This window comes from Dermacentor silvarum, chromosome 1 (assembly GCF_013339745.2).
Source record: "Dermacentor silvarum isolate Dsil-2018 chromosome 1, BIME_Dsil_1.4, whole genome shotgun sequence".
Lineage (NCBI taxonomy): Eukaryota > Metazoa > Arthropoda > Arachnida > Ixodida > Ixodidae > Dermacentor > Dermacentor silvarum.
Genome location: NC_051154.1, coordinates 353,857,801 through 354,001,979, shown reverse-complemented (window position 1 = coordinate 354,001,979; position 144,179 = coordinate 353,857,801). Strand labels below are relative to the sequence as shown.

Genomic DNA, 144,179 nt, shown 5'->3' with positions numbered 1-144,179 from the left:
CGCAGGCTCGCGCTTGCTGGCTCGGGCGTCGATGGAGCAGAGCGGGCGAAACGGAACACCTGCTGTACAGTAGCGCTCCAGGTGTTGCGTTAGTGGAGAGTGTTTGTCAGAAGGCCTTCCTGAAGTCATCCGGAACCCCCATGAAAAGTTTGAAGACCGTGAGTGCATATTATTTTGCGCTTTTGGACTTTGAAGTTCTCCGGGGCGGCGCTGCCGTGTTAAGCCTGACGCCGCCGTACGTGGCAGCGAGGAGGTAGGCGAGGCGTTCCGCCGCCTTTGCCGCCGCTCACTCGCTTGCTACGGTTTCTCGACGCTCACTATGGCGCACATCGCTGGATCCCAGCCGGTCGCTTCTACTTCTACCGGAGGGAGTGGAGATGGTGCTGTTATTACAGCCCCACCCGCCCCCGGTGCTATTGTACAAGCTACCGCCGGGCCTTCGTCGCAAGAAACCACTGCCATGGACTTCCAAGACATCTCGGAAGATCGCCATGACGACTCTGCCATTATGGATGAGGACCTTTCGCAAGGGACGCCATCGGAATGTCCTTATTCCAATTGGTCTCTACACCTCAAGCGAAGAACGAAGAAGAAGCTCGCCAGAGGCGAGCAAGTACGCGTGGCAGGCAGGGTGATCTCTCCGGTATCACCCTCTTCAACCACCGCGTTTTCATCAACATCCTACGCAGCTGCAAGCGCTGGGGCATCAAAGAAGCCTTCTTTTAAGAAGAGGCGACGACTCCCCCCCCTGCCACGTAGCGACTTCAAAATCATCATCCGGCCCAAGAAAGGCCTTCAGGTGAAGAGCTTCACCAACCACCAAATCTCGAAAGCCGTCTCGGCCGCCTGCGGAGGAAAAGTTGACGATTCGCATTTCCTCGTGCGCTTGAGACCCGGTTCCAACATAATCATTGTTAGTACCCCAGATCAGGAGGTCGCCGATATTGCGCGCAAGATCACGCGGATTGTGTTAGGCGGCAACCTTTACGAAGTTAACTCTTACGTTGCGGCACCGGACGGAGTGGCCCGGGGCGTCATTCATGGAATCGACCCGGATACCCCGCCCGAGGAGCTTATGACCCACCTAAGGGTGAGGACTCAAGGCGTGGAAATCGTGCAAGCCCGCATGCTGGGAAAGACCAAGACGGCCGTGATCACGTTCAGCTCTCACGTAGTTCCACGATACGTCTACTACTACGGAGGGGAGACCGAGTGCCACCCCTACAAGCCCACAAAACAAATCTGCTACGTGTGCCAGCGCATGGGACACCGATCGGACGTTTGTCCTACCCCGAACATCAAGATATGTCTAGCTTGCGGGACGCACGACCCCACGGACGACCACGAGTGCTCGCTCAAGTGCGCAGTCTGCGGCGAAGCCCATGCCACGGGGTCTCGCGAGTGCACGCAAAGGCTGAAAAACAACAGTACTACCACCAAAAAGCATCCTCCGCCCGGAAGGTGGACGGAAGACTACGACAATGGTGGAGGAAGGACAAGGCGAAGCCACCTGCGGTGGTTCAGCTCGGAGTCGTCGGCGAGCCGTTCGAGGTCCCGGGCCCAGTCCAGGTCGAGGTCCCGGTCCAGGTCGAGGTCCCGGTCCAGGTCGCGATCCCAGTCCCAGTCCAGGTCCAGGTCCCGATACCGCTCGGAGTGGCCAAAGCCAGGAGAGAAGCAAGGGCAGCGGCCGCCTTCTACCTCGTCATGCACGTCTAAGCAGAAAAACCATTCGGGCAAGAAGAAACAAGCCAACAACAAGGTGAGCCGGAATCAGTCTAGTACCTCCTCCGCTCAAAATACCAGTGACAATAGTAACTGCTCCCCAGAATGTACGCGCATTAGGGAAGAAAATAAAAAACTCAAAGCTCAGGTTAATGACCTAAATCAACGCATGCAACGCTTAGAAGCGATGCTAAGCAAAACAAACAACAACACACAGGCAGGGCCGCAAAGCGGAACGAAAGGCTACCAGCCCACCATTTCCATTCCTCCCCCCTCAAGAACCACCACGCCCTCCTCGCTCCCTGGTGCTGTCTCGGCAGCAGCAGGCCTGTCAAGTGTAGTCACCCTCGAAAGCATTTATGCTACGATGCAGCAGATGCTTTACCAGATGGGCGAATTGAACAATAAAGTCAAGGAGAACACACTAAGCAGTGAAGACCTTGAAAGAAGAATACGCAAGGTTGAGTTTGGCTCGCGCAAGCGGGTTGACGACGAGAACAACAACACACGCGTCAAGGCTTACAGGCGCACAAACAATACGGGTGACGTCAGCGACGCCGACAACTGCGACGGCGGCGGCATGAACGTCAGCAATGGCTAACACCACGCGCAGCGCCCACGAACACCTCGAGATCTGGCAGTGGAATTGTCGCTCTTTCAACAAGAAGGCAAGTTCGCTCCAGCTCTTCATCCAAAACCACCCATACCCCCCCGACGTCATCTGCCTTCAAGAGGTCGGGAACCACCCCATCAAGCTACGGGGTTACTACGTAATTAGACACGTGGGATCACCAAAGGTTGCGGTTTTAGTTCACAAAACGGTGACGGCCGTGGGACAACATTATCAACATCATGACATTAACCACGTGCTAGTGGAAGTCCTCCCGCAAAAGAGGGGTAGACGTAGCACTTTCATCTTGAATTTGTACAGTCCGCCGAGGGCTCAAAAGGACGACTTCCGCAACATCATTTACGACAGCGCGAGAGCCGCTGGCTGCAACCAGCTGGTAGTGGTGGGCGATATGAACGCTAGACACACGGCTTGGGGCTACCAACAAGACACGCAGAAGGGGAGGTCGCTCATCGATGCGGTTGACCAGACGGGCCTCGAATTGATAACCAACCTCCTCCAACCAACCCGTGTAGGCAACAGTGTTAGTCGGGACACGTTTCCGGACCTGTCATTTATCAAAAACGTAAGAGAATACTCATGGACGCACCTGGGCGAAACACTGGGCAGCGATCACTACATCCTCAGCATCTCGGTGTCCACCCCGAAACTCAAGAGAACAATTGGAGAAATTAGGCTCACGGACTGGGAGGCGTACAGGCAGTACCCCCCACCCGAAAGCGGTATAACGGACATAGCGGAATGGATGAAGCACCTCCGAGACGCCCACATCCAAACCACCAAAACCATCCAGCGCACGGTCGAGACACCCGAAGTCGACCGCCGGCTTTTACACCTGTGGGAAGCCCGTGAGGGCCTCCTCAAACGGTGGAAGCGACAGCGGTTAAACCGGAAACTCCGTCTACGAATCGCTCAAATAACAGAAGAAGCCAGAGATTACGCGACCGAGCTGACGCAGCAAAATTGGGTCCAGTTTTGCACCCCGCTCAAAGGTACCCTGAGTACGGTGAAGACGTGGGCCATCCTGCGTTGCCTGATCGAGCCCGACAAGGCCAAAGCGACAACCAGTCGGACACTTCAAGAAATCGCTCACAAATTCCCCGGGAATGACCAGGATCTGATTGACACCCTAAAAACCAGATACCTGGGTAGCGACCCCATACGACCCTGCCTCCTAAAATACGAAGGGGAACCAAGACCTGAACTGGACGCTCCGATCACGGAGGAAGAGGTGTATGCCGCGGCACGAGCCTCACAGCGCAACACTGCTCCCGGGGCTGACAAAATCACCAATGCCATGATTAGAAACCTGAGCCCGAAGCACATCCTGGACTTGACCGAATACCTAAACGAGGAACTCTGGAGCAAGGGCCACGTACCGAACGAGTGGAAACACGCGGAAGTCGTGACCATTCCCAAGCCAGGCAAGAAGCCCGCGATCGACGCCCTACGTCCCATCTCGCTGACTTCGTGCCTCGGCAAGCTGTACGAGAGGGTCATCGGAGCTCGCCTCCAACACTACATAGAGGATGGTGACCTCTTCCCGCACACCATGCTTGGCTTCAGGCCGGGACTTTCTGCGCAAGATGCTTTCCTAATCCTGAAGGAAGAAGTTCTCAAGGGCATCCCGAAGGGAGGAGAACACCTCCTGCTCGCACTCGACCTGAAAGGGGCCTTCGATAACATCTCTCACGAGGCCATTCTCAAGGGACTGAACGACATCAGCTGCGGAGAGCGCATCTTTAATTACGTCAAATCATTCCTGACGGGCCGGACGGCAACCATCGGAATAGGCCAGACTCGATCGGATACGATCGACGTGCCGAACAAAGGAACGCCGCAAGGGGCGATAGTCTCCCCGATTCTCTTCAACATCGCGATGCTAGCGCTGACCAAAGAGCTGCGGAAGATCCCGGACCTCGGTTACGCCCTATACGCGGACGACATCACGCTCTGGGCCACCAAGGGCTCCCTCGCGCAAAAGGAGGCGACCCTTCAGGAGGCCGCGACGGCCGTGGAGAGATTTGCGGCAGCGAGCGGGATGCGTTGCGCACCCGAGAAGTCCGAGGTGATACGGGTTCACGGAGGAGGAATCTATAAGTCACCCGGCCCTATCGAACTCTATCTAGAGGACCACAAGATCACGGAAAGCAAAAAGACTAGGATTCTGGGTTTTTGGATCCAGAGCAACTTGAAAGCATCCCACACCATCCAAACCCTAAGGTCCACCACCAACCAGATCTCGCGGATTATCAAACGAATAACAAGAAGCCGCAAGGGCATGCGAGAAGAGGACACGCTCCGCCTCGTCCAGGCTCTGGTGATCAGCAGAGTAACGTTTAGCATGCCGTATCACTACGACTCGCTAAACAAACGCTACCAAGAACAAGTCGATGCCATCATCAGAGGCGCGTACAAAACGGCCCTGGGTCTCCCTGTTACCACCTCAAACGAGAGGTTAGCGGCTCTCGGCATCCACAACACCTTCGCTGAGCTGTCGGACGCGGTTATGGCTTCGCAAAAAGCCAGACTACAGAACACGGCGGCGGGCAGAGCCATCCTCCACCGGACCGGCACGGCCACGGAGCTTCGTGCCCTCGATGGGCAACGATCACTCCCGCCCGAGGTCAGAAGCAAGATCACGGCGAACCCCATACCAAAGCACATGAGTCATGAACTTCACGAAGGACGACGCAAGGCGCGGGTCAACAGACAGCGCCGACAATTCAAGAGTGACCCGTACGTACAGTATGTGGACGTGGCGGCGTACCCCGCAGGGGGCCTCTTCGCGGTAGCCGCCGTGAACGGGAGAGACAACTCCTTAACCCTCGCGGCCTCCGTCAGGGCAGAGCACCCAGCTGCGGCTGAGACCATAGCCGCAGCGCTAGTAATAAAACAACATGACAGGGCGGGCAGGGAAGTTCATGTCGTTACCGACTCGCAACAGGCCTGCCGAAACTTTACCAACGGACGAACACCGGTGCTGGCGGCTCAAATTCTAGGCCCGAGGCTACAAGAAACCCATCAAATCACTTGGACGCCGGGTCACGCGGGACTGGAGGGGAACGAAAGGGCGAACGCCTTAGCTCGAGCGCTAATTAACCGAGCGGGGCAAAACCAATCGTCTTATCAATCCCCTTCCTTTACCTTTGTGCCCCTGCCATCAAATTACTGTGACCGACTCGAAATCCAGCGACTCAACCGCAGGATTTATCCTCCCCCTCACAAAAATCTCAGCACTGAAGAGGCAATAGCCCTCAGACTTATCCAAACAAACACATTCCCAAACCTACACAGATACAGCAAAATATACCCACAAACATATCGCGGCATCTGCCCCTGGTGCGGCGACACACGCCCTACACTCTTTCACATCTCGTGGGGGTGCGGGGGCAAACCTCAACATTTAAAGACGCCTAACACGTCATTTGAGCGGTGGGAGGTACAGCTGACCGGCGATACCCTGGCGGGACAACAAGCTCTCGTCCAGCAAGTACGTCGAGCAGCCATGGCCAGTGGAGTCCTGGAATGAGGACACCACCCACTCGTCCTCAAGATCAACGATCTGAATGGTCTAAATAAATGTTTTTCTCTCTCTCTCTCTCTGTTGAAGAAGAGATGACAGCGAGCAGGCCAACAGCGATGCCAGCAAATCTATTCTAGAAAATAGAATGAGTGCTAGGACTTTTTTGAGAAGCGTCACCCCAATGATAACTGCAATAAACATATATAGTGCTGAACTCGATAAACGACAACGTGGTCCCTTATATCCGAAGGGTTGTGTGGGGCAGGGGAAAAAAACTTCATACTGAACAGATTGATTTTTTTCTTTCTTTCCTTTTGTTTGCCGCGGAACTGAGCCTGCAACCGAAAGACAAAAAAAAAAATAGAGGCCGAAGCCCCTGCAAAATATCTCCACGATGTTTTTATTCAGAAGGGGCTCTACCTTCAGCCGATAACCGCCTGCTATCCACCCAATCGCCTTGTCATTCCCATCAGAAGTGTGTCAGTATTTTACTGCTTTACTGTACTGCACTTGACGGTACTGAACAGTGGACTTGCTTTCATATTTTCGTTTTAAATAAATTTTATTTGGATCCCTATAATATCTGAAAGAACTAACCACATTTGCATTGTTTCCTGTGTGGAACAATGTCAGATGATGGTCACCAACTTACTCTCTTTCAGTAATCACTTAGCAGCATCTGTTAAATTTTTCTTCACGAGCAATTCAATTCCCGACCAGAGTCACGGTACGAATTAAGTTTTTCAACCGAGACACTAACATATTGTGACAAGCGCGACGCCGATACACAAAGAACAAACAAAGATGAAGGAGCGAAGCGCAGCAATTCTTCTCGTTCTCTTCAATGGGAGCCTCGGTCCGTGCAAGGGTTAGTTGCATTAGGAGCAAGAACGAAAGTGTGCATGCTATTTGTATTGGAAGCTTCCGAAAGTGTTCAAGCATCTCCGAAGAACCAAGTTTACGTATTCTACTATATCGGTTCTGTCTAACAAAGATGATAAGAGTCCGCGAAAAAAAAATGTGCCAATCCAACGCACACGTTGAGATCTCTGTGAAGCGAAGCTGTCGACAAGCGGGTAATTAAACGCGATAAAATCAAATGCGCTGTGAACAAATGTTTTTATTCTTGTCCTGTGCAACGTTTCATCTCATGCGATGTTTATATTCGTGCATTACGCCCGGTTCACAAGCTATAGGCTGAAATGCACACAGCAATTTATGCGGATGCGTACTGGGAGACGACGAGGCCACGATGTCACGCGCGCAATGGCGAAATTTGAGGACTCTTCAAGGAAGGATGGCGATGACATATCTGTACGCACCGAAAAGTATGACGCATATCTGAATGCATATATGGCTTTTATGCTCCTTGGGCCAGAGTGACACATACCCAGGGGATTGGCCAAGAATGAATCGGTGCATATACCCATTGACCGCAAGAACGTGGTAGGCTGACCATAAGAAATTTAATGAATTTAGAGAAGCAGTTAAATATCGCCTGCTCGAAGCATCCAAACGGGGATATCGGTAAGAAATGAGATGCATCGTACATGTGCGAGTATATATCATCCCATGCACATTGCACATGGTGCAAACAAAGGAGATAAGTAAGTTTTCTTTTTAGATAAATTACTCTTCTACAACACACGTCACAACAACAACAAAAAAAACCTAGAGAAGAGGCTTGGTAAGCCAAAAAAGACACAAGAACAAAATATGGTGACACACCATTAAAGTTCGCGCACCAGATCGCAGTAACGTCATGACTTTTTGATGGCGTCTGCTTGGGTCCAGTTAATCCATTGCGGTAAATATGGGACTATACATTAGATTCTAAAAGAGCCAAAGACAAAGCTCAGCAAGTTTCGATAACTTTTGCTCCACCACCACTGGTCCAAATGCCAAAAATCTACTTTGAAATCCGTTATGTCAAGTACACGTACACAGGTTCTAGGGCTTCGGCGTGATATTCCAAAATGTAAGCTTTGGCCTTCATTTTCTCTCATAATAATCAACCCGTTAAAGTGTAATTACAGCAAATACAGTTTTCAATGAATGTATACTTTATCAGTATAAACTAATTTAGTCTTTCTCTTTAGTGGCCCTCTAAACTGGCGCTATAACAACTCAGGTTAGACATACAGCGGCGGGGCTGATGGAAAAACGACACACAGTGAAAAAGCTGCCGGCCCGTCGTGGTAGCTATATCATACGCAAATTACCCAAACGGGTGGATGTGAAAAACAGCTCTTACGAACGGAAAGCTTGGTGAAGTTTACTTTAGGGGACGCATTTAAGTTTGATCACTTTCTGAGATTATGTCACTCTTGGGGTGACCTGATGTCCAGCACCACGCCTCACTGGACTCTGAGGCGCATCCTGCCCGTTGCCTTAGCCAATGAAGGCGCACTGAAAGTGTCCCCCCGATGAATGATCGATCGTGCCCTCGCAGGGTGATCAAAATGGAGAACTGATGATTGATCGAGTTCAATTGTCCAACTGCCATTAATACCACAGTGAGAATAGAGTACCAGCACAAGGGTAAACGGCAGGTTCGACGCAAGGGGTGACCATGGCCCGGATAATAAAACTATTCTACTCCAATGCATTAGGTCGTTTTTCTTTTTTCACGCTTAATGCATGGTCCGAACGGCGTTAGGCCGGTCGTGAACGACTGACGATAACAATCGAATAGAATCGAGCGAAAGGAATCCGTTCATTACAGCGGCCCGGGAGACGCAATGCTTGTATGAGTGCGAGTCAAAAATGCTGACGTCGTCCGGTAGGTATGCAGCCAAAATGGCACCACATATCTTTACAATACCTGCATCCACGCCCGCTTTACCCCTATTCGTCCAGCCACGACCAGTCTAAAGTCGATCCATACACTAATATAAACGTAAACTGATGAAGGGCCTTTAGGCCAGTCCATGGCCAAGCTCGTCGCGAGGGTCGCACGAGTTGTCACGTCGATCCCGCCGCCCAGTCGGGTCAGAAGCCTTTGGAAATCAAGATGAGTGCGCGGTCGAAATGGCGGCAAGAAAACGTAGCCTTCCCTATTGCATACTGTTTACTCCAATCGCAAGATTTTGCGCTATAACGGCGCTGCTGTTGAAGAGGGGGGGTTAATAGCACTGGTTTCCCATTGTGTGCCAAACAGTGTGCCGCGCTGTCACCGCTTTCGTTTTGTGACTCCCGGTGGGCATGCAGTGCTCCGTTATCTGTGCGGTCGCGCACTCTGGGCGACCAGTTATCTCGAACGTACACTTGCGAATTCACAAGCGTTTCCCGCATGTGCACGGCGCAGTGCACAGCTTTCGCGTTTCAAGCTAAGCGAGTGGTGGTATGTATCCACTTGCGGTAAACACGGGGCCCGCAATGCGATAAACAGAATACAGGGCAGACTCACGGCAAGGGAAATAACGCGGAGGGGAAAATGCGCTTACAAGTCCGACAGGGCGCAACGAGTGCAAAACATGCTGCCGGCACTTTAAATGGCACGCGCGGTATACAGAGAAAGAAAATGAGCTAGGAATGCTTCATGTCGGGGTGTGCTTTCGAAATATGCTGCTTCCTTTCGGCTTCCTTTCGGTCACTGACATGCATACGTGTGCGGGCGCGCGTGTTTTCGTCCTTGGTGCGACCCTTTTATAATTTTATTTCTCCCTCGTGTACCTGCGTTGGCGTCCTATAGAACCAACGTGCTGATCGCGAGGTCGCCGTTTATATTCAAGGATCGGCGCCAACATTCCGAAGGACGCGCAGGAGCGTGGGGCGGCCGTCCGAGAGCTCCGGCCATATACAAGCAGCCAGAGGCAGTCACTCCGAGAGCTTCGTCTTTTTTTTTTTGCATATCTTTTTGCGTAAATGGTAGGTTAAACTGTTGCTTTTTTACTTGTGTAAATTACCAAATAGTTGCGTGTTGCAAGAAAGCAGTGTTTAGTTCAATGAGGAAACTTCGGACGTCCCGAACTACACCTGCTATAAAGGGGTTGATATTGTTGGGAGAGTTACCTCTGACCACCCAGAAAAAAAAATCCGTCAGTCGAGGTCTTACTTCATCGGCTTTTTCTCACTCCTGTCGCCATCGGAATGCGGTCACTGCTGCCAGGAATAGAAGCAGCGACTTCGTGGCGTACTTATTAGCACCAGCAGCCATATTCACAGTCACCGCGGCTTGGAAGTAGAGAAACTGTATGGAACATTTCCGCGTAATCTGCTGGTCTCTATAACCGGATCTAGTTTGGCGTTAGCTTGCTGCACGGTTTTGTATACGCTTGCGCTTGTTTGAAGCTGCACGAACTTTTCAGCGTGGGTCTTTTTCCAACGAGAACTCTCCGGTCACATGGCCAGAGCATATTGAGCATTATTGCTCTCATTTGAGCGCATTTCCTGTCTTCTTTTTCTTCGTCCTGCAAAGCCTTCCAGTACACGCACGCACACACTATAAATGTATATTCCGGTGACGTTTCTCATATAACGGTTGGCTGACCCTGGCTTCTATAGCAGCGATAATTGTGCGTATAACGTGGCCTTGGGACCACTTCTAGGTGCTTCCTTCGCCTCCCAGGGAACTCCTATAAAACGTTCTGTTTGCCATTCCAATTATTTCGTATGTTTTCCGCATAATTCTTACGGAATATGTACGGATTCTAAGTGCGTGCATTCCCGTGAATTCTCTTGTATACATAAGTGCCGTTCACAGTTGGTCACCATTAGTGAGAGTCTCGTTAACAAGCAGATCACTACATAATACCATGGCTGTTCGGCATCCAAACGGCGCCTTTGTTGGCCGGCGTTTGGGTGCCCTTAATTCTATTAAGAGCGTTTCAGTCTTGACGTCATTTCATGATTTACCAGATTTATTTTCCTTTGATTTAATCTCGCAACGAAGTGTGACAATATGTCATTCAGCATTTCTTTCTTTTTTCCCTTTGTTTTCCATGTCCATCAGCATTTTGAAAGTATACCAGTCAATCGTTAATAACGTCTTAGGGGTATGAGAATACACATATAATGTAACAGCAGGAAATGCAGGTTTCCAACCTCTCCAACCGATCCCCCTGCTTAAGTGAATCTAGTGGATAATAACGGATAATAAGCAATACACAACAAGAAGAGAAAATTAGAAAACGAAATGAATCCTACGCATTTGTCTGCTTCGAATGTTCTTACGAATGTAGCTCCAGTATTCTGTTGCAGCGTTCTAGGAATAATAGAAGAATAAGCACACTTGTTTATGAGCATGGAACAGTGTGTAAATATGCGCCTATATAGTCACCCCTATAGATATATGCATGTACAGGAAACACTGATTTCGCTTGAGGTTATTCTGTACACCGCCATTATCGTGCATGTGCCATACCTGCTCACGTACAGATGTTGCGCGATAAACGCCGCCCAGAGTCACAATAGGAGAACCACAGCAGCATAAATTAGCCAGCGGCCGTATTTGAGAACCATTCTTCTCATTTTCCATACTGTATTTTTTTTTCTTTTTTTAATCTCGCTCTCTCTCTCTCTCTCTTTGTAATCGGCTCGCAATAGCCCGTACCGCCACGGCCATTGGCCCTGACGGAATAGAATCTCGGGGAAAATATCCTTACAATCGCAAGACGCGCTTTTTCCTAAACCATCTTCACAAATAGCTGCTTTCATCAGCGTCAGAGGCTTGTGGTTTGCGTCGGCACTCCTCTTGAACGTGGCAGCGATGGTATAGCCAACGTGTACTCGGGTATAGATGGTAGCTGTAATGGTAACGAAAGAACCTCTGGGGCTTACGAAACTCCACCGTGGTTGCCCGATGTGTGTTTCATAACCAAAAACTCGCACGCTGCGTGCGAATCCAAGTCGTCGACCCCTGTAGTGGAGCAAGCAGCCGCCGACCTCACGTGTAAAATACCTCAAACATGCGGCGCAAAAAGTCGCATGGCGGTTATTCCACAACGACGCTGATCGACCTCGCGAGGTTGCTCACCTATACGAGTATATACCTGCGCCTGCAGACGCCGCCTACAGGTTGTACGCGGCGTATCACTAAAAAAAATAAAATAGTATCGAAAGAAAAACTTCGAGTATGCGCTCGCAATTTACGCGCACAGTATCCGCTCTGTACGTCCACAGAAAACGCTCGTCTGGGGTGAACGATCGCTCCGCTCCTGGCGACTATGCACGACCTCGCGAACGTGAAATCGGCAGCTCGTGCGCGTTGCGCGCATTCAATGAAAGCGCGCTCGAGGAAACAAAAGCGAGAAAGGCAAGCTCGACTTTTCAGCGCGGCACACGTCGCGGAAACCCGCGCTGGCACGCGCTCGCGTACGCGGGGCGACGTACGCGCGCAAGGTTGTTGATTTGCGGCGCCGAGTGTTTCGAAACGCCCGCGGTCTTGCCGGATGAAGCGATTCATTTCGCAGCGCTGACCGCGTGTTTCGATAGCGTGTATAGTTAGCGGGGGACGGCTGTCGGCCATGAAGTTGATGCCGGCAGTCGACGCTGACGGGCGTGCCCGCGGGCATTGAAAAATACATGGAGCGGAAAAGGTTACGAAACAAAGAACTACGCCGTAGTGACTTTTTCTTTTTTTTTTTCTGAGTTCGGCGACCCGACTACGAACCTCGGCGCTCTATAGGTTCGGCGACCCAGCGACCGCTCCGCTATTTGAACGTTACGTCGCGCAACGCAGTTGACTGACCACTGAGACAAACAGCTTTACCCATATCATCAGCGCGCGCCCACGTTCGTCCGCACGACGGAGATGCACGCGTTAACGTCCGCAGGTTTAATTGATGCCCGCGCTTATCACGTTAATTGTTATTATTTGTTTCTTATCGCTATGTTTGTTGTTGTTGTTGTTGTTTTTTGGAAGGTAAGCAACATTTGTGGTGCAGACACGTATTATAACGCTCGGTCAACTTTTATGAGCTTCGTTAACACCGCACGAGCTTCCGTGGCGAAGGCTTACCCACTGTTCTCAGAAAATTTGTTGCGTTTACACAAAGGCTCATCTGACTAATTAAACAAAAACGCAGTCGTCAAAATTAATCTGGATCCCTCCACTCTTTCATATCTTTTTCGTCCTTCATCACAGCCTCATCACAGCTTCGGGACATTAAATCCCACAATTTGATTTATTTATGAACGGACCCTTCTAGCGTGCAGGAGATGACTGCACATATCGTTTAATTTTTTTTAGCTTACGTGAATTGAATTGAATTGGAGACACTTAGGCGGCTTTATTTAAGTTGATTTATAAACTGGGGCGCATAACCCGTAACATTCAGAACCTGGGGAACAAACTGACAAGCATCTTCGTGTTGCAAAAATGTTAGGACAAAACGGTGCACGACATTATGCCTCAGGAATTCTACTACCTGCACAGAATACACCGAACCATGCGTTTACCCTCCCGTTGTCTCCACCAAATGGAATGTAGCCCCGAAGAGGTGTCTGGAAGGGTTTACCGTGATTTCCTTTCTTTAACTGACCATTGTTCTCAGTTGGGCGACCTACAATAACAATAGCGAAGCACATGAACGTACGAGCGGCCAAACATTTGTAATAAGCAAATTACGTGAAATGGCGTTTTTATGAATAGCGTGAAATAAAGATGAATATATATTTTACAGGCACCTTGATCGTGCGCGTAATTCCTATAGCAATAATCAATAAGAAAAATAATAATAATATAACACGTTGCAGTGGCACTGTTGAAAGGAGCGTCAGTCGCCAGAACAAAATATCCTAGGCAGTTAAAACTAGTGGACATACTTTGCATCAAGCTTTTGTTCCCACATTGTTTCGTCATCCTCATGACGATGTGATGGTGGTCATTAGCAGGGAGATGGCACACATGGCAAGGTCCATGAGGTGCAGCGAAAGCTTCGCTTCCCGATGGACAACCCCAAAAGAGAACCACAATAAAAGCTCCCCCATTGTCCACCTTTGATCGCCGACTGAATGGAAGCGGCCCCGGAGGATTACCTGCGCAGAATGAGTGAGCCCTCTTTCCCAGGTCGGTAACACGCAGCTGGTTCTTCTTATACTGGTTGATTGACACGAGCCCTCGCTGCAGTACCCGTGCCTTTTATTTATGATTATTGTTATTTTTTAATATATGCTGAACATATCCGGGAAGTTTTCAAACTTGTACCGATGTAATACTGGCCTTTAAACGCAACTTGGTATTATTACAGAGTCTCCTGATGCCTTCACAATGTGGTGACGTAGGGTAGTTGCCCTCCGCACCGCTTAACTCCACAACTGTGTCCACTCCTTTTCAGGCAGGCGGACCTCGTGCCCCGTTCGGAGACAGTTGCCAGCAGCTGGTTCTCAAATCTTTTTTTTTTCTTCTTTGCTGCTGCTGCTGCTGCTGCTGCTGCTGCTGCTGATGATGATGATGATGATGATGATGATGATGATGATGAATGATGATGATGATGATGATGATGATGATGATGATGATGATAATGATAATAATAATGATAATGATAATGATAATGATAATGATAATAATAATAATAATATGTCCTTTCCGCACTAGACAAAGTGAGAAGATGACAGGAGGCGAACCCTTTGCCCAAGTGCAAAAGTGGCCTCAGGTACGGAACGTGCGAGTCTATCAACTGCCGGGAAACAAAATGAGTTCATCACTCATCCGCAACTCACCCGAACCTTTACAATATATACGGCAATATGAGGACTCAGTGTTCAGGAACTGAAATATGGAACAGCTGTAGATTACCGTAGACGTGAGAACATAGTAATAGTGGCTTACCCTTGCCATTAAAGGGTTCCTTCTTGACGAAACGGATATCTCTTCATTGAAGCTACAGTACGCGATATTTTAATTTTACACATAGGCCTCTTTTTTTAGGCCTCTGAAGATCGTCATATTGCTCAACGCATGTTCAGCTCGTGGTTCCTTGCGTGAAAGTCATGCATGATTATGCTATATACTATAGCCATTGGCGGCTGAGGGTCCAGCTGGTTTTATTTTGCGTATCAAGAAATAAACATTTTCACTGAATGGTTCACTGATTGACGGAATTCGTGTGCGTGTAACGTGCGTGCATGTATAGGGTCGTTACCGAATACCTATAACAACCCTTATGTTCAAATAGCACTGTTGAGTTTTGCTTTCTTGTTCTTCGCCGCTGAAATCATTGAACTGGTAACTTTGATCGTGAGCTTGATGTTACCTTCCTTTCCTTTTTTCCCCTTTTTCTATTCTCCCTTTCCCTTACGCCCCGTGTAGGGTAGCAAACCGGACGCTCGTCTGGTTGACCAGCCTGCCTTTCCTCTTCTTTGAACTACGTGTAGAACAGCATGGGCTGATTCTACTCGGTGAATAGAACTCGGTGCAGTTCTTTCAGATGGCACGAACTGTCATTTAAATGGCGGTTCGTACCGGCATTAACACATGACATCCTAACAAAAAAATTGCTACAGCTAATAAAGAACGCATACGATATCCGGTGTTTGAATTAGGCCAGAACCTACGTCACAGAATTGCTACCTGAATAAATCATTCGATTTTTTTATTGTTGTTTCCAACAGCAGCGATTGAGCACAATAGATTTTCATTAAGCGTTTCCAATTGACATAGCAGCCGTCATAGATATCCACGTGCTTCGCGCTTTGTTTATTTGCACTATGGCACTGTGTTCTATTGCTATGCGAGTCTTGCGCTCCAAATTAACGCATTATTCTGTCATGTCTCGCTGCGCTAGCCTGTCGCGGTCTATGCACATTAATACCTATCCAGCCGCAGTAGATCGAAACGCTGGGCACGTTGTATCTTAGAGACGCTGGTATCTGAAAGAAGCTGATGAGCGCTGTAGTCGTTGGTCCGCTGTGCCTGGTTTCCAGAGTTCAACGACTTCTGTCTTGCCAAGCTTCTCATTCATGCCAAGGCTCCCAGCCACGCTAGCAGCCATAGAAGGCGTTCCTCTTCACCGGCACTCCTACTTCCATCCGCGCCTAATTGATGTCTTGGTTCTTTAGGGGAAAAAATAGCGATTGGTTTTTTTTCTTTAACACTTGACTTTCACGAAACAAGCCGGCCGTCAAATCCTGACTGGTTTGTTAGAAAAGCCCGGGGATACTCACCTGGGAGAGTACAAAGGGTACGCAGACATCGTCGCGGAAACGCATAGCTTCCACTCCTGTTTAGGGTGCTGCCGCACAGACAGTCGAGGACGTGACCAACCATTCTTCATTCTACAGTTCCCCGAACTATGCCCGATTGCCACCAGGTCAGAGAAAGCAGTTCCCCGTAAAGCCGGCGTTACCTGCCGAGGGCTCGCTTGTCTGTCATATAAAATATGCGGTACGTTCCACTAACTCCTTGCCATACATTTTCCGACAAAAAAAAATAAAATTGAGCGGCCAGAGCCTCACACACAAACATTTGCACGCCCGCCGGGGTGGCTCAGTCAGCTAAGGCGTTGCGCTGCTGAGCACGAGGTAGCGGGATCGAATCCCGGCCGCGGCCTGGTTCGCTTGGTGCAGGCCTTCGTCATTAGCCGTATCGTCTATGTGGCACCTTACCTAACATTTGGAGCCGCAGAAAAGAAGAAGCTTGAAGCCCTCATTAGAAGGGCATATAAGCAAGCGATCGGCGTGCCCCTCACTACACCAACTGATAAACTGTTAGAGCTAGGTATACATAACACTTTAGACGAATTAATAGAGGCGCACACAATATCTCAATATAACAGGCTGACACTAAGTCCAACGGGACGACACATACTTAGCAAACTACACATACACTATGAAGAACAGCACGGAACTAAGAAAGACATCCCTAAGCAAATAAGAAGGATCTCCGTGTCCCCGCAATACCAAAAAACATGCACCCGGAGCATCACAGAGAGCGCCGGGAGGCTAGGGCTCGTTATGTTGAGCACAAGTATCAGGCCGTGGAGGACGTGGTCTATGTGGACGCCGCAGAATATAGGAATCGGGTGGGTATGTCTGTGGTGGTGGTAGACACGGAAGGGGAGCCCCTCGTCAGCGGGACCGTCACCACAGACAATCCTGAAACAGCAGAGGAGGCAGCGATCGCATTGGCAATTGCATCGACAAAATCAAAATTCATTATCAGTGACTCAAAGATCGCTGTCTTCAACTTCGCCAGGGGCCGCATCTCCATGGAGGCGCTCAAAATTTTAAAATCACATAGTGACCAGCGACGGCGCGGGACGATCCATGTCATTTGGGCACCCGCGCACTGCTCGCTTCCTGGTAACGAGGCGGCTCACACAGTAGCTCGAGGACTTACTCGCCGAGCAAGTGAGCCAGCCCAGCCAGGGTCCAGAGGAGATCGAATGGTCACATATAAAGAAATTACCAATCACTATCGGCTGGGCCGGGCCCGGTATCCCCCGGCTCACCCTAAATTAACTAAGAAACAGGCAGTGGTGTGGAGGCTCCTCCAGACCAACATGTATCCGAGCCCAGTGTCCTGCAGCCGGTTTTATCCCGGAAATTATACAGAATCATGTAAAATATGTAATAATAGAGCGGACCTGCCACACATCTTGTGGGCATGTCCCCAGACAGAACCATTCGAGGGCCGCCAAATAAAAGACCAAGAAAAATGGGCAGCCCTGCTGCTCAGCTCAGACCACCACGAGCAAGATTGGGCGACCCGACTGGCCGAGAGAGCCGCCGAGATACAAGATATCTCAGCCGACTCCTAGGTGACGGGGCCAGGAGCGTCTTCGACCCCCCCCCCCCCCCTCTTTTGTAAAACGGGTCAAATAAAGTTGTTTTCTCTCTCGATGGAGGCGAAATGCAAAAACGCCCGTGTGCTTGCGTTGTAGTGCACGTTAAAGAACCCCAGGTGGTCAAAATTATTCCGGAGCCCTCTACTACGGCGTGCCTCATAATCAGAACTGGTTTTGGCACGTAAAACCAGAGATAGAACAAACATTTGCATACTCGTAAGTTTCTTTTTTCTTTCTTTTTTATGGGGGGATGCAAGTTTAGTAGAGACGCGGTAGGCTTATTTAAAATTTGCAGATTTTCTTCTTGTAGCGCAAAAAACACACGGACGTAGAAGAACAGAACGACGACATACACAGGTGCTAACTTCCAACACCGATTTATTTCCGGGAGGGACGCCACGTTTATACCCTCATCTTTTTCCTCTCGCTTCACAAGCACGTGTCACTGAGACGGTACATGATAATCTGATATACTTGCAGACTAAAGGTAAAATGACACACTTGCAGACTAGGCTGAGAAAACCATTATGTTTCACGCTCCTTCTTGGATAGTGAAGGGGACGATTTGCTAACACAAGCATCGCTGAGCTTTTCAATTTGAGCACTTTCAATGATTAGACGAGTTAATTCGCAGTTGATTCTCCCGACAATAACTGTATCTTCCAAGCGGGGATCGCGGCATCCGCACTTGTGACAATGAATTGCGAGGAAGCCATCCGCCGCTGGCTTGTTAACTTTATTGGCATGTTCCCTAAGCCTATCATTGATGCATCTGCCGGTTTGTCCGATATAACTCTTCGACATTGCAAAGGTATTCTGTAAATAACACAGTTCCTATACAAACGTACCGTTTTCTGTGCTGCTTTTCGCACGCGTCCTTTTTGTAACATATACTCTTGTTTTTGCACACAAGCTGATAAGCTTATTTGGAGCTGAGAACACTATGTCGACCTTTCCACGAAGTCCTATCTTCTTCAGGTTATGCGATAGGCGTGAATGTATGAAATTACGGCGAAATTTGTCTTTTTACCCGACTCTGCGCTAGCTGTGGCCGAGGAACCATCCTCTGCCGACTGCCTTGCTCTCAGCAAGGCTTCGGAAATTGACACAATCGCATGGTTTGGAAACCCAGCCTGACTCAAACGCACGAACTGTTGTTGAAAACTGGAGGACATCAAATGAGGGCACGGCTTCTTCAGAGCATTGCTCAAACACATTTTCGCTATGCCCCTTTTAATAATCTTAGAATGAGCAGAAATGTACGATAAAACAGCCTTGTTAGCTCTAGGTTGATAACACCAGCAGATGTGATCGTCAGACAACACAATTTTTAGGTCAAGAACGCGGATATTTCTATCTATGGGCATTTCGAAGGTCACGTCAATGGGACTGAGACATTCACAGATTATGATCGCGACACCCTCACATTCAGTGTTTCAAAAAGAATCTGTGAATGTCTTAGTCCCCTTGATGTGACCTTCGAAATGCCCATAGATAGGAATATCCGCTTTCTCGACCTAAAAATTGTGTTGTCTGACGATCACATCTGCTGGTGTTATCAACCTAGAGCTAACAACGCTGTTTTATCGTACAGTTCTGCTCATTCTAAGATTATTAAAAGAGGCATAGCGAAAATGTGTTTGAGCAATGCTCTGAAGAAGCGGTGCCCTCATTTGATGTCCACCAGTTTTCAACAACAGTTCGTGCGTTTGAGTCAGGCTGGGATTCCAAACCATGCGATTGTGTCAATTTCCGAAGCCTTGATGAGAGCAACGCAGTCGGAAGAGGATGGCTCCTCGGCGACAGCTAGCGCAGAGTCGCTTAAAAAGACAAATTTCGCCGTAATTCCATACATTCATCGCCTATCGCATAGCCTGAAGAAGATAGGACTTCGTGGAAAGGTCGACATAGTGTTTGTTCTCAGCTCCAAATCAGCTTATCAGCTTGTGTGCAAAAACAAGACCATATGTTACAAAAAGGACGCGTGCGAAAAGCAGCACAGAAAAGGGTACGTTTGCTGTAGGAACTGTGTTATTTACAGAATACATTTGCAATGTAGAAGAGTTATATCGGACAAACCGGCAGATACATTAATAGGCTTAGGGAACATGCCAATAAAGTTAACAAGCCAGCGGCGGATGGCTTCCTCGCAATTCATTGTCACAAGTGCGGATGCGGCGATCCCCGCTTCGAAGATACAGCTATTATCGGGAGAAGCAAATGCGAATTAACTCGTCTGATCGTTGAAAGTGCTCACACTGAAAAGCTCGGCGATGCTTATGTTAGCAAATCGTCCCTGTCACTATCCGAGTAGGAGTTTGAATTCCTGCGCATGCGTTAAACATAATGGTTTTCTCTACCTAGTCTGCAAGTATGTCATTTTACCATGTGCTTTGGTGCCTTGCCTTAGTCTGCAAGTATATTAGATTATCATGTACCGTCTCAGTGACACGTGCTTGTGAAGCGAGCGGAAAAACATGAGGGTATAAAAGTGGCGTCCGTCCCGGAAATAAATCGTTGTTGGAAGTTAACGCCTGTGTGTCTTTATTCTCTTCTTCTATGTCCGTGGGTGTGTGTGTGTGTGTGTGTGTGTGTGTGTGTTCTTTGTGGTTTTTTTTTTGCGCTACAAGAGGAAAATTTGCAAACATGTTACACCAACAAGCCCAAATGTCTACACTGATGTACCAAGTTTCTAGCCCATATCTTAGCACCGGTAGAATGCATTGGTTGGACACTTTCCTTTTCAACGACTGTGGTAAGCTCCCAGCAGGATTTGGTAATGTCTGCCGTATGCAATCCGACCCAATTTTATTCTCCTGTAAATTTACTTCTCATGATAAGGGGGTGAGTAGTAGTAGTAGTAGTAGTAGTAGTAGATAAACTTTATTACAAAGAGAGTTTTGTCTTGCCCCGACGGGGCATCGCTAATGGTCGGGGCCCCTAGTCCAGGGCTCCGCTGGCTGTTGCTATCTTCTCTGCTCTCTGGATCAGCTTGAGCTGGTCGTCGAGGGCCGAGCTGGACAGCAGTGTCTCCCATTCCTCCCTCGTGGTGTTCGTGTCGTGGTGTTCTATGTTGTGTAGCGTGCACTCCCACGTAATGTGGTATAAGGTTGGTGTGGCCCCGCACCACGGGCATTCGTCCCTGTAGGCTGTGGGGTGCATGCGATGTAATATGTGTAGGTTCGTGTAAGTGCCTGTCTGGAGCCTACGCTAGGCAGCGGCATCCTCCGTCGATGGGGTGGGGGATATCGCAAGCGACTCCCTCTGTGGTAGTTCAGGATTGCTGAATACTCGGGGTCGACTGGGTCAGGGTCATCTGCAGTCGGCGTGATGAGTGCTCGGTTATGTGCAAATTCTCTAGCTGCTCTGTCGGCATACAGGTTACCCGAGATGGCAGCTAGGCCCGGTATCCAAATGATGGTTTGGATGGTGTTGTCGTCAGTGTCCTCCTTGGGCATTTGGGCTAGGACTCGTGCCGCAGGTCTTGCGATTCTTCCCTGTAGGAAGTTGCGGCAGGCCTGCCGGGAATCCGTGAGGATCGTCAATGGTTTGTTTGCGTGTTGGCCTTCGCGGATGGCTAATGCGATGACCAGCTCTTCGGCTTTCGTGATCGTGCAGGGGCGGGTCGATGCACTGGAGCTGACGTGGCCTCGGCGGTCGCAGACCACTGCCACTGCGCCCTTATTCTTCGTTCCGTACATAGCGGCGTCCGTAAAACAGGCCGTGGTATGGAACCTGAATGTTTTCTCTATCTACTGGGCCCTCGCTTTCCTCCTTCCGGAGTGTAGGCTGTTGTCCATGTTGCGTGGCATTGGGGCAATGTGATACCTGTCCTGGACTTGACCCTGTGAGTAATTGACCTGGATAAGCGCACTCCTTTACAGAGTGTAGAGGCTAACTGGCGATCCTGAATTCTTGTTCCCTTGCCAGGCTATTGAACATTACCTTTGTCTTCTGCATATTAATCTTCAACCCCACTCTTACGCTTTCTCTGTTAAGGTCCTCAATCATTTGTTGTAATTCGTCCCCATTGTTGTTCCACAAGAAAAGTAGAAAGTTACCTATCAAGAAAGGGGTCAGGCAAGGAGACACAATCTCTCAAATGCTATTCACTACATGCTTATATAGAAGAAGTATTCAAGCTCTTAGACTGGGAAGGCTATAGGAGTGAGGATCAACGGGGAATATCTCAGCAACCTTCGGTTTGCAGATGACATTGTCCTATTCAGCAACTAAAATAATAATAATAATAATAATAATAATAATAATAATAATAATAATAATAATAAGTAAAGGTGCTACGCGCGGTTTCTTCACACTGCACTGGCGTGTGGTAGCTGCAGCGATCCCATGTAGTAACGGAGCGCGATCCGGTGTGTCGTGACTGGTCATGACGCATCCTCATCCTGGATACCACAATGGTTTCCTAGTGGCCGGTTGCCGTCGTTAATAATACGTCCGACGTCAATATTCGCTTACATCTGCTCCTGCGAACAGTTCTAGCGTAGGATTTTCCCCCCTTTTTTGCGCGCTGGGAGACCGCGTTGCTCAACCCCGCGCTCGAGGATCAACTCTGGGCTGTCCAGCGAGCCGAGGATGCCGCCAGGACTCAAGACCTTCTGGCCATCACCCAGGCGGGACCTTTAGCACGTCCCACCAACTCGCAGGACTTACAGTATTCGCAATGCACACAGACGGTCGCGCCGCGTAGTGGCCAGTGAGAGAAATATTTCAAAGAGTATCCGCACAGTCAATGGCACAATCTTACCGCGTGGCTCTCTATGCGCGGGCGCGTTCTGTTTTCTTAACAGCTTCTGCATACGCTATGGAAGAAAAAAAAAGTGTTGCGTACCTCAGTGCACCAACCGAGCGGTGAAGGATGAGATAAGCCTTGATTTGTTTCCGCTGGACGCGCATCTTAAAACGAAGTCGGCGGTAAAGCTGCGGATCGGCAAGCCTGCATGTGACTCCGCCAATGAAAGTTTGTAGCGCACACTTCGTCGCCGAAGACTTCTTCTGGAGCAGCATCGGTTAGCAGAATGCTAATCGTTGGCATTGTTCACAAAAAGCATAAAGATTACGCTTTTACGATGTGGTAGTTGTAGCTTACATGAACGGCACGTTCAATGCGGCACGAAAAGACAAGCTAACAAGTTCGCGCCTATGCCTTACTACGTCCGAACGCTACTGCTACAGCTGAATATTTGTAAATAAGGCTGCCCAAACGCTCCCGCAACAGTTGATTATTTGTAGAGCCATTTAGGCAGCTGGTGACTGGTTTTCGAGCGTAACTGACGGAGCGTAACTAGGTTCGGAGCTTCGTGCCGATAGCTAGCTCTGTGGTATATTTGCTTGCACTGATCTTTTTTTTTTTTTTTGATTAATTGGAAAGCAAGATTGGTGCAAAAAAAAGCAGATCGGCGTGCAGACACAGACACAAGAGAAGTGGACAACACAAACGCCGTTTGCGTTGTCCACTTCTCTTGTGTCCGTGTCTGCACGCCTTACCTATTTTGCATTATGAATCTTTACCAACTAGCTCAGCTCTCTGTCGTTCCATGATCGGTGCATGTTTTCTTACTTAAACCGAAAACGCTGCACTCCAGCCATAGCGTTCGTTCTAGATACGCTTCGCGTCGCATGCATCCATCATTCAGAAAGGTTAAGGGCGTCATTCGCCGTAAAATAACAAGCACGCGCGCACTTCTCGTTATGCACGCTTTTGGCTATGCAGCGGCATTCCGCAGCCGATGAGAATAAAATCTGAAAAATAAAAATACACTCGGCGTGCGACGAGAATGATGAGAAAAAGCCCGGCGTGCTACCACACGGACGCACAGTCGCCTATTCTGATACTCTCTCGGTCCGCCATCATGGATCGCCTCGCGCGCCACCTGTAGTCCGTGTGCATTACGAGTAGCGTAGAAAGGCACACATAGAGAAAAAAATGGCTAGAGCAATGTTGATTGCGAAAAATATTTTATTCCTGGGATGTTTTGATGTCGAGCTGCTTGACGCCACTTTATTAGCATTTTCTCAGAGCGTGGTATCAGGACAAAAAAAAAAAAAAAAACTGCTGGCGGTATGTGAATGAAATTTTGTGAGCAATTGAGCTAGTATCTCATATAAACCTGGATTTAGATTGAATAGCCGCAAGCTTGTGGGCGTTTAGTAAATAAATAAAAAAGTATGTCAGTTGCTGTTGCATGATGACAAAAAGAAAGAAAATTTATTTGTTCTATGTTGCTTAGGTACCTACATCGTTCTAGTCCCAGATGTGTAGCATACCGGTATCCTCATTTGCTCAATTCGAAAGCTCTGCGACTAATTGTTTTGAAAAAAAAAGATACATTGGTAAAACACAAAAACAGCAGTAACAAACAACTGAAATACGTTTTTAAAGATTTACACTTTTAGAGTTAGCCCGGCTATAACTGATACCATATGGATAATTTAAAGACGACAACCAAGTTCATGACTCCTTTCATCTCAGTTCTTCCACAACACCTTTCGAAGTCTCGCTCCACCTTAAATCCCTCAACTTCACTTATACTTTACTGAGAAAGAGGTACAGTTAAGTACTTTGCTGCTGACCGCCTTGGGAAATACTTAACGCTGCCGCAACAATCGCGCCGCGCGCCGATTAACACACGTGGCGTTCGAATGCGGTATATACGACACCTTTGCCAACCATTCATTTCTACGTTTCTGTCTCCTCCTTTCTGAAGAGTAGGCAGGCGTCGTGCCCCCTCCGGTGGCAGTTGCCAGCCTGCTCCTCGCTTTCCCTTTCCTGTCAAATGTATATATGCATTTAAATCAAATAAATAACAACAACAATAGTACCCAACCATCCATTTGGGTACATGATATTCCACCATTGGTCGGCCTACAGGCTATAGTTTCGTAAATGTAAACACTATAGCCGTCCCTCATTGGCTAATTTCTATGAGGATTGCCACCACGCAGTCCGGTTCTGTAGCAAAGTGTAACACCTTAAATACTCGAAAGTGGTACAAAGTTTTCGCGAACTACGGCTCCGTCAAGGCACAACAGGCAGAAGGTGGAATGTTTACAGACGAGGGTATCAGGAAGACCAAAAACGAAAGAAGAGAATGTTTGCAAATATGCGGAATTCCATTTTCTTCTTTTTGGAATTCAACCCCTTCTTGGAGTTGCTGTGGCGCGCTGTGCCTCCTCCGCTGCTCGGATGTCACCGGCACCTTATCGAGGCTGCTAGCGCCGGCTCAGAGCGAGAGCGTTGCTGTAACAGATCGCTATCGCCTGCAGAAGCAGCAGCAAAAAGCGACGTATACGCTTGTAGCCGAGACAAGCACGACGTCAAACCTAAACCATTCCGTTCTCGCCCATAGTTGCGATACACTTGGATGCTATAATTTGCTATATTTGCAAATATTGCAAATTGCTATATTTGCTATAATCCTCTATTTAAGATCACGCGTCGCGAGCTCCATTTTTCCGCGTTCGAGTGCGTTCGTTGTCGTCGCGGTCACACGAAATGCCGGCACATTAAATCAGCGCGACTATGCGAGACTTGTGCAAGAACCGCTTCCGCACGCTCCGTGCATCACAGCTTGTGTGCCGACAAGAAAGCGTCAGGACAGAACCACGCGAATACATGACTTCCTGGCTTTCGTCATAAAAGTACGGGCCTGACAAAAAAATTGCCTGAAAACGAACAGTCTTTCGACATTTTTTACCTCAACGTTGTGGTATTCCTGACTTATCCTAAGAAGCTGAAACTAATCACTCGGCGTCTAAATGAATGACGAAGATATTTTTTCTATGGCATCATGATAAAGCAAAAACGGATTTTTATAAAGGCAGTCTTGTGTTTTCCTGCATTGGAAAGGGACCTGCTCTAAAGTATTCACCAAGGGTAGCGTTGCAAATACCTGTTGGGCCCGAATTCACAAAGCTTCATGTTCGTAAGTGCTCTTCGCCATTTCCCCGGCCGCCTTCACATCAGGATTGGCTCATATCTGCTTTTACGAGCTGCTCTAGCGCGTACGACCTTGTTTGTGAATACGGGCCCTAGACTTTATAAATACTCGTATAGCACCAATTCTGTATCGTTCCAGTACCATGCCAATGCTAATCGCAGCAAATAGCTCTGCCAGATGCTACATATGTCTGGCAATAAGCGTACTTCTCTCTTGTGTTACAATCAACCTACTTTATGCACTACCGGCGAATTTGGAGCCTCTGGTTTGGAGATACCTCGGCAGCAACAGCAGCTGGTGGCGGTTCTTGCTCACTGAAGCCTACTGGACACTCTTCAGTCAGCATTAGGGTGTCACAGCTCGTTAAGTGGCGAAGAAGTCATTAAATCAGTGCACGTACAGCCACGGTAGCGCGGCTATCTGCCCACCCCTGGTTCCCCCAATTTCGGCACGCTACTTTCAAGAGCGCGTGTTTGGCTGCTTTCGCGTTGATCGTTCCCCCGCCTACATACTGCTTGGGTCACATGCGTTTGCTGCTCTCTTCACTGTGTGTTTTTTTTTTTCCCTTTCCGACAAGGACGTTTGCGACAACGGTGAAAACTCGCGCGTGCGCGCGCGCATACAGCTGCGTGAGGAGAGCGGAAAAGGAGGCGGTCGTCGGTACTACGACAACGTTGGGCGAGGGGGCAGTGCCTCTCTTAGGGAGGAGGGCACGGGGACAGTGTGTCACGTGGTAGAGCGAGAACGGAAGAAAGGGAGGGTGCTCGCTCGAAAGGCCGAAAATACAAAGCGGCAAGGCGATTCCTGTGGGCTACGTCGGTACTGTATACGTGCGATACAAGGCAGTATCGCACACACGGGCGGTGCCAAGTGCAGAGAAGGAGAGAGAGAGAGATAGCCCCTCTCTCTCTGGCCGATCTCCTCCCTGCTTTCAATCTTCCTGCGTGTCGCATCTCGCCTGCTTCCTCGGCTATTATTTGACTCAGTCCAACAAAACGCCCCGGCGCTGTGACGCGCGCGCGCGCGCCCGCGCTTCGCTACGTTTTGCAGTCCCCTAATCGCGCTCTTATTTGTTTATTTTTCGTTCGGGCCCTGCTCCATCTCCCCTTCCCTCTTTTTAACTCAATTGAATCTCCGCTGGGCATCTTCTATGTCGCGCTTTCTTCCTTTCTTTTCGCGGGACTCAATTCTTATCAGCCCTCTCCCGTTCACTCCAAGTGGCATTTGTTTGTTTGTTGCCCGCGAAGGGAGAAGAGGGCGGTTTTGAGAGCGGGCGCGTCTTGTGGTGGGTGGCGCTTGTTCCCCGCGCTTGCACGGAGGACAGAAGCAACCGCGGGCGGGATATTCCCTACTTTCCCTCTCCTCCGCCCACGTTCCTCCTCGCTCAACCTCCCCCCTCCCCCCCCCCCCCCCCCGCGCACAGCAAGATGTTCACCTGCCGCAGCCAAGTGTAAAAGCGCGGTGCCTCCTCCTACAGGTCCCCGCTCAAAAGCCCACCGGAGGTCCACTCGCGCGAACCCGCGGCTAGCCCCGAACGAACGGCGGCGTGGTGCCTGCGTCAAAGCCCACGTCCGAGTGACACCCGCACGGCTACATTGTCCGCATCACGAGGCCCCGCAATAGACGGCTTCGAGAACGGTCCGCAGGGCGCCCTGGACCACGACGGCGCCTAATCTGCGAGCGCAGTGTGACCTACAGAGAGCCCTGGTCGTCAACGAACGTGCGGCGTACAGCTCGGCCCGAGCGTCGACCGAGCGATCTCCTCCCGTCGTCACAACAGCGATCGACGACGCCGCCTACGCGCGTTTCGCAACGCGCTTTGACGTCGCGCTGCTGGCACGCTGACAATCGGCGGCTCGTTCGGCGAACCGGGAACGGCGCGTCGCTTCTTCACGACTTGTGCAGTCCAGCGCGCGCGTGTCGTCGTCAACTGCGAGCGAAGAGGTGAAACAAGAAGTGGCCATCGCAGCCGCCCGAAGCCCCTCTGCGAGCGTGTGCTTTGACCCCGCGCCACCTTGCTGGATGGGCACACCCGCGGAGACCAGTGACCCCGTCGAGTGAAAGCCGCGTCGGAGTTGACCAACCCGCCAGAAACTTCCACAAGGACATCGAGCGCTTATAAACCAGGCGCTCGGGTGCATTGACGGGGTTTGTCCGAGGCCAGTGGCCCGCATCGGATCCTCGGCCAGAGACCAACGGCGTGCGCCACAGAGACGGCGGCCACAGGTATATATATACATATATGTTAACGGCAAAAGATGAGTTTGCAGTCGAGGGGAAGTTAGCATTCCTGTCCTTCTGATTTTTTTCTGGAGTCTCATAAGGTTGTGTGAAAAACCTCACGATTAAATGTAGACCTGCCGTGTAGCACATAGACCAAAGCATGCCGGCATTGCCTGGCCGTATTCTACTCACTGCCTTCCTTTAAGGGCATGAAAATTATCCATTTACAAACCGGGTGGATCAAGGACCGCCACTCTGGCGCTTCGTGGCCATTGCTCCCTTTTTTTTTCTTTTTGTTAGTCAAAACGTCGCCCACCGTTGACATGGCAAACCAACCTCCAACGCAGGCTGACTGCAGGAGTGCTTCCACAAGAGATCGGTGGCAGAGTGCGCAGTACAGCATGAGGACACGGAGTAGCCTCCACGTTCATCTGCTGGTGGTGCTGGTTTCGCTGCTGGCGTTCACCGCCCATATTTCGGTGGCTCGGGCCTCCGATAACCATGTGCTGCTGGACCGGCTGCAGGAGGTGCTGGACTCTCCGGCGAGCCGCATCGGGGCCCGCTGCCGAAACGACACGCTCTTCTACCTGGACCGCCTGAGGAACGGCTCGCCGTGGGCACTCAAGAGTGAGTAGTCTTTGCTCGATTTGCTCGACTGGTGCTACGCGAAACGCCGCAACGCGAAGCGCGAACTTCGAGGGCGCCTCGCGGCGCGGAGTGTGGGTCACCGGGGCTGCGACCCACGCTCCGCGCCGTCACACGCCGCGACATGTCAGCCAATCCTTGCGCGGGGCAACTTGAGACGCGTGCATGGTGTGTCGTTGCATCGGCTGACGAGCTTCTTTTGTACGCCTACCTCGGCTCGATCGAAAAAAGGAGCTGCGGCCTTTGACGGCTGCGAACGGCTGGGGTAATATTGCTACAGTGCGCGTTGGAGATGTAGGCTATAACATTCTGCATGGATGCCCTGGAGCAGGCGGAGGCGCATTTAAATTCACGAGTATAGATGCGAGATCGAGTGCAGGGGCATTTTGCATACCTTGGCGCAACGAGACGAGACGCATATATGAGCGCGCAGACGCAACAACCACTTATCATGGACATGCAAGATCCTCAGAATGTAGTTTTACGCACTCGAACCCGACTCGCAACATTTCTGCTGCTAAGGTCCCAAACTGCCTTCTTCATTGATCATTATCTGTACTGTGACATGCCAGTGTTTCAGCCGCGCTGCTATGTGGACCATTTTCGTATCTCGCACTGTATTGTTGATAGGAGATTTCGCTGATCATTGCAACAACTAGCCGAACCTTTTCTGACGACTACGGGTCAAGTACTAGAGGGCTTTTCATTGCTCTTCCGTGTGACCACCGTGACTACTGCCATTTCGGGCTCATCAGTCATGGAGTGTCTCGGCTGTCGGGGTCGTGTACCGTGAAGTTGTCGAGCGGCTGGAGAAAATTGCTCTTTGTTTCGCGTTCACCCCTGCCTGTCACAGGCTGAACGTACTTTGCCGCAGGCCTCGTCGTCGTTTCTCAATAAGACCGTTAAGCGTAACGGAACGGCACCCATAACGCTGCGATTGCTTCGAAAGAACTGCTGGTAGTGATTCCGGCCGATGTCTTGTTCAGAAGGTGACACCCATGGTGGGGCTGTCTCCTTTTACCCGCAGCCATGTGCTCCGTTCCGACGATGCCGCCGCGGCCTCGCCTCTCAACCCGTGCGTGGAGCAGGAAGAGTGGAAGGAGGTAAAAAAACCGCGTCAGACGACGACGTTCCGACGCTCGGCGACCTTGGGAAATAATCTAGCAAGCCGAGCGTGAAGGAAGCAAAAATAGCAAGAACAATGACTGCGAAACGGAAAGCGGCATATATAAAGAACCCGGCGGCGCTCAACGAGGAAACGCGCACCCGGGAGGCCTGCTCCGTAATTTCTATCTTTCTCTCGCCGAAGGCTGTCCTTGACTCAGATTTTTCCGATGCGCTCCTTAAGCGCGCGTGTTTGTGGAAAGACGGGGTTGCGTATATGTGTAGGCTTGCGTGCGTATCTATGCACATACCAAGGAGCCCCTGGGGCGACTCTCCCGTTTCGTTTCTTTTTTGTCTTTCGATGCTAGTTTCTCTTTTTTCGGCTATTTCGTTTGGTGGACGTGACGGCGTTCAGAGTGTTTCCCAAGGTTTGTTAGAGGTGCTTTACGAACCTTGACCTGTTAACCGCGGCGCCATATACCATGCGCCGGTGGCAGGCCACTGGCGCGAATAGGAGACGACCCATATATAAGCGTCCGCGATTGGCTGCGCTCAGCGTAATACAAGGAGTCGAGCAAAAAACGGCGGTTGCGGGGCCGACGTGACTTCCCTCTCCGGTTCTCTCTTCGTGTCGAAAGAGTTAAGGGCCGTAATTTATTCCGAGTTTATATGAAATGTATTTTTTGTTCTTTCTTTCAATTGTTGTACTTTTCTCCTTGATATCCAGAGCGTATACTATACGGTCGAATTCGTTAGAGAAGAGCAGTCGGGCGTACGACAAAAACGTACGTAAACGGAACTCTACCGGCGATGTGCCACGAAAAGGATGACGAGGCCGCGATAAGTAGGTGTTCCGGTCGCATACGCTTAAAGCTGCCTCAAATTTGCGCTGTGATCATGCGAAGCAGTTCCTTCGCGAATCGTGTAGGTGGCTGGCGCGCGTCCTCATCTATACAACGCCGCAAATGAGCGCTGTTCGTGTAGCACTGCTCGAGATACGCTAAAATGCACGGCTTCAAGCGAAAAGTGCGCAACGAAGCGAGCACAAAAAGAAGAAACGATAGAGCGCTCGTTTCTGTGCATTCCTTTCGCCCACGTTTTATTGTGCCGTTTTCACTCGAAGCTGATATGTATACCAACTGGCCCAATACAATGGGTTTTATTAAAATGCACAGCTTTTCACTGGTCGAGGCAGTCCGGGTTGCGTCATTGCATCACAGCACGTGTTGTTCGCGCTCGCCTGACCCTTCCGCTTCTTCATGCTTGGCTGGTTCGTTCGTGGTTGCAGTGACGTCATCGCAGCCGTCATGAAGGGGTTACTGGTATCGCTGCGATAAATTGCCGCTAAAAGCCTATCTGCCCAACTTGGACTTATTTTTCTGTCTGTCAAAGGGGGCGCTGTGAGTGGTTCCCAAATATGGGCGTCTGGCGAATATTGCGCTCCTCGCGATGTTGCCAATGATGCGACGTGCCCGACAATCGACGGTCGGCCATTGCTCCCACGGAAACATTCGGATTTCCCTTCGCTTCATTGCCGAGACAAATCTGCGGAAATTTGCTCGACGATATGTCGAGTCGCGAGTGTGTCAGCCTTCGGCTGGCCGGTCCGTCGATACACGGGCGCCGCCGGTGTGGGTGACGAGTTCATTGCTCTCTTATAGCGTATATGTATTGTCCTTTCACCAACATGCGCCGGAAATACGACGGCGATGACGCGGGGTCCCAGCGGGCGCCGACCGATTTGTTCCAACGGCATACATCGCGGATGAATGGGCAAGGAGATTGATGTGCGTTGCCTTTTTTCTTTCGTACGCAGTGACGATAACGTTGTTTACAAGCTTCCTTATATGTCGTACGTGGACGTCATTTTGGAAAGTTTCCAAACGGCGGAGCAAACTTCCAGCTGTATGCGGCCGTATAAATAAATAGTAAATATGACAACGAAACTACAAATTACCCAGCAGCATTTGGGTAACTTCTATACTATAGAGCCTTTATTACTTTGCAGTTTGCTTAATCTGCAACTCACGGTGCAATAGCAAGCCTTAGCCAGTCCGTGTACCTACGTATTGCGGTTTGCGAAACGACGGAACAATGGTGACGTGGACGAGAGCAGCAGCGCTAGTAGTGGCGTCTTGTGGGGTTAAGTTCAACCACGACGTGTTACAAACGTTGTCGTGTAGCGTGAAAGTTCTCGCCGAAGCGGAATAAAAAGAAGTGCTGTATGTTAATGAACTTGTTGCTAATAGAGTACTTTCGCACAATGCAATAGTATCGCCGTGTGCTTTGGTTAAAATTATAGCCACGAGACAGCGCCGTGAAGTATAGCGGGGCTTCTCATGTTTACTTATGCGGTATTCGTGCATTCTGTAAATGGTTATGCGCGTATAAGGACAAACTAAAGCTCTCTATATGACAGCGCTCAGCCTTACGCTCCTCCCTTGCAATAAAGCTGGCACGCGGATGGTGTGGCAGGTGGTCTTTGTGTTACATATACTGCCTGCCTCGCATCTACTGCAACAACGCCTGCTGGTTGCACATATCGTGCGAGAAGACAAACAATCCCGGCGTCGCTAGTTTGTGCGGCGCACATGTGACGGGCGTTGCAAGCATGCTCGACTCAGCGGCTTTCAAGCAGGTCTCATTAGTTTTGCCCCCTTGCAAAGGGTCCCTTCTAATTGTGATCGTATTGCATAACCTCTGAAAGGATATGCGGCCGTTCGAAGGCACCCGTAATTTAGCCCAACAAGATGGCTGTTTTCTTTCTTTCATTTTTTTAACCTGTTCGGAAATGTGGGTTATTCCCAGTGACGAAATGTTAATACCCTGTTGAAGTGGCTTTACCCATTAGAACGGGCGTGTGCAAGTGCTGCTCCCAGCTTTCTGGCTTTCATGAAACGCGCGCCACGCGGCGGCCGCTCAGGTAAACACTCCGTAGGAGATTGGCGCGAGCGAATGGCGTTAAGATTTCGCTGAAACACCCGGTATATAAACAGCGACGCAGCTTTTCCCGATGTCGCGATGTTGTCCGCTCGCAAGCTTTTTCGCTTTCACTCCCATGCCCAAGCGGCGCGCACTGAGCGTTTCATCCCCCCAGTGGTGCAGGGTACAAAGCTTCACCTCCGTAAGCGCTCTTTGTCAGTGGCCGACCGCCTCCGCTAATAGTAAGCCCAGCGTCAGGATTGGCCGGAATTCTCTCTTACGAGCAACCTTAGCGTATAAGAGCGTTCTAGTGAATACTCCCCTTCCCCTCTGTCCCCAGCGTCGGGTAGCAAACCGGATCTTCCCCTTTGGTTAACCTCCCTCCCTTTCCCCTTTCTTCTGTCTCACTCTCTACTGAATTTAGTGAATACGCGTGCCCATTCGTAGCTGGAGTTTCTGATATATCGCTTTAACGAAAAGCTGCAGCTGCTACTTCGGCGTGTGCGCGTGTAAAGCGTCTCGCAACAGATGCAACGGCGCTCGAGAGAGTTTCCCTAGTTCGGTTCTGGCCGCGCATACACACTAAACACAAATAATCCCAGATGGGAGTAAATGCCTCGTCGCCTAGCGCATTCCCGAATGAGAGTTTAATATACTCCATTCATATGGAGTTTAGTTAACTCCATCTCTCACAAGAGTTTTTATGGTGTCCAAATAAGAGTGAATTTACTTCATTTGTCTCGGGAGTTTTTACGGTGTTCCAATTGGAGTGAATATTACTTCATTTACGGAAGGGGTTTTTAGGTATCCTAATTGGAGTGAATATTACTTCATTTCTTGAGGGAGTCTCTAAGTGTTTAAATTGGAGTGAATATTACTTCATTTCTGGAAAGTGTTCTTGAGGTGTTGCAAATGGAGTAAATACCAATCCATTTCTGAAGACAGTTTCTTGAGATCCTTCAACATTATTTATACTTTTTTTTCCTGCAATGAATTGAAGCAGCAGCTTTCATGCCGTGACTTTATGACACTTATTAATGACTGATGAAGTAGTGCAGATGCTATGTTTTGTGTCGGTAACAACCTTTACCGTAGCTTATTTTGTTTTCCACCTTCCTAGTTAGATTTTGAATGTATTTATAAAACTTCACTGGAGACTAATATAAAACTGAATTATAGCAAGAGCATTTATCTACCCATCTAACTTCCCTTTCTCGACTAGTCAACTCTGTTCAATAACGTAAATCGAAACGCGAATTCAGCACAAATAAAACGACCGCATTTGCGCTTTCACGTAGGCGAGAGTATGTGACATTCACAAGGTTCAAGTTGGCACGGCGATTTTTCTTTATACCACTAGATCATTATACTTGACAGGATTATATTCTCGCCTATGTATTTCTTCTTAGCATTTCAACGCACGTTATGATTAAATGAAGAAAATAAAATGCGGTTTTCCGGATAGCGGTATAATGTATATTTTATTATCTGTAGGCATTACAACATCACAGGGGAGACAAAACATAGAGGGAAACACAGAATTTTAAGAAAAGTACGCGTAATAAGAGCATGTTGCTTGAAATGATAGATATCAATTAACAATAATATAAAGCATATACCATACATCAGCAAGGCCAAGAGTCCAACATAACGCACATTCAATAAACAAACGCGCACGACAACAACACACTGCTGATGTACTGATAAAAGGAAGCGCGGACAACATTGAATGACAACGATGCGCAGCCAACTGTAACAACAACTTAATTACTCGAGTGAACCATACAGACTATCGCTCTCCTTAACTTGGGGGGAACCACATTTAAAACAAGACATGTAATCCACTTACAAAAAAAAAAAGAAAAACAGCTTAACATGGCAGCCGACATACACACTTTTGCAAACGGTTTTTACTCAATATGTGACATTGTGAGAAGTCCGTAGATAATCCCGTATTTCAAAATTGGATGGAGCTGGATTCTTCCTAAATTATTGAGGACAGATGTCAACAAGTGAACACGCCCAAACGACACGTACAGAAAATTTGACTGCTGCCAAACCGACGTGCAAGTTTATGATCGCGCCCATTGACCATACCACTTTTAGGGGGTCCTGAATGGCATCCTCCTCGCCGGGAGAGGGAGAACACGCAGGCACGCTAGCGACAACGGACACGCTGCATTACGGTGGGGTCAGTGTCCACGAAACCTGTCAAACGCCTGTCGGAGTGACGAGAGACGGCGATTGTTCTCGCCTCCCCAACTTTCTTGCAGTCCCCATGCTGCGCGTCGCCTTGGAATTAGTGGCGCGTCTGTGCCTGCCTGAGCGCTGACCGATGTCAAAACCCGGGAATATAGTTTTGCTGCAAGCGGTGCTGCAGCAAAACTATATGCACACGGACACACATGAAAGCTTTCATGCGTAAAATTTCACGAAAAAGCAGTGACGTACACACACAGTAAAAACGCACGTGCGCACACACGCGCACATACACTCAAGCAAAGTGCACACGCGCCCTTTCCTCCCGCACACGCTATTTTTTCGTCATAATATCGGCCCGCCCACTTTGTATAATAATAATAATAATATCGTCATAATATCGAACCGCACTAATGGCATTCTCAGCTTAAAGCGAGTTGCTAAAGAAAGCGTTAGCGCCACATTAAAGGCACCTCCTTCGCTACGTGTAACACGTAACGCGACGGCCGAAACGTTCAGGCTCAGCTGGTTCATGCAGCATCGCCTGCCATTCTCGAACAATATTATTCTGGCACGCCAAGGCGTCCACTAGAGCACAAGTAAACGCCACAACTCCGATTGCAAGTACCACTAGCTATCTGCAACGCTCACGAAAAATCGTTTCACCACGTTCACCACGTTTCACCTGAGGTGACTGATGCGAGGTTGGCTCCGCTGGACGAGGCTAGTCGGGCGTGCGTGAATGACATGGCGGCTGCCCGGCCTAGGGCAGGTGTCAATGGATGTTAGGCCTAAAATCACGTCTTCATGCCGTCGTCGACGAGGCGGTCGGAATCTCCGTCGTGAGCGGCGTGCTGAGGAAGATATCGAGATGTCGTTGCTGCCACGGTGACGGCAAAGGCTTGTAGAAACGGCCGCTGATTATCCAAAGTAGTATCCATGAGTTGAAGTGCACGAAAGAAGAAAAAATTGCAGAGCCGTATAGGACACGACTGTGCCTAGTATGCGACTGCCGCTCTAGCCTCGATTTTACTCCATTTACATATGAGATTTCTCGTGAGGGAGAAAACTCCATTTTAAGACCGATTTTACTACATTTATGAGTGTTGGGATTGAATTCACGTTTTTATATCGAATACGTTCCCGCTGATGAAATAAGATTTGGCGCCGAGTAGTTTAAAAACGTTGCGCGTCGTATCTCTTACCTATGCGGCCTGTAAGTTGTGTTTACAGTGCACGGAGGAAATACATTTTTACTCCATTTCACGGCACGAGGTTTTCGCACTGATAAACACCATTTTGTAAATGGAGTGATATCAGGTCATTCCGTTTTTTTCCTCCATCATTTCGGGAAGGAGGTAAAATCATGCATACCATGCACGCGTCAGTCCGATGCCATCCGCCTTTTTTTAGGCACAGTTTTATTTAAAATTTTTTTCGTCGGCACTTCGTATATCGCGCAAGCACGTGCGCGCTTGCCAAGCGCTCTTTTTTTTTATAAATGTGTACGATGATTGTTTTTATATTTTTCTGCCTCTTTTTGTTTTTCGCCATTTTGTGAAACAGGTGGCTTGATCTGCACGCCAGGCAGTCGGCGTGTTCGATAGTTCATAAACGCAGCTTGCTCGCTTACATGCCGAGGTACAATCTGTGACGTCGCGAGTGCGAGTGCCTTCTGCTGTCGCCTGTGCCGACTATTGCGCTCGGTGCACGCAGTCACGGCAACACTGCGAAAAGCGCCTGCGCGAGAACACTGCACAAGATGTCTCTTTGAATCCGCGCACCGTTTAAAGTGCCATTCGACACACCGTCACCCGCCGTGCGTTCACCCAATTTTTCTGAACACGCCCTTGAATCCTTCGAACTGTGTAGTCACCAAGCAGGGGCCGCTTATGCTGCAGCGTAAGTTTCGTGCATGCAGGACATTGAGCACTAAGGGCAGCTGGAATCAATGTTGCGAAAGTCGTCGACGGTTGGCGATTTCTAGCGGTGGACTCTCTAGCGGCTCCAGTCGAGTAAGCGACGAGACGAAACGAGTCGGCCTGCTTGAGGGTGGTCGTGTAAAGGCTACGCAGTCACGTGTGATGGTCGGGTCGTTTCTATACTCGCGTTTTTGTCCCCTGATCACGCGGATTCACGATTATAGAAAGGACGCCGACAGTAGTCACCTTGCAGCACGAAAATTACATTTTCTTTAATCGTACAATTAGCTTTTGCGAGCATTTCCCGGGATATATTTCTTTTGTGTCTGTTCACAGAAACCTTGAGAAAGGCTCAAAGAGAACCGGGCCAGGGTAGCGTAACGATTCTATTCAAGTTCCTTTCACTTTAACGCCAGTGGTCCGAGCGCAGCTCTGCCCATACATGTTTCCACCGGAATCGGCCAGTCGTAAATGGCCTGCTTGTTAAGAAAGGAAATTGAACAGTGCGAAAGGAAGCCTCACATTATACCGGCCCTGCTTACAGTGGCGATCGAGCCCGACGCATCCCGTGCTTCACGGTTCTTCACTGAAGCACGCCTGTATCTCATTTGCAAATCGCAGGGCTTACAATACGGTATATTATTGCAAAATACAATTGTACAGCCCCCCCCCCCCCTTTCTTTTTTTGTGAGGGAGCTGCATAAATGGCCGGTGGGACTCTTGTTCTCCAATGACTGTTCGCATATTCTGTGGGCTTCGTACCCCGGTATGCTTCTAAGCCCTTTCTCTTTTGCGCCCTTTGTCCCTGGACACAGCCGATGGCGTGGAGACGCGGGGGCAGAACAGTTTGCGCACTTCACAGGGCCTTCGGGAGAGCAGATCTACTGCGGTATTTTTCGGGGGGCTGACACTTGGCAGAAGTGACCAGTAGGAAATAATGCAAGTGGTGCAGCGTGGTTTTATTCTTCGTGAACGTATTTTTTAAGTGTCTTCTTCACAACTTCAAGCGTGCCCGTTAGCTCTCCAAGTGGTGCTCTTCTTTGCGCTAATCCAGCACGCCGAATTCATTGAACTTCGCCCGCACTGAGCCTGCCGTCGCAACCATCGAACCGGTGACCTACTGCTTCGGTTGCAGGGCGCCTGATGCACAGCTAGCGATGTCAGCCATACTGTTTCGAAACAAGTACGACAGCGTTGTAGAGGCCGCGGGGTGCCTGTAGCCAATCAGAAGCCACGTTCACAGGGGAACTCGCACGAGAGAACGGTGACTCATCGAAACCACGTTTGACCCCTCACGGTAGTTGACGTCCTCATCTCGAACTCTGCGGACAACTGTGAATCGTTCTCGTTTGGGACGAATGCTGCGAATGCTGATTACGATTTACCTGCGCAGTAGTTATCGCAAGCCGTTTGTTAGGGCTCGAAGCTATGCTTGTTCAATGATAATTGATGAGGCAACGAGGTATTTGTGATGTGATATCACTGAACAAACTTGTGCAATTCCTAGGGTGGAACCTTTCACTACGTGCATGATATACCTACTGAAGCCACACGTATACTCCGGTGCAACCTGAACGGATAGATACGTACTCACGTGCAAACGTTTCTACCCGAACGGAGCAATTTTCGCGCGCAGTGCCTGTAGCAGAATGCAGCATGCAACAACCTACGACACAGCATCCATACGACCGGCACTACGACCCTACTATGGCTATCGAACTTGACGAAGACGAGGCTCTGTAATGACCAATCTAATTCAACTTCTAGGCAAAAAATGCAACAAATTGCAGCAGGCCGGCTGAATTCTTCAAGCGATTATCGATTATGTATGTACCACCACGCGACGCCTAAAACTCCGGTAGCCTTGTCGCCGCCATGCCTCATTTATGACCGGCATAGATTCAATTGCCCCGTGCGCCTAAACAGAGCGTGGATTACGACGCGCGCGATGTGCCGCGTCGATGCGGAACCGTCCATAGACCTGCCGCTGTTAGTCGTTTTACACAGGCTTCGTGGGTAGTACAGAGTATTTATTGCCGTGAAGCATAGCAAGGGCGCGACAAGCTCTGCTCGCGTAGCATAGCGGATGCTGTGCCGTTTCACCGCACTTTCCTTTGATCAAGCTGGCGTAAGGCTGATAATTTCTACATACGGCAACGCGGCAGGATTAAAACTGTCATGCTTTAGCCTTGCCGCTCGGCCGTGTCAAACAGTTGCACTCTTTAAAAGTAAACTTCGCTCTAAAAACGCGCGATTCACTTTCAAAACTCTGCGCGCGTGTCAGCCTTGAGAGAACGAGAGGCCTATCCACTTATGGGAGCAGTAGAAGATGATTCATCCAGCTGTTAGTTCGTGTGTTTGGCCAGCTGCAATGCATGGAGTAGGTGTTCACATCTGGCAGGTTGGTGATGACGCTACCGAGATCTAGCGTTCACGCATCGCTCGTGAGTTATGTGTTGGTATCTTGTGTACCTCTGGCGTGTGAATTTTCTATTCCTTTCTTCTTATTCTACGGAGCCATTATTTCTTCTCCGACGTACAATTTAGTCTTGCGGTAGACTTATTCCTTAGCTAAGGTTTTGATATACCCGGTTCTTAAGCCGCCAGCTTCGACACACAGGTAAATAATAAGCAGCAACGACTTGTGCTCATGTCCACGCAGGCACGAGGCTTATAGATCGAGATACCATTATCATCGTAGAAATAGTACGCTGGCTTTCTGCTGGTTCCATTCTGGATAACAAAGGACTCCTTGAGCCGGTTGCCGTTGTCGGGAATTAGTTACAGAGGGTATAGGCGCCGTTTATATTGCAACAATTGCAAATTGAGAGGAACGGGGCGAAGGAGATAACGGGACAAGCACTGTTTCCTTTTTCTTCCGCCTTTATTCTTTGCACTGCAGTGCTTTTTCTGCGCGGATGTTCGTGAAATCGCCAAATATTTAGTTCCATGCTGCCGTTGACCACATGTAAGGCCTTATTGGTGTCTTCGAGTTATCTCCACTAAAGCAAAAAATAAAAAAAGCGCACCAGAACCACTTCTTCAGAAGAGAGAGAGAGAGAGAGCTCAAAAGAGGAAATGCAGTGAGGTTAACCAGAGGCGAGTTTCCGATTTGCTACCCTGGTCTGTGATAGGGGTTGGAAAGCGGGCAAAGAGACCGTGCTTGTTATGTTCCTCAGCGCAGCCGCGACGTCTCTGGCCATATATGCGATCTGAGGGTGAAACTGCGGACGAAGCTTTACAACATCGTTATCTCTCCATAGCGCCATCGCTAACGGCAGCATCGGTAACGGTAACAGCCCTCATAGCCTGACGCTACCGCCGGGTCCAAGCGTGAAGCGCGCGAGTACTCGGCGACTGGCAAGTGTGGTATACCGAGATAAGTGGCGGCGGCTACGCGTAATTCTTTTTTTGCGTGAACGTGAGCTACGGGGCTCGCTCACGCACCGTATTGCTTCGGGCCGATAGCGAGTGGTCTCCATTCGACCAGCCCTTGATTGCGCGATGCATTGTTTGGCCAGCGGCCCCGGTCTCACTGTTCTTGGCAGTGGTGCGTGAGTGTAGTACGTCGATAACGCGGTCCGCGAGGGCATGCATGTCGCCGGAGCCATCAGCGTTCGCGGGCCGCGCGCTAACGGTATTGATACGCGACCTGTTTACGCGCTCTTATCCGCGGCGAAGCGCTGGCGGCCTCCCTTCTCTTATCGGCAGCAGGGAGCCGCGCTGCTGCGCTGCGTGACGTCTGCGATCTGGAATGGCGCCCGCGCGTTCGCTTTCATTCAAGGTCGACCCTCCACACCCCTGCGAGTGCTCCTTGCGACCTCCGAGGCGACCCGCCGTTGGCTCGCGCGCGCTAGGGCCGAAACGTGGGAGCCCCGCTCATTGTTTCACAACTTGGCACCGCACACACATGCGTTTGGGGGGCTGTTTGCGCGTGCGCGCTGATTAGCGCAGTAGCGTCGGCTGTGCCCATCATGTGGCGGCCGAAGACGGCACAGACGCCCGGGAGGCAAACCTTTTTGACAGCTTCGTGCGAAGCGGGCGCTATTCGTACAACAACGGATAGACAAGATGTAAAGCTGAACATGCTGTTTTGCTTATCCCGTTGTTGGCAGCGCACTCTGCCGTTTGGGAGCGCTCCCGACCGAAGATGGATGAAGACTAGCAATTAGAGGGTTATGCTGCAAATACAAAAGATGAGCACGTGGTTACGCCAAGCAAACGAACCCCGCGTGAGGTGCGCTTCCTCGGACGCGCTATGTTCAGGCAACCGTCGGGAAGATGGTTAAAAATAATTGGCAGTAACGATAGTAACGCTTAGCGTAGCGCTCGATGATACCCGCACGCTGTTCTATAACAATACGCCAAAGGCGACACGGCGCAACGCAGCGCACGACACAAGTGTTTCTACGTAGCAGAAACAGCGGCCTGGCAGATAACCAGGCGTCTCACGACGCGGGCGCACGTCGCCAGCAGCAACGTTGCAGGCGGCGCGCACCTCCAGGGCGCGCGATATGGGATCGACGGAAAACCGTCGGCGTTTGTCGGCGACTGGTGTTTATTATACATAAGGAACCCAGTGAAAGCATTACGTAGCGCTAGCTTGACATCCTTTCTGCTCATACTATTCCATGCACCACGGTGTATAGATGCACGCAGCTGCTCAGTGGGAACGCTATAATGTGTGTCCGCAAAACGCTCATGCCAGCAGCGGGAGGTGGAACGCTTCCCTGGCTTCACTGCTGTGCCGACTGAGTGAGCGTTGCAGTGCGTCTATATTTGGGTTCGTCATTTTTGTAGCCAAACGCGCTGCGCATCTCTGCAGACTTTCTAAACATCCACCCGCGGGCCGCGCATTGCACCGTCGATACCGTGACGACGCGAACGCGCCATGAGTATCCGTATAATTATTTTTTTAAATAATTATACTAGTGCCCGCCAAGTTTGTTTAGTCTTCTGGCGACTTCGTCTGCATTGCCACCCTTGCCGTGAGAGCAGGCTTGCTGAGGCCAGAAAAGGCGCAAGGACAAACGACCAGTAGCGACGCCATCCTGAAGTACTCGCACTAGCTCGCCAAGCCCTGTCGTCATTGCATCATTGCAGTATTTGCTCACATTGCATTTTAATGCACACAAAGATTCAACCTCGAAAGACCCGAGAACTTTTCCTGCACCTTGAACAATGCCTTGTATACGAGAAAGAAAGAACAAATAATTAAATTTGTAATCCGCAACGTTGACATACCGGAGCGGCGCTATAATTCATACATATAATTCATACATATAATTTACACTGAATGACCGAAAATAGCGCTTTAAAAGAAATCTGTACACCCGGCTAAACTTTCTAAGTGTTTCTCCTTAGCATAACTTTAAGGACTGATTTGCGGATACGAGCCACGAGTACGGATACGCGAGTCGCGGATGCGAGTTATAACAGCCCGGGCTGTAGCACGTCCCAAGGACGATCACTACCGTGTGAAAAGGAGCGTATGTCCGCGCTGCAGTGCCGGCTTATTCCTCGTCTTTAACTTCGTAGTTAATTAAGGATGTTAGGGATGTCCGCAGAGGGTAGATTTATGACGCCATGAAAAAAAAAAAAAACAGTCCCAAGTTGGCACGCTGCAGTGTCACCTTCCTTCGAGAACACATGCTCGCTTTCAGAGCAAGGCGACCGAATTACGGGGCTGGTGAGCGCCGATAAGAAACGCCTTTGTGCGAAAAGGGAAAGGTTAAGAGCGGCACGCGGGCCACCGATAAGGAAACACGATGCACACAACAATGTAGGTACACACACTTGCGCGCTCGCCTCACCCGGACTCGTGATCCTCAAAGAGCCGATAGTATACGTAACGTCAGTTCGTAAAAACGAGGCTCCGAATGAGGGAATATATATGGCACCGTTTCGCTACTAACAGGCCCTGCGCGCTTACAGCTCTCCAAGCCTACAGTCGTCGGTGTAATATATATATATATATATATATATATATTATTTTTTTAATGCGAGAGCATTACTTGGCTCCTTGTGCGGCCCCGCTATCATCAGAAAGCCTGGCAGAAAGCCGTGGCAGGAAAACGGCCCACAGATTACGTCTTTTTCATCTAACTTGAACATAAACGCGGCCACGGTGAGGATTCGATCCTCTGCCCCAGAGGATTCGATCCTCTGCGCAGCTACCGCTGCGCACCCGAGCCCGCTAACCATTGCGCCACCGTTGCATTGCGCCATCGTTGCAACAGGCGACAGCGATGAATATCTTCGAGCCTGCGCACGTGGTTGGGCTCTACCTGGCGGGACATTCGCTAGATGGCAGAGCGAACGGCTGCGGAGTAAACTGCCGAGCGAGCACGGCGAGCTGCAGCTACTCGCGTTGTTGGGGGCCTGTCGTCGCCGGAGCCCTTGGTCGACGACGAGTAAGATCCAACGCGCTTCAGGTACCCGTTGGACGACGAATACGACATCCCCCCAGAGCATGAAGTGGAGTTCGCCTACGAAACCCGATGAAGAAATGTAGTGTCGACACCATGCATGGTGTCGCTCGGAAAAGTAATGACATCGCTCGGCAAAGTGGTGTCATCGAGAAAGAACACTCGACGCAATGTGAATGAAACGCTAATGAGAACTGCGCAAATAAAGCTCAGCTGAGAGATCGCAATATGCCCGGTTTGTCGTCTTGCGTTGTTGCGACCTCGTAACCAGCAACATTTCGCCGCAACACTAAACTCAGCGACATAACTCAGCGAGACCACTCAGCGACAAGTAATGCTCTCGCATTTACACATCATAAGAATGCCTGAGGTGGCCCAATAGCTTTTTTCCGTTAAGAGTCCTTCGCACGAATTTTGGATTTCAATGGCGCATTTTAATTTCTTTAGATTATGTTCTGGGGTTTTACGGGCCAGAACCAGGATCTGATTATGCGGCACGCCGTAGTGGGTGTCTCCGGATTAATTTGGGCACCTGGGGCACTTTATCGTGCACCCAACGCACGGTACACGGGTATTTTTGCATTTTGACTAGCTGCGAATCTTTAAACGCACACCTAAATGTAAGTACACGAACTTTTTTGATTTCGGCCATATCAAAATGCGGCAATTACGATCACGATCGAACCCGCGACAGCAGCGCAACGCTATATATAGACGTTTAAAGGGCCCCTCACCAGACCACATAGCAAATTTTGGTTATACGCTGGAAGTTCTTACGTGCCCTTTAGGGAGCGTTCTACCGCAAGAACTTTTCAAATTATTCCCTTAATAGCCGAGATGGAAATATGTCAGTGCCGCGAATCCATGATTTCAGGAGGCGAGCGTCACCGCCAACATCGACTCTCTCCATTTGCCCCAGTCTAGCCTCCGCAAGCGAAATTCCTTCCGTGCGTTCTCCCACACAGGAGCCGGAGGATCGCGTCATACGTCATGAGCCCCGCCTTCCTTGTTTTTTTTTTTTTTTCCCTCGCTTTTTTGCTGTGCGGCGCAGTTCCGCTCACGGTGTCGCGCGCGAGCTGTTGCGTTTGTCTCGCTTCGCGCAATGCACGATTTTGCGCACTGTGCGCGAGAACACCTGACTAGCGGCATAAGTCAGTGCTACACGAACACTGAGGCAGACGCAAGCGGATCACAGAGCATGATCGCGCGCTGAAACACGGTAGAAAATGACATATAGTTTCGCTCTCCGCGCGCGCGACTGCAAGACATGGGAGCAAGCAGACGAAACGGAAGCACATCTCTCTTGCTACGGTACGAAATAAAACAAGAACACGCATACATTCGCTTTGTATGTTTTATTATTTCTCTAAACTTTAATTCGTCTATTGAAGCAGCCGATTAAACAAATAACTGATGTTAACTCGGATTATTTTCGAAGTCTAGTGTCACTGAGAGTGACGTCACAGCACGGTGATGTACGTAGCGCACTTGCGCGATTGACGTCACTCTCCGGCTGGGAGCGCGGCGCCCGCGAGTAGAAGGGCAAACGGCGTTTGGTTAGAAATGTCAGCTCTTTCCAAGGTGCGTAGCGATGTACTACTTAGCAGACACCACCGTTAGCGCGCATTGTGTGCACTCCGCTTGTCAGCTCAAAATGGCCAGACCTGGTGAAGGGCCCTTAAGCTACCGCGGCGGGTGATTTGACTGTGCACATTCGAAGGATTGATGATGAGATGGCTCAACGGAGTAGGACTTACCTCGAAAGAGGCGTGATATAGATAGCCTATTGCTTCTGAGGGATACTTCCATAATTGAAGACGTTTTTATTTTCACAACATGCCCTTTCTCACAGCCGGCACCTCAAGAGCGCGTTACAAAATAAATGCATGCCGGTTTTCTGTAATTATTCTTAGGCTATGCAAAAGAGCGTAGATCGGTGAAACTGCTTTGAACCGTTATTTATCCATTTGGTGTCGAAACGGAACTGAACCGTTTTCGCTAAACCGGATCTAGAACCGGAACAACAACAACAAAAAAATTGTTCGACGCTTTGCTTGCCTGCATACATGTGGACACCGTCGTGCAGAGATCGTCAAAGAAGGCGTAATTACTTTAGCGTCTAGTTACTTGCTGTATCATAATCATGCAGGTGTGTGTGCGCTGCAAAAGTCACTAAAAACACGAGGAAAAAACAAACAAGAGAGACCTAATGCTCAATCAGTGCGGATACCACGCATTGATTCTTTCAATTTCGAACTTTTGCAATTGTTATGCATTCTCTTGTTTTTTCGTCGTGTCGATGTGGTTGTAGTTTCTTCTGCAGCATCGGATAGGATTATGCATGCAGCATAAAGATAGGATCGATCAGAAAGATGCAACTATAGGAAGAAAGCCGTGGCGAATGTTAATGACACGTAGTCGCTTCAGCACTTGTCCTCCATGCACTTTTTTCATGCTCGTGTTTTTTTTTTTTTTTAACCTTTACGCCGCCACGTCGAGGAGCAATGCGTAATCGAAACACACTTGGAAAGCGTCACGCAATGTAAAAGTACCTACTGGAATATATATATAACCCCTTCTGTGTCTCTAGAACAGGGTATTGTAAGACGGCGTTTTCACCGCGAGGAAATTTCGTCGGTGCGACTGAGGCTATTACACGTCCTCCTCAACAGGCCGTACGTGTTCTCTGCGAACGTTCGTGGTGTAACATGCAGTTCACATTCACGCAGGCAGCCGGACGCGTTAGAAAGCGCAAGAAGGAATTTATTAAAACCGAAGAAGAAAGACGTCACAACGAAGCGTCGAAGTATACGTATAGCCTCGCTTGCAAAATGCGAAATTTCCATAGCATGGCGCGCGGCGTTCAATCCTAAATGAACAACGCCTGCGTCTTGCGCTCTCTCTGTCGCAGCATATGTACAAGTCTTGCTCGAGAAAGTCGCAGGAATTTCTTGAGCAACCGACCGTTTCCTCGCTCACCTGTTGCCGCAGAAGTTGGTTCGAGGTACCGCCCGGCCATTTCTTTTCTCAAGGGCAGTCGCGCCGACTGCATTGGTCCGTGTCGGTTGCACGCGCCAGCTCCTATAGCGCTTCTCCACGTCTTTTCTTTACTCCTTTTTCTTTCTTTCTCCCGGGAGCCGAGATGAGGAAACGTGCGCAATGTGAATAAAAATACAAGAGGAAATACGAAGCTCAACGTTTACCTCTTTTTTTCCAGCCTGAACAAAGCGAGAACGTGCGCTGTCATTCCGCTTCACAATAGATTCCGTTATAAGGTACACCAACTTGAAAAAGGGACGCTGTCTCAAACAAATCAAATTATTATTGCAGATCCAATGCGCGTGTTGGAATTATATGCGAAGTGAAGCTTTCCTAAAGCGGTTAATGAGAGGCTATGAAACTAAATGTGGACGCGAACCGATATCTTTATCGTCATCCTATGCGACTTGTAATTTCGTGCAATCTTTGTGCCGGATGCACAATGCGAGGCGTCGACGCAGTGATGTGCACGAGGACGATGTTTGTCGTGGAGAGAATGGCGAGAATATGTGTACGGCAGAGGGAAGTGCCACGCAAAACACAGTGGTACGGCTATTCGCCAGCGACGGAAGTGCTGTTACAATTCCTCCACACTGCTCCAAAAGAGAAATGCTGCTCCAAACTGTCATTTTTGTTAGTAACTGCTCCGAAACGGCGCTGGGAAACTCCATCTCATAGTGATTTCTAATGGCTGGTGTGGCAGCTGTGATATGTTACAGGTTACTTTTACGTTGTGAGGCTCAGCTTGTCGGCTTTGATCTCATTTCTGTCGCAAGAAATTGCATTTTAAATATACAGCTCATTTAGCTGTATTTTTGAACATGACATGCAGACTGTTTTGGTGAAATGTGAAAGTGACTGAGATTACTTCGATCTAATACCGATTATCAACTACTGCTTTGGAAACGGTTATTGTGATTGGGCTTACTCTTGTGATGTGGTGCTCAGCTTTACCAGTTTCATCTCATTTCTGCCACACGTAATGTTATTTTAAATGTATAGCTCATTTTACTACGCTGTCGATAACCATCCTTCTTCTTAATTGTTTGTTTCTTGACATTTGCGTTGATGTGCAATATGTCTCATAATAAATATGAATATTTATGAGAAGCTTCGGTGATGCTTTTAACTCCAGGAGTCGTATGGCATATTTTGCCATCTGCGCCGAAAACGCCAATAGCTACTCCGAACTAGTATTTTTCTGCTCCGAAAACACTTATGACTGCTCCAAAGTGCAATTTTTTTTCTGCTCCGAAATCTGATCCAAAAAGTTCAATTTTTGTCAATGAAGTACGAAATACAGAAAAGGATTTTTTTTCTTTCGTCAATAGTGCATGTCATGAGAGCCCCCATTTGTCCGACAGGGTTGTCCACAACTCCTAGTGTGTTATTCTAACCGAGAGTTGAAACCGCACTTATACGAGATGTCATGACAGATACTCCATCTGTCATGACATCTCGTATAAGTTGCTGGGAAGTCGAGTCTGCGTCGAGGAAGTCGAATTAGGTGTTTATTTAAATAATTAGATGGATAAACAAAGGAAAGGGAAGGGAATGAAAAAAATTGCTTCTGACCGCAGTAACTGTCTAGCACAGTATGCTGACACCTGAACCGCGGCCTGCAGCGGAGGAGGTAGGGAGTAAAAGGCCAGGGAAAGAGCACAGAGTAAACGCGAACTATTTGCATATGTACGACATAGCTCTGGCAAGTGAACTAACGAACGGACGATGACTGTGGAACAACAGCAACCACCATCCTTCTAAGGGATTGGGGACACAACGCATGCGCAATACATGCATTCTGTGAGGCAGTGGGTGCTCATCCACAAACCTAGAAACGAGAAGCTTTGTGGGCCGAATTCACAAAGCTTTTCGTTCCAAAGTGTTGTTGACCACTGGCCGGCCACGTTCGCTGATGATATGCCTAGCATCACGAATGACTGGCATGAACCCTTACGAACAGTTGTAGTGTAAACATTGTTATTTTATTTTGGTATTATTTTTGTGAACACGGGTTGATGGCTCAAAGTTACCAACAAGATCGAAACCGTGCCTCCAAGAGTGTGCGATGGGACAGCAGGTCGGTGAACTCGCTTTTCGGCGCCCGGCCATGGTTGGAATGTGGCGGAACGCTGCCATTCAAGGCTGCTGAGTGGTGTGACGGTGGCGGGAGCGGACGTGTTGTCGGCCTGCTCGGACTTGGCGCCGGCCATTCGTCTCGGTCTGTGTTCCCTGCCAAATCATCGCTTCCGAAGGCTTCGGCGCAGGGTATGGAGTGGCTAGCGTAGGTTACTGACCGTTTACCAGTGAACCCAGCAAGTTTGTGTAATTTACGACAAGCAGAACGGGGGAATGGCGCCCAAGTGTTGCTTCGCTCGCTGGCACTGACGGCTGTTGCGCTCGAACACTGTTGTAGCCGCCGGACACCCCTCTTAAAGGGGTTCAGACATGAAATTTGTGGCTTGCGCGTTGTTTGTTTCAAACGTTTCTTATTGCCCCCAAAAACATGATACACGCTGGAAGGTTCATATATTCTCGGTAAATAAATTAATATCGCATTATTTATGTGCACCATTTTCGGTTTCGGTTTCTCGGCGCCGAGTTGGACAGTGACGTCACTGGCTAGGAAGCTTGGTCACGTGGGCCCACAAGGCTGTGACGCACGCACGGCTGCATCGTCTGCTCTCGCACACACGTTTTGTACCAGCGCAGGCAAACAAACCCACGCCGACAGTTGCCATCGCTAGCTGCGGCAGCTCTGATTCCGACTCTGCGTCTGCGTCCGATGCAGCTTATACTGAACTCTAGACTCGAGGCTCTCGAGGCTTGCCCCGTGCTGTGGGTCACCGGTATGACGTCACTAAAACGCGTTACGCTTCCAACACAGTGACGTCGATGTTAATCGCGCTAGCGATGGGTCTCGATAGTGAGAACGAGCATTTAGGCACTTTGGAAGCGAATTAAAATATGTTTTAAACGTTTGCTGTGTCCAACACTTCATGTTGTGTGTCCTTTCATACAGAGGAAGCCTACAGAAGGCCTTTTATACCCTCAAAATTTGGTGTCTCAACCCCTTTAAGCAAGCACTTCAGGTTGATGACCCGGAAAAAAAATTGGTGCCCGGGCGTAAGTGCGTGCGGTTTTTGCAGGAGGACATGCAGAAACCGACGACAGATCAAGGACATTTTATGCGCTGTTCATGTTTCCGTCCCAACGTTGGGACACGATGAGGCTTTGTTGCGGAAAACATCAAAACTTTTCCAATGAATTTGCGTGCTCTTTCGTTCTCCCTTGGCTGTTTGTCCCAACCGTATGAGCTTACGTCCAAACCTCTACCTTGTATCTTGCGCTGCGCAAACCCATCATAATCGTGCCTTTTTGGCGAGATGTGAAGAGGGTAGGCAGGAAATGGGGACCGCCTCCAGGCGCGCAACTGGGAGTGAAAGGTGCCGGCGACACTTAGTTCGCTGTAGGAGGATCGACTTTAATGACCGAATAAAATTTTCCAATAGCGACGGCAACAAGTTTCGGTAACGATGCGGTGACGCATTCACTGTGTGTCGTTTGAATTCGAGGTCTTTTTCAACAAAAGAAGAAGAAAAAAGAAAAGAAAAAAGGAACACGTTGCCAGCAAAGGCAAAGCAGAAAAACCTATAGAAAAGAATTTGAAACGTGCGCCGGGGGCGGCCGGGAGAAAAGGAATGCAGACGGAATGAGTGAATGAACTCGACATGCTTACACTGGTGCGGTGTCGCTTCTCTTGTTAGAAGAGCGCTACCCATGCCGTTACAGGCATACGTAGCGGTACCAGGTAGATAAGTGTTGTGCAAGAGAAAAAAAAAAGTTTGAAGAAATTTATGCAAAAATGCTAGAATGAAAAGCATGTATAGCATACCTGAGTAACTCATAGCAGGCTAGGTGATATTTGTCACCGCCCCGTTTCAGCCCCGGGATGCCAGTAAATCATCATCATCACATTGTCGCCTATACTCAAACCCGTTCCCAATCCTCGGTTAACCCGGTGTCAGAAAATAATCAAACGGGCAACTCAACTGCGGCTACGTGCTGATTAAAAGAAGCCGTGGCATCGTGTGTCACGTGTCGTTGTGCTGACAAGCGTGCCGTGTGAAAGGGAGCGAGAGAGTTCGCTATGCGCTATAACCAGGCTTGTAACGTCGTGTTACTGACCTCGCGGTAATACGGACAACCGTCAGAAACGAAATGCTTCCGAGGCGCGTGCGGCGCTTGACTCCAGCCATGTGTTGCGAGGAAAAAGCAAGGGCTCGTTTCCGGGAAATCCTGGCCTATCTGTCTTTCTCCGCTGACAGCACGGTGTTTTGTCGGTGATGCTCGCAGTGAGTATTAAGGTCTTACTTCTCTTCGTTTCTGTACCGTAGTTCCGATGCTCGCAGCATCTCTGGCAGATAGATATGCTTCTCTACATTGCTTCTATCTAATCGTAACGTTGAGAAAGAATGAAAGAAAAGCAGCTTCTAAAGACAGTGTCGAGCTGTTTGCCGTTTCCCAAAGACGGGCTCTATCCCCGTCTCTCTCTTTTTCTTCGTTTTTGTGTGTCAGGCGTGAAGAATCAAGTTACGAGCCCGCCTTTCAACACTCCGGTGCGAATCAACAAAATCCCCGGAATAAGGCACTCCTTTTTTTTTTTTTTTTTTTGTCTTGCTTGCTTTGCCCGCGACAGTCGCGCCACAGTTCCGAGTAGAGTAGGCGACAACGACATCAAAAGACACTTGACCTGACGGTATCACTACCGCGCGTTAGCAGTATCGTGTTTTGGCTATGTTACCTTCATTAGGAGGGCGTTACGATGGTGCGCCCTCCGCATGCTGTGCGTGATGTGTATTGAAGGCTCGTGTAACGTCCACGCGGCGATGCGGAGAGTGAGGATGTATTAACAAGAATTCCACCTTCCACAGCAGAGAGAGACAGACGTTTACTAATTAAAAAAAAGTATGTACATATGGTAAAAGTCAACTCAGGTGGTTTTTCCGGCGAGGTTCCCAAATTAGGTTAATTGTTTCGCTCCTGAATAGAGGAGAAGCTGGGGAATAGTTAGCAAGGGTGGCATCGCTCCAGCTTTTTACGAGCGAAGCGCAACTACCCGATGCGACAAACGACTGCTCCTACCAACGAGACGTCGAACAAGCCTCAAACCGTTTTAGCAGCACTAGCCTTACGACGCATCGTCACATGGATCGCACAGTTTTCGACGCGCATATATGTTAAGCACTTACAACAGGATTCTTTCTGTATTTTTCATTCTTTTCTCTCACATATGAACGGCCTTCGCTAGCGTTTAACCGATGTGAAAGAAAAGCTCGGACGTGATCTAAAGGCACAGCTCTGCGCTCCTGAAAGGACGTAGATGCAATGCCTGCCGCGTTAGGTAATACCAAGATTTAAGAGAGACGAGGCGACCGTCTTGCGACAGGCAAACACTCACACGCAAGCTCGCGCCTGCATATACATGTGCACACACGTTCCTCAGTCGCTGTCGGGGCGTGCTTGGGGGTATACCATGGTCTGGAGGCAAGGTTAGCGAAACGTACGTCGTCAAATTTAGTCACAGCCATCTGGACCTCAAACCCCATAATTTTCTAGACACACATGCACCTGTGTACGCATGGTTGGCGCTTACAGTGTATAATTACTTCGCGAAGAAGGAGGAAGGGGGAGGGGGGGGGGGAAGCCTCGGCCGGCCGTATACTAACCCGAAAATTGAGGGCGGGAGGGGCGCGGCGGTTAAGCGCCCGCTGTGTCTCCCTTCACCTGGCTACGTACGCACACGTACGCACGCGCATTCTGAAAACTTTATTTGCGATTCTAAATATCTATAAATTCCGGTAACCAATCAATGAACTGGCGATTTCGGCGTACTGACCGCTAATAAATTCAGTATAACTGCAGCACTTCTACTTCTACTAAAGAATTCGCCGATATGAAGCGTTATGCATGCATCTACTCACACACGCACATATAAAAAAAGTAGTTTACAGTGCCTTCATGCTGCGTCTCAACCGTAATCGATGTCAGAATACTAAATCTGGTGTTCACTTAAGGGACCGATAATTTCCCACTTGGCTCGCGCGTACGGTCCGAGATATGCACACGCACTCGGCAGACTCGCACGTTGCATGCACTTATGAGGGGGAATTTCCGAGATGCGCAAAATTCCGCACGCACGGCTGGGCAGAAATGGTGGAGCGGAAAGTCGGCGGAAAGCCCAGCCGGCCTTCCTGAAGAAGACGGCAGCCGAAGGAGTTGCACCTTCCTCGATTGGTGCACGCGTTGCACAACGCGACGGAGGAACAAAACGCGCCGCTTCGCGCGAACACTTTTCTTCGCTTATAATATAGCTGCACGAGGGCTGAGTCGCAGCGCACTTCTTTAACTGACGAGTGCGATCTGACCAAATGTGCGCTCCTCATAAACGGGCACTAAAAGCGAGTTAAACTGTATTAGTACGTTACTCTTCTGCCATACCGAAAAAAAAGAAGAAAAAAGAAGTGGACATGTATGTAACAAATTACATATGATTAATTACTTGCGAATTGGTGAATTGCTTGTTCTACTCGGTAACGCTCACTGTAATTCAGTTACTTTTTTCAGTGACCAATTACATGTCACCAGTACCTTTACTGACGAGACAAGCGGTAAAATGCGACGAAGCTTTGAGCACTTGAGTTTGGCAGGCACTGTACATACAGTTGAACGCTCGTGGTCGTGCCGCGTGGCAGCTTCGCGGACGCGCATGTTCAGACAGGTACTCAGTATTTCTTTCCTCACCTAAACGCCCCACCCTATGTTTGGCCGACGAATTGAACTGGCGAATCTATGGCTCGACAGCGATCCACGGCCACTTAGGAAATCACCTTCCGACGATGTTTCTGTTTCATTGGAGCTGTACAGGAAGCGCCTTCTCCGAGCCCGTGATGTTTTCCCTCCAGCGCGCACTTATAGAGTTTTGCGTGTCGCTGCTGACGTTTTTCACAAGGAAACGAGGGAAGATGAACAACATCTTGGTGAGGGCTAGCTGGTTCATCGTAAGAACTATGCTCAAACTGCGCGACTGTGGTGCTTGTTTGTCAGTGTGTCCTTGTTGCAGTCACGCTGTTTGAGCATAGTTCTAAAGACGGAGGATGACAGACAAAATTTTTCAACACCAACTGTTAGTGAAGATAAGCGTGCGAATGACTGCAGACTGCGACTCACTGCAAGAGCGAGACTATAGCTCGTTCTGCTTACTGCATTTGCGCAACGCTAATGTAGGCTGCGAGGAAAGTAGCGCAAAAGTAAGCGACTACATTTTAGTAATTGCTCACGTGATTTCGTGGGAGAGTAACAGGTAACTGTAATTAATTACATTTTAATGAAATAATTGTAATCCGAATCAACGAAAGATAGTGTCTCCCTAAATTGACACTATAGATAACGGCTACATCGGCTTAGACCGATAAATTATTCTTTTAAAACAATATTTTCGTCAATTTTGCTTTCATACGTTGATTACGGGGGGAGAAAATGATCTCCAAACTCCAATTCTTTTGGAATTTTGCGCCGAACCTATATATATATATATATATATATATATATATATATATATATATATGTATATATATACAGTGTGCTAGCACGCAAGAAAAAAAAAGCTATTTAAAATTTAGCCACGTAAAATCGTGACTGAGGGAACTTGGCAAATGCCTAAGCGTTTTGTATTCGTCATCTCGTGCGTTTCTGAATCCCGCTTGCCCGTCATGACCACCTTCTCTAGAAGCATTTCCTTCTCCTTTTTCTTTTCTTTTCTTTTTTTATTTTTTCTTCGTAAAACGTCGGGTTGTTTGGTCTGTTCACCGGGTACCGTTTGCTACGAAAGCCGAAACGAGCACGGAAGTCTTATGTTTCGTCGTACACTCACTACATCTAAACTCACAGCGGAGCGCGATGAGGTCACGCCTCACGTAATAACCATAATAGCGGAAAGGCCATGAGCCCCCCCCCCCCCCCCCTCAAAAAAAAAAAGAAATAAAGCAGAGTGGCACGCCCTTCGGTAGACCTCAGAATCTGGCGCGTGCTCGTTGGCTACGATTCACTACGCCTTTAGTTGTCAACAAGAAACATGACGGGGCCCAGGGAGACGTACGGTCCGCACCCGCCCAATAGGGACAGACATGGCATGCCTCTCCAAAGAATGGGTGCTAATCATGCACTACCTTGATATACCGTGCAAGCTCACCGACTACAACTACTACATTGTAATATGTGGCAGAAAGTGCTTAGTTAAACAATTAATTAGTTAATGTTTGTTAATTAGTCGATTATGCATTTCTGTTTCCCATGCGATCTATGTCCGCCGCTTCGGGTGATCCAGTTCAATCACTAGAATTACGCTATCTGCCGGAGGCGATATAAAAAAAAATTCTGTGTGGTCTAAAAAAGAAAGAACGCCCCATATATTTTGCCCACCGGTGGTAATTTTAATTTGACAGCTGATGCTCCGCGAGTCTGTGCAGCAAGATCTCACTTCCCTTAGTAGCGCGGTAGCTATCATTTTCATAGCTTAGCTCTTCTAACGAAGTAGTCACAACTTTTCCTGTGCGTTACGTAACACTTAATTGTATGCAACAAAGACATAAAAAAGAAATGAAAACACAAACCGGTTGATGTCTGATAACTTTTTTTTTCCGCTGTTATACGCGAGAGGCGCCCCAAATCTCCATTGGCGGCATTAGAGGCTGGCGATATATTTGAAACGACCACTATAACGAGTGAGAGGAGACCCAGCGGAAAGTCAGAAAAAAGCGCAAAAAGCGAGACAACGGCTGTGGCGCCGCCCTGAAGGCTTTCCCACCAGCTCGGCATGACGTCACAGATTTTGACAGCAGCTACTCGAAATTGCCTATCGCTAAAGCAACAATGCATTGCACTCGAAATGCACAAAATGCTCAACCTAGCCAATTTCGAGAGCTCTTCCTTCGCCTAAAAGGGCGCGAACGCCAGAAACTACGTTGATACCCGTGATGTCAAACTTCGCTGATGTTCTAGCGGAGAATTCTAAAGGGAAGTTTCGCCTGCACTTTGTTCCGCAGCCATCAACCTTTCCACACCGCATGAATGCGAATATTGTTTTCAAAGAGCGCTTCAGCAATCTAAACTGTTTTAGTGTTGCATGAATTGAATCGAGGGTTAATCATGCATGCAAAACCGCGTGCTAATCTTCCAATGATGGTGGTCGGCACTCTCAAATAATGACCTTATAACATACTGGCTGCCGCGTCGAGTTTGTTTCTGGATATCCCCGGGAAGTTCTGTCGCGGCCAGACTCCCTGGACGAGCGTCGCGCTATCGGTATACGCGGAGATAAAGTGATTGTTCGAAGCTGTGTCAAAGCGATTGCTCGATATAGACCAAAGCGGCGCCGTCACACGATCGTGCCTTCTGACAATGGGAGCCATCGTAGGGCGCCGCTGTGGCGGGCTTTTATAATAGTGTTGCACGATTGGGCGCCACGGTGGCGAGAAAAAAAAAATCCAGCACATCAAGAACAACGACCGCGACAAGGAGGCACACAAGAGCTTGATTGTATTTGCTTGTCGTTGTATCCGTCGTTGCTTTTTCTTTCTTTTTGTTTTCCGTTGAAATTGTGTTGCTAGCCTGGCGACGACAACTGCGAGGAATTGTCTCTCTTTGCTCTTTCTTCCTTGCACTCGCGCACCGTTATTTTCGATCGTGCTTCCGGGATACGCGGGGGCAAAAATAAAGCATTCGTTTTTTTGGTAAAGTGGCTCTGGCCTAGAGCAAACTCTGCGCTCTGCATTCGGAAAGAAACAGAATGAGGAAAGACAAACTCCAAGTAGAACTTTTCCTTGGTGTTCTAAATGGCGACGTGACAATTTAATCAAGAAGCGAAAGGCTATGGCGCCACGTCGCTTGCTCAACTGCTCTGCGTTATCAGTGGGCGTTTGTGTTGGGATTGAGATAATGAGCGCAGGTGGAGCGAAAGAGAACAATGAGCACATTGACGGAAAAAAAGGAACGTAGTGGTTGCAGATGTTGGGGCTTGTGTCTGGAATACTGCAAGTAGGAGAGAGATAGAGGGAGGGAAAGAGGCATCATGTCGTCATTCCTTGGTACAGCGTAGCAAATTTGTGGAGGCGTCCGCCCCAACTCGGAGTTTCCTATTTCTCAAAGTCCTTCTCGTCGCTTGTTGGGCCTTCACCTAAGGCACTGCGCTTTCCAAGCGCCCCGGAAACGTTCCGAACGCGCATTGGCACCGCGAAACTGCGCACCAAGCGACACGGCTGTCCTGTCTTTGTGCGGGCATCATCGCTCTCTCTTTCGCCTTTCACTCTCTTCGAGTGCACTTTTGAGTCCCTCGGCGCCGTTTTCCCACTGCAACCGCGCGCCGTATTGTGCCGGAACAAAAGCGGCACCGCAGTGCATTTGCCGGCGGGTGCGGCTATAGGAAGTGGCCGCGAGGTGTGCGGTGTACGTGTCGCCGGTCTCGTCGTGGTCATCCGCGCGGCCTTGTCCCCACTGCGGCCCCTTCCGCTGAACCGCGGGTGTCGCCGAGCCGGGCCATTGTCGGCGATGCCGCCGCATTCTGGTGCGACCGCTACGCCGGGGAAAGGGTCGCCGTTTTGACCGACGGCGGCGCCAAGCGACTTCACTGCACGCGCCCGCCTGTATCAGCCGCGCTTGGACGGAAAGTTCAACGGCCGACCTCGATCTGGAACAACGTGTAGCAGCAGCGCCGCTGTGGCGCGCCTCGCAGCAGGCCAGTGTGTTCCGAGAACGTGACGATAAATGCTGCAACGGCCCTGGCGTGGCTGCGTAGCCGCCGGTGCGCGCGCGCGCCCACGCTTCTTATCGGCCACGCGCGATTCTCCTCCTCGGGATGTGGACGGGCCGCGATGGGTTCCGCCGGAGAAGCTCGTCCGCAAGCTGGCTTCGCCGCAGCGCGCACTGGCTGTTCACGCACCGCTTGCCGGCACATATCCCCGATGCAGGTGTAGGTCAATGTGCGTAAGTCGGGAGCAGCAGGTAGCGAAGTGTAGAGGGAGATGGTCGCTGGCGAAGAACGTTGCTTCGTGACAATTCTATAACGTCATCCTCCGATGCCCTATCCTCGTGTAGGAGGAATGGGCGGCGCGTGTTTCGGCGTGCCCGTTTGATGAGTGAACTTTCCTTTGCGTGCCGTAGTTAGCTTTAACCGGTTGCTCTTAATTGGGCTATGGGGCTGTTTTATTGGATGCCTTTGCACTGCACGACATAAGTCGAGGCGACATATCGCGGTGGAAGGGCAGGGAAGCGAGAGCAGTAACGAAAGAGGAAGCATTTACAAAGTTCCGACGTATTTACGGGCTCGACATCTCCCCTAATCGCAATGTCGATTTGCGCGGCATAAAAACGTCCGCGATGAAGCTGCAGAGTGAATAGGAAACCAGGAGGCCGCGGTACAGGTGGCGTGATTGTCGCGCGGCGTGAAATTGTGCGCGTCGACGTAGGGCCGGAAACACGTCGCTTGTTCGCACCGCCTAATTTATTGGTCGTACCTGCCAAGCTCTGTAGGAATAAAAACTCCGCCCCTCTCTTTTGCGAAAAAATAAAGGAGCAAGGACAAAACGGAGTGACGCGGACTAATGATAAGTGAGTGGATCGTAGGCACCGTGCGATCACTACCATTAACATGTAGGTCAATCGCCGGCGAGTATAAGAGGGCGCCGGCCTGAGTTTTGCAGTCGACTCCTCAGAGGTCGATGAAGCAGGTGGACAAGTGTGCTCGTGCTCCGGAGGGGGCCCGTGTTTTACCCGGGGCATCCGGCGCGTGCCAGCTGGCATTTGGGGCACCTCGAGGAACGCACTCACACGCGTCATGCAGAAAGGGCAGCGGCGATATCAACAGCGCGTGACCGACTCTCTTGCGGTGGTGATACGAAAGCAACACAAGCGAGGGACACGATCGCCACAAGCGACGGAATTGGCCGAGTGGGGCAGGGGGGATACCCCCGGAGGGAGGCGGCAAGGTTATTCAACTTGTGAGGGACGCCACCAAGAAGGTGTGCGCGCTCTCGGCGAAGAGCGATGACCTCGCTCGCGCGCACTGACAGCCGAGGCTGCGCGTCCTGCTGCTGTCGCATCCTGCCGCACCGGCGGCGTCCGTCCGTTCGCGCAGGTGCGATCAGAGAGCAATGGAGATGCCACAGCGCTGCCGGCAGACTCGCCCCAGGAATCCGCCGAAACTAGGTGACGCGGAAATGAAGCCCGTCCGTGCCCTCCCTCCCCAGGGCGCCGCCGCGAGAACATCTGTTCTGCCGTGCTCGACGCCGCCCGGGAGGACCGCGCCAGACGACCACGGGCGGGCGTCAACGGCCGCGTAAACAGACCTCCGATACCCCCCCCCTCCGGCTGCTGCGGCGTTTAATGGACCTTCTTACGTGTGGCGGCAAGATCGGCGGGGCTTCCGCGCGCGCTTCCTCCTCGCCTGGCGCCGGTTCACTTATTATTTGTTTTGCTAATTGTCACCTGCGGGTCTGCGCGCAGCAGCCGCCAGTGTGCGCCGATCAAGCAGTTTTTTAATTTCTGTTTCCATTGGCCGGGAGGCCCCACGTTTGGGTGCTCGAGCGAGGCTTCTTTTCTGGCGCTTTTGTTTCTCGGTGTTGGCGTCTGTGTCCCATCTCGCGTAATCTCTGTGGCGGTGTGAAAGACGGTCGCCGGCCCGTGACCTCGGTGGCGTGCGTGCCGAGTCTAACTCTCTTCGTTTTTTGAACGATTCCGAGCTCTAGGCGCTTGCTTGGTCTCGGCACCACCTGTTCAGCTCGGTCACTGTCCCTCGTGGTGGCGTCAGGGACCACTGAATCTTCTAGAAAGCAACCCAAGTAAAATGTCTAGCGTCATTCGAATGAATTGGGCCGTTGGGCAGCGCTTCGTTGAGGCGGCGTGATTGACGTTGTCACGGGTTGTAACGACAACGCCTGCGTCGCTGCACAGTTGCGTGTATATATAGCTTTGTAGAGGTCATTGTCCTTATCTGAACGCGGGAGATAAAATGTATAACAAGTATTAACAGATACTGTGGAATTACTCTACAGATCATCACTGTAAACCCCTAATAATATTCTGCTAAAACATAACTTTTTCTTGCTTTTTTCACGCGTCATGCTCCCAAGTGGAGTGTTTAATGAAGGTTTGTTAAGCATGCCCTTGTCGCTTGCAACGAGCTATAGCATGATACCCCACAGAGCTTTGCTTATGCCTGCAATATGGACGATATATAGAATGCACACTTAGCGGGCATTCAGGTCCACGTGCGAGCGCGCTGCGAGGAGGAGGGAAAGGAAGTGGCTAATCGGATAAGGGTGTTTCGGGGGAATAACAACAATATAGGGCTAGCGATGTTTCCCCAGAGCCGCTTCATGAGCACGTTCCGAAAGGCGCCAGGCCAATGGCAAAACGCACGTACGCGAACGAAAAGCTTGATGAATTCGACCCCTGCAGTGAAATGCCATTGCTGTTCCCGTCAGGGATTCCAGCAACGGAAGAATGCGGCCCGGAAAACCGTTTGCTGCAACAACAATCATTGGAGAATTTTTAAGTCCGTATTTCTCTAAACTGCACGGTGCTCGTTTGTGTTGTGTTGTCGTTGAACGACAAACTCGCTCAGATGGAGATACCGCTCGATGATAATTACTTTCAGCGATAGTTTATTGGCTGAGGCAGTGGACTGATTGCCCGTCATTCCAATAAGCCATCACGCCGGGACGACATGCCACGCAATAGTGAAAACGTCCACGAAAGTGATGGACTAAGACGACGACCGCTTGACCGTAGGGACATTGCTTGCTACACTGAGCGACATTTTTTTTTTTTTTTTTGCGTCGTCCAGTCTCCCTAGCATAAGGTCTCGGTGTCGAGGACGGATGATAATGACATATCGAAGAGTGTCCCCGAGATAGAGCGGCGCCGGCAAGGCAGCTGAAGGATGCCTCTTCTCATCTCCCTTGCCGGGTTCGCTGGAGGCGTCACCTCCACGGTTGATGCAGCGCCGGGTTCCGCATCGTATCTCGGCGCAATGGAAAACAATAATAGTGATTTGGGATACCAAAGTCAGAGTAATCTAGTGGTGCGCTTAAAGCACGTTCACACCGAAGCGGACAGGCGCCGGATCTGGCCAAGCGGCCGCGGATTTTCCGGAGAGCGGAAAATCCGCTGCCACTTGGCTGGATCGCGCACGGACCGTTTTTTGTCGCGCGGAAAAGTTGGGCGCCTTGGCCGCAGCCAATCAGAACGCGAGATGGCGGAAGCGTTAGTGAACGAATGTAAACGTCCGGGCGAAAGAATGCAAATGGCGTCCCCCATGTCTGCGCCGGCTGTGTTCTCTGTGGAACTGCTGCTCGACACAATCAAGCAGTACCCGGTCGTGTACGACAAATGTAACCCAAGGTACAAGAAAGTCGACTATAAGAAAGAGTTATGGAAGAATATTGCGCAGGATTTGGTTGTGACTGGTAAGTGTGAGGTGGCGCGGCACGTCCGTGAAATTGCGGGATGCGCGGGCAGCTATGTACTGCCCGGCCGGTCTGAACAGCCGCGCGCGCTCGCCGCTTTGAAAATCCACTTGGCCGCTTGGCCTCTCCGCTTTCGGTGTGAACGTATAGCTTTATAGTGGAGTGACCGGTGTGAAAGGCGAATATATTTTCCTGGTGCGTCGTCTCAGTTATTGGCATCGGGCATGTAAGTGCTTTCGGAGCTCATTACGTCTTGTCTAAACGGCGGGAGCAGCGTATACGGTGAGAGAAGCGGGGCTAGAAATCTATTTCAAGGTGTCCAAACTTTCCGCTTCAAAATTAAATGAAAATCAGCGTGCTTTGCCCTTCGTTGTTCTTTTGGCAAACACTTTGAAGCAGTGGCTTGTCATGTTTCTGACTCAGTAAAGTTCCTCGGTGCGGTCATTGATTGGTTATTTTCTGCCTAATCGCTCGCGGGTGTGCTCAGTTGCAATATATTTGTTCTTGTAGCACACAAGCTTGCAACATAGATTTTCTGTACTTTGTAACAGCTCGTAACAAGCACGTAATATCGCTAATCACTCGCTTACTTTATGGACTGTCACGAAGCGTTCAGCGTCGAACATTCGTGTGCTGTCGGTGTATACAGTCACCGTAACCCATCTTTTGGCGCACTGATTCAAGAGTGCGCCCATTCAATTACTCGTGGTGCGTTGTGGATAGAATTGGCGTAAGTTTGCGTGCGAGTTGGTGTGGATGTGTATACGTAGAAAACGTGCCACAAACTTAATATATGCCAAGAAGCGACGCTCCTCTCTTTGACACTGTGTAACGAGCGGTACTAGCTCTTGCCGGTGTTCCGGGGTTGATGTTAACTAACGTTAACTAATGTCAATAATGTTAACAACGTAATGTTAACAACATATCGATATCTTCTTTGGAAGTTTGCGATACAACGCTGGTGGATGAGTGAACTTTTTTTATCCTCGAGGAAAACGTAAGGGAAGCCGGAAGGCTGGCAGCACACGCAGCCCAGTACTTATGTAGCAGCAGTCCCTGAACTTGGTCACATATAGATTCATTCCGTTCCTTAACATGCCAGTCACTAATTTTGCAGCCAACTACTGCAAACGTCTTCCCCCTACCATCCATATTTTGCAGCATGAATGGCACACGGCGCGTACGTTTGCGTACACCCAGTTGCATTTCCAACAGCTTATAGCTCAGAAGCGGTAGCGGTAGTGGTTTGGTATTCGGGCGTTTTCGCTGAGGCAACCCACGGCGCGCCGCCGAAGGCGCCATCTTGTTCCTCGAGAGCAAACTGCTCCGCAAAGAGGTGACGGCACCTCCAGTCAGCGCCAGAGGCTAAGGGGCACGTTCACATTTTCCGCGTAAGCGAAATATAGTATCAGGAGGTGTAGAGCATACAACCTCTCAAGTTGGACCCCAATTAACCTTGCAAATACCTACCAAAAGCTCCGCCAGAAAGCCACGCGCATGCCAGGCCACACGCGGCCAGAACTGCAAGTGGAGTCTTCAATGTCTCGATACGATGTCACAACTACGCCGTTGACACCGCCGACTTTCACTAACTAGAAAAAAAAAATTCACTAGAACCCATCTATCATTAACTGTCAATGCCAGTGCAAAAGCACTTAAATAAAGGTTCGCCTATACTAACCGTGATATCATCCCCATGATCATGAGCATCACCATGACGATCATAGCCTCATTATGCTCATCATCATGAATATCCCACAGGAGCATCATCATACGAGGTCATTGCTCCATCACACAAAGTGCGTGTGCATACGCGACTACAACATTCAGACCGCATTGCGGCGCCATACAAGAGGCTCTGGCCTCGCGTTTTTCGTTTTTTTTTTCAATATATCATTAATTCAGACACAGTGGAGGTCTTGGATGGCAAGGCTAAAGACAGAACGCAAGGCACAAACGTTAAGGCACAAACACAAATTCATCTTCTTTCTGGGGTTTTACGTGCCAAAACCAGTTCTGATTATGATGCACGCCGTAGTGGAGGGCTCCGGATTAATTTTGACCACAAATTCAGCATAGCATAAAGGAAAAATAATATAAAAAAGTATAAAAAGGCAGGGGCCAGATTCACAAAGATTTTCGTTCGTAAGTTCGCTTTGCCAGTGGCTGGCCGCCAGGCGTCCGGATTGGCTAAGATTCTTTCTTACTGAGAATTCTAGCGTAAGAAGGTTTTGTGAATTCGGGCCTAGTTTCGCCACAAGGGTAAATCACTGAACGTGATAGCAGCATGCTAGAATATTACACGGAGTGTAAGACTCGTAGCAGTATAGTGGCAGTATGAATTGAAGTAAACGTAAGCAGCTTAAGTTCAAATGAGCTGTTGTGTTAGAGGTCCTCTGTTTGAATCCTGCCATCGGAAAATTTCATTTATGTTTATTAATAAAAGTGAACGTGTTTCTTAGCGACTTTACCACCACTTTTCCGTATCGGGTATGTTTCAAACCTCTTTCCTGGGCTGATCCTGGAGGTAGTGCACAGCCGCACCAATAAACTTACATAATTTTCAGATTTGAGGTCTGCTGTTGTTTCGCACTATTAATACGTAAGTCGGAGAAGATTTGAGATAAAAGGCATCCACTGTCAGTGTTTTCTTTCATGAAGTTTGTTTGTCGGCTGTTATTCTCAAACATCTGAGGAATAACCTTGTCACGAATGCAAGGCCTGGTATGAACAACTTTAGCTATAGACTGCAGTGTTGCAGTATAACCCGCATATACCTCGTGTCATATAGCATTGGTATGGCATATAGCATACCTATACCTAATATATACGGAACCTCATGGCAACGGCGGCAAAAATTCGCTCGGAGTGTCCATATAATTGCTATCGCCATAAAAACTAGCAGTAGTGAGTAACAGCTATAGTGCGCTCACACAGCAGAACGCTTCGCTCGCTGAATGTATGACAGTATATCGTAAAAAAGTGGCGTTATTTTCCAGGCGTTATTCTCGTCCGCCTGCAGGGCTTTCTTTTTTTGGCAGGAGCGTATCCCGCCGCCACGCAGTTGACTCGCTCACCTCTGCCGGCGTCCTCTTCTTTTCCCCGGAACATAGCGGGCGGCCCCCGATTGTTTCAAAGCGCTGCCGAGGCCATACATCTCGTCGCGCTCGCCAGTGCTTGCGAGCTTCGAACCCGGCCCTGCGGCGAAGAAGCGCCAAGCAGCCACGAAAACACGCGCGCTTCGGCGAAACTCGGTCGAGGCTCAGTGCCTGTCTGAGGGCGCGCACACGTGACGCGACGTCTGAGTGTGCTCGAACGCACAATCCGCACATGCGTCTTACTTGATGAGTGCCCTTCGCGCGGTCTCGAAGAATGGTGGGGGTTTAACGCCCTGCAACTGGTACACAGTATGACGGATGCCGTAATAGGGATGGGGGGTTCTTCAACGTGCGCCCAAATCTAAGCACATCGGCGTTTCTGCATGCATTTCAACCCGATCATAATGCGCGGCCGGGAATCGAACACGCGACATCGTGCGCAGCAGCGGAACACCATTACCACTGAGCCATCCCCGGCGGGTGTTCGGTTTTCTAGAGCGCGCCTTTCATCCCTTAACCCTCCTTCTCCCCGCCTAGGGTAGCAAACCGGACGTGCCTCGGGTATGCCCCCCTACCTTTCCTTTCTTCTCTTTTTTCCCTCCTCCTCTTCCTCGTATAGGACGCGTGGCAATATCAGCTGCGCACGAGATGCATTGGGGCTGAATTTATTATTTTCCCGGAGATATTTCCTTACGCGCTGTGCATGGTACAAAAGTACCAGTGACCGCAACGGATTTCGCTGCTGCGGAATCGAGGGAAGCGAAAGACAACCAACTTTTCACGGCCAATGCGCCCGCTCTCGAATCAAGATGCGCACGACCACCACAGCTAGCTCGCGTAACTTTCAGGTCGAGTGGCGAAGTCGCGAGCAAGCAACTCTTTCCCGCGACTTTAGTGCTCCGAAAATTACTTCGGTCGGCATGGTATCTACGTGGAATACCAATGACCTCCGAGGCAAGATTTCGGGGCTGTGATTTTGATAGGGGTGACAGCCTCTTAAAGGATGCCTACTAAGGTGTGCACGCCTTTAGCACCGAGTAGCTTAGTTGAATGCAGCGCCTTGCAAGTGCGTGACAGGTGTAGCCATCCGGAGATATATCCTGAGGTTTAACTCCCTGTCTTTCCGTTGCTCATATATCCGTTTCTCTGCAATATGTGCTCGAATGTAATTAAGAACTAAACGTTGTTTAGGGGATTTTTTTCAATGACAATATAGTCATTTAGTGATTGTGGCACAATTTCGGACGACTACCGGCGCGAATAATGCGTCGCCGCAGAAATAGCCTTTGGCGCTCTTTGGCCATACCTGGCCATTGCGCCATTAAACACCGTACATCACCATCATCAGAAATAGGCTTGTCTTCTCTGCTTCACTATTTCTACGAGAATGCTGAAGCGCTTCAGCCTAAAACAGCCTGTATTAACGCGGAGAGCGACGCCGTGCACTCGTATACGAAAAAGAAAGAAGAAAGCCCACTCTAGGAAATTAAACGACGAACGAAGAGCCGCAGAATTAGCCCGTAGAAAAGCACTCGACAGAGAACAGCGAGAAACGAGCGGAGGAACACTTTTGTTCGAGCCTTGTTCAAATAGCCGCGGCAGTGTAAACAAGAGCACAGCGCGCCGAAGACCTCCGGTGCCGCGTTGAGCGCGTCGCGTGGATCATCACGCCACGCGGACGACTTCGCCGGCCTCCTGGTGCGCGCGGCAGGCCACAATGGCGGGCGGCGTGCCAGCGCCCCTGATGGAGCGCTTTCTACGAAGCCGCGCGCGCCGCGCACAAAGACAAAGAGAGGCCAGCCACGCCCACGCAGAAGTGCGCAGCCCGTGCGAGGCATAACCGACCAGTCGCTCATTCTGCGTGGCACCTGACACGCGCGAACGCGCGCTCCAAACGGCACGTGGCGAATAGCGCACGCGTTACGTATACGTACGCCAAGACAAAGACAAGTTTTACCATATATAGGCGGGATCCGCTACCGCCATGCGTGGCCCCGCCGATGGGAGCCAAGTGCGCATGCGCGATGGAACTACGCTTGCGCAAGTGGAACCTCGCCAGCGCGGATAGCGTTATGCTAAAACGCTCCTATGACGACATTCGGGCTTCTGCTTTGCGTTCGCCGCATGGTACATAGTCTATAGCACAAAAAAAAAAAAAATACCGAAAAAAATGTACAGGCAGCGCAGGCTGAGGAGCACTGAGTGTTGCAACAAATACAGCGCATCATTGGATTCGGCACAACCGTGTCCACGTGAAAATAGCACACGGACGGTACTTTTCGTGGCTTTCTCGCGCGTCACTCGCTGTCGAGCAAGTTTGTTGAGTATTCGGCTTGGTATCGCATTCAGCCGGTGCGCATCTCGTCAGTCGCGCGAACAGTTCGGAATGCGGTCACTTTATCCTCACCCAACACGTGCGCGTTCAGTGCGCTGGCAGGCTGTCACTGCCAGAGCGTACTATCCCGGTATGATGGTTTCACGATATACCATGGCAGTGAGGGTGATGTTAGAATTTTTACTCTTTATGCACTGGTACACTCGCAGCTCTATAAAACAGCAGTGCGGTGCACTTGTGCGCTTCTGCGGAGAGCTTTATGTTTGAAGGACGCTCCCGCCTCTTTTCATATTATATCTACATCTGCATATACAGTGAACTGCAGTTCAACAGAACGTGAACATCCACTTAGGCATGACGTCCGTGGGTTCAATTATTGCGCACTATCGGTTTAACGGAACCTTCCTCGTTGCGAACTTGTTTGAGTGAAAATGGCGCTGAAAGCACGCATACGGTTTTCCTCACCGGTCCTTGCGTTGCTCACAAAGCTGCGCAGTCTGACAACTGTGTAGCGAGTACACACGTTCAGTGCGACAATTGCCCCGTTGCGATGCTAAGGATTCTTCAGCGGTGTTCGCGTTGATCAACTTACTGTCGTATTTTGTTCACTCTGCCTAACGCCGCGATGTCAGCAGTCGGATAGGGACCTCAGGAAATGCTCGCTGCGATAACCGGCGTTATCAAAGTGAATAATCGCGTTGCCGTTACTGTGAGTGAGCTCGCGAAGAGTCTCGTGACGATGGCCTGAACTGTTGAGCCCGGCCACCCCGAAAGACATGACCCTCAAATTCTGCGGTGTTACATTGAGAACGGTGGACGCGCACAATCCCTATCAACCTCGTGCGGATTCATGCATTACACGGTAAACCACTAAAGTTTACGGGACACGTTTTACACGACAAATGTGAACTTTCACTTCTTGTTTATTTATACTAACATCAAAACTACTACAGGACGCAACTTTGAATACGAGGCTATATATGTGTCCAGGCTTCGCATAAATTCAGCTTTTTCGCAAATCACGAGGCCTGCCAGCTTTTCTAGCCGATTGTACATACAGGACGATCATTTGTAAGCTTTACAATTTTTTTTTTAATCGCCTATGGTAGACAACACATTTCCAGTCCTTGAGCTGGATTAGTCAAAGATGTGGACATTACTTGCACGAGAAATTGAAACATAAATTCAACTAATTGTCAAATTTATTAATTACCATCTTCGTTAATGACTTTAGGGCACATATTGCAATTTACGAATTGTAGTCGGCGACTTTGCAAGGCGTATCCACTTAGAATGAACTTCGAGGATGGCACCAATTTCCAGATATTCATTCCCAAAGTGTGCGACGGAATACATGGGCGTTCCAGTTACTTTTGTGCTTCAATGCATAAAAAGAAGCGTTTTGTCAGAAAAGTAAGTGGAACAGTGAATTTTTACTGCAAGTTTAATGGCGCATATCTCGGAAACCGTGCAATCCTTAACATTTATTTCGAGTGGATATGCCGTGCAAGCTCATCAGCTACAATTCGTAAACTGATTACGTACCGTAAGGTAATTAATCAAGAAGTTTATTAGTGTGTTTTATTAATTCGTTAGTGATGTGTGTCGATTTCTTGTGCACGTATTGTCCGCCTCTTTGATGTTGCTATCTGTCATGTTGCTATCAATGTTGCAATGTTGCTATCTGCCGCATGTGATTTTTTGAAAATTCCTGTAAAGTCTATTATGCGTATTACGCAAAATAAGCCTCGAAATTTTAAGCAAGCCACAATTACACCCTTTGTTTCTTTTTTTCTGTTTCTTTTCTATTTTTGCACCCGACCAACATTAAATTAACTACACTTAATGGGCGTTTGAAATCAATAAGTTTTTATAATTTTCCTGGCCTTTAACTACTTACTCGATCGTTCCTGACAAGGGTGTCACGCCTATGTGCGGCTATATGGCCGCCTTTGTTCCGGGTACAACGTCCAGTATATGGACATCTGCAGACAGGGTTAAATCGCTTGGATTCGAGACCACGTTCGGAAGCAGAAATTCTTTGCCGTCCTTGGAGCGGAAAGTGGCGACAGCATTACTGCAGTACCTCAAGTCGACAGGCCGCTGCAGTCATTCACAGACTTTCGCAGTCATTCACAGACGCGAGTGGGCGCACAACTAGTGCCCTTTCTTTCTTTCTCCCTTCTCTCAATTTCCCCTCTCCCCCAGTGTAGGGTAGCAAACGGGACGTGCATCTGGTTAACGTCCCTGCCTTTCCTTTCTCTTTTCTCTCTTTCTCTTTCTCTCAAAAGTTGCAACACTTCGTACTGCCCTGCGCTTGGATCAGGCGAATTATAGACGTTGGTGTGCTCGTGATTCGTTGTCAATGAAAAGTGAAAAAAAAGGGAGATAAAAAAGCTCATGAATGTTTAATTACAAGCGCGTACAGTCTCGCAGTTACCGCTAATAAAACATATTCAAAGCAGAAAAATAATGTGTAAGCCCACCGTAGAATGGCTGGCTCGAAAGGAGCGTCAAACTGGCGCATTCTCTTCGCACGCACGCGCCTGTGTACGTGCGGCTGTCATCCGCAGGTAATTTTCACCTACAGCTGTTAACTATTCTTACATTTGACGAAGATTCTGCGCACAGGAACACGGCCTTAGTTTCCGAGGGTGCGCTGCTATCCTTACGAAGAGGAGAAAGAGGTCGCAGTTTTGCGGGTGAAAGGTGTTTGCTCCTTGCTTGTTGTTTAACCGTCTCCTTCAATAATACAAAACGCTTGTTTTCGCGTCGTAAATAGCGCGAGATGTCTGCCACGCAAACTCTCACTCGGAGCCGCCAGGGCATAAATTGGGCGTGCCTGCTCTCTCCAAACTGGTACGAAGGGGGCCCCTAACCCTTTCTCTCTTGATTCTTTCAAGGTCCCGCTGTTTCTTTTCTTTTTGTTTTTTGTTTTTTGAGCCATCAGCGTTCGACATTTTCTGCATTCCTGAACTATCCGACACGTCATGGAAGATCTTCCTCGCTTTTCACCTGGGCTATATTTCACGTTCCTCGATCGGGCTGTTTTTGCGCCGAGCAGACGCGATTGACTCCCACGTGTGCGCCGGGAATACCGAGCGCCGGATTTGGCAAAAAGTGGCGAAGCGGCAGATAAACGGCGAGGGCTTTAAATCTGTGGCGTCTGACCTCGGGGGACATGTGCGAACCGTCAGATTCTTATCGGTTTTGTGCATTGTTTTTTACGGGCTTTGAAAGCTGGTGAATCGGCACTTCCTCCGAAACAACGAGCATGTCCACGCGTTGGCTCCCTTGTATGCCGCCTGCTCCCTTATATACCATACGGCATAGGCGCAAATTCTTAGAAAGCATGCCACTATCAAGGCCAAATAGAAATAGGCGTGATAGCGTTATATTGCTTCAGGTGGTGCTGTTCAACTGTTGACGGGTCATTTAAAATGCTAGAAAAGTACAGTTGTGTGGGCGCAAATGGCTTTAGAGAGTGAGCGAACATGAAGGCCTGCGTTTGTGCGCGACTTGCAATACGAATTTTGTGGCTGCTGCCGTTACTTGTGAGAAGGCCGCACAACTCTTGCACTGCGTCTCGAATTAAACGCTGTAGGACATTCTCGGCCCGTGGGCAAGTGTCACCCGCGTATTTCATGCTGCGAAAGCGCTGCTAAGGCCGTATTGACCGAAGATGCTAGCCAACCGCGACGTTAGACATATTACTAGCGACGGCGACGAGCTGTAATGACAAAAGGCACTTACGAATGAGAAGCTTAGTGAATTCGGCCCCTGTTTTGTTTTTCCATTTTTCTTTTTTTTTCTATAGGGTCGATGGGCATTAACGAGAATTTGTGAATAGCTTCAATGTGTATATCTGTGCGTGTACGTGGGTATATGGGCTGTTTTTTTTGTGATCACTGCATGTACCATAACTAGCAAAAGATGAAGCGCCAACAGTGACAGCACACTAAGAAGGAACAAAGACAGTCCTGTCTTTGTTCCTTCTTAGTGTGCTGTCACTGTTGGCGCTTCATCTTTTGAAAGCTATGCACCAACTAGCCCCACAACGTGTTTTACTGGAATACCATAACTATCACCTAAAATTTCGAGTAGCATGCATGCCAGACCATTAGCCAAACTGACATCTCGAGCTGCTCATTTAAAATTAACATCTGTTTGTATGCAAGCCGCCACCGCAGCTTGCAGGCCTTTCACTTCTGAGTTTCAAGATATATTATACTCGGTGCCTGTCACATGCCACAAGAAAATGCGAGATTTGATGCATCTGAAACGAAATTGGAAATTTTAGCTATAGGTGGGACCGCTGCTTCTGACGGTACTTCGCGTGCATATCCACGTGCCAATATGGAAAATCCCCAAGTTCGCGCTTCTCTGCAACCTCGCCTGACCAAACCAAGACGGCAAACGTGGTGCTACAATCGACGTGCGGTCTGGTGACATGATTCCTGCCGTCCTCTGGTCCGCGCACGTCCAAGCTTTCTAAACGCGCCCATCTTGTTTTGAGAAATTTAAATGTGTGCGAAAGCTTGCTTACTGAATTCCGCATATAGTATAATACGGCGCTCTATTTTGTACGCTTAAGAATGTTTCCGTCAGGTCATGTTTTGTACAAGCCTATCAAGCGCTCTGAAATTCTCCGTATTTCGCGAGTAACTTTGAAACGCCGGCGCTTCAAAACGGACGCTGGGCTCAGAAGTACTTGACGCATTCATCCCGGATAAACATATCTCGATACATTACGCTTTTATTGCCCTTAGCTACAAGCTGCAGTGGTAATGGTAGAAGAGATGATTTGCTCGAGGCTTCTAGCTGTTCTAAGGCTTTGGTGTCAAGAATAATTCTGAATAAAGAGAAAGGCAACCCGAGAATGCGTAGAGGCTGCCTTACGTATGCTTTGCGTTTTCTTACTGCGCATTCTCGCGGATGCATTGACGTAGTTTATCGTTCCGTGACCTCGCTTATTCGCAACAATTTTCGTATTCGCGTGTGAGGTTCATGCAGTTCGAAAGTCGGAGCTCCGTGTGTATCTCCCTGTTTTAACCTCGCGTCTCTGCCCTGGTCTATCAGAAATAGTCATCAACTTGGCCAAATTTCTATTAAATTGCATTTGGCAGACCTTCGAGGACCGATTGTTTCTTTGAAGTAATAAAGCCGGGAATGCGTTTAAAAGATCGCCTTTTTATGCAGAGTCTGGCGTAAAATTTACCAGAAGCCCTCAGCTATAATATTCATTCCACACGGAAAGTGCATACGTAACCGCGCGCGCGAAAACAAAAGTAGGCGCGTCAGCTGCAGTCTGCTGGCTCCAAAGGCAAGGCCGTATGGCTGCGCCACTGCGTTCTTCTCATTTGGTCACCGCATCCTCGTTTTTCTCATTCATCACGTTATTGTGGAGAGCGCGAACGATTTCACGGCCGCTGGCCCCTGTACTTCCCAGAACGGTCCGGCCCATGAGAGCGCCTTTGCTCACATTTCTACGCATAGGTTTTTTTGTCTATTTACCTTGCATGCGGCCTTAACCAATTCATAATCACATGTTCGACGACCGTCTGGTTTGTGGTTTCTGCAGTGGTTATGTTGCATGCTGAATCGGTTAACCCCGCGACGGGCGGTAGGTAAAGAAATACTGGAAGAGCGCAACGTGTGAGAGTGAAGGAAAGTCAGGGCCGTTAACCACTATTGAGGCTGGTTTGCGGCCCCACGCATTAACTGATGAGGTGTATTCACGAAAGTCTACGGAGAAGACGTTGCGTGCATTGAGCAGAATGGAGGGAGATTAATATTATGCCAAGCGCCGGTACCTTTTTTTCCGCTGCCGAAAGGCATGATTCGCGTGAGACGCAATTTTTCTCATCACCCTGCCTGTGCTAAGGTGGACAAAGTTAATTTTAACATTGCGCCTTCAGTCGAAAGGCGGCGTTGCTTCACGAACATAGTTTCAGCAATTTATTTATTTATTTATTTATTTATTTATTATATGACCTCATTGTACATTATGTAAATAGTTTCCTTCCTCCTAGTCTATCCTCTCTCACCTTTCACCCTCCCCCTCAACCCCACGCCAGTGCTGACCACGGTTCAAGTGCCAGCAGATGCAGCTAGACAGTTATATAGTGGGGTCGGCAGTTTTTTTTCCTTTGTTTTCGTTTCCTTCATGTTATTTCAAAAAAAAAAAAAAACTACTCTACGGGCCACGCCGTGTAGACTTGCCTACCGTTCTAGGGTAGTTATGCTGACAGCTTGGTGTCCAGTGCATCCGTGGTACTTTATCCTGGTTCTTAGCATGCTGGTATGTGATGTTTAAACAATCCGATGCTTAATTTGAGGAGTATATAGGTCAATATCTACTCCATGTCGCTCTCTGAAGATGCTAATGAAAGGCGGTAACAACGGTTCATATACCGTTTGATTTAGATAACGGGAAGTGTCTCTAGATAACGGCGCGCAAGGGTTCTGGAGGGCGCGCACTCGCCTGGTTTCTCTGAGGACATTTCAGGCGATTAACCGATTGAAGTAGTCTGCCTCTATTGATAGATTATTTGTTTACTGGGAAGTTTAATTCTTGTCTGTCCTTGTTGCGTAAGTGGTATTGCTATGGTGACTTTAACTTACCATATCAATTAAAGCAGCTGTATTTTCTAAGAGCCATTCTTGGCACACATTGATTGCTTTTGTCTCTCGCAGAATTGCTACACGCATCAACGCGCCCGCTTTTCGGAAATTGCTGGGACAATTTTAAATTCTGTTATCGTGCCGGCAGAAACCTGCTGCTTTTTGCGATGCTACGTCGCACAGTTCCACTAAACCTCAGAATGACGTTTCGCTTACGGATCAGAAGCTCGTTAAATTCGGCCGTTCGAAATTCGTGCCTTAACTTCTCGCCCAGAGGCCGGCCGTTCGTTCGTCGCTGCTATTGTGGGGGTTGCCTAGGGAAAACTTGTCCCGGATTCCTACTGGGGGGGGGGGGGGGGGCTCGAACGGTTCACGTGTTGACTTGCCTAGATGCGACTATTGTGTGTGCATACCTGCGTGTTTGTGCGTGCGTGTTTTCGAAGCGAGGGAGGGACACGAGGACGCGCAAGTGGCCGGCCGGCGACCAAACAACTTCAACAGAATTCCCTGCTTTTTAGTACTCTCTCGGTCACTCGAACGGCCGAGCGTCGTCGCCACAAAGAGGGCTTCCGCTCGCAGTCGGCGGGGGAGCAAAGAGGCGCACAGGGGGGAAGCTGCTCCGAATAGTGCGGGATACCCTGCTTACGCACGCAGAGTGTGGGTTTGTGGTGTGGGGCCTGGGCCGCGGGGTAGCGTCATTCAGAAAGAACGTTGCCGTTTCTTTCACCTTCCTTCATTCTTCCTCCGATGGAGGACGGTTCCCTTTCTCTCCCCATCCCCCCTTCTATTTTTTTTTCTCTTCTCCTTGGTTGCCCATACGCCCGGACGACGTGGCGCCCTTTTCACATAGAAAAAAAAAAAACAAGAGAAAAAAGCGTTAAGGTTGGGGAAAACGTGTCGCGCAGGCTCGTAGACAACGTAAACAACCCATGCGAAAATTGACTTGTTCTTGTTTCTTTTCTGCTTCCTTTTTTTCCATTCGTCTCGGCACTTCGCTTCACTTCTTTTTTTTCGATCGAGAACAGTTTCGTTCCGCACTCCGCTCGTCGGTCTCGGCCGCTTTGTTCCTTTTCATTTTTTCTTATCCGTCCTGGCCCTCCTCCCCCGCTGCATGGGTCGCTGGGGATGACAGCGTCTGCGGGAGGCTTGCATGGACGCTTCGATGCGGGAATACCGGGAAGCGAGCCAGCGTACGAACCAGACCGGTCGAAGACCTCCGGGTGACCCGAGTTTGAGAACCATTCAGGAGGTCGGCGGCGTTTGGTGTTGCCACTACTGGGGGTCAGCAGGAGCTCCTGTGGGAATAGCCCACCCGGAATGCACGTAAAAAAAGAAAGAAAAAAAAAAGAACGCGCAGTGAAAGGCAAAAGAGGAGAAAACGAAACCTTCGAGGGGTCACTACAAATGGATGGTCCGTTCCTCGGCCGCCGGACTGTGCTGCTGACAGGCGCTGGCGTTGCTTCTTTCATTGTAACCACGCATTCCTGACTTACGCGCGCTCTACCGAGCGCTGCACGCAGTGGAGCAGTTTGCGAAACGCGAGAAAAAGAAAGCAACAAGGACGAAAAAATAAAGACAGCGCATGCGTAGAACTGTGCCGTGACCACACCTCGTGACGACGCTCTATGGGGCCGCATTCTATAACGTGAGAAACGCGTGTCCGAAACGTGAGAACCGATGACGTTGCGCGAATGTGCGCGCCATAATAATTCGGGGATTTTCAATTTAGCGTCGCTTTGCGTAAACGCGAACTTTGGGGCCCTGTAATGACGGAGAAGCAAGGAAAAGCTGAGAGGTTAACCAGACGCACGTCTGATTTAGTACCCTGCACAGAAGAAGAGAGAGAAAGACGATAAGAGGAAGAAAGAAGAGGAGAGAGAGATAGAGAAGTGGCGGCGCGCAGATACGCACCGAGTGTATAAACGGTCGCATAGAGGTGTGATCGAACTAAGTGGTTCGTTGTGAGAGAGGAAGGTTGGCGTTATCTTCTGCAGCCCTTGAGGGAGCACGGCTCACCCCCAAGTGATCGAAGACGCTTACAGACACCCTGTATCTGCTATTGTGGGTGTCAACTCACTATCCTTTTTCTTTATTTCAGTCCCTCATCCCCCATCCCCCGCACAGGGTAGCCAACCGTCTGGTTAACTTCCACACTATTCTATGTTTATTTTTTCTCTCGCACTGTCTCTGTGTGTCTCTTTGTGCGGTCTCTTTTATGTGTATTGTTAAGCGTGTCTTTGTTTTGTCTTTTGTATTTCTGTGCCTTGACTATTTTTTAACGGTTCGCTACTTCCCCCCATTTTCAGCCACGAGACCACTTAGGTGCTTACCGTAAGGCCAGACAAACCATGCCCTGTGGCCTGAGTGTACGCAGTGTCATGGCCTCGACATATTTAGAAGACCTTCTCGCAACGTGAATTCTTCAAAACCTCCTTTTACGCTCATTGTTGTCTGCCAAAAATTTTAATTCTTGGATATGACGGCACTTGGAAGATGGGAAGGCTGTAATGGCGGCATGTTGCTTTTTCTGTAATTGTATTTACGTAATTTTTGTTGTTTTATTTTTCATTCATAACGTCTGGAGCAGCAAGCAAGGCGTATAGCTGCGAGCTAAGGTCTCCAACTAAATTCTTTCTCTCAGTTTACGATACAGCTAATGTCGGCCGGTTTAATTTTCATTTTTGACGTCATTTGGGCTTTCTAAGGGTTTCAACGTGGCCACCATGTGTAAGTTTGTAAAACTACCTATAGAAAGAAAGTTAAGTAAGACTGCGCAAACAGAAACACGGACTAGAAAGAAATAACCAACGGGACAGGTTTCTTTCTTTATAATTCGTGTGTCTGTTTGCGCTGTGTTACTTAAGACAAAGCTACACCAACTCATCCAAATGTAGGTTTCGTTATACCCGAACAAAGAAAAAAAAACAAGAAAAAAATCTGTAGGGAAATAAAAATGAGTCGGACATGGTCAGCAACGCGTGTCCCTTTCAAAGTCCATCATGTTTGAACGCGTTCTGGTATACTTCATTTACCTGGCTATATCACCTTGGCAAGAACGAAGCGCTCGTTTGCATCGTCCCAAGTACGGTGGTGTTTTATGAGATTGTCCTGCCTTTCCAAAGACTTGTGTAGTAAAGAAAAAGTAAAGAGTGGCTGTAGAAGCTCTGAGCACTTGTTCTGCGCAGTGTTCGACAGTACGGCCAAACCCGAGAGCGGTGTGCTGACCGGAGGCCTGACCTTCCTGGGCTACTACTCGGAGTGCATCGCAGCGCTACAGCCAGGACGCCGCACGGCCACCGCCAACGAGTCACAAGTACCGCCATTCACCAGCACCTACTGCCTGGCCACCGTCAGCTTCGCAAACGCCCAGCGGTGGCCGCCCAAGGTGCGCGTCTTCGTACTGACAGTGTCGATGTCCAAGTAACTGAGTGGTCGTCTTCGACCCTGCGGAGTAGCCGTCGGCGCTCCTTGCGCCGCAAAGGCTAACTGATGAGAGGTGAAAAAAAAACAGCTAAAAATACAACCAACGCAACAAAAAAAGACGAAAGGATTCGTGTTTGTGCTTGTGCACGCTGTGTGTTTCGCTAGTTTTGACCTCCAGTCGTGCAGCAACTGGCCCAGCGCGCGACCTTGTTGGTTCAGCGTTTAGATTCGCCCTCACGGGTACGCTTCGTTTGCATGAAATCAACGCGACCGGGTCGAGTCAAAAGTCGAGTTGACCCAGTCTGACCTGACAGCGTTTGACATGCATCTTGGGGGAGTCACCCAAGAGGGTTGGGCGAGTCAACACGCCCCGTGAAGGTGGGCTGACTGAACTCGCCTCAACGCTCCCACGGCCCGACCCGACGCGCGTGCATTTCCAAGAACCCGATGGCAGGTTTTCAACCCTGCAAGCCAATTCGGCCCGGCATTATCGAGTTCATGGAAACGTATCTATTCTACTTGGCGAACGGTACTTCACATTTAACCGCATGGCGTTGCTGCCGGACTATGTAATCTGCGTATAAGGATGAATTACGCCGCTATTTGCATAATTAAAAATCAAATAAAAACGTATCGATCTAACAAGAGCCTACTTGATTTTTCTTCTTTTTTTATAAACAGCTTGTCTTAGCAACATCTTGGTGAGGGCTGGTTGGTTCATCTTCGGAACTATACTCAAACAGCGCGACTGTTACAAGATCACACAGATACAGAAATAGCACAGAACAAGCGCTGAACAAGCGTTCCAGCTACGAACTGCTGCCCTGACAGGCAGTTCGTAGCTGGAACAGGGGAAGCCGTCATATGTGGTTCAACGATCACGACAGTCAGTTGTCGGCGTCGTGAAGTGAACGCGTGTGCGTTGATGACGAATAAATGTAATGACATGAATACTCATACCCAGCATGAAAACAGAGCTGAAAAATTGGAAGGAAACACGAACGTATTTTCATTTAATGCGGCTTTTGCGCTTTATCAATAACTGCCGAAATGATTGTATTTCTGGGGCCCACATTGCACCGAAGTCGTCTCAGAATTGCCACACCCGAACGCTGTTCTATGTATAATAAGCAGGTGTACGCAATCGGCGCTTACTATTGCGTGAGCAATCGGAATATAGAAATAAATAAAAGAGTTACGTGTGTCAATTTTTTCCCAAGAAGCTCATTGACCAGCCTACGCATACGAAAGTTTCCTTAAGGATGGCGTAAGAAACCGCAGTAATAGTCGTTCAGCGTTTCTTGGTTGCTGCTGTTAGATGGAAATGGTGGGGCATTTCCTGCTCCCCTCTTCGATTTTTTTCTTCGTCTACACTGGCTTCGGGCTTCTTTATTTCGCCCCACTTATAGCAGTATCTCCGCGCAATCCTCTTTCTTCTCCTTTTCTCCCTCGCCCTCTTCTACCGCCATTTTCCTATCCTTTTTCAAGTTTGCTGCCTTTGACTTTCCGTCTTCGTTCAAGGAGACCTGGTGTGTGCGGCCGCGAAAGCGGGCAGCGCTATCTTTCCATTTTTCTTCCATCTTTCAACGAGGTCCGGCTTCTCCTAATAGCTGGGCGCTTTAGGTGCAGCTTGCTTTAGGGGTGGTGCTTGACGTTTTCCTCTATACAACCCTTTATGTGACATACACATCCTGCTACTCCTATGCAGGAAATTGTGATCGGAATTTGTACGACGTGTGTCTGTAATAAATTTAATGCTGCACTAAGCAAATTCCATTCAGTAGTTGTGAGCAGTGAGGAGGTCGGAGTGAGTACCTCTGTAGCGCAAAAAAATAAATAAATAAAAACTGGAGCATCTAGGTAAATTCAAACTATTTCTGCATGTTTTATGACGTTAGAATGTTTGCACGCAGATAATGTTGGCTTATGAGGCATGAGAAGCAGGATCTCTAAGAAGCACTATAAAAAATTTTCGGCATAACGACAAATTCTTTATTATGCGTGGCATTTGCGTAAATTGTGAAGGCAAATGTATCTAGCAACGCGTGACCATATTTCAAGAATTCACTCTCTCTTCATACTTTCATTATTCTCGAAAACGATAGCCTTGCGGTATGAGAAGGCAGAGCCAACACGCCTTGAAGCGTCTGTTTCACGTGGCGATTTCTATATTTGGTAATTGATTCGTTAATATGCTTATTAAGACCGGCATAGTTGTGCGTGAAAATGGCGGTAGTTTAGGCGTTTGCACCTTCATTAGTTACCCGCTTTCACTGATAGCGTTTCAACTGCTGCCAAGAACCCTATTTCGGTGCCCGTCCCACACGATCGTATTGGGATGAAGGGCGTCAATAAAGCGAGGCACCCGACGTTAGCGATGTAGTGTTAAGACCGACTTGCGCTCAATTCGCACGGCCTTCCGCACGCGTGCGGAAGCGAGGAAAGCTGCACATATCGCACGCAGGTTCACAAATTTCGGTTTTCACTGCTTTTGGCGACGTCGTGTAAGCCGAAATTTAGTCGAAAAAGTCGGCCCTTAAGTGCCCCCAAAAAATCAGCAAGCGCTTTTGCTCGGGTCACCGTGAACCAGTATTGCGGGCTCTGGCCGGAGAGAGAGAGAGAGAGAGAAAGGTAAAGGAAAGACAGGGAGGTTAACCAGAGGTTATCTCCGGTTGGCTACCCTGTACCGGGGGAGGGGTAAAGGGATGCGAAAGGAGAGAGAGAGAAAATAAGTGAAAATAAAGAATAAACAAAAAGGAAGGAAACAAGAAAATCACACACGCACACAAAACAGAACTGTTTCTGTGGGCACTGTCATGAAGTCATAGTCTGAACGTTCCGTCCTAAGTAACACAATGCAGAGTCACAATTTGTCACTGAGTCCGGTGTCTTTCAAGCAACGCAGCAGTGCCTTCAGGGCGGCTCGCGCCGTTGTTTGTGTAGGCCAGTTTCCAAGGATGTTCCTTTCTGTTATTGGGCGTTTGTCCAGTTGATATATTGTCGCTGAGAGAGCTGCTCTCTGCGGGTTGAAACAAGGGCACTCACAAAGAAGGTGTGCGATTGTTTCGTTGCACCCGCAGGATTCACAAAGTGGGCTATTGGCCATTCCGATACGAAAGGAGTACGCATTTGAAAATGCTACTCGATCCAAGCCATAGACGGATTAGAAGTGTGTAGTCCCTTCGTGGAAGGTCGAATGGAATACGAAGCTGTAAATTAGGGTCCAGGGCATGAAGGCGTGCACTTGTGAAATCGGAGGAGTTCCATTGCATCAATGTTAGCTCACGCGCAAGCGCGGAAAGTTTTTTCGCTGCGTCGGCTCTCGAAAGAGGAATGGCAACGCAGTTGACACCGTCATGGGCAGATCGGGCCGCTGCGTCCGCTCGATCATTGCCATGTATGCCACAGTGACTAGGCAAGCACTGATATATTATATTGTGCCCTTCATCAACAGCTGTGGTGACTAGGTGCCGATCTTGTGCTGACATATGCTGTAAAAGCCTCATATTTCGAGCTTTCATTTATTCCGGCCTTTCTTGACATCATCATCATCATCCTGTATTTATGCCCACTGCAGGACGAAGGCCTCTCCCTGTAATCTCCAATTGCCCCTGTCTGGCGCTAGCTGATTCCAACTTGTGCCTGCAAATTTCCTGACTTCACCAGCCCACCTTTCTTGACATAATCCCTGTAAAAAACTAGGCTCACTGACAGCTTCTGGCGGCCGCAATCACGCCGCGCTGAGGTCATACACATGCCGCGTAAAAAACAAAACAAAACAAGGAAAAATACAAAAAAGACCCGCGATGCATTGCTATTGTCAATGTTGCTAGGAAACCTAATGACACCCAAAATGACGGACACCCCAAATGTGCCCGAATCGAAAAGCAAGAATCGAAGACTCCGCGCAGGCAGCAGAGGTTATGTTGCTGCAGCGCATTCGCTTCTTTTCATGCTTATTCCTTTTCGTCGCTATCGTTATAAAAGCGCGATATTTTCTTTCGCGCGCAGGGTTTTCCAGAGTACTTGTGGAATGAGCTCCACGGCAACAGCATGCGGTTCGGACTCTGCGTACCATCCACCTGCGGAGAGAAGGAGATCACGGAGCTGGCCGCCGAGTGTAAGTGTCACATCCTGGATGATGAGTATCACGATAGCAATACGTAATATATGGGGAGCCTTACGACCGAATCTGCTACAGCTGCGTTATTTAAGAGTCCACATCAAAGGGTTCCGAGTTCATATGGAAACTGACTTAATAAAGATATCCTGTCAGGGAAATTAAAATTATGTCACACCAGCTGGATTATTTGAATGAGCAGACACTAGTTGCACGATAAACTGCGAATTGATATTTGCTAATTTACAAAATTTACTAATTAACTTTGTAATTTGCCAACTTAGAGCGCGTCTCTCAAATTTGAAACTGAAGCCGACGAGTGATGAAGTATTAGGCAATTAGCAGGAATCACTTGCTTAACACCAGTTTCACGAATATACGTTCGCAAAACCTGTGAAGAAATGTCTTAATGTAACGGTTAACACTTATCACCACTCCATCACTCACTTTTCGAAAGGCAGACGAAAGCTTCGCTTCAAGTAATTAATTTGTCTATTTTGATATATAATATAATGTTGAGAGGCTGGCCAATTATATAATTTGTGAAGCTTCCGTAGCCGCCGGCTTAGTCACGAGGCTTCCACATGGTCAGAAAAAGGTCATTGGACGCCTTTACTGAACACTACCCTGGCGCGAGTATAGGTTGTTTCGTAATAAAAATGCAGAATACATACTTTGTGAATACATTCTCTGTTGGGTAGGTGATCTGCAGGGTTATTCCGTAAGTGTAGCCGGCACACGCTCTTTAGCTCAGCAGAAATGCGGATGAATAGAGAAACGATGTCCCCGCTGTGTAGCGTTTTGTATTAATGAATTGTAAAACTGGAAAAGAGAAAGTGGGCTGCAACTGTCCAACCTGGAAAATAAACTTATACTTATACTTCATTTTCTTTTCAGTCGTTCAGGCATTCGACCGAGGCGTAAACGCGACCTCTACGGCCTGCTCGCCCAGCCAGGAGCCCTACATTTCCAACGTTCCAGCGCTTTCAGTCACGTAAGGACACTTGTCTGCAGCCGCATATCTCAGTAATTGTCATTATGATGAAGTTTTTTTTTTGTTCATGCAATGACGTTTAGCTACGTGGTTGCCCGATATCATCCGCATGCGCGGCTTGAAATGCTTCAGTACTTGAAAATCACACTGCGGATGACGCTGCCCGATAGGCCCACGACGGTGCCCATGTTATATCAATACCACTGTCGAGAATTAATGCAGCCACAAGGCTTCGCTCCCTCGCACGCGAGCTTACGCAGACCCTGTGGAACACGAGTGAATTCACCAACGCATGTCTCCACAGATTAGATCCGCGTCTGCAACTCAGTCTTCCACCAGGGTTACCACGAGCGGAAGCAACGCTTCTGTGCCGCCTGTGGCTCGGTGGGTCATTCACGAACGTCTATTCTATTCGCATTGGAAAGGCCGACAGCCCTGCTTGCGACCACTGTGGCTGCGAGGAGACGATCAAGCATCTCCTCTGTGACTATCCCAGTTTCAATGTGGCAAGAAAAGTGCTCGCGACCGCGCTCGAAAAACTGGACGATCGCCCCTTGACAGAGGAAGAGGTTCTAGGACACTGGTCCAGACGTGTTTCGGCACTCAAGGCCTTAAGTGCTTTGCTCAAGTGCCTAAGGGCTTGTGAATTGTGCGACCGACATTGAAAGTTGTAGCGCGGAGGGTCGCGTTATTGTGCGAACTTTTCTCACGTTAATATTTTTAATTTGTCTCTTCGATCACATTTTATTCCTTTTACCCATCCCCAGCACAGGGTAGCCAGCTGGTACTTACACTGACTAACCTCCCTGTCTTTCCTTCCCTTTTCTCTCTCTCAGTACTTGGTAACCGTTACATGTTTCTAAGCTCCTGCGGTTTGCTTTGTGGCTTCGCACCTTGTACGAAATGCGCATTTGAACGAACGAACGAACGAACGAACTTACGTATGCATTAACGGCAAGAATGCACGAAAAAAAAAAAAAGTCACAGGCCTGCGCGGCACACGCAGCACAGTCACAGCGTAAGCTGGTGGAGCGGCTTGAGAGTAGCAATTTCGGCACCACGCACAACAGGGTCTTCGCGCCAAAGTCTCTTCGCCTCGTTTTGACGAGAGCGATCTCAACTTTCCGCCAGGCGTCGACGGCGAGCTGCGGTTTCCGCGCCTCGTCTGAATCGCATCTCGTCGTCTGCGCCTGTGCACGCGGCTTTTGCAGGCGCCTTAACTAGATGGCGCCACCATACTGGCGTATGCTCAGGTCGTCTGCGCCTGCGCGCCTGCCTAGGGCGCGTTTATAGGGCATTTTTCTGACGCTGATAGCAGGCGCTTGCGGGGCTCAGTGGTAAAGTATCCGACTCCCAGGCCGCGGGCCTGGGTTCGATGCCGGTGGAGACCGGGTACTTTTTTTTCGCATTTCGGGCGATAGCGGTTACGCGGTGGCGGCGGCGGCGGCGGAACAACGCGAGCCCATATCAGCTTACGCTGTAAAACTTACAAAAGTAGGCACAAACCAATGAAAGATAACTCCCATTTTGTATACCTGTTATTTTGGGGCTTCTGACACTCACTGTGAACCCATGCAGCGAAGTACTGAGCAAGGCGCCCATGATCGAATAATCGCACATCTCGAACTTAAATGTTTCCTTTCATATTCAGCGCGCGCCCCTGTTCTTAAACGTGTTTAAAATGTCGACATGATGTTCCGGATTTTTTTGTTTCGACGTGGTTCCGACTCAAAGAACCACCACGAATGCCCAGTGGCCATGGAGTTAAGGTACCGAGCACGATGTTGCCGGTTCGATCGCGGCCGCATTGAGTGGGTGCGGAATGCAAAAGCGCTCTTTATACCTATATTTAGGTGCCCGTATAAAGAACCCCAGGTAATCAAAATTAACCCACTGCCGCGTGCCTCACATTCCGATCATGGTTTTGGCAGAAATTAGTTTTTTAATTAACATGCTGTTTCGTCGCTTTGCTCACTTTAGTGGAATTGCCCATGAGTATCGAAGAAATTAAAAATTCTGAGGTTTTACGTGCCAAAACCAAGATACGATTATGAGGCGCGCTGTAGGTGTGGGACTCCGGATTAATTTTGACCACCTGGGGTTCTTTATGCACTCACCCAATGCACGGTACACGAGCATTTTTGCATTTCGCCCATATCTAAAGGCGGCCGTAACGACCGGGATTCGAACCCACGCCCTCGGGCCTCGCGGCGCAATGCCAGAGCCACTACGTCATCACGGCGGGTAAGCGAACAAATTTCGCTGTTCATCACTGTTCTTGACCAACTGAAATTGTCATTTTATATCCAATATCATTTGCCTGTTTTTGGATACTAGGCGATCATTCGTCGCTGAAACACCCCGTATACATTTTAATTCGGTATCGTGCCTCATAGCATAAACTGCCAAGTCAGACACGAATGTACTACTTACGAACGTGTTAGAAGTGCATGCCCAGTGAAGGGCTCTTAAGAATTCATCTGTGCAGTTCGATAATTTTTTGGCTTCGCATCTATAGTTGACGTATTTGCAGGCAGGTACAAGCAGGGAATGTTTCTCTGTCGCGTAGACATTCATTTCTGGACTCGTGAGCAACCAGCTTTCTGCGGCTTCCAACTGCATGACTCTCCTACGTTCCGGCGTCAATGGGCGCACGACTGGCTTTGGCAGGCCCTAAAATGTTTCTGTACATTACTCAATTATTATTATTATTATTATTATTATTATTATTATTATTATTTAAAAATGCAGAATAGCGTGCTCGATGTTGGCGACTGCCCCTCTCGTATTAATTGGCTATTGTCACGACTATCTCGTTTCTCACAGCAATGCACCTGCGCCGTCTCCTTCTTTTTAAACGTCCAGTGAGTTCACTTCCTCCTCCTCCTCATACTACTACTACTACTACTACTACAAATGCTGCTGCTGCTATTACTTTAGTCGATCACCTCATACTTCCACTTTTCCACCTAGACAGGTGCTGCAGCAAAGCCATGAAACAGAGCTCTAGAGTTGACTTCTCCTTTCGACAAGTGGTGCAGAATTGTTCTTGCTTTGATTTATTGCGCGAACCGAGGTGTCGAGTGGTTTCGTGATAGCTGATCTCTGACTGACCGGCGGTGCCTCAAAGGTCATGTAAGGCAGTATAAAAGCTGTACTATGATAAATATGAACCTCTAATAGTGCACGGCAATCTTGCTTCATTGTCGCCACAGGCGCGCACTTACGATCGGAGTAAATCTTGGTTGCTGTCTCTACAGCGATTAATGCGTTGCCCTAGCGATGCTAACCCAGTAATGCCAAATCTATGATACGTGGGACGCTAAACTTAAGTGGCGGTAAACGTACGCTGGAGTGACGCTTCAGCTGTGGATAGTTCAACAAGCCGCTTACTAATTAGTTCCTATACATATAAAGTTTTGATTCATGTATTATTTTATTGTTTCTTTACAAATTTACTCTGAATGGCCAGAAATGAATGTAAATACTTTGTTTCAATTTTTTATGTGGAATTGTATTTGAACATTATTACAGGATTGAACAAGCACTCGAAGATGCTACAAGATTCTGTTATATATGGATGAAGTGAAATATCGCCGATGCTGGCTTGGCTATCACATGTACACGTGATCTTCTCAGCAGAAACCCATTCGGTTGTGCGTGTCCACCTGTGTTGCAGGTGCGTCCTCCTGTTGTTCGTTGCCATGGTGTTCGTGGGCACGGCGTATGATGTGGCGCGGTCCTTTCGCTCGTCCCACAAGAAGCCTTCGTCCTCTCGAAGCGTGGACACCACCATGGCTTCCAACGAAGGCCTTGTCAGCGGAGGATCCATGGGGGACGGCGGTAGGAAATGTTCTACGCCGAGGAGTTTGGCACTTCTGGCGCCTGCTAGGAGTTGTACGTAGATCGTGTTACACGACGCACGTCCCGTGCAAAGTGCAACGGCGTGTGCGCGCAGCAACAACTGTCGTAGTTTTCAGCCTTTGTAACGAAGTATTACTCACATTAATTAGGAGCAAGGTTATAACTTAAACATGTTTTGGCAGTTTTTGTTTTCTTCTTTTTGACATAAAAATGCTCTTGGCTTTTTTTTATTATTGGAACGGATAATGTAATGTAAAGCAGCGGCTGATGCCGATACTTGCCGCTGTAGCTGTGGGCAGTCTGCGCGCTAATTCGGGTAATTACATTCAATTAACTGAACAGTAAAGACTGACGAAATCGATCGCATGAACGATATACCCTGCGGAAATTTGCTGCTCGGGGTGCTAACGCGCTATAGCTTTGAACGCCGCAGCGTTGTCGATATACACTTTGTGTAGTCGGCTGCTCAAGAAAAATGCTGATTTATATGAACCACTTTCTCCTCCAGGAATGTCGCCAGGGCAGTGCGAGAAAGCTCACGCTGCCCTGATGACACTCCTGGAGTAGACTGGCCTGGCGGAGCACATCACAAGACAGCTTGACTGTACAACATGCGTTATTGGCACTCGTTTTGTATATTTTTATTTATATTTTAGTATATAATATGTCTATAGCCCTTATATGCTAGTTTCTTTATTAGTCCTATTTAACATTTGTATATATCCTTTACTGTCGTCTGTCTGTCTGTCTGTCTTTTCTTTCCTCCTCTGTCATCTTTCCTTGGACACGGGACAGTTTAGGTGTTCACCGACAGGTGAGACGGTTACGAACTCCGCGTTCTATCCTCACTTTTTCCTTCTTTTGGACAACAACAACAAATAAGCAAAGGTAGCACTTCCTGGCGTTTTTCAGCGTACATTTAATCATTCCGTGAATCATTGAAAGATATATGAACAGATTGATCGAATAAACGAAGAAAAACTCTGCTTGATTTCTTGCCTCCTGATGTATGTTTTGCCTCATTCGCTTACAGGGAGCACCTTCAACCGCGCACTTCTCGCTTTCTCCGTGCTCGCGAATGGGGCCAAGATGTTCAACACGAGCGGAACGAAGGAGTTCATCCAGGTGATCCATGGACTGCGTTTCTTCAGCATGGCCTGGATCATCTTGGGCCACTCGTTCTCCTTTTCCAAGCAGTGGGTCACCTATCGTAAGCGCACTCCACCTTTTTCTTCCACCTCCGCACATACTCTCAAGCTCTCTCTGGTTTAGTCACGATATATGCGAGCTTAACGTTGACCAAATTCAGTGCGGGCTCGGCAAATGTGTATTGCGCGGCCGAAGCGGTGTAGCCACACTGGACATAGGGCTCGTGGCTCTTTCTTTTCAGGGAATATGGACGACCTGCTAGTCATTCACAAGGACATCATAACTCAAGGCCTCGCCAATGGTACCGTGACTGTGGATACGTTTTTCTTCATAAGGTAAGCCAGTGGCTAGCGCGAAAACATTTTCTGGTAATAAATGTTTCAAGGAGCATGCACCACATGAAGTAGACAGAATAAAGTGGCTTAATTGAGCTCGTCATGAACAAAATTGCGTGAAAACGCCGCACATCGTAGAGAAGGGTCCGAATATTTCGTGGCGAAATCGAATGCTCTCAAAATCTCTAGCTATAGATTTGATCTTTTCACGACCACTTAGCGCAGCAAATCATGGAATCAAAACCCAATTATCCCCTAACGTGTGAATTACACAAATTTGACAGCAACAACTTTCTGTCTACTGTACAGTGTCCTTTTGTGGTTTAATGTCTCAAAGTAACACAGTCACTGGAGCTATGAGAAACACCATGTAGTGGAGGGCTCCAGATGAACTATGACCACCTGTGGTTCTTTACCACGTATCTAAATCTAACTACACGGGCATTTTTTTTTTTGCATTTCGCGCCTATCGTAAGAAGCAGCATCTTGTGACGCTGAGTTCAACTAGAGCGCACAAAACTAAAGGTACATTCGACTGGTCGCTTTCGAGCGCTCTGCAGAGTTCTAATGGTGCGGTTTACATTCGGCTGGTCTAAATAGAGCGCTCGGAACACATTCGCCTGGTTCATTCACCAGAGCGCTTGAAGGCGCCGTCACATTCGAGCTGTGAGAGCAACCGAGATCCGACGGAAACACGATCACGTGACTACTCCGATTGCTCTGGGAGCAGCTGGAACGTTCGGCTGCGGCAGTATATATATGACTGCAACCTCGAGAAGGCTCCGCATCGCTGCATACCGAGTTGGAGGATGGTAGGAACTAGTTAAATGTGCATAAAATTGTAATTACAAATGTCCCACTTAGCTGCTGATCCATAGGTTCCTTGAGCAACAATCACTGAAGCAATAAAATTAATCTTTTTTTCTTTTTCTTTCTCCCTGTGGGTGACAATGCACATGTAGTACGTAACCGTTCCTAACTCGTTGTGGCTACCAGTGCTGCTGCCATCCAGTGTCCCGGTATTCCATAAGCAGGAATAGGCAGGCTAAAGCTCTCTATTGCCATATACAACTGGTTTAGGCAAGGAGAGTGCGCGCATTTGTTTGTTGCTTGAGGAGGTTTAAATAAATATGTGCTTAATTCTCCAACGTTAAAAAGAAATCATAGCTTACTTAGTGATACACCCGTGAAATGAATACTTTGAAGCGGGTTTCGCGGGGTCCTTATTCACGGCCCGTATTCAAAAAGCTTGTCTTATGTGAATGCAGTACGTGACTGGCCGTTGAAGCGGTAATCATGCTGTTATCATAGCGATCCCTGGCATAAGCTGTAGGCTTGTGGCAGTGCTCTAGAGGCACGTCCTTTCTTGTTGTTGTTGTTGTTTTGCCACACATGCATAGCCTAATGATGCCTGCCTTCTGCGGGTTGAGCTGTTTCTTTCGATTATTTATTTGGGCGTATCAATATTTCAATTGAAAATCTTGTATGATCAAGCCATTTAGGCTTAACTGGTATTATTTTAACACAGTGTTTTGTTCTCACTTTGCAATTTACAGCGGCCTTCTAGTTGTCTACGTGACATTAAAGCAGTTGGCATCAAATGGCGGAACTAAACGCTGGTTGGTCTTCTACCTCCACAGGTACTGGAGGTAAGTTGAACCGTGACAACCTCATAACTTTTATGGTATAGACAAACATGCTTGTGTGTATATGTGTACAAATCAAATAACATGAGATAATCGATGAATAATGGGAGCAAAAAATCACGCGAAATGCATGACACAGGCTAGGGCAATCACACAGCTTAAGTCATATCTGTGGTCATCTCTTGTCACCCACCTAAACAATGCGCAGCTCTCTATTCAGCTTTTGTCCCCTTATTGTCACCTTTCGCAAGGTCATTGCTGACCTCAGTTTCATCCAAATATTTTAAGCGCATCTGAATGTCACAACACCCGCGTCATTCCTTTACATTCTAATCGGATTCAAGTCAGATTTTCACCGCCCCACGTTCTCAAAACACATGCACAACTATACAGGGTGTCCCACGTAACTTTAGCCAAGCATTAAAAATATGCAAATGCCACGTAGCTGAACAGAACCAAGTTAATGTTGTTTGCCGTCGCTTCGAGATACTGAGATTATTTATTGCATACCCCGTAATTGTATAATTAGTCTTCATTAATTAATCAACTTCTCAAACATTATAATTAGATGAAAAGTTTCATAGATAAAATTGTAGAGCAACACGAAAAACTCCCGATACAGCTTTCTGTTGCTCAAGAACTTGGAGGACGCTTAAGCTTCGCCTTTAAGAGTGGAACGCGATAGCATTCAAAGATCCATGACCGCTTCTCAAGCTTTCCGGCAACTGCAGCTTATGTATATAACCGTAATGTGCAAACGCTGGCGGCGAACGCTATTGTCGGAGGCGAGCTTTCTGGTTCTTTTTCTTTCTTTCCCTCACTGGGCGGGATTTGCCGCTGCTGCGGATGCGCGGAAGCGACCGCCATCTGGATGGTGTTGCAAGGAGCCGAGCGGTGCGCGCCGCTCCCACTAAGACGGACCTCAAACGGGCAGCTGGAAAAGGGGTTTGTGTTAGAGTTACCGCGCAACAGAATTATGTTTTCTCGTATATTCAAATTACAATCCGACGCTGTAATGTCTGTAGGTTGTAAGTCGTACTTTGCGAATTTTCTGACGCAGTTTACTTTGAGAAATTCAATTCGTTCGCTAACGCCTATGCACCACGCGGAACGCCTGCGTGGTTCGGGATGCGTGGTTGATATTTCTCTCACGGACAACACCGCCGACACCGACACCGTATACGTGCTGCATAAAAGTGTTTTTTCCGAGCGTGAAAGAAGCCCGCGAATACACGCAAAATGCCTCGAGCGGCCAGTCGCGGGAGCACGGTGACATGCTGTGGCGAGAATTTTAGGCGCCATATCTGACAGTTCTGCATAAAAGCGGTTTTTCAGGCATGAGCCTTTTGTGTGCGGCCCAGCGGGTCACTTAAAGATCGGGCACGGTTGACGACGCCTTTGTGGGCCTTTTCTGCTAAAATGAAGGAGTAGTGGTTATCTGCAGGATGTTATCCGGGATTTGACTGAGAGTGTACAGAAGCGCGAACGCGTCTTTACAGGATGACGCCGCTGATGATGGCGGTGATCGCTTTCTGCGCCGTGCTGCTACCTTACTGCGGCGATGGACCGCGCTGGAAGGAGTCCATCGCCACCTACGACCTGACCTGCAAGGCCAACTGGTGGGTCAACGCCATGTACCTGCAAAACTTCATTCACCGGACGGAAATGGTACGCGGCACAAAAACAAGCGCCAGATCCAACATTGTCTTCTATAATTGCTTTGGAAGCGTATGGGGCATTGTGGCTGCTGGCATAGCGAGCTGCGCAAACTGGTAAAGACTGCGCTGTATTTCATATATAATACCAATGGCTGGTAAAATTTGTCTTTTCAGTATAAATTGTTCCTGCAACTGCATTCAGAGTGAATCTTTAAAAGTACTTGCTAAGCAGTTGCATTCATTACGGTGTCGCAATAATGGAATGAAAAATAAAGGAAGCTCGCCACCAGTATTTCCTTCAAAAAATATTGAGCGTACAGCCTTGTGTGGGTGCATTGATAGGTAACCGAATACCAACCGATTGGCGTTTACCAAGTCACGACGTATCGTTTCCACAGTTTGAGCTATTTGTAGGGAATGAACACTCGTGGACTATGGACTCGGACTATGGACTCGGAATGAACACTATACGGACTATGGACTCGGAATAAAAATGTGCAAACAATATTAATGAAAAATAAAGACAGGAATAACTTCGCGGTCTGGACATGCAGTCTGAATTTGATAATTCTACTATGCAATAGCCTATATGGCAACACTGGAGTGGGCTCGTCACTTTCAGACTGCGTGCCTTGGTTTGCGAAAAAAGTCTGAGATTTCGCGACTGCCATGTTCGGTGTTGTTTGCTAAAGGGTATACGTTAGGATACGATGGTGGAACTAATCGTGGAACCAACATGGAATCAGTCGAAGTGCTCATCGCGTTCGTGTTCATTTAAAATGTGTGAAGTTCTTCGGGAAGACGAAATTGCATATGAAAGCTCTCCCGTGTCGTTGGACCCAGTTGCATAGGGGTCGTCACTTTAAGAAATCAGGCGGAATGCTTTTGGTGTGGATTTTAAGCACCGCTCGATCCTCATGAGCCGCTTTGTAGAATAGGTTTGGCCTTACGGAACCCGCCGTCACTTCCGCAAGAAAATCTCCCCACAATTTCTCGTCTCTGGCGCAAAGAGGAAGTTGCAGAGGCCTGCTGAAAAGTAGTCACAGCCACGCTTTCGGCCCTAATTTTATGATGATAATGATGATGGTGACTTATTGGCATCCGCTTTGAAACGGAGCGATGACAAACAGTCACCTAGCCTGTTTGATTTAATCAGGTGTGCTATACATGGTTTCCATTCTTGAATTTTTGTATACATCGCCTTAGTATGTTTTTCCCCTCAAAGCTTCTCTATCTACCTTGTACCGCTACCTATGCCTGTACCAGATCCGGTCGTGTCAATCTCTTCTCTGCTTTTTTTTCGACCAGTACTCTAAACGTCTCTTGCTTATCTCGACTGCTGACTGGTTGATGCTTCCGTCCACTCTAAATCCAAGTGCTTCTGGAAGGTGTACATTACCTACGGGTCTCACTGGGTGAATCCTTTCGCATTCCATAAGGGTGTGCTGAGTGGTCTCCGGATTGCAGCATATGCCTCATCTTGTTGCGAATATTCGCTACGGTATGTATTTGTCATTAGGCAACCAGCTAGAGCCTCAAATAGCAAGCTACATACCTTTTCCTTCTAATTTTCCCTTCTAATTTCTTCCTATTCTTTCTTCCCATTGTCGCTTTTGTTTCCATTCTTTTCTTCCAATTCGCTGTCTCTGTTTCTCTCACTTTCTTTCTGATCACCCCTCGTTGTCTATGTACACTTTCAATTACCGTGTACTTGGCTGCCAACTTTCTTGAACTCTTCCTCCATTCTGTGTCCACGCTTTTCAGGTACAGGTGCACTTTAACCACCCATTTATTTACATCCATGTTCCTGGGTCTTTCTTCAAAACTATTTTAGCTCTGCGCTTCTCTGACTTCAAAAGACGCCCAACCCATGTCACTCTGCACTGTCTGATTTGTGGTTTTACCGTGGGCTCCGAAAGCGAACCGGCCTACCCATCTTTCGTTAACTTCCGCTCCCGACAAGATAGCCGATTTTAAGCATACAATGGCATTTGCGAACGTTAGCGCTGGCATCATTATCCTTTCCAGATTCCACGCACCACCTCATACTTATTGTGGCCCGAGGTGCTTCATGTTTCATTTTTGCTGCAGTCTACTTCCCCTTCATTTTCAGATTATCTTGGTTGGTGCCTAAGTAAGTCTTTCCTTTGTTTATGTATACGCCGAGGTACTTATATAGATTGGCTATGGGTACGACTTCCTGTTGAATAGACACCACATAATTACTCGTCTCTTCTTTAAAGATAATAATTCCCGATTTCTCTGTGCTGCAACCAAGGGCTAGATTTGTCGCTGCGTTGCGACAGACATTCGAAACTGTCTGTAAATATGTTGCATTGTCCGCTAGTTGCATTATGTCGCCTGCATACATCAGTCCGAGGATCTTCTGTTGCACCATTTGTTCATTACACGTGTAGGATAAACGAAACCCTAATTCGCTGTTTTCCAGTCTTCATTGTCATCCCGTGCGACAAGCACGCTGCCAATGACAGAGATCGGCCTCGCTGGCCCTTTGATGCTGCAAGAACTTCAGGCTACATTTGGTACTTTTGGGCTCTCATTAGGAGCAAGTCATGACGTTTAATGCATCGTGCTGCTTTCTTGGATCATAGGCGCGTAAGAACATTTTGTATGAGTTTTGTGTGCATCGTGGGACTTTTTCAATTGGGCCATAAAAGTGGAAAAACAGTCGGATCGTAGCTCTTCTGAAGCATGGAAAGTCCCTTTTTGACGGAGCTATCGTGTCAGGCCCACCACCTTGGCAAAATGTGTAGGAACGTTGATGAAAGGCATGGTGTTGGTGAGGCTTTGAACCGTTCATTCCGGGGCAAATCCCAACTGTACGTTACGAATAATGGGCTGTCCATAGTAGTTGCTCAGAGTTTGTTATACTGGTAGAAAGGTCAAACCTGACAGTTTCATGCATGTGCCTGCAGATGCGATGCAGCTGTGACGTCCAGCCTGTCTCAACAATTCTTACATAATTTGGGCGAGACGCTCTTCGTAGACTAACTGCATTAGTTTGACGGTTATTTTAAGCATGTGGCCTTTCGTGGCTGCCTATATCGGAACCTTTAAAGCTCGAGCGCTGCGCATGTGCCCCGATGCTTCTACTCGACTGGCTCTATTGAGGGTGTATACTTCTGCATGGTTGACGTCCAATACGTATACTACATTTAAGCCAACACGAACGCCACCCTGTTACGCTGATATAGGAAGTATAGATTTTCAGCATAAGTTACCTGTGACGAACGCACTATCCCCGTGTGTTACTTCTGCTAAACAGGAAGCAGCAAAATCCTATGGCGCTGCTTACCTTTTTTCTGCAGATCTGCATATTGTACAAATTCATGTATACAACGACATGTTGGCGTCGCTAAATGCTTCTACTGCAGCCTTTGTTATACAACGCTTCTGTCTTCGCTGGTGATTCATACTCGAACGCACAACTTAAGCAAGTGAAGAGGTTGTTGACGTCGGCGGGACCATTTGTTTGACCTCTCTTGTAGACGCCTCAAGTCTGGCTTCTCTTCTGTATACGAAGCCAGCAAGACAGATCCTGAAACAAACAAGGGTAATAAATTATCACTGGTTAGGATGTTGCAGAATTACACGAATCAGTACAGAGAAAGGATTTGGCACAGCCGCAGCATTTAGTTTCAGGGGGGTTGGCAGGAGGGAAGATCGAGTTATAATCATTACAGACATGATGCACGGTAGAGCGAGGAAACGCTGCACAATAATGAGCTCTTATTCTGCATATATTATCGTTGACACTGTCGATGCCCCATGAATTTTTCTCGCGCGCTTTAAGGGCCCCTACGTGTATACAACGTATACTACGACCTCCTTGGCAATAGCTGCATCGTAGGAATTTGTTCCCCAGAATCATAGCTGAATGTTATTGGAAGTAGTTAAAGTAGCCTTTAAGTAGTTGGTAGGAAGTTAAGTAGTTAGTGGAAGTAGGAAGTAGCATTTAAGGTAGTTAAACTTTAAATCTGATTCGTTCTTTAGCAAAATAGTTATGGAGGGAAGATGACGACAATGTCAGTGTATGCCATCACTGAGGTAGATAAAGAAGGTGCGGAATGTCCGTGTCAGTGGGAAGCGAAACCAATCCCACATAGTGGGTAGGAGCCACATGTTCGATAGGCAACCACAACAACAACGAAGTGAAGTCTGCGGAACCGTGGACGACGGGAAATCGGCAAGAGTGAGTTTGTTGGGCTATACGTTAAAAAATATGAAGCCGAGCGAAGAGGCCAAGAAACAAATTGTCAGGGACTTTCTAATCTTCTCTGTATCCCCTATCTCTCTATATATACGTAGTTTCACGCAGAGATTTGACAGTATGTGCTCGCCGCGTTTTCTCTTCTTTGTATCCTGTGACTGCGTTCAGGATTTTTCCTAAGCGCGTTTCCTCAACGCGAAGTGCAACTATCCACCTCTATTGCGTTGTTCTCTTTGCCTGCTCCCCGCATGAAGTACCGTGGCTGTTCTTCTGTGGGACCAGCATATGAACGAAGGCAGCTCACGAAAGGACGACGTCGAATTTTCGTCCCGAGACACTATAGTGTGCGCATACTCAGAGTGCAAGAAACAGTGCTGCGGACAAAGCGCGACTCAATAGAAGAAAACCTACGGACTCTATGCAAAGAAAGAATATATCTTCGTGATCAAGACTGCAATGGCTTGCACGATGTCTACACCTCATCAAAAGTTTTACTGAGCACTCACACCGTTCGCTTGAGACTGGTCAGACACCGCGAAGTGCCGCTGCAGTGACCAAACAACTTTTCTCTCTGACTGTGGTGGTGATTCTTCCGAGTAGGGACAAGATTGACGGAGTGAACTAATGACGATGGCGTGTATCCTACGGAGGCACACGTGCCTATTACTGGAGGTTGGCGTTCAGGATACGGGAAGGAACGCAGAGGATTCGCGGTGCGTGTAGCAGGAAGCTTTCTTCTGCGATGCTTGATTTTCTCAGGCGGCGCTATCCACTGCTCGGAGGTGCGGCTGAATGGCAATGTGCAGCGCCGCAGGTTTTCGTGTGTCTTTGAGTGTATTCGCGGCACTCTGTCCTGCGTGCCAGGCGTTCCTGCATGCTTCAAAGAGCGTCAGGTCAAGTATATCTGAGCGAAGTTCGATGCGTTCTGTTAAATTTTCCATAAGCTCGCATGAGGCCTTTTAGCTCCACTTCTGCTGCGGCTGTTCGAAATCACTTATTGCTTGTCGTAGTCGTCATGAACGCGCATTACCTGAGAAATGTGCGCGCTCATGAAGAAATTCAAGCGAATTTCTCGTACTTATTTAAGTGACCCCTGCTCTTGCCAGTCCATCAGCTATTTCAATTTATTCTAAATTTATTTCTTCCTTCGTGTCAATTTCTTCTTTCAGTGCCTCAACCACACCTGGTACTCGGCTGTGGACTTCCAGTTTTACTTCATATCGCCGGCCATAATCATCGCTCTCTACAGGTAAGACATGGCTACTCCACCGTATGGCTTTACTTTGCATAAATAACACGTGGAAGAAGATTACACTTCATGTGAATCTCACATCACTCAGGCAAGTCGTCGAAACACTAGCGCATCGTGTGATGCTTCCTGTGCACAAGTACCGGGTCGAGCGCTTCAGAACTTGCAGTGAAGCAGTATTCACTACAGAGTTAAAAGCGTGCCACCACGGAGATAGAAAGCTAGGGAACCTATTTTAGATGTAAAATATACGTGGTCATAGGAAAAGATGTTAATACAGCACTTGGCCCATGATACGCTACCAATCTTGCTATAGGATCTAACATTACCTCGGCCTACGAGTTGCAGTTAGGCCAGGGTCCACGCTCGTGCTTTGCTCCGCGGTACGTCTACATTTCTCTTATAAACTATACTAAAAAAAATAACAAAAAGAAACAAGTTGGTATTTGCAAAAGCTGCCTTTCGCCGGTGGCTAGTATAGATTAAGAAAAAAAGGAATTAACATTAATTTCGTACTTCCAAGGACCCGGCAGGTTGTTACAATGCCTGGAAAAACAGACTTACTTTAATTTGATTTACGTGCATTCCATTCTTTGATTTTTGACACACAACGAAATTGCACGTACTTGACGTAGTACAAGTCGCAGTATGCTTGTCTAAAGTGCAAGAGCGGTGTGCTCCGGTGTGCGTTATTGCCTGCAACCGTAGGTGCCGCTTCTGCGCAAGCCGCTATAGGAAAGGTGGCAACCACAGAAGTGTAGGTTAGGACACGAACGGCAATAAGGCACCGTCTTCGTGCGGCTGCTTAGCCAGTGGGCTCTATTCAGAGCATTCCGCCATTTACTCTGGGTGTGATGCGACCATCATGGCGCCGTGAGTGAACATGAGCTCACAAATCAGAAGTCGCTTGCTTAAAGTGAAGCAATCTTGACGTTTTGAGTCTTAAACTGCAGCTGAAGTAGCGACCCGAACGCTCTTGACGAAGCAAAAACTTTACTCTTCCTTAATAATTAGGTCACGCGTTTGAAGTGTAAGGTTAATTCGTTAGTCGAAAACGCCTTTCGTGCGCTTCGTCAGCTGCGTACAAGCCATCGGCCACACGAGGAAGGATTCGTCAATCCAAAAAGCGGAATGAGTCGCTGTAGCAGGGCGCCAGCGCAATTGTATTACGCAGGCTTGAAACACTATACAAGTGACCAACCAGACGGGGAGAGCGCGCGTTCTACGTTCTCGTTAAGGCCAAACTACATGTATACGCCTGCCGGCACGCGAAAGCTCGCGACCGTGCGCTTACGCATGCGTACGTACGTAGATGGTGCGGGACAGGCCGTACGCTGTCCCGTGCATTGGAGGCACGTTAAAGGTCCCCTGGTGGTCAAAATCAATCCGGAGTCCCTAACTCTACAGCGTGCCTCTTAATCAAATCGTTTTTTTTTTTTCGCACGTAACACCCAAGAATTCAAATCGTACGCATCGAAGCGCGGCGCGAGCACAGTTACCTTCTACAGATAAATATCGCTTGTCTGGCTGCCTCACAAGAATGCCAAATGGTATCTACCAAGGCGAAAATAGTGAGCCAAGTGGGTGCGCACTGGTGCGCGTCTTGCAGGTTCAAGCCGCGATTCCTCGCGAGGCGCGCCAAACGAAAGGCGCGCGGGCGCGAGTTTTCGCGCGCCGGCAAGCGTAGGTGTAGTTTGGCCTTTATGGTTAACTCACGAAAACGGCTAGTCACTCAACCTGCCGAGAAGTCGCCAAACATAATTGATAGCGATTAGTACGCCGCACGCGGCCGCTTCCACGATGAAATTGCCGGTATCGTCGCCACTTGTTCAGTCCGCTGCTTAGTCATACCCGGTATAATGAAACTTCCAAGGCGTCGCCTTGTGACACGTTTTCTTTGTAAATAAAATGTCACCGGTAGTCTTAGGTTCTAACGTTGCGAGTGTAAAAGGTGGCAATACGTTTGTAATGTTGAACCTATATTATTTCAGAAATGCGTTTTTTTTTAATGAATGATTGCTTAGTAGACAAATCGGCGACACCTCTCAAGAGCGGTGCAAACGCTATGAGCATGGACCACGAACACACACAAAAAAATTGCGGTACAAAACAACAGCGAAATTGGGGCCGATACATTAGCCTCTCGGCCTCTATTTTATGACTGCTCATTGCTTATTATGCGTGTCTCATCGCACCAGCCCCAAATTATGGTAGGAAATCTTTGCGTATGCCGGCTCAAGGAAACGTCATACAGCGTCACAATGACTTTGAAGAAAAAAGCTTACCTGTGACGCTACTTACGTTGTATTTATTCAGCCAATCAACACACACAGATAGATGGAGACCATCTCAGAACGTCCTCAGTCTATTCGCGACATTCCCAGTCCACTACAGGCTCTCCCTCCTGCGTGTGTGTGTTCGCTTTCTTTAAAGGTTGTTGTGCCTGGCGGTCCTTCTGGACCGAAGGTGATTAACCGGTGAGCGTGCAGCTATGAAATGGCCCTCGCTTCATCGCCTTTTCGACGCCGCAGAGCTGTCGACGAAACCAGCGTCACCTGAAGCTAATTGTCAAGCGATTATGTATCGTATCTTCGACTGTTCGATGACCCAGTGCTGACAAACGAGATGAGTTCTGGGACCCGAAACTGCAATGGTTCATCGTCCGTCAGCGTCTCTAAACGGCAGCGTCGTTCTTTGTGTGTTTCCCTTGCGGCACCAGTGCCCGCCCGCCCGGACTACGGCGGGGCCCGGCGCCGACGGTTGACGGGCATACAGAACGCCCCTTCAAGGTGACCACAACCGCCGCATTCTTTGGAAGCGGTGGCGACAGCCAAGACGAAAATGGTTACAAGCGGGCCATTACCAAGAGCCTAGTAATTGCTACAAAAAGCCTACGCTGTCGACGTCGTGGGAACAGCGTCGACCCCGGTTTCACATGAAAGTGCATTTTAATGGCATCGAGGGTGGGTCGAAGGTTGGACACCGGAGGCGGAGTCCGCCGGGCTGGTGCGACACCATGGGTGCGATTTTGCGGACTGTGCGACAGTTCCAATTGACCGAGAAGAAGAACATTGAATTCCCTCGACGTGCGACAGGGGAAAATAAACTGCTTAAAAAGCGGAGCTTGAGTGTTGAAAGGAGTGCTCGGACATGAGAAGACTTTGGCAGAGTGTGTTCCGAGAATCATGGAGCCGTTCTTGTAAACCATCATCATGTAAATTTGCACATAAAGCTTGTTTTCTCGTCGCCTGGACGTCGCTCTGGACCTCTCTTTCTCACAATACCTGGCACGGCACCAGACATGGAACCTTCGTGGCCGCCCGGACCCTTGACTTAACAGGGTGTACCGACATGTCCTTTTCGACTCTTCATTTCTGGCGTTAAGTGAATATCCTGTACCTGCAAAAAAAAACAGCGGCAAGCCTCAGAGTGCCCTAAATAATTTAATATAACATCTTTTCTGCGAACCAGTTTCGGTTTAGTTTCCCAGGGGGTGTAGTATGTGTCGCGATGTCATGACGCAGAAGGCGGTCACGTGTGCGCAGGACATCGCGAAGTTTTGGAACTCGCTCCGGCTAGCTCGGTAGTCTGCTATGCTGTTGCTTATTGTGCGGTGCGATGCTATACAAAGCTATATGCCTTTCATTTTGTAGGAAGCCAAAGCTGGGCCTGTTGCTGATCGCTATGCTGCTGCTGGGAACTACAAGCTTCACAGCGGCCTACACTGCCATCTACGACTATCCAGCAGCGCCGTACATGTCGGACATAACGTACGTTTGCTTTTGCAGTGGCAATATTCGCAGGACAGTGTCTTCTCGAAGAAATAGTTTAGATAATGTATTTTTTGTTTGGACACATCGCCGTGAGGGAGGAAATTTCATGTTCAAATTTAGTTTTTAGACGCACACAACACACTTCTATAGAAACTGAATGCTCCTGATATTCCTATGTGAAACGACCGGTTGAACTTCGTAGCCGAAAGCTAAACGTGAACTATTCTGGGCATTCACTACTGATCATGAACATTGTTTAAGAATGTAAATAGCTTTTTTCATCTCCTCCTCTACCCTTTCAGCTATTATCTCTGCCTGTCCCGTTAGTCGCATAACCCCCCTCCTGTGCTGGCAGCCGTTTTTAAGTGTCAGCCGCTTGAGCTAGGCAACTACAGTGCTGCCAGCAGTAATTTGCTTTTTTCCTATTCCCAGCCTAGTTTAATAACCACTTATCTGTTCAAGGAGCTAAGCAACATTGTGGTTATTGCTTGTGTCCATGATGCATTGTTTGACTGCAAGTAGTGTCATTTAATTTTGCACACTGCAATAATTTTTTTGTTTATCTTACGATAACCTTTTTCATTTCACATGGTCAGCATTAGCCCGAAGTTTTGTATCTACATCGAAACCAGCATCTCGTTATGTAGCTGTACTGAAATCTTTTCGCATATTAACAGAGTAGGCACAGGCACGTTAAATCTGCAGATGACGGCGTTGTTCTCTTTCCAGACCCTTGGATAAGATGAACGATTTCATGGGCTACGTGTACGTCAAGCCGTACTGTCGTATTGGTCCGTTCCTTGTCGGCATGGCAACCGGTTACGTTCTTGACCGCACGCAGGGGTCAAGCATCATCAGAAAGGTGGGTAAATGTAGTAACTACTGCGAAGCTTGACAACGAAAATAGTTTTTGCAAGTTTAATAAAGAACCTTTCACACACGCGCGCGCACGCACACACACGCGCACACTCACGCTGTTCATCACCTACCTGACAATGACGCGCTGTTCGTCATTGTCAGGTAGTTAACGCAAGCTAGCATTAACGATGGAGAAACAAGACGCACCCTCCCGAAACCAGGGCAAAAAAAAAAGAACAGAGAAGGAAGAAGACGACACTCGTGTCGTCTTCTTGCTCGTCTGTGCCTTTCGCACTGTTTTCATAATGAAATTTAACCAAGTAGCCCACGCCAACACGTTACTGATCAAGTTGCTGCTTGCGTCTAATACACATTTCCGGTCGAGATGACTATACCTACCCAGGCTACCGTTGCTGCCTTTCTTGATCTTTTTTTTTCAGCCATCGTGGTCACGCCATACATTTATGCATGTACAAGGCAGAGGTTCACGGGAAGATGTCGACTTGAAGGGAACAACAGATATTAGTCGAACAGGGGATGTCTCCGGAGCCAACTATTCGACAAGTGGACTTGTTGCAATGCTGGCTCCGGAAACATCCCCTGTTCGACCACTGTTAATTTACGTTCGTGTCACTTGTGTGGTTTGTTTTCTTTCTCATCGTCGTCTGGCCTATTTTGTATTTCGCCTATGTCAAGCACCGTTTCTCATATTTCCTCACTATACTATTTTTTCCCCCTTGTACACTACGTTATTCCTTTCGTCAATAAGAACTTTTTCTTTTTTCTCAAGTGTTGGTGGTGTTCCCTTGCCGCACTAACAACCGAGCTACTATAGTCCGAGGTCCGGGTATAGTAAAACAATTTTCACTATTGAATTACACTGCATCACAAGCCGCACTGACTAACCGGGTGTGGTGATCATGTACTACACTGCCATGTACTACATTCACAGTGTCAAATTGCTCCATATTCTGGTTGAGTTCTGTGAAAATATGTTTCATTTTACCGCAAAAAAGAGAGAGAGAGAGAGAACTCAATGGGCTGAAGTTACCACCTGTACCGAAACAACATCGTCATAAATATACCGCCTGTGCCAAATCTCTTCATTGGGTGTGTTCCAAATCTCTGCTTAGACCGCTACTTTGCCGTCTTCGCCTAACAACCGTCATCTTAAGTTCTGTTCCAATCCTGACCTAAGTGACAAAGGCGACAGCTTCGAGTTAACAGTACCAAGTCTGCAATGGTTCAGGCTACTTTGATGTCCAGCTAGCAGACGACACATACGAGTGTTGTTATGGGGAACAGCTGAATGGAGTCGGGTCTAGCGCGCTCGGTTAAGGGGTGACTTGTGCTGAACGCACACGGCCTTTCGCACGCCTTCCGCGCGCGTGCGGATGTTCGGAAAACTGCACATGTCGCACAGAGGTGCGCAAATTTCGGTTTACACTGAAATGTGAGCACCTGTATGCTGACATGTGCCGTTTTCCGCACATCCGCAGACGTGCGGAAGGCGTGCGAAAGGCCATGTAAGTTCAGCACAAGTCACCCCTTAACAAGACTGACCATTGTATCGAATGCCCGTAAATGTGACTGGTGTGTGAAACTGTGAGAGTGCTATTTAGTCTAGAGGGAAAACGCGTGCTTAAGAAAGTGATATGCGCGAGTCGTCAAACTGCCTAACTGTTGTGTCGTCTTCAATGACGCAGATTGGGGAGCACCATAGTATCAAATAAAAAGTGAGTGAAATAAGTAATTTTTTTGTTCGTTTTATTGAGTTTGCTGAAGAAAATTACACTAATTTTACGGTTTACCTTTGCGTTAGAAATTGGACGCCGGGTGGCCGACGATGTCTAGGCGTGTTCGTGTTCCAATACGTAGACTGGTGCAGAGAAGAAGCGGTCTTCTAAGGCGTCAGGTTAGACAGCTTTGCTTGCTGGAAAAATATTGGAACACACCCAATGCGTATACCTGTAGAGTCAACTGACGGAACATCCGGTGTTCGCAGCGCTACGTGTGGCTCGGATGGACGACGTGTGCGTTCATGATGCTGGGCGTGCTGTACGCCATGTGGCCCGCCAACACCGGCGAGTCAAAACCCTCCATCGCTTGGGCGGCCGTCTACGGAGGCTTCGCTCGCTCCATCTGGGCGCTCGGCCTTGCGTGGATCATCTTTGCCTCAGTCGCCGGCTATGGCGGTAAGATTCTTCACATTGGCGTGCTCTAAGCGGTTAATCGGTAGAATTGAACCCTGCTGCTTCAGCATGGCTTATAGGTACAGAAGTCTCTCCGACTGCTTAAGTGGCAAACAAGATACTACTTACAAAAAGACCTTGTGAAGGTGGTTCTCAGGGTAGCGCGGAAGCGGCATCTCTGGGTAGTCTGTTAAATTTTCAGTGTTTTGATGACGTCTTTTACTTGCGTATCATATTTTCAACCATACCGATAGTAAAATTTGCAGGAATATCCTTTAGGAGTGGCGCCATTGTTTGCACTTATTCTCACACTATGAATACTTGAGCACTGCCTAATCAGCAGACTCGACTCGCCACTTTAACTGCCTTTGTCCACTGTAAGTGGCCGTAGCTACTTCGCCAAGTGATAGCCCTGTTATTCATGGTGAGTGGGCGGCTCCAATCCTAAATTATAAGAGCTCATGCGTTGAGCAGTTACTGTGTACCGCCTGTCAGTTACAAATGGTCACAATCATTCTTGATGCTCTCTTTGTCATTGGCCACACAGGTTCTGGTTAGCCAGCGATTGACGCTCATTGTCAAATCATTAATCTTGGACAGTTTACGAGCTAACGGGAGTACTGGCGCAATGCGGCAATAAAAAAAAAGAAAGAAACATAGGCAAAACATTAACACTTTCAAGGGGGAAATGGGTTTTAGAAAAAAATTATTTTATTCTTCGAGATATGGTGATGAAAACTTGTACATGTATGCAATATTATGGGCTTATTTTGAATATGCAGTTCATTTTTGTTTATCTCCTCTGGTTCTAATTTTATGCGAGCTTAATACTTGAAAAATATTTTTGTAAAAAAATGAAAACTATAAAGTACTGCAATTTCGCTAAATAGGGTATCAATGGCTTGTGTAAGATTCAAGGATTGTCGTAAGATCAACTTTATTGTTCTGCCTTACCTTGAACAAGAGTGACGACACTTCAAAGTTAAACACCCGAAAACATTCCTTAGTGGTTCATATTCAAAGCCTTGCAACTCGTGTTCCAGGTAAGGCAGAGCAATAAGGTATAGGTCTTACAGCATTCCTTGAATCATACAGAAGCCATTGATACCATATTTAGCAAAATCTATGGAACATGAATTTTTCAAATATTTGCATAAAAAAATAAAGGGAGATTTTATAAAGTTAGAACCAACACTGTTAAACAAAAATAGACCTCATACTCAAAATAAGGACATAACATTTCATATATGTACGATTTTTCAGCACCATACCTCGAAAAATGAACATTTTAAAAACACCCACAGCTCCCCTTAAGGGGTCCTGAACCACCCCTCGGTCTTGGTGAAAATACACAGTGCGCGGTTAACATACGCTGCTGTGAACGTATCAGCCAAATTTTGTTGTCATGCGCGACGCGTGGAGCTCGCAAGCGGAGCACGAAGTTGCCTTTTTCTCAAACGCTCTCTTTTCAAGAGAAGCCTGCTCCTCCACCCGTTTCTAAGCTGTCGGTGGCTTGCATACGTCGTCATATGCAAGATTCCCATAGACGGCTGCTATTTGCCGATAGTTGACGTCAATCAAGAAGGGTGTTTGGATCAGTGCGCTTCTTCATACTGCTATCGTGTGTATTTATTGAAGCAGTTTACTAAGTGGGCTGAAGTAAGCGAAAATCTGCGTTTCCAATTTCGATAACAATTACGTACTTCCGGAAGAAAGCGACTATCTTCTTCCCACGCTCGGCCGCGACCGCCCGCGTAGGAATTAAACTTAGGCCAAATTGCTTATCGCTGTCGTAACCGGGATGTCTCACTAATTTTGATTAGTTTTCAACACTCAACTAGCCTCGAACGACGCGAAAGTTAAGGTCAGACATGTGCGCTTGCCAGCGCGCGCTGACTCCTGGCGGCGCCTTGCTAGACACCTTGGCAGACATGACTTCGTATATTGACAGCACCTCAAAATGCGCAATTTGGATGTGGCTAATATTGTGGCGATCCGACCCGAACGTCATCATCCTACTAGAACGTCATCATCCTACCAAACAGAGCCGCACGTCGCTATATAGTTCACTGTAGCACAGCAAAGGGATGAGACACAGTTAACTCAACCGTAAGCCTCCGAGTTTGGCCCGCCGTAGGGCGCCAGAATCAGAAGTAGTGGCGTCTACGTGAACATCCAAAATAAATTTGGACTGCGCGCCACGGTGACGCAACGGTAGGCGGACCGTTGTGGACACGTTCCCGCTCCGCCGTAGCCTTCGCCGTGCAAGACATTGAAGAAGGAACGGGAGCACCGCGAAGGGCGTGTTTGATGGCCAGCAACTCCGCTTCTGCCGAACGAATTGAAGTACTTTTTGCTGCGAACTATTTCAGGGTCCCTTTGAGACAAATCGTACACCATTAGCATAACAAGGCATTCCTTATTTTCAATGATTAGAGCCAAACATTGCTGCCGTGTTTTGCACAGGTGTGGTGAGCAAAATTCTCTCGTGGAAAGCCCTGGTGCCCCTGAGCCGGTTAACCTTCTGCGCGTACATCATTCACCCGGTGCTGATGGTCATCTTTTACGGCTCGAGGGAAGAGAGCTTCGACTACTCTTCGTACCTGCTGGTGAGTAGTCTATCATCAGCCCAATTTATCGTGCTTGAGGTTTATACATCTTTTTCCCATAAACGTGGTCCCTGAAGAAGAGATTGCACAGAGAATTACCAGCGTGTCGTGAGAAGGTTTTGAATTAAATGCTTTTCGTGATCATGAGGGGGTCACACATTTCGTGTAAGTAGTCAGGTTACACTTGGCCGTCGGTGGGAGCCGAACCCAAAACCTCCCCGTGACGCGAACAATGTGATATGTAAATTGAGCTACTGCGACGGTTATTCCCATTCCACTTTCGTGGGGGTTTACGCGTATACATGTATTTATGTATCCAGCCCAGGGAGTGTTAGCCCGCGTGACTCATGGCCGTGGTGGCGCAGATGGAACACACATTAGACCGCAGGCGTCACTTGCACGTGATCATAGGAGCAGGTAACTCGTCAATAAGCCCTCGTATGTTGTGCATCAAGGCGTCGACGTCCTGACATGTAGCACGCAAGAATAGTGACAGGTACCTAGATGGATCAAATTTAATAACAACCACGGGAAGGTGACAGCCAATGGTCGAGGTCAGGGCAAGCATGGGGGTAGAGATTAACCGCGTAATAAGTTGACCAAAATTGGTCAATGAACTGGCCATAAGGGTAACAAGTTCCCCGTTTTTTTTTTTCTTATTTTAGAATGTGAAGTTTGTCGAAAATTTTATCCGAATTTTTAATGACGGTTAAGTTAACTGAGGTGGTGGACATAACTGGCACGACAAATCGGCCTGTCGAAGTGTTAATCAATTCTTATTCACTTTTGGGCACATGCTAAAATTGCGAAATTTAAGCAATCTGTAGTGAAGCCAGGTCTGCTTAGCATAATTCGAAATACTAGCACGGCTAGTATTTCGCTCATCGTGCCCATAAATTAAAGACATTTGAACGATTTACTACAAGGACCCCCTGACACTACTAAGACCCATGGCCGATCCCAGCCGAACCCGTTGGCTCACCGTAAGCCTCCTATCTATTATTTTGCATTTAATTTCATGACATTGCTATGAAAATAGCAACTTTCGGGGACTTTTTGGTCCTTTTGAGATTCGAGATTACGACGAGCTGAAAGCGGTGCTATTGAAGTTCGTAAAACCACTGGAATATTCCAATTGATATCATCGTTTCATCGCGAATTATTTTTACTGCACAAAATCGCCTTCCAAATTTCTACCGCTTCCACAGACTCCTAGACTTCAAACATCGCACGCCATTCGGAACGTGTGTTCGTCAACGGGAAACAGTACCGCTCATTTGAAATGTGGGGCTATGCGCGTAGGTTCTATTACCTCTGGACATCTCTGAATGATGGCCTACATGACAAGATATGGATCTGCTGCACTGCTGTTTCGAGCTCGACATGCGAGTTCCTGGCGCGCTGTCACGCAGTGTTTAGCTGGCGCCTGGAAGCGAAAAGCCGAGTGCGTGGCCATGAAAGGCACTTTTCTGTGCTGTGGTGGCTACGAGTGTCGCAAAGAACGCACGAAAACCGCCGTAACGGTACCAAATGCAGAAGTTGTCCCATTATTGCGGCAGTATTGTACGGGATATAGCGCTGGACGTGAGCTATCCGGCTTACGCATTTACATTGATGGGCGCCAGTCATGCAGGCGTCTCTAGAATGTATTGCCTCTTTTGCGATGGTGACGTCGATTATCCCGTCTAAACTTTCTGGGTGCTTTTCTAGCATTCCGTTTTTTTTTTCGCAATCTTCATGGATAGCATCGACGCGTTTGATAAATTATACACGTCACCTGACACATTTAGCGCGTCACATTGCAGATTATATTGGCACTATGAAGAAGGTTGTGCTAGGAAAAAGAAAAATATGCTACCTTTCTTTTGCTTGTGTTTTGCTGGCACTTGGAGCATGCTGTTTTCACAATTATCTCGTCATGCTGGCGGCAAGCCAACGCGACGCACTTTTGCAATAAAACGTGAAACAACGTAATTTCACACAGAAAAGATTTCTAGATGTACTTGCCTCACCTCCTTAAAGTGATAAATAGGTCTAACGTTTTCAAACATATAGTAATTCCAAATAGGGTACAAATGGAGTGCACTAATGTTTATCGACTAATCGCCAAGCCTTAGGAAGAGAAGCAAGATGGTGCTACGGACAGATCTAACCTTGGTGGGAGAGACGAAGTGCAAAATGTATGTTGGTTGTCACGAGTTACGAACACGGTCATCAGCCCACAGGCTACCAACCCACACAAGCGGGCTCTGTACGCGTGAAGCATTTACTAGGTGATTTCAGCGTAGCAGGATCCATATTAGCGGGTCCAAATCAGCCACTGCCAGCTTGCACACTTTCGTCTGCTAGCTAATCCGCGCAGCGCATTTTAATATATGCTGTGCGACTCAGCTAGCGCCGCATAAAGTTGGCACGGCGACAGTGATACGAATACGCTATGTTAAAAAATGCTGCGCACAGAACGTACGCAATGGGCACAACTTGCCTGGCAGGTGGTGCGTGGAGAAAAGGGGCGGAAGGTAGAGAAGGCAGATAGAGAAATATATAAAAAGATAGAGAAAGATAGATATAGAAGGTAGGTAGAGAAGGTAAATAGAGAAGTTCTGAGCAAGAGAAAAAAAAACATTAAGGAGATGTATACAAAATTGAGGGAATGAAAATCATGCAGGATGCCAATAAATCATCATCATCATCGGTAGCGCACCTTGTTGACAGCGCACGAGGCCCATTCGCGAGAGGCGGCGCTTTCCCATAAAACCTGCGCCTGTTTCCAATCGCTGTTGCTATGGAGGAGGCTAATTGTTGACGTCCCTAATTTCCAGTTTTAAGGTATAAAATGAAAGCAAAGCAAAAAAAAAGAACAGCTGCGCTTTCCCTGTTCATCTCGAACTCTTTTACTAAAGTCGACTCAATTTTATTGAACGTTGAACACGATGTTTCTGAACTAAACTTCTGAGCTGCTCATGCTGCACACCAATCACGCTTTGCCTTTGCGTTTTACCTTTGCAGATATACTTCGCCATAGGAAACATCGTCCTAACGTACATGGCTTCCCTAGTCTTGAACCTCGTCTTCGAGGCGCCCATCATCGGGCTGGAGAAAGTGCTGCTGAACAGGAAGTGAGACGGGTCTCCGGTCACAGAAACCAGCGCCTCGACACCGACGTAGGTGCCAGCGCAAGCACTGGAGCACGCACCGGGGCCGTTCACTGTGATACACGCATCTTAGGCCCCGTGATCGACAGACGGACTGACATGCTGGCTGGTGCCATGCTGTGCAATTCTCGTGAACCCTGTTAGCACGAGCGGTGCTGTAGTCTGCGTCATTCGCGTGTGGACAATGGAGCTTAGCTAAGCGGCTGCGTTACACGGAAACGGCCACTACGACAGCTGCTGCCTCAATCAAATGAATGCTTGTGGGCGGAACGCCAATGTGTTTATGTGCGGAGACAGCCACGAGCGAGCACTTGATTCCAATGCAAATCAAAATGGTGGTGTTGTTCCAAGGAGTACGTGGCACTCCCCTTAGTGATGTGGCATCTAGACAAGAGGACTTCTGGTTACTTATACCTGGTTTGTTATGGCAGAGAACCATTGCTTCAACTCGATGTATCGCGGCTTTGTTAAATGTCGCTGTTGCGGGATTTCGCCTGAAAGCTATCACAGGTGCAAGGGACAGCTGCTCCAGGATTTATTTCGTTCGCCTAAGGTAACGCATCTCTGCATGAAGTGTGGGACCTGCTGGGCCTCTCGTGGCCTTTAAGTGTTATTGTGGCACCTTCGCGTCGTCAGGAAAAGGAAAATTGTCCTCCACCCGAAAGTAACACGAAGATGCACGGTGAAGCTCTGCCTTCGTCTCGCCAGGATGTGTGAGTTGGTCAAAGAGGTGAGACTTGAGCTCATCAACAGACGTGTTACGTCGTGCAAAAAAGTTGTTTCGCATAATGGACGTCTTGACGCTGTCATTTTACATGACGCAAGAGTTGTTTCATTTTTGTTTCAAATGGGCATTCAGTGTGTTCGTGTGTTCGCTATTCTCACTGACGTTTCCTTTAAAGACTTATGTAAAAATAAAACCTCATAAACGAGATAACCATTACTAAACGCTCTACAAAGACTGAGCACGTGAATGAATGCGCCTATGTGCAGCAAACTTGAGTGGAAGTCATAGTAATGCCAGTAGAGTAAAATCAAATGAAATGTATTGTTGAATTGGAACGATGCGACAAAATTCAAGGCACTGCGTCTTTCAGAATGGTGCAGTGACAACTTACCTTTACATCAAATTACCTCCTAAATGAAGAGCCATTGTAAGTGCGAGCCTTGTAGCGACATTACTGTGTGTTCAAACGGCAGTACAAAGTTATGTTTCACAAATATATTTAAATTTATTGAGTGGTTGCTACTATTTCTCGCTTATTCCTTGTGTAATCTGAAATGATCTGATGTACTTAATAAGTTGTTTTACAGCGAAGCTTTTAGCCTCTTGTTGGTCGGAATATTTCGTGTCCGCGTGCGTGGTGCTCACACAAAAATGGGGGTCCAGAGACAGTGCAAAGATACCAGAGACAGTGCAAAGAAGCGGGAAGCGCACAGTGTGCTGCTTCTCCAAGAGACATCACATGACTTCATCAGGTGACGTTATCACATGGCGAAGACGTCATCGCGTGACATCACGTTTGACTTGATGACGTCATCAGATTACGTTATCAGGCGAATCGTCACGTGACAATGCCGTTATTCTCGTACATTCGAATTACAATCCGAAGCTATCATGTCTGCAGCTTGTGTGTAAGTCTTACTTTACGAATTATCTGACGCAATTTACTTTGAAAAATTGAATTAGGTCAATAAGGCACTTGCGCTCGGCGGAGGGCGTAGAGGAATGAGCATGTATGCTGCACTTACGCACACTTGCGCGCGTGGCGTATACGTCGCTTGAGGCGTTGGTGCTTGTCTAACGTCGGCGACAGCTTCGCTGTACATCAACTTTTACAAGAAGGAGTGGAGGCGGATTTTTTTTTTTGTTTACATGTCACACCGCTTGCAAGAATGTTTTATTTCCATAGCGAAATGTATACGTCCACGGTGAAAAAAAAGTAATCATAGGAGGAACCTTTGAGACAAGATCACACACACACACACACAAATATTTTGCGAGAGTTGTTCCTGTATAAACGTAGGAGTTGTCTGTTCTTGTTTTTACTTTGCCAACTACGTTTGGAACTTGTTTTGTTGAGAACTTCCAGCTATGCTTTTCATCGCCGTCAATGCTTGTAGCTTGACGCCAGAGTTCATGATTCATCCATTGTTGTTCTTGTTGCTCATCTATGCAAGTACCTTCATCATCTCCTAGAGCAAGCTGCTATTAATATAGGCACGCGTGCGTAAAGCACTCAAATAAAGCGAAAGTACGCGAAAGAAACTTTTCTCTTTGTTCGTTTCTGTTTCTTTCTTTTCCATATTGTGACGTTGTAGGGACAAGGACCATAGGGCAGCCTTGCACAGGGCCGCCCTATGGCAGTGGTGTAGAAAACAACGACCAACGGCTGCTCTGTGCAGCACATGATTTGGGAAAAGATCGTGCGTTATAGATATACCGGGTGTTTCAGCAAACACTTTCATTTTTTTAAACGCCTGTGGCAGATAGCACACTTCTAGTCCATGAGCTGGTCTACTTGACGAGGCGGACATTACTTGCACAAAAATTGAAATGCATATTCGCTAATGAACAAGAACTGGCTAATTAAGTGTTTAACTAAATACCTTGTGGCACATATTGCAATTTACAAACTAACAGTCACAGCCAATCACGTGATGACTGCACGCTATTACACCACAGGGTCACGTGTAACACAATCAGAACCAAAAACATGCAGAGGTGGGCAAAGTTTTCCGTATGAGTTTGTTGAAGCTGAGGATGAGGGTACGACCTGACTTCAATGACGTAACGGAAAGCACGTACGGACACATCCGACTCAGTTTCGAACTACTAAAGGAGAATTGACGCGGAAAGCTTGTGTTCCGCCTTTCTGCCTTTCTTTTGTGCTTTATTTAGGTAGCTGTTGACTCCATAATACCGTACGAAGCCACAATTTCTCGAATGTGCCACAAAGAATTGATTGCAGCACCTTTTATATGACCCGTTCAAAACGCGCCTCAGGTCCCGTCGAGTGCTCAATGGACTCTGCTTTTGGCAGCATGGTCGCAGTGTGCGTGTGTGTTGTAGCGAGACCGCCCCAATAGGTCTTGATGTCGTCGTGTGCATGGTGTAAGTCCCCTTTTTCAAGTCCGAAGCCCCTCTGCACTTGGCGCGTGTTTTGAACTGGTCGCATTAAAGAGTAAGGGAAATTGAGGCTCTAGGGCTTACTGGGTAGGCACCTATCCAATAAATCAATTCAAATTGTACAAATATTTCTGTCAGTACTTCAAATGCTGTTTCAGGGGAACGAAATGCGATGACGCCAAACACGCGGCGGTACACTTCATTCAAGAAAGGAAATAGTTCAATAGATTTTGTTCAATAACACTACAAATTAATTTCCTTGAAAAACATTTAACAAATACTATAACATTCGTCTCGTATGCCACCACAAGCAATGAAATTTATTATTTTTAACTCTACTCTATAATGGGCGCGGTGTACTGTGGAGGTCCCCGGATAAGTTTGACTACGAGTGGTTATTGTTCACCGAAGCCTTGGTAAACAAGCGTTTAACACGTGGGCTCATCCTAATGCGGCTTCCGCTGCATTGGTCAGACCTGTAACCTTGGCTTTTAAAACCATGGCTGGTCAAGTTTAACCTGTATAGTCTATAATTATGCAATGCAACAATCGGCTAAGTTCATCATTGTGTTAACGTTGCGGTATTCGGCCAACCAAGAGTGATCATGTCGAAGCAGTGTACCTAGGAATGCAGTGGCTTTCGATAATATTTTATTAGGTATCCGTACAAGCAGGAAGGCAGTATGTAAAGCTTAACTGCGAGAAGTCACTAATTATAATCTCTTTCTTGCGATTATTCTTGGATTACTACTAATACCATCTGTGAGAGAACACGAAAACGACTGCGTATTTTTTTTTTTACCTAGGCGTTATAGAGAGCTGCAGGTGATTAAATTTATTCCCCGAGCATCCCATTAGAGTGCCCGTCGTATAAACACATTGTAGATTTAGGGAACCGAATGCCATGAGTTTAATTTTTTAGGAAGGGAAACAGCCACACTCACTGAAAAACGCTGACCTTTTTATGTGACAGCATGCGAGAGTTTCTTGCGAAACTTGTGAAACCAGTAGTCAAATAGCTATAGTGGTGATCCCGAGCCGTGTTTCTTTAAGGTTAAAAACTGCACAGTCGCTTGTGTTACTCTTTTCACCCTAGCGAAAGCCCATTACCCAGCTGCTTCGCGAGTGGCGTAGCAAGCAGTCGCACTACCATATTGCCGTAAACAGAGCGTGCGGTAAGGACACATCCTATTTGCGTGGCTAGAGCACCCACCTAAAGGGAATCGATACGCTTGTACACGTTTGCCGGATAACTCGTTTCTTGTAGCACCGATGCGCATCATCTATGCAGTGAGACGCATAATCCAAGTGGAATGCGGCTACAACCGAGCAAACGATGTGCGGTGATTGGCTCAGGGTCTCGCTAATCGTGTCATCCGTGAATGGAAATAGCGTGCAGATATCCCCAGGTAAGGCCCCTCCATCTACGCGCCACCGCCGATTTGCCTAAGTAGCGCCAACCTTTGACGTGCGCCGCGGTTCCCTGATTCGTTGCTTGAACAAGTACCGCTTCTGCGATTTCCGTTTCCGGTTTAACCGCTTCCGGGATTTCCGGTACCTGAATTTTCGCTTGTTGCACTCTCGCATTTCTAGGATTACGTAAGTTCCGCTTGACGCTGGAAGCTGAGGGGTGAGCGAGGGAGGAGCGCGGACAAGGAGGGTAGGTTGGCGGTACTTCACCTGATTGGCGGCAACGTGTAGGAGGAGCTTTATAACCAGGTATGGGACCCCGCAAACCGCACTTCCGGCAGCGGCACACGAAGTTTGGCAATGTGTGGAGGTGCTCTAATTGAAATACGCTCTACCTCCTAAAAGGCTAAGGGAGTGCTGATATTCGCGACTCCAAGTAAACGCTCGCTACCTAGCCGTCGCGCCGAGAAACAGCCGATCCAGGTTCACGCTTGACGCGAAAGAGCATATCCTATCACGGCATGCGTGAATGCCTCGTAGTTCTCAAATCATCGTGATGCAGCAGCGCACAAGCCCGAAAATGAAAAAAATAAATAAAAGTAGGATGCCGAAATACTTTTCCTACTTACCAATATGCGTGTCACGGCGGGCGAAAGAGACCAATATGATTTCATCTTTTCTCGAAACAAGCAGACGACGCGCTTCGGAAACTTGCATAAGAAACTTTCGCATTGGGAAAAGCCGACTGATAGAATACCTGTTTGCTCAAAACACTTCACTCGGGACGACTTCTGTCTTCCCGGCGAGTAGAGAATTCCTTTCTTTTTATTTATTTTAAATAACTTGCTGGCGTTTCAAATCGAGGAGCGTACAGCCTCCCGCATTTTTAGCTATTTCGTGCGTGAACACAATAATATGGTCGTACGTGTTCCTGAAAAGAACGTCGGATAAGACGACTCGTGTACAGGAGAGTGCTTAGTGCACTTAAGAGTACTTCTGCTGGTCTCGCTGATTATCGCCGCTTGAAGGCACTAAAATGACGCGTGATGGACGCACGCGCGATATAGCTAAAAATGCGGGAGGCTGTACATTGTTTACGCAGGCGCTTTAATAAATTATGGTGACGTACGCTTAAGCTTCATTTGGCTTTGTTCGTTTACATTTTGCTGCCTCAGCATTAGTGCTACTAATGCTTCAAGCACCAGGAAAATTCTCGCTAATGTACTTTTGTCTGCAGGCATGGTAGCTGGAATGATAGCTACCTCGGCAGGTCAGAAGTTGATCATGACGCATGTTAAGTCACGAGGTGACATCGTTTCCATGGCATGATTGAGTTTAGCGGTGCAAGCAGAAGATGCTGTTTTCTGATTAAACGCGTAGAGTTGTCAGTTTATTTGCCTGCAAGAAATTTAGAAGCAACAGCAAACAGGCGCTCATTCCAGCTTTGGAGCGTTCGGCCTGCGCACAGCGCTGCTAGTTTGCTTTCCGACACTGTGACACAGCTAAATTACATTACAACTGGTTAAATTCGTTCCCAAGTCATGCATTTACCCTAATACAAGTCACTTTGCCCAAAAGAAATACCTCGCTAAATTTTAGAAACTGGTTGGAAGCAACTCAACAGCTTTCTGTTGCTCAATACGTGCTACATAAAAGTGTTTTTCCGAGTGTAAGATGCCCGCGAATACACGCAAAGTGCCTCGAGCGGCCAGTAGTGCGGCAATTTTGCGTGTATTCGCGGGCTTCTTTCACGTTCGAAAAAACACTTTTATGTAGCACCTATTGAGCAACAGAAAGCTGTATCGGGAGTTTCTCATGTTGCTCTACAAATTTATGATTGACACTTTTCATCTAATTATAATAATTGAGAAGATGGTTAATTAATCAAGACTAATGATCTAATTAGGCGGAATGCAGAATATACTCTAAGTATTTAGAAGTGACGGCAAACAACATTACCTTGGTTCTGTCCAGCTACATGGCAAGGCTTCGGGTTAAATGAAAAAGGAAGTGCAAGGAGAACTAAGGTAATTGACAGCTTACGGGGCATGGTATGAAAAATGGTGAAAAGCTAAACGCCAGAGGCGATGAGCTGGCAGCATATCGCGTGTCCTTAACGTCAAAGCCACTCACCTTCCGAAGTTCGCATTATACAGTTGTCCCGTTCGTTGACCTGCTTACAACCTTCCTTGATAATAAAGACCGCTCAAGGTGGCCACGGGTGCCAGTATATTGTTTTGCTTGCTAGTAGAAACCAGCGTTAGGTTATGCCCCACTGACATACATGACAGGGACTCTGTCTTCTGTGGTTGATACTCAGCGCTCAGAAATTGACAGACACTTTGCCTATGACCTACGAAACACTGCATGTAATCAGGTCAAATCGGAACAGGTGCCGAGTTGAAGTTTGCAACAGTTTCTTTTAGATGCGCTCCGCACTATAGTTTCCTAACGTCGACTATATCCGCCTATGCAGGAAAGTGGCTCGTTATAACCGGGATGTATTGATTTACGTTCGCTCGCAGAGGAAAGGATGCAATTATGTTGGACACATTACTTGCTACGGGATAGCAATTTACCACCGCTTTCAAGAAATCGGGGAGCTAACTCGCCTATACCCCATGGCTTTGAATCATGGTACACATGGCAGTTACTGGTATCGGTCAGTGCACTTTTTTAAGGCATGACCAGGTGCGGTATTCTGTAAGAGTCTACCTAGTGGACTGTCCATTTCGGCTGTCGCTGATTGGCTGCTGCTTGATGTGCAGGAAAGTGCCAGCCAGTCTCCTTCCAGCACGTCAAGCAGCAGCCAATCAGCGACAGCCGAAATGGACAGTCCACTAGGTAGACTCTTACAGAATACCGGTCGCAACACGGCGAAACTTTCCATACGCTGTCGTAACTGCCAGAACTGCGCCATGAAATAATCTAAAGGAGACTTTCTGCATCTCTCTCAGACGAAGATATCTGCTCTCTCTCGTCTAGCTGGAGAAGGTAGCAAGCCTTCACTGCCGAGCGAATATATGCTTCACACATTCAGGAACACAGGAACACTGAGGAACACACTTCACAGGAACACTGAGGGAAACTCCGTGTTCCTGTTCTAGCTGCGCGACTCACTAGCTCTTTCAGCACCTGCTGGCGTAGACCACCTGCTTTTTGGGATGCAGCTGCCCACTGCCGACTTGTTCTCCGCAGGACAGATTCTTTTATGCACTTTGCTCGGCGGGCGAGTTATCAGCTTGACCGCGTTTCGCTTTCCGGTTCTACAATACAAAGCCAACTTTCTGTCGTGCAGAGCCCATCTTCTAACCGCTCGACCTTCCCATTTTATAAAGGTTCGGCAGATGACAGAGAAGTCAACCAGCTGATCTGTTACGCCTACACTCAGAGGACATCTGTATGCAAGCTACCCCCGCCCTCCAAAAATGGAGCGAGGAATATAGCGTCGGCACTTTTGTTTGCCATGAACGCAGTACTCCGTGGGGCCCGCGTGGCACTGCAGCGTTACCACTTCAACCGCGACAGTACATCAGTATCCATAGTAAACACCACTGTGTCAATACGTACACGTCCACCTTTTGGCAAGGGAACATGATATCAATATATTCGCCATTAGCTGGAACTAACAATCGCGGTCCTGCAACCACTTTGTCACTAGCGCCTGTTTGTAACATGAAGGGCGTGTCCTGGTTGGGCAAGTACAAACAACCACTCTACGCTTTACTATCGTGAAAGGCCAACAAACGCGTAGCTTTCGTCTTTATGAAAAAAGTCGCAGTTTCACCCGCAAGGCGAAGCATCGATTGCGATAGCAAATTAGTGGACAGCCATACGAAGTAAGGATAGTAGTTTTATCGGCCGTATAAACTTGTAAACTAAGGCATACTGTCTAAATGAACAAGCATGGTGTCACACACGCACAAGAAAACATTAACACATCTCACTCGATGACCGCGGAAACGTGCTGTCAAAACGCTGGAGTGAGGAAGCACACCAGCAGCAGCAGCAGCCAGCGAATTGACCTTCGTGCTGCGTCTCGCATCACCCCGAACTAATCCACGAAAACACAGCGCACGGCTGACGGTGTCCCCGAAGGAGATGGCTTTCAAGACACAGCGGCCCGGGCGGGCGCGCGCGGCCGCCCGCAGTAGCACGCGCCGCTCCCTCCCTACCCTCCCCCGTAGCGTTGCGCGCGACGGAGGACGGCGCGCTTGCTTCCCACTTTCCTCCCTTGCGTGCGCGAGATTGAGCCTCGATCACCAGCTCACCCTCGCACCCTTTCACTCGCACGTACAGCATACGATGCGCGGCGATGGTTTTGTCGCACTTGGACTTTTTACGGAACCTCACGGCGACGGCGACGCTGACGCCGACGGCAGAAATGCGACTGGAGCGTCCATATGCAACTACCATGCAGCCTTTGAGAAATAGCTGGCTGAGCGATCGTGTGAGGTATGAGGAACTCGAGATGCACTACCTGTAGAAAAAGTGTCCAAAAATACTTTAGGCTTTTGACGCCATGCTACCGAAAATACCAAAGGATGGATAAAATATTTTGGTAATTCGGTTTCAGTGTGCCGGTGTCCACAACAAAGTCCACGCAAACTATTTTATATGAAGTCAACTGCCCTTTCTTTGGATCGTCAGACAGGCCTTTGTCTTCTTTTTTTTTTTCCTTTTGGCTTCTCTTTATTTTACAGCCCTGACTTGAAAGTAAAATTGATGGTTATCGAACGTCTGTAACAAAATCTAAAGTTCTTCACAATATGCATTGCTTAGTTGAAGCTTGCATATCTCAACGTACTAGCTTCGCGAAATAGTATGGACCATTTGACAAACCGAGGGTTTGTTTGGCAAGTAGCACTTTCGTATTTTGTGACAATCTATTCCGTTTTCCGAACGTCTCACTCAATGGCCGCTCCTGGTGATAAAGGCTCCACGGGGGTGTGAATCTTTGGTGTGGGATGAACATGGCAAGGAGTGAACAATGAAATGCACCATTGCGAAATATGGCACCTGGCCGCCGCCACCGCCTTTGAGTGACTGAAGCGCAATATTTAATGGGATAGCTACATCAAGCACTTACATTACCGCTAGCTGCAACTTGAAATGCTTGGCTTTACGAACTTCGAGTTGAACATATATACATATGAACGGGTAGAACTAAAACAGCATACATTTTATTAAGAGGTCATACGCTCCACACCATTTTGCGGCGAAGCAACCATTGTTTAGTACTTTGTATCGTTGACGCCATCAATATATATGTTGATCATAATATTGTTAATATAATGTCTATTTAATCCGCAACGATAGGTTTTCATTTTATAAACATGAAAATGTCTGATGGTTATTGGTCAAGTTAACGTGCCATTTTTTTTCATAAAAGCGAAATCACAAAATAGTGACGAAACACTGCATACAATAAGTTAAATAGCATAAAGGACTATGTCGATAACGTGAAGGGCGAAAGAAAAATAAAATTAAGTTTACTAACCATGGCTGGTATAGTGTAGCGATTCCTTTCGTTTAAATATATTCCTTTTTTTATCATCTACCGCTCACGTGACCGGCCCATCCCGGTGATGCGTAATCGTTCGACCCACTGACGAAGCGCAAAAAGCAAAATTGGAATATAATCGTTATAATATCCCGGCCCATAGTACAAGCATGCAAATGACGAGCAATGTAATGTAACAATTAAAAATCATGCAATATATATTAAAATAAGAAGCGCCTCCTTTATAACGCGTCAACGTGTGACCCGCCGGGGTAGCTCAGTCCGCTAAGGCGTTGCGCTGCTGAGCACGAGGGCGCGGGATCGAATCCCGGCCCCGGCGGCCGCATTTCGATGGAGGCGAAATGCAAAAACGCCCGTGTGCTTGCGTTGTAGTGCACGTTAAAGAACCCCAGGTGGTCAAAATTAATCCGGAGCCCTCCACTACGGCGTGCCTCATAATCAGAACTGGTTTTGGCACGTAAAACCCCAGAAAGAAGAACGCGTCAACGTGTAAAGAAAGCTATAATTGCAGCGCAACCATGCACTACGGTCAAATTTGAAGGCACTTTACAGGAAATCTCCGAACACGTAAGTAAAAAATTATAGCCCCCCGCAAAGTTTACTCTTCATACGCTCAAGTTAATGCTCGCTGCTTGCTCGTTATACGATATCACGTGACCATTACGTGCAAATTAAATATAACACTGCCTAAATTCCACGCAGACAGATCCCCATATAACACGATATCGCTTTAAATATACGATGGACGACAGTACCGAAAAGTTCGCAGGCCATATTCGCAAAGTATTTTGTTCGTAAGCATTTGCCATTGGCTGACGGTCCTCTCTAATATGTCAACATCAGAATTGACTGGAATGTTCTCTTGCGAACACGTACGAACTTTTTTTTTGTTCACCGCCGAGATTTCTGAGCTGAAGCCTGCGCTCACCACTGAAAACTGTTACGCAGTTGAAGCCCCACTACGAAAGTCAAGATGGACAACTAAACTACTACTGCTGTGATCTCGCTATTTGTTGATAAACACGTGGACAAATGCCTCCGCGCCAGAACCCCATGACCAACATTAACAACGTGCAATTCGGAGTGCACTACGCAAGGTGCTCACAAAAGCGGTAAAGGGGTTGGGTGAGCGCCTACGAGAAATGTTACGCTTGCCCTTCCGACCCCTTCCTTTGTGTCACTTAGGCTGTAAAAGTGGACGCAGAGTTCACAGGTATAAAGAGTTGGGGGGCGGAAAGAAGTGTGAGTGGCAAAGCGGAGCCGCGTGACGCTGTGAAATGTAGACAGAGCGGCGGCTATACTCCCGTTGCCGGCGTCGCGATGCTATACGGAGGCTTCTGTGCGACGTTGATCAGCGCTAGCATTACTATGATTGGCGGTGGCAGTAGGGAAGGTGGCGACTGGTGCATGGTGTACTTTTTCAAGGCACAGCGTGAAGCGATGTGATGGTGTTGGCAACGCGAGTAAATATAATCTTGCATCTCGCTATAGTTAGTTGTAACTTTCCTTCCATGGTTCGATCTGAGCTTGATCGACGTATAAGTACGACGAACGTGCGCTGTTGGGATAAAGCATACCGCCTGCACACGCTTCTATAATCGAATGGCTCTTAGTATGCGCATTTCCGCTGCACGCAGCATTTAATTGGTTAGCTTGCTGTAAGCATAGGCATTTGTTACAGTGAAGCTGTTAATTGTTGGGGTCCCGTGAAATTTTCATGTGCGCGAGCAAAAACTCCGGTCTCGTGGGCCGATCCCGGAGATAGTGCAGAAAGGGTCCAGACAGACAGACAGAAAAACTTTATTGGTAGCAAGTGAGTTCGGGCTCCTGTCGGTCCCTGGACCACCGCAGGGTGCCACACTACGTCGAGACGGTCATGTTCCTTTTGTTCGTGACGTCGGCAGCCCGAGCCAATCGCAATGCCACATATCCCTGTGGACTCCGGGTGGCGGGCTCCGGGACCTGTAACGTGCCCTTGAACTACCCTTGTCACACCTGGGACTCAAATAGGTCCCAGACACAAGGGTAGGAACAGATACGATCTTAGCCCAAAAGGCCGCCCGCGTCGGCCATGTCTACGTTCGTACCACCCTCTCTTTGTCGGCGTTCCAAGCGCTTGCGTATCGAGTTCCCTTTCCTTCTGCTCTCTTGTGGTGGCCCTGCCGTCGAAACGTCACGCGTGTCTAGTTTCCTCCGGCTCCTCGGGGCGACGGTCCCGTCGTACACGCGAATGTATATAAACAACCAGAAATACAAGTTGCCATTCGCTTGGCGTTTTGTGCACGGTCTTCATCGGTGGTGTTTGCCGCCCGCAGGCGACCATTGCAGCCTCGTCTTTGTTCCTGCCGTCACTCTTCGTAGGCGCGTTGCTCCTCGGGGACTATATACGCGAATATGATGGAATTAATATAATAACAACAGAGGTGATACGAGAATGTGTGTGCGTACCTATCGTCACGATGACAACCGATCAAGACAATAAATGTGTTCGTACCTGTGTTCAAAATTCTGTGTCACCTATGTGTCGTGTACTAAACAGCATCGCTGGTCATCCACCTTCACAGAGTGGAATGGCTCATGACTTCTTTACGTATATTTACCTCTGTTTCTGGTGAGCTGGTTGCAGTGTTAGAGGAGACCATAATTAGTAGAAGTACCGCATTTTCTCATCTAAGCACAATACCAAGAATCCAATCGTCCTTTCTTCTCATCAGAGAAGAGGCGGGGAAAAAAAGTGATATTTGCACGAATGTAAGAAACTGGGTATTGAATGTAGGGTGTAGAGAAAAAAAAACTGACGCCATGCCGAAGGTTTAAAGTAGTGCAACATTGCAAACAGGCTGAATGAACGGAAACTAAATTGGCGTCACGAAGGGTCCCATTTAATGTTAAGGCTACATGACTGCAGACGGATGTGGTGTGCATGGGCAGGCAGTAATATATACTACTATATCCAAGGCCTACTATATACAATAGGCCTACTATATACAAGCTTTTTCTGCGCGTTCAAAATTACTTTCACCTGTCTATTTGGAACTCTTCTCGAGAAAATGAAAGCTTAAGTGACTCGCGGCAACCGTAATTAACCACCCCACAAACCTTGCAACACAGTGCTTGACTTTTTGGTACAGCTATACATTCAATCGCGGAAGGAGTGTGATAGTTGCAAGAATCATGGCGTACCGTTCCTCTGTTTCGCTTGCCGCGTTGTCTCCTGATGTGAGTTTTTTAAAGGTTTTTAAACATTGCTGAAGTTTGCTAGTTAGCGAATTTTTTAACAGCTGCCGTTTGAGTTGCTTGAATACATGAACAAATCACAAGAATTCACTATAGAGCGCTCCTTTGGAGAAAACCGAAAAATATTTTTGACCCTGAGCTCAGAAGGCACGACTGAGTTAAAAGCTGCAAGCGTCCCGAACTAGGTACCCGTATAGTTACCGGCTTATATGCAGCGTCTGTCCCGACTCACGCATGGACACCGTCTTGGAGTCATAACAAACACCCGCTGTGGTGGCGTAGTGGCTTTGGTGTTGCGCTGCTTCGCCCGAGGTTGCGGGATCGAATCCAGGCCGCGGCGGCCGCATTTAGATGGGGGCGAAATGCAAAAACACCGGTCTACCGTGCATTGGGTGCACGTTAAAGAACCCCAGGTGGTCAAAGTTAACCCGGAGTCCCCCATTACGGCAAGTTCTTGAGCCCCTCGGTGCAAATAAAAAACCTAAATAAAAGTGAGGGACACCCGCACCACCAGAGGTATCGCAGGTTAAAAGCCAATTGAATAAAAATGAAAAGGGGTAGAAGACCCAAAAGAAAATTTAGGGGAAAAAACAAATATAAAAATAAAATGCCGAGGTGTAGCCGAAGTATAAAGTGGAAAAACTTTTCAAACTATATAGCAGATGGTGTCAGAAAGAAAAAGGTCTTCATTGGAATGGTGTGTTTCGTCTCGAGAATCCGTTCTGGTATTTTATTAGTAAATGAAAGTGAAAAGAGATCTGAAAAAAAGGAACGAAAGAGAAGAGGCTATAAAGAAAGAAAAGAAAAGGAAGAAAAATAAATAAAAAAAAAAAGATTCCAAGTCTTCCGGACGGTGAGCCATGAACAGAGGGCGGGCAGGCTTGGTTCAGGTAAAGTTTTCGGTTTAGGTTCGGGTTCGACACTGCTTTGCACACTGATCGCTTCCTCGTTTGAAGGCATCCTCTATCAAAAAAAAAAAAAAAAGGTTTCATAACGAAACCGCTGCAAGCGTAGTGTACCGGTTTTTATTTACAGAAGTATCGTTTATTTCTTCATAACGTGCACTAAGAAATTCATTTTCTAATTTCAATTTTGTGGCTTAGTCGCACACGTAACACGTCGGAATCGTTGCTATCTTGGACGACAGGCGCGAACAGATAGGCATACTGAAACATGTGACAGATAGGACGAGAACCAGTCCTTATTGATGTGTGTTCGCCCCTGTAGACCAGGCAGCATTGTTTCGCCAATCAGCCCATCAAAACAATGCGTGAACCACTCCAAGGTTCCTTGTAGTTTTCTTCCTCCCCCCCCCCCCTTACTTACGAACAGCTGCAGCGCTCACGCAGCAAGTCTCCTATTAGACAGGCGAAAGAGCGTTTCGTCCAAGGCTCCAACCTTGGTCATTCTTTTCGGTATTTCCGAGCGATACGTAGAATTCAAATTGTTTACGATGATAGGCAAGATATGAGTGTACATTTTCACATTAAAGTCTGTCCAGACTTCTTGCGCCAAGGTCTGGTTCTTCTTAAAGTTTTGGAACTTTGGATTTGATGTTAAGTCACGGAACCTTGGAGACGTTGTCGTGTTGAGCTCAAATGCTGTGATGTAAAGGAGGTAGTCTTTAAGTTCACCTGCAAAAAAAAAAGAATGAAAAAAAAGGTAATGTGCACCGGACGCAGGACGTGACATGTAGCTATAATCTGCAATCTCGAAAAGCGGCTTATCTCTGAGATTTCTTTGCATTTCAACGACGTTTGTTGGAACCAAAACGCATTTTTTTTGTTTCCGGTTATTAGCGTGACACCCCTGCTAATAAGATCCTACCTGTTCATTTCTCAATGAATGCTTTTTTTTTAATGCTCGCTCCATTTTAGTAGTTTTGTTTGCTTTCCTTTTCGTTGCATTTTGAAGTATATTCGTACTCGTGTTTGACTGCTAACGTCATCATGCATGTAAAGACACCTGTTTCATCGTTGTTCTAAGTGTTCTGTCAAAAGTAGTGAGTTGTGACTATCAGATAAGTTTACCTTAGCTGCCTTCATGAGGCTGCGTTGGCCAACGCGCTTGGCGTCTGACGATGCGACCAGCATTTAACAATCAAAGCTTTCTTTGGCCTGCAAAGAAACGATGCTCTTTGCATGGGTGCAATCTCGATGTTCGTATGGCTGAGGTTATGCTGTATCGCTTTGCGCGCTAAACGATCGAAACGCCCATTGAGTTGAATTGCTGGGCAATTGAAAATTCAGCCACAGAACATGCAGCTCTAATAGCAGACCACAAAAGCAAATTTCGCGCCTGTGGCATCAAAAATAATGTCCCTTCTATATTTAACGGATATGACCCTCCCGATATTCTTTGTTCTGTCGGAAGTGTTCAATCGTCACACAGATGGCGCTGAGCCCCATGAACCGCCGATGAACCGCCATGCTTCGAACGTATGGGCTTCTATGGAAGCTTTGCTACCAGGTATATTTACCTTGGTTTTGCTACGTGTTATCTTCGCTCTCGCTCCCCGATCCTGTCGTGCCTAGCTTTCACCGGCGATCGCAGGGGATTGCAGCTGTTTGAGCCTCGGTAACCGGTAAGGCGAAAGAAATTTCCGAAAAATGATCAATGCAATAAGTATTTTTATTGAACAACCTAATCTGTTTCTATCCACATTAGCTATCGTATTTCTATAGATATCGACTCACAGGCAGAACATTCAAAACACAAGTTTGCGAGCGTATTGAAGAACAGCCGAACGATTTGTGTCCATGAAAACATCTGTTCTGGGTTTATTATTTATGAACTACAAAAAATTACAAAAAATTACCGACGATTACGATACTCCCAAAAGCGAAATTTGAGCGCCGCTCTATACGTGTTTTCATTTCGCGATATATTGGCTAGCGCGGACAATCTGTCGCGTGCGGCACGTTCCAAACGGAGCGAAGTGTGGCGCGACTGCCTCGCTAATGGAGAGATCACGAGAGGCAGCGCGTGGCTGACGCGTGGGCGCGATTCACAACAACCGCCGCAAACAGACCTACGCTCATGCAGTGCTTTAGTGAACAGACGACGCGTAGAGCACCTCGATGCGTGCGCTCCCGCGAACGGAGCGGAGGCGAGAGAGCGCATTGAGACGCAGCGAGCGCATCGACGCGCACTACTCTGGCGCCATCTCGTAGCCATCGTCGCCATAGTACGTCTTGCGCGGCACTACGCTTTTCTTCTCACGCTTTCGCCTTACCCTCCTTCTCCGCGTTCCGCCTCATGGTTCCGCTGCACCCTCCTCCTCCGCTTTTCTCCACGCGCTCTCTTCTCTCTCGCCGTCTTTCTTCGCCCGCTGCGCTCCGCGTCCGCTCTCATATTTCGCTGTGCCCGTTCACTCGGTTACGAGGTACGACGCCAACGCTCGCCGAAGGAACGGGCACCTAAGAGCTGCGCGCTAAAAAAGGCCACGTGACTAGGTGCTTGTGCCCCAAGATGGTAGTGCCATGAAACACGTTTTAAGTGAACGAAGCCAAGGAAAGCATCGGGGAAATTAAGTGTAGTTGAAATTGCAATGTAGAAAATGATGAAGAAAAGGGAAATGAAAGTGGACGAAAAGATAACTTGTCGCCGGCGGGAGCCGAACTCGCGACCTCCGCATTACGCGTGCGTTGCACTACCAATTGTGCTACGGCGACGGCCATCAATTCGTCCACTAACACGGGTATTTATGTTTACTAGATCTAGCCCTTGGAACATCCTTTAACCCAATCACGTGTATCGTGACGCCATCGGGCTAAAAAGGATGTTCTACATCCGCCCACCATGGTTCTGAGTGGCGCTGGCTTAACACTCCTAGGACTAGATCTAGTAAACATAAATACCCAAGTTAGTGGACGAATTGATGGCCGTCGCCGTAGCACAATTGGTAGTGCAACGCACGCGTAATGCGTAGGTGGCGGGCTCGGCTCCCGCCGGCGACAAGTTATCTTTTCGTCCACTTTCATTTCCCTTTTCTTCATTATTTTTATTGCGATAGCAATTATATGGACACTTCAACCAGATTTCTGCCGTCGGCGTCGCCGTCGCCGTCGTTGTCGCCATCGCCGTCGTCATCGCCGTCGCCGTGAGGTTCCCTATAGATAAAATCATCGCCGCGCGCCGTATGCCTGAGCGGAAGCGTGCGGGGACGCGCGCTATCACGGAGAGCAAGGAAGCAGGAAGCCAGCGCCGGAGGGAGCGGGGGGGGGGGGCGCACTTTTGCCAACAACCGCGCTCGTCGCTCGTCCGCACCGTCTCTTATCTCCACACGGCTCTGACCTTTATGCGCTGTGCATTCGCCGCTCAGTTTCCGTTGAAGCGATAGACCGCACGTACCTTCGCCCGCTGCGGCGTATGCTTGCTGCCAGCGTTTTGACAGTCGTCTGCAGTCATTCAGTGTGATCTATTCGTGTTTGTTTGTGCGCGCTCACACCACGTTTGTTCATTCAGTTAGTAATAGTCGGGCGACATTTTCCAACGCACGCTACACATGCAATGCTGCCCGGATCGGCAGTGCAGCGCTACAGGTGTGTCCCTTCGCACGCGCTGCCCACGGGAAGCGCTTCTCATCAACACCACCGTTTCACACGCGCCTTCTCGTGGTCATCGAGTCTCTCTTCATGTCAGTCTACTTACGCCGCAGCACACCTGCTTACTTAATCAGCTCATGTTTACTACAATTCATATTGCTACCAAAGCCGCTCACCTTACTTCGTATGACATTGCTGTGTTGCTATCGCATTCATTGCTTCGCCCTTAGGGCGAAACTGTGACATTTTTTACATTGCAATTTCAACTACACTTAATTTCCCCGATGCTTTCCTTGGCTTCGTTCACTTAAAACGTGTTTCATGGCACTACCATCTTGGGGCACAAGCACCTAGTCACGTGGCCTTTTTTAGCGCGCAGCTCTTAGGTGCCCGTTCCTTCGGCGAGCGTTGGCGTCGTACCTCGTAACCGAGCGAACGGGCACAGCGAAATATGAGAGCGGACGCGGAGCGCAGCGGGCGAAGAAAGACGGCGAGAGAGAAGAGAGCGCGTGGAGAAAAGCGGAGGAGGAGGGTGCAGCGGAACCATGAGGCGGAACGCGGAGAAGGAGGGTAAGGCGAAAGCGTGAGAAGAAAAGCGTAGTGCCGCGCAAGACGTACTATGGCGACGATGGCTACGAGATGGCGCCAGAGTAGTGCGCGTCGATGCGCTCGCTGCGTCTAAATGCGCTCTCTCGCCTCCGCTCCGTTCGCGGGAGCGCACGCATCGAGGTGCTCTACGCGTCGTCTGTTCACTAAAGCACTGCATGAGCGTAGGTCTGTTTGCGGCGGTTGTTGTGAATCGCGCCCACGCGTCAGCCACGCGCTGCCTCTCGTGATCTCTCCATTAGCGAGGCAGTCGCGCCACACTTCGCTCCGTTTGGAACGTGCCGCACGCGACAGATTGTCCGCGCTAGCCAATATATCGCGAAATGAAAACACGTATAGAGCGGCGCTCAAATTTCGCTTTTGGGAGTATCGTAATCGTCGGTAATTTTTTGTAATTTTTTGTAGTTCATAAATAATAAACCCAGAACAGATGTTTTCACGGACACAAATCGTTCGGCTGTTCTTCAATACGCTCGCAAACTTGTGTTTTGAATGTTCTGCCTGTGAGTCGATATCTATAGAAATACGATAGCTAATGTGGATAGAAACAGATTAGGTTGTTCAATAAAAATACTTATTGCATTGATCATTTTTCGGAAATTTCTTTCGCCTTACCGGTTACCGAGGCTCAAACAGCTGCAATCCCCTGCGATCGCCGGTGAAAGCTAGGCACGACAGGATCGGGGAGCGAGAGCGAAGATAACACGTAGCAAAACCAAGGTAAATATACCTGGTAGCAAAGCTTCCATAGAAGCCCATACGTTCGAAGCATGGCGGTTCATCGGCGGTTCATGGGGCTCAGCGCCATCTGTGTGACGATTGAACACTTCCGACAGAACAAAGAATATCGGGAGGGTCATATCCGTTAAATATAGAAGGGCCATTATTTTTGATGCCACAGGCGCGAAATTTGCTTTTGTGGTCTGCTATTAGAGCTGCACGTTCTGTGGCTGAATTTTCAATTGCCCAGCAATTCAACTCAATGGGCGTTTCGATCGTTTAGCGCGCAAAGCGATACAGCATAACCTCAGCCATACGAACATCGAGATTGCACCCATGCAAAGAGCATCGTTTCTTTGCAGGCCAAAGAAAGCTTTGATTGTTAAATGCTGGTCGCATCGTCAGACGCCAAGCGCGTTGGCCAACGCAGCCTCATGAAGGCAGCTAAGGTAAACTTATATGGGGTGCTATGCAGGATGCGCCGACTTTGCCGAAACTCGGGATCTTCACGAGCTCTGGCGACGCCCCAAGATGAAAGAACTAATGGCAACAAAACAAAGTTTGTCCGTCGGCACGCCTCCAGTTTCATTGGTTTATGTGCATTCACTCTGGGTGGCTATCATCTCTCAGGCGTTGCCATATGGGCGGTCGACTAACTGGGGCTCACGTGATGATACGGTCGGTGCATGGTCGTGCCTTCTTTCACTTGTTTGTCGTTCCACCGAATGCATTACAGGCACAAGCATGTTATGAAATAAATGCATTCAGTACTATAATATTAGTAACATTAACGTGGGTTATAAGCATTTTAAAGATTACAAGGTGTACACTGAATGTGTATTAGACTAATTCGTAGTTTAATACGTTTCGTGTTATACCACGAGGGGATGCACGCACTCTTTTTTTCCCCTCTGGATTGGATTGGCGCGGCTCGCTACGTGCATGCGCTAGCATTTCCGAGCACAGATTGGTGTGCGCCTAGTTTTCACACTAGGCTTTAAACAGATCGCTCGTTGCTAGCGCCAAAGTAAGGCTGCGAGACGAAGTGAGCGTCGGCTAGCGCAGAAGTGGTTTGCCACGCGCTTACCGTGTAAGCACTCAGGAATGCCGGAAAGCACTCATACAAGGGTCAGAAAAATACGCTTTATTTTCTTTTACTTTATGATGCACCTGCATACTGGATAGCGCCGAGCGATGGCTTCTAACAACCGCAGGAAAGAAAGAATCTTTATACTGGGTAGCCCGAGCGATCCGTGGCTTCTAACAAACGCAAGAAAGGGTCTGTGCAGCGCACGAGGCCGTTGAGTGCCACCACATCCATCTCAGGTAGGACTCCAGCATCGGTGCAGTTGCCTTGTACCCGCCGCTGACGAGGTGGCGCTTCACTTTTTTTATTGCGATAGCAATTATATGGACACTTCAACCGGATTTCTGCCGTCGGCGACACCGTCGTCGTCGCCGTCGTCGTCGCCGTGAGGTTCCGTATAGATAAAATCATCGCCGCGCGCCGTATGCCTGAGCGGAAGCGTGCGGGGACGCGCGCTATCACGGAGAGCGAACGCACTCAATCTCCCACGCGCAAGCAAGGAAGCGGGAAGCCAGCGCTGGAGAGAGCGGGGGGAGGGGGGGCGCACTTCTACTCTGCCAACAAAGGCGCTCGTCGCTCGCCCGCACCGTCTCTTATCTCCACACGGCTCTGACCTTTGTATACGCTGTGCATTCGCCGCTCAGTTTCCGTTGAAGCGATAGACCGCATGTACCTTCGCCCGCTGCGGCGTATGCGCTTGCTGCCAGCGTTTTGGCAGTCGTTGTCTGCATTCATTCAGTGTGATCTATTGATGTTTGTGCGCGCTCACACCACGCTTGTTCATTCAGTTAGTAATAGTCGGGCCTCATTTTCCAACGCACGCTACACATGCAATGCTGCCCGGATCGGCAGTGCAGCGCTACAGGTGTGTCCCTTCGCACGCGCTGCCCACGGGAAGCGCTTCTCATCAACACCACCGTTTCACACGCGCCTTCTCGTGGCCATCGAGTCTCTCTTCATGACGGTCTACTTACGCCGCAGCACACCTGCTTACTTAATCAGCTCATGTTTACTGCAATTCATATTGCTACCAAAGCCGCTCACCTTACTTCGTATGACATTTCTGTGTTGCTATATCGCATTCATTGCTTCGCCCTTAGGGCGAAACTGTGACATTTTTACAATAACTTTCTATTCATTGCGTGTGAACGCCCGTGATGGGGTCCACAAAGTTCACGCTGTGGTTGACTGTCTCCTAATACAGATTGATGCATAGCCTCATTAGCATCCACTAAATTTGGGATACAGTTGTATGCGGCCAATTCGTCAATATTAATGGTCCCCGGTTGAACAATGGCTGCAATAATGGCGCCTAATGTCGCCGCCTTTCGTCGGTCGACCTTGAAGAGTCGCAGCACCCCTTTGGTCGCGCAGAACATGCCGAAGACCCGTGGGCCACCATCTTTAACACCGCCGTAATTTTGGCGGCTCGGCGGAACGTTGTCGCCCGTCATTAGGCGGCCTCCATTGCACTTTTGCTCGCCGCGAAGAAGGCACGCGTCAATTTGCGCTATCTTCCCGCGGCCACTGAGTGGAGGTCGCGCCAGCAACACGTCCCTCGCGACCTCACGGGTGTAGTTCCTCAAGTCGGCGATGGCGTATTCCGATAGAGGAAACAAGTCACCGGTCATCTCCTTCAACAGCCATATGTCTATGCTTTTGCTCAAGCAGTACGTGGGCCAAATAATTTGACGCCTGGAGAGGTGGTCGTTCGGACGGCCGAGGCGGTCCGTTTTGGCGAAGTAACTTCCTTCACCTCTCTGCCCATGCCGTGCAGCGGTACCGTGTAACTGCGAAAACTGCTTTTGGCACCTGTTTCACGGGAAGGCAGCCCGGCGTCCATTCTGAGTCGTCCTATATAATGTGACCAGGTTCGCAGGTTGGTTGGTCCGGGTTGAACCCCAGTTGCTCGCAGGTGCCCCAGTATACTCCGATGACGCCGCCGGACCTGGCCTGGGGCTGGGGCGCGGTGGACGAACAGCGCTTGAAGCCGGAGAGAGCCGAAGCGATCGCACGAACTTTTCCTCCGCAGCCTAGTCTCACCAATCTGTGCTCGGAAAGCATAGGCGAAGACGAGCGCCTTCGCCTAACTCGTCACACAGCCAGTGCACTGACGTTTTGGAAAGGCATAAATGACGCTGAAACTCTACGTCGGTCATGTAGGTGAACGGGTCCAGACAGTCATACTGACGCTTGCTGCCGCTGGATGCGATGACACAGGCTGCTGCTGCCACCGCCATGTTTCCGAGTTCAACTCGAGGGGGCTTTCGCGATGTACGAGTTTCGCACGAGTTCGCCTGTCAATCAAAACCATAGGTCACGCCCCACGCGAGGCATGTAACTTGTGTGCGCGCCCACCACATTTGGGCCACGCCCAAAATATTTTTCGGCAACAGCGACGTGGTGCGGAACGGAGAGGCATCAACAATCTTTACCGCCGAAATAACACACGCAAAACGCACTGTTATCGGTGATGTACTGAGCACCACTATCAAAAGCAAAGCGTCAACTTTCGCTGGTTTATGCATATATCTTCTTGCGCTGGCATGGCCCCACAACATTGTTTCATTGCTTGCATTGTGGCGATGTAGTGCATAGGAAATAGTTATCGGCACGCCACTGTAACAGATTGCAAGGCGTCGATGCGCAGTGGTGGACGACGACGCTGAGCAGTGCGTAGTGTTTTCCAACGACAGTGTATCGCAGCTGTCGTTTGAGATGGCTGCTCTGTCATCGGTGATGTATCAGAGCCGCAGTGTCGCAAACACGGTCAGCGTCGAGAAACGCTCGCTTTTCTAGACCCAGTGCGATGGCATTTCTTCATCACAAGCACGGCATACGAAACAGTTGCAACACCTTCCTGCGTTCTAAGTCTAATTTCCTAACTCCACACAAGAGGCCTCACCCACCAAAATGCGACTGCTGCGCTGTCGTTGCGATAGCCATCTGCGATCGCTGTTAGCTCAGCAGCAGAGGCAATCGGCAAGCACATTGGAGTGAACAAAACACTCAAATGCTGCGTACATGCGCACGGAGACACCTTCACTGGGCAAGCGATAACAAGCAATGCATTGTGTCGCTGGGCAGCACTCTCTTCATCAAAATGCATCGCGGAGGCTTCGCACACGCAGATAAACTGGCGCATTTTCACTGTGCTGCGTCACTACGGACCCTAGAATACCGCACAGACATTTTGAAGCGACAGGCTACAGCCGTTGATCCCGTCTCTATGGCTAGAGTGTCGTTTCAGTTGGTAAAGCGGCGGCCTGAATAGCCGCCTCAGTGAAGCACCTGCGGTGAACAGTCATGCCGCAGCGCTGCGTTGCCATTCCCCTAATAGACAGGGAATGGACAGATCATTGTCATGACTGACTTTATCGAACATAGCGCTGCAGCGCCCATGGCGAATGCTCACCGTATGAACTCCCTCGTGCGTGCGACTCTGTAGAATGTATCAGCTTGTAAGCTTTCACCTCACTTTCGCCACTCGTGGCAAAAAAGTGCAAAATTTAATAATGCGCTCGATCTCCGTTTGTCATCACAAATTTATAGCATTCAAAACGAAAAACTGATACTTTGAGAAATAAAATGTTCGTTATTTTATTTGTTGTATTTTAAAATATTCGATTGAGGGAAAGTGTAGGTGCAAGAATGCACCGCATGTGCCCCGCTCGCATTCGAAGTAGGATAGACAGATAATGCCCGAAAGAGGAGGCACCCCCTTGACGCGCCCGAGAAAGGCGTGGCAAACGGCTCACGGTAAGTGTGCAGATAGACAGCGGGACAGTGACGGTATTGCTAAATTGCGATAATACGTTGATAACAATACGCGGCGCTGGCGCGTTTCGTTGCGCAGTCTTCTGCGCGTGAAGCGCGGAAGCACTGTGCCGCGCAGGGTGCGCTCATGTTGTCATACGCGGCTCTATCTCGACATTTCTTTTTGCCTGCTGTTTTTGCACGTTCTTTGCTATCTCCGTTCACTGACTGTCATCGAGCAAACTCGCGTAAAACTCGTGCGAACAAGAAACTCGGCGCATCCTGCATAGCACCCCTGATAGTCACAACTCACTACTTTTGACAGAACACTTAGAACAACGATGAAACTCAGCTCGAAAGCAACTCGCCACCAGAATTCAGACAAACGTTGAGAAGCAAAACAACACAACATGTGAGAAGAGCGTATAGTAGCAGTTCAACTTAACAAGCACGCCTTGCTGCACACTTCAAGAGCCTCATTGCATTGCAACTGATAGCGGCGTGAATGGCCCCTTTTATAGCGGCCTCTGAAAAAAAGGTATGTATTATTAACGATAAAGTAAAAGATAGTTGTCTTTTCTTTCCTCGCCGCACGTACTTAACATTGATTAGGAACTTTATTTTCGTTGAATGAAATCAAACTGTCTGGTTTTACCTAAAAAAACATTTTTGTTTCTCAATGTTTATTCCCTTCTCACATAGTCGCGCTTCACTTGCCGCTCCTTGCCGCTCCCATCTTTAAGGCGATCTGCAGACGGCTCCTACCTTTGTACGCACTGTGCTCTCGCCACTCCGTTTCCGTTGAAGCGATATACCACACGAAGGTCACTTCGTTCGCTGCTGCACCGCGCTTGCTCACGCCAGCGTTTTGACAGCGAGTGTCCGCGGTCATAGAGTGTGATGTGTTCTTGTTTGCTGTGCGCGCTGACACTATGCTTTGTTAATGTAGTTAGCAAGCGAATATTTACAAGTCGATACGGCCGATAAAAGTACTATCCTTACTTCGTATGGCTCTCTGCTAATTTGCGCAATCGATGCTTCGCCTTTCGGGCGAAACTGCGACTTTCTTTTTTATAGCTTCGGATGACAGACATATTATGTTGTCTATAAGTATGTGCTATCCTGTATCCTTTCTGAGACAATTCAGTTTTATGAATAGTTTGTAGAGGAGAAATAATTCACAAAGCATGCAGTGACCTGCTGTAGCGTCTAACTCACGCCCAACCTCGTCAGCTCGGCCTTGCACTCGAGCCCGATAGCGGCAACTCATACTCAATCAGAAGGCAGAAAGTGACAAAGTTCCACGTACACTTATTAGTCTTACAATTGCTACCGTAGGTGTGCACCGCCAGCAAGGGAGGGTTGATTCCAGAGTGCTTGATAATGACGGCATTGACGCTGAAGTTGTGCACCACGCGTGCGCCGTAAGAGAGCGACGCATCGTACGTGGCGAGCATGCCCTCCAGGTCCAAGTCGCAGCTCACCCACAGGCTATTGAAGACCGGGTCCACGCGTGCTTTGCAGTACTGCGCCACAAATGACAGCTTTCTTAGTTCACAGTTAGTTTCTCGGACCCACTCTCGCCAGGAACTGACGAGAGTGGTGCCCCTTCTCCAAAACAAATGCGAATGCTGGGATGTGAACGCACGCACGCACGCACGCACACACACACACACACACACACACACACACACACACACACACACACACACACACACACGCACGCACGCACGCACACGTACACATACACACGCACGCATGCACGCTCACACGCACACACACACCCCCCCACACACACGTACACGCACACACACACACACACGCACGCACACGCACACACACACACAATTTTGAGATAAGATGCGTCGCTTCCACTGTAACGGTTCAAATAGTGTGGCATCCAAAATTCACCTGACAGTATGCCCACTGTTGGGGATACTGTCGATAATTTAGCTCAAGTCCCATAATGGCAGAGCAAACGGCAAGAATCACACTCGTGATTTTTTTCCCTTTTTTTTACTTCTCTATGGCTGGATTCTGGGATTTCTTCGTGGCGTAACGTCGACAGAACACTATCGTCAATGGCTCATATCCCCAATGGTTCATACCCCCGTAAGACAGAGGTTACAAAGAGAGATAAAGAGAGAAGAGAGGAAAGGCAGTGAGGTTAACCAGACGCACGTCCGGTTTGCTACCCTGCACTGGGGGAGGGGGGTATAGGGATGAAAAGAGAGAGGAGATAGAGCACAGTTTCGCGCCCATTTCAAGATTGGCACCGAGTCTACACAAGCACTCAGCATAGTGAAGTGAACAGTGCATACATTCTTTGACATCAGCCATACAACACACAGAACAGCACACGTTTCAATAAAGGACAAGCTCAAAACAAGCATCCGAACCACATAATTTATGATAAGGCGCTCCTGCGCCTGCATGCGAGGCGAAGCACGTAACGCATTAGCTTACCGGTAAAGTTTACTGTTGCGCAAGCTGCCGTGGCCACGACAGCTTGACTGTCTATAGCATACGAAGCAGGGAGTGACGTAACTACATTTTTGTACGTAGAAGAAGAACCCGCCTAGCAATTGATTTGTGTTGTGACCGTGCTATGGGAAGGACACATTTAGTGAGGACTCCGCGTGCATACGAGGCGCGGCGAATTTCTCTTCTCTCTGGTCCACTTTTTGTACGTACACGAAGTAGTGGCGCAAGCCAATTCGAAGGCCGTTGAAATGTCTTAGGCTAATAATTAGGTAAAGTACATGTGAATGTCGCCACGTGAATAATTTCAACCTACGTCGCAACGGGTAATCGTTCCAGGTGTCGTTTACAGCTTCGCTGTGCGACCACCTTCACAGCGTAGATTGGAGATCATTTTTGCAGATATATATATATATATATATATATATATATATATATATATATAGCAGCTCACGTGCTATACAGCCCCTTTTAGATGACTCGTCCGTAGTTGAGAGCTCAGGAATTGCGATGTCTCATAGGCATGACTGCAGAGTCGAATCAGTTTAGACTAACTTAGTGTTTTTATTTTTTATCTGTATCTTCGCTAATTTCGCCTTAATAGGTTGATTATTAGACTAGACAGTGAACGTAAAAGTATGATTTCTTGAACTTCTCACCGAAGTCCTAGCGTCAGTACGTCAACGTGACATCACAAGTTTCAAGTCTCTCTCTCTCTCTCTCTTTTGTAATTGGCCAGTTGCGGTTCAGTAAACGTCCTTGAATCTAGCAAAGTTTCATCTTTAGCTCTTCTAGAATACAATACAGTCCATCCTTGCCAACAATAAGACTAATGGCGCATTCCTGAGCGAACAGGAGCACTCAAAAGCGTCCCCAAATTGCTCTATCAAGAGCAGTGGCGTTCCGAGAGGCGAAAAGGAGCAGGGGCGCTGGCATCCAATGGCAGAACAGGGGCAATTTGGCGACGCCGATAGCACAGTCAAGAGCAGTTTGAGCGGCTCTCGCGCTAGAAGCTAAGCGCGAAAAAAGTCACGTGACGCAAATGCATCGTACGCTTTTATTTTGGTTGTGTTTCCGTCGTTTTGGTTCAGTGCGTGGCAGCATCGTCGGCTGAGAAGCCCCGCGGGACGGTAAACAATATGGTCACGTGATACACCTTCGCCTTCACATTTGCTCTAGGAGCGCATGGGACGTCCCAATGGGGGAGCGAGCAGTCTCGCTGCGGTACGGCTCTGCTCCTCTCCGCTCTTTGCCTCGGCTCCTGTTCTGCCAATTGAATGCGCCATAAGTGGGCCCGAGTAGATACCTCAAAAATCGATGACGTCACGGCGAGTTAGTGCGGGAACTTGAAGGCAGCGTCGCCACCCGTCTTTCGTCCTTGCGCCCATTTGATGGCTTACTATAAGCCAACTCTCACGTTAAGAGTGGCTTTTGAAGGTAACTTCCTCATACAGCCCAAATATCTTTTTTTTTATATTTGGCGTCACTTTACTAAAACTGCTAATTAAAGACGCAGTTCAACTCGATAAATACGTGTGCTGTTTTTTTCCGCGAACCTGCCCGGGGTCGTTGCTTTGCGAGGGTAATTGTAACTCTACTAAGCACCAACCTCTTCGTGGAATTTGGGCGCCAATTTCCGGTGCAAGTTTCTCAGGAAGCCATTGGTCATGTTGAAGCGGTATAGCGTGCTGTTCTTCGGCGCGCCGTCCTCACGGATGGTGAAGTACGAATCTTCTAGTGGAAGGTCATTGGGACCGATGTTGGCGAACACGTCGTGCAACACCTTGTCTTGGTCGGACAGGTTGCCTGCCCACACGGATCCTTGTGCAGTGGAAAATAAGGCGAAAAGTTGAGTCACGCTTACGTTGCTACTTACTGCATTCTTTCTTTCTATAGGAGCGTTAGAGTAGTGGAAATTTCAAATCAAATCGAACATAAGGACTCGATAAATGCGAGCCTCGAACATCGAATTGAATGCTGGATATTTATAATACCATATATGAATGGAATAATAAAACTGGAAAAGAAACCAGGGGAGAAATGCAAAAAAAAAGATTTATTTTCTCCAACAGACGCCATGATAGTTGGAAGTCTGTTCAATCGGACGATTTGTAAGTTAGCAAAAAGTGAAAATTTCCACCATTTCCGAGTCGCTTACGAAGTGCACTGCAAGAGGCCGGTCCTTTTCGTGTCCGTTTCAATCGTAGACAGTCCCCGACAGATGGTTGCCCCGTGTACTTTTTGCCCAAAGCGAATATTGGAAAGAATGAAATATCAAATTCTCGATACTACTACTAACATTCGATACAGTCGTATTTGATTCGTGTTGGCAATTTCGAACACACCCGTACTGGCGTATGATATCGCCGCAGTCAGAGCACTCAAATTAGGAGGTTAAAAAATGAAGAAAGTGCTGTCAAAGAGTTTTTCCTATTGATACTGCAACATATGATATTCAAGCATGTACAATCATGAGGAAATATTTGGAGACCACACATGCCACGAATCTTTTAGGCATGCAGACTGAAATTAAAGGGTACGGCTCACGTGCTACTGTTCGACCGTTGTAATGCACATTGAGACAGTTCCACGTCGCACGAAGAAATTAAACTTCTTTATTCTGATTCCGTGGTCTATGAACTTTTGCTCGCTAGCGTACATATTGACACGTGTACAACTTAAGTTCGTAAGTCATGTATTTGAAAGCGTGTTATTCTTCCCCTTCACGGCAAGTGACAATATGACATGCATGCTTTCTTGGAAACGAGAAAATCTCCATGCCCAAACAGATCAGTCTCAATTTTGTTTGTGCTAAAATGTCGTGAAGTATTCCAGTTCCTCCCTCAAGTGACTAGTGGGTTTGTATATAAATAAATGTCAGTCTCTCTGATGTGGTATCGCTTCAACTGACAGAGAAAAAGAAACAAAAACAGGACAACACGAGTTCTTTTACATTTGCGGAAGTCCTTGCTATTTGTACAGATCTACGAAAGGTAAGTGTGTCACATTAATGTACTAGGTTCGAGACGCCCTCACCAAAAGTAGTGCAACTATTCTAGGTGTATAATAATGCTGCTAGAGGCTGAAAGCTAAATAATCCTACATTTGTACACCAGTGTAATGGTTACCACTAGGAGGGCGCAAGATTGCGCTTGATATCCGCGTCGTTACGGTAAATAATGGTAATAGGGCTGCCGATTTTTATGCTCTGAATAATTTTCGTCCGGTGTAAAGGTAACACCGATGGAGGAAAATTCTGGACAGCAGCTTATAGCTACCTGCGACGACAGGAGTCTAGTTTAACGAAGCCGAATGGCGTAATTTATTCAACTTCTAAACTTTGCCAATAGAAAGGTAAGTATCAAAGTTGTGTTCTCCAATGATACAAAAATTGTCAATCCCAGCGACCTAAATGGTCATCATACGCTCTTTTGTTAACAGAAGCCGGTATAATCAGACCCTTCTCGACTACGATGATGATGATGATGGTGATAACTACAACGACGATATGAGTATCCCCATTGAAGTGTGGCCGTGGCATATGTCGCAAGGCTCGTTCTTTATGTACCATTGCTGTATCTTAATCATTAAATACTTTTGTACTCTGAGCTAAATTATCCAAATAGAAAGTCCGCTTCCTTGCGTGTTCTCCCTGCCTTACGTCAACTCTCCCAATGGTCTCTTACTATTACCCTGTGTACATTTTTTTTTAACCTTTTGTTGGTGATCGGTTCCACTGGCTTGTCACTGTTATCAAGCTGTCATTCGGTTCAAGACAAAAGTATTAGCATCGTGGTCGAAATCTGATTAGACAGGTCTGTTGTGCCGTAAAAATTACTCCCACGATTCCAATACTGTTGCCACGTCTCTTGTGCCGTAATTCCTAATAGGAAGGGTCAACTGTGCGGCGTGCAATTTGTGCGGGTGCAATGAGATTCCAGAGCACCTTCTGTGTCACTGCCCATCCTTTGACGTTCAACGATATGCGCTCTACAAGCCAGACTAATCCTGTTAGATAACATAGCGTTCACAGAGGAAAAGATCCTGGGATCATGACCTATACATTCTTTCATGCAGAAGGCCACAAAAGCCCTTCTACACTTCTTGAAGGCTACTGGACTGTACGAACGCTTGTGTGACAGTGGACATTCCTCTGCGAATGTGTTCACAATGACTGACTCTTTATTATTTTTTCTTCTCTTTCCTTCTTATGTATTATTCCTCTCTTCCCCTTCCCAACTGTAAGGTAGCCAACCGGGCACCTCCTTGATCAACCTGCCTACCTTTCCCTCTTCGTTTCTTTCTCTCTCTTGTGCGGTATAGCATCGGCAACGTTAAAGAAATTTCTTGTGCAGTATGGGCGGGCGTCTTGTGCCGAGTGCTCGCCGCGCTCGTAGTGATTTCAGTGTTACTTGCCTTTCTGGACACACGTTCACCCAATAAAAAGATAGATTCTTAGCTCCGACTTTTGAAAGCATTTCTCGTTTTTCACCGTCACCAGGAACATGACCCTATATATATAGTATCCACCACCGTAGCATAGGGAAGCAACACGCCACCACTGATGTAGTCACTGCTCATCGGCGTTTCCAGCTCTAACCATTTGCTCAAAAAACACATCTTCACTTAGATGTCATCGAGTATACGTTTGAAGTGTCTTTCTGATAACGAAACTATAACTTGGGAGTCGCGCCGAGCACCGGTATTGAAGTGCCGTGTTGAAAAGAGGCGGTGCGCTTACCTCCACTGAACGGATTGAGTAAAAGCTCCGAATTGCGCGATGCTGTTTGTGATTTATGTGCGCGTGGATATGTACCTTAAAACTGGCTGCTCCATCAGAACGACGGTGATGCGAGAGTAGAGAAGCGGTGGTGTTGTCTATAGACCCGCAGTGAGACTCGGGGTGCCTACTAGGGCCATGACACTAGATTACAGGCACCACGAGTCTCTCTGCCTCACTGACTGCCCTAGTAGGCACCACGAGTCATCACTGCTGCTTGCGAAGCGACGCAGCTGCGTCGCATCGCTCCGTGCTTGTTTGCCTTTACAGCTGACGCGTCCGCGTTGATCTTTCGATGAAAACTTGGTCCGAATTCCGATTACTCAAAGGTGACAAAAAGGTTCTGAAAGCGCTTATCACTGTTTAATGCGTTGTCCATATCACGTGCCTAAAATACATTTCAGAAATTGAGGACCATACAGAAAAAGTGGGCATGTCTCGGAAATATTATGCGCAGTTAAAAACAACTGAAACAGCAAGAATGTCTGCGATCAAGACGAATACGCATATATATATAGATAGGGAACGCAACACCAAGCAAGTGGCATGGAAGGCTTCCACGGGATCGCGTTTTAGCGGTATCCTAGCGATAACATTGTGTCGCTCGCAGCACCACCCCCAAGAGCAACAATGGAGGGATTCACACAAAGAGCACGCTCTCTCTCTTTCTCTCTCTCTCCATCTAGAACCAAAGGAGAAAGTTAATTTGTGATAACAAAAAAGGAAAGAAAGAAGAAATTTAGGAGTTATACGCGTAATAAAGATATTATTTCTGCAGCCTTTCCTTTTTCTTCCAGCATTAGGACGCGTTAACCATACATGTGTTTACTTGGAATACGAAATGAACTTTACAACTTTTTGGAGTTGAGATATCATTTATTCGTAGTACTTCCTAGTGACACAATGTGTTTTCAGACGTACCTGCTAAGACGATGCCCAACACAATGCACCACAGCTCCATGCTTCAGAACACAAGATCGGGCGCTGACTGTGGAGAAAAAGGAAAAGAAATCGGAGCGGATGTGAGCAGTTGCTTTTAGAAAAAGCTAAAACTGAATGCCCACTAAAGTCTTTATCGGCTACAGGTTTCAAATCGTTGTATAGAGTCTAAATGCGTGTTTAAAAGCTAAGCCTGTAATTCTGCTTAAACATTAGACGCGGGGTTACGCTTATGTGATTCTTTAACGCCAGTCACGGTCGTTACAGAACGATGCCGTTGAAACTTCTAACGAATGTTAAACTCTGTAGTTTTACTTTCGAAAACCACGATCGATTGAGGCGCGCCGTATAGTTTTGACCACCTTGGACTCTTCAACGTGCACTTATAATGCACGCGGTACACGAGCGTGTAGGCCTCCGTCAAAATGCGGCCGCCGCGGACGGGATTCGAACCCACGACCTCGTGATTACCAGCGCAACGCCATAGCGGCTAAGCTACCGCGGCCGGTAACTTCTAACGAATGTATGTCACGCGTTCTCCTATTACAAAGCCTCCGCTTTGAAAACCGCGCCCAAACAAACTCCACCCAAAAAAAATTTAAAAAATGGCAGACCATTCCGTGACGCACCTGATTAAATATGGAACCACCATGTTATGGTCAATCACATCTGTAATAGTCGCAACGCGAGCGTCCACTGCGGTGTCGTGGCTTGCCTAGTGGTACCAAACGAGTAATGGCGCTATCGAAAATCCTTCTCGTGGCCTGATCGGCCGGATCGCCTGAAAGCTTCAAGTACCTTACCTGCTTCCAGAGCTTGCACTGAAACGATGCTATCGAGTTTGGAGCGGCACTCCAATAGCTGACGTACATTCGCCGTTCTGTGCATTGCAGCTCTCACCTTATCATCTATACTTTATCTATATTTAGTCATTAGCCAATACTAAGCTGATGTGTTTTATTTTGTAGTACTTTTTTAGTGATCAAGGAAAGATATGCACTAACAGCCGCATGAGCCCATGACTAGCAGTAAAAGGGCTCAGATGAAATGTTAAACTCTATACATCTTTAAACTGATATTAACCTTCATCCATTCATATGAAAAAAAAAAAACATTATTGGTCTCGTTTTGTTTGGAGGCTTTGTACTTTCTTTTTCGCCTTCAGCGTGTGATCAGTGTTATCGTGATTCCGCTCCCACGCAAGACGTCCCTTTCGACATCAAGACCGGTATTCGGCAACACTGCATTCCATTTACCATTCTTTTCTTATCACGTGGCGCGGCGAGGGGCCTATCTCAGCGATAACGGTTGTGCAGCAGCTTACGAGTCATGTCCGTGTCAATGACGAAGGTCGAAAAGGGTGGAAACTAAAATGAAAACGTAAGAATATCCCGCCTCAGATTTATCTCGAGTCGATTGTTCCAGCAACTTCCAGGGTCGCAAAGAGTCTACTTCTTCGGAAAAAGTCATGGTCTTTCCACGAAGAAAAAAATACGAATTATTATTATTATTATTATTATTATTATTATTATTATTATTATTATTATTATTATTATTATTATTATTATTATTATTATTATTATTATTATTGTCGTTGTTGCTGTTGTTAGTAGCAGTACAAATAGTATTGATAACTTAACATACATTTGTAATAGAGAAAACGAAAGCAAGGAGCGGGCTGGGAACTGTCTCCGGAAGGACGCCTGCCTACTCTCCAAGAAGGAGGGGACAGAAACAGAAATGAAAGATACGAAGAAGGGAAGGAAATGGAAAAGAAAGAACAAGATGCTAGAGGCTCTATTCTGGACACGCATGGCGGCTGCACGGCCGCCATTATCCGCCATCTTAGCTGTCTCATTGGCTGTCCAGAGGTCACGTGTTTTGAAATTTGTGCCGGGAAACGGAAGTTTTGCAAAATGCAATTTTGAGTTTTCGTCAGAATGACGAAACGTGACGCGCATCTACAAATTTGATCGACTAATACTTTTTTGTGGTCCTTGGCACCTATATTGCGACTTTCGCGCTTTAAAAAGAAAGTGTACGGTAGCGTGCAGAAGCCCGTGGAATGCATCTGCAATTTCGCGAATATGTGGTGGCGTTCCAAGATAGCCGGCATGTCAGTTGTTGATTGGCTGAAAGAATATCCCGTGAAGAGCGTCACAGGAAGGGCCGTTTAGTAAACGTCAATTTGACGTTGCGTGACGTTGCGCGGGGCCGCCATTGCACAGATTTTCCGCCATAATTTGCGGTGCGATGAGTCGCGCGAATTATGGTAATGAGCGGCCATATGCAGTGTCAGTCGAGAGGCATGTGTATCGCCGTATTTTCCCTGTCATTTGGGGCCATGAAAATCTTTTGTTCACAACGCGTGCTCATAGCATTTGCATCGCTCGCGGGTGGTGTTGGCATTTGTGTTTTGAACCATCATTTCTATTAAAAACCCGTTTATTTGAAATAATATTGGTTGAAACTAGCAAACTTTCTGCGACATTTTGCACTTTTCACTATTGCGTTTGTATTGTAATCAATATTAATCAATTTTTGCGTCATCAAAGGCTTTGACAGCGGTGACTTTTTAATTTATAAAAAGAAATGTACGCTAGACGGTGCCTTGAAGTTTCCTCTCGTATAGGGACTCTATCCTCTCGCGGTGCGAGTAAGCAGTGAAGTGCACAAAAGATGGCAGTACCGGCGCTTGCGTCGCTCAAGCGGATACCTGTGGCGCGCGCAACGCTATCGATGATATTCGGCCGCTTCTCAGCCAGCCGAGTCAGGCTGAGTCACTTGCGGTTCACAAGATAGCGATAACGCGGCCTAGAGCGTGCGCTGATCATCACTGGCAGGTCGCGTATGTTGTCTCAAGGTAGAAAGCAAGCGCGTGGGCGTCAGTATACGATGACTCATTCAGTTTCCCGAGGACACGCATCCTAGCCAACGAAGCAGACGACAGCTTGTGCGCATGCAGACGACGGAAGCGAGAAACGATTTTGATGGAATAATCGTACGCTTTGAGCTAGCTGCTTTATTTTTACTGGGGAGGAAAACTGTTTTGCTTTATCAATAACGCTAGGTTAAATGCCTACATTACACTTTCTTAGGCGAAACTTTGCGTCCCGTTACGAAAGCAAAATGGGGCCATCAGCGCCATTTTGTAAGCGTCGCGCCTACGTCACGCCTCGAAGAAAATGGCAGAATGTGCAGAATATCGGCTTAGATCTCAAATGCTAGGCTAAAAGAATGACAAAGAATACAGTGCGGCCGTAGGTACCGGGAAAAATCACTGCAGATGGCGCTACTAAAAGAGTGTTAAAAAGATTCCCCGACGATTACGATACTACCTAATGCGAAATTTGAGCGCAGCTCTATAAGTGTTATCACTTCGTGATAAATTGAAGCAAATAATTTGAGAGAGACGTGTAGCAGAGTCGGCGATGGTCGAAAATCTGATCTGCGGGTCAAGTGCGTCGGCTTTTATACATGACTCGTCGAAGGTTCCAGTGTAACCGCTGTTGCCCCGCGTGGCTTCCAGAAATTACTACACAATTCGCGTCGTGCATACAATCGGATAAAAAAAAATCACCAGCCATTCCCCTGTCGAGAAAAGGGGGGTAAGCGAAGCTTGTCGTGTGTGTATCTGACCTTCGTGGTGATTTTCTTTCTTTCTCTCTCTCTTCCTCTCTCTCTCTCTCTCTCTCTCTCCTTATTTCTTTCTCTCTTTCTCTTTTTCTATATCTCTTTATAACTGTGAGTCGGCCTAGTTGGAACAGATTACTTTTTTAAAAAACATTTTGTGCGCAAAAAAAGGGGGGACGAAGAAAAGGAGCAACACAATTAAGGACGAGCGCTTTCTAACCACTGGTTTTATTTTCGAAGAACCACCTGCTTAAAAACCCACAAATCTGCGCGATCCAGTCAACAGAACAAGTCAATAGCGCATATAACAACACTTTTGATAAAAATGCCACGGATCAGCGCTACCCGGTCAACATACAACGCGGTTTTGCGCACAAAAAGTTTTTAAAAATGACTCTTTCTTCCTTTCTCTCTTTTTTTTCTCTCTCTCTCTTTCTCTCTCT

General features: G+C 48.1%; 2 protein-coding genes across 4 annotated transcripts; one reads left to right on the top strand and one right to left on the bottom strand.

The window, feature by feature from the left end:
- The first annotated feature begins 26,491 nt into the window (after positions 1-26,491).
- Positions 26,492-110,155, top strand: LOC119437427 (nose resistant to fluoxetine protein 6). Of its 3 annotated transcripts, XR_007465042.1 has the most exons (17): positions 26,492-27,795; positions 28,140-28,419; positions 75,816-76,015; positions 80,065-80,173; positions 81,071-81,167; positions 84,847-85,064; positions 86,065-86,241; positions 86,422-86,515; positions 88,072-88,164; positions 89,661-89,829; positions 95,220-95,299; positions 98,953-99,069; positions 99,802-99,934; positions 101,936-102,125; positions 104,589-104,731; positions 107,741-108,396; positions 108,440-110,155. XR_007465042.1 is itself a non-coding variant. In XM_049660525.1 (16 exons), exons 2-16 carry the CDS (start codon positions 28,194-28,196, stop codon positions 107,852-107,854), a joined length of 2,160 nt encoding a protein of 719 aa, XP_049516482.1. In that variant the 5' UTR covers positions 26,492-27,795; positions 28,140-28,193; the 3' UTR covers positions 107,855-110,155. The 3 variants fall into 3 exon arrangements, 2 of the variants coding, with proteins under 2 accessions (XP_049516482.1, XP_037560385.1); XM_049660525.1 differs by having other exon boundaries at positions 107,741-110,155; XM_037704457.2 differs by having other exon boundaries at positions 26,497-27,795; positions 84,847-85,010; positions 107,741-110,155.
- A 12,328-nt stretch (positions 110,156-122,483) lies between these two features.
- LOC119437426 (uncharacterized) lies at positions 122,484-141,051 on the bottom strand. Its single transcript, XM_037704455.2, has 5 exons — positions 140,907-141,051; positions 140,086-140,148; positions 135,994-136,205; positions 133,213-133,429; positions 122,484-122,821 (listed from the first exon to the last, which is right to left on the bottom strand). Exons 2-5 carry the CDS (start codon positions 140,123-140,125, stop codon positions 122,529-122,531), a joined length of 762 nt encoding a protein of 253 aa, XP_037560383.1. The 5' UTR covers positions 140,126-140,148; positions 140,907-141,051; the 3' UTR covers positions 122,484-122,528.
- Between the last annotated feature and the right edge of the window lie 3,128 nt (positions 141,052-144,179).

Excerpts from the sequence above, each read along its gene's own strand:
- LOC119437427 (XM_049660525.1), top strand. The coding sequence starts at position 28,194 with ATGAGGACACGGAGTAGCCTCCACGTTCATCTGCTGGTGGTGCTGGTT. Across the intron at positions 80,174-81,070 it reads CACGGAGCTGGCCGCCGAGT|TCGTTCAGGCATTCGACCGA; the intron begins GTAAGTGTCACA and ends TTTTCTTTTCAG. Across the intron at positions 85,065-86,064 it reads TCTGGCGCCTGCTAGGAGTT|GGAGCACCTTCAACCGCGCA; the intron begins GTACGTAGATCG and ends ATTCGCTTACAG.
- LOC119437426 (XM_037704455.2), bottom strand. The coding sequence starts at position 140,125 with ATGGAGCTGTGGTGCATTGTGTTGGGCATCGTCTTAGCAG. Across the intron at positions 136,206-140,085 it reads GTTGGGCATCGTCTTAGCAG|GATCCGTGTGGGCAGGCAAC; the intron begins GTACGTCTGAAA and ends CCACTGCACAAG. Across the intron at positions 122,822-133,212 it reads CAATTGTAAGACTAATAAGT|GTGAACTTAAAGACTACCTC; the intron begins GTACGTGGAACT and ends TTTTTTTTGCAG.